Source organism: Mytilus trossulus, chromosome 13, assembly GCF_036588685.1.
Source record: "Mytilus trossulus isolate FHL-02 chromosome 13, PNRI_Mtr1.1.1.hap1, whole genome shotgun sequence".
NCBI lineage: Eukaryota > Metazoa > Mollusca > Bivalvia > Mytilida > Mytilidae > Mytilus > Mytilus trossulus.
In genome coordinates, this window is record NC_086385.1 from 57,725,640 (window position 1) to 57,869,818 (window position 144,179).

The window sequence follows — 144,179 nt, forward strand, 5'->3', positions numbered from 1 at the left end:
GTTAGGACAAGCACCAACCCTATCTATCGCCGTTATTTCCCGTAGAGCAACTTTTCATGATGTGGTTTTTCACAAGAACTTTTCGACCGTATCGACTCTATTACATCATTTACTTTTTTAGCGTTCCTATCGTAGGTATACCAAGGACAGCGTTTCGGACGGAAGGAATTTATAGTTGGTTGTTTTCTTTTTTTTTTACTGCAAATCTGCATCATTATTTTAACAACTGCAGAAGGAATGAAAAATAAGCCAAACTCGTAATTTTTTAATTTTTCACCAAAGAAAACTTCAGAAAATAATATCTGTATTCTGTTGAATAATTTCTATTTCTAAATATTCATAATTTGACTCCTCTTCTCTTGAAGACTAATTTCTCTCTGTATGTGAGTCTAGTATTCTATGATATTCAAATGAATATACAGAAATCTTGGATAAACTTTGATGATAAAAACTGAAAGCTTTATGTTCATAATTACAAACATAAGATGCATTTTGACTTTTTAAATTGTTCAGCTACTCTGTCTCACTGGCGTTCAACCTATATATCGTTTTTTTCACATGAAATATTTGCCACTGGACGTTACGCAACCGACAATCAATCAATCATCCTGATATTCATATTTATTACGGCAAATCTTATCGTCTACCCAGTTCTTTTAGATGTTCATTTTGCCAAGGGATTTTGTCTAAGAAGTATGGTCTACCCATATTTTCAAATCTCCAGTTTGCCAAGTATTTTTTTTATTATGAAAAGCAAATGGTGCATCCTATCAAAAACAATATAAAATATAGCTACTTTGAACAATAAAATAAATTTGGCGCCATTCCCAAATTATAAATCTTTATGGTATTTATCTTACTCATATCGAAAATTAGATAAACGTCAAAACTGAATTATGTAATGCGATAGCCTTCAACAAGGCGTATCTCCAGCAACCTGCATTTGTATAGAGGGTCTCGAACGTAGTCTATGATTCTGAGTCTACGGAAATATCTTTTTCAGTGTCGTAAAATTTTGATTAAATGAAAGAAATAATAAGATGTTGTATGGTTACCAATGAGACAAAACGTCACAAGGGCGCAACTCACACATAAATCAACAACTATAGGTCACTGCACGACATTCAGTAATTAGCAAACGTAAAACTATCAAGCACAGTCTGCTGAAAAAGACGCAAAAATTACAAATTTATGTAATCAATTCAGTCGAGAAAACTATAATGGCCAGAAAGTATAAACTTAGTATCAATGATTGGTTGTCGTTGGCTGTTTAATGTCATGTGGCAAATATGGTATGCATATTCAAGACGATCAATCATAAGTGTCATATGAATTATCGTTTAATTGGAAGTTAGTTTAAAAAAAACTTTTGGTAAAGAAATTCGAAATTAAAGATATAACTAAACCATATTTGATTAAAGGTTGCAAAATTATTTGTTTAAGTATATGAAATAAAAAACGTTGTGAGTACGAGTTGTCTAGCTTTTGTTCCATGCTAGTGTACATGTTCCTTGCTGTCTGAAGATTTGTTATCTTCCAAGGTATACATGTATATGATTTGTAATCTTAGCTAATAATAAAAATTACAGACACTTGAATCTTTCCCACCAGAGACTCAATATGTAATGTCTAATTATAATATGATTACAGAAATCATTTTTAATAAATTGCTTGTTCTTTTTGCATGCAAGTAAACCTGTTTTATATAATTTTGGCAACAAGACGCACTGCCCTTTACATAGGTATCTTTGATTGTCTATAAACCTCAGTTTACGTATTGAAGAAAAAGCTACTCGATCAAATAACTTATTAACAGACGTGTACATGTGAAACTTAAGCCTGCATTGCTAAGTATTTATTCATTGTATGGACCTGTGGTTAGTATAATATGATTTACTTTTATTAGTCACAAGGATTATGCTTGCTACTAATTAATACAAAGAACATATAACTCTTCGGTTTCTTAAAGATTATTTCTATGAATATTATCTGTAAGTTAAGGATGCATGTATATTGTAATGAAGTGAAACTGTATGAAGCTGATATAATTTTTATTTAATATATATTTCTTTTTTTTCTTTTTTTTCTTTATTTTTGTCATTTCTTTATTTCTTTATTTTTTCTTTTTTTTCTTTATTTCTTTTTTTTGTTTGTTTGTTTGTTTCTTTATTTGTTTCTTTTTTTTTATTTGTTTCTTATTTATTTGTTTCTTTTTGGATTCATTAATTTATTGATTGATTGATTGAATGAATTTATTTATTTTTATTTACCTATTTAGTTACCAATTAATTCACTCCTAGATAACAACCTGCAAGTTTATTTCATATCTAACAGCTTTCAAAATTTAATATTAGAATGAAAGAAAAATATACATGCATTATATGAGTTCGCAAATAATATCAAAAACACATAATGCAGGTAAAATATTAATTGAATTATATCTTTAAGACGGAAAATTGAAAAAATAAATCTTTTATATAGTAATTGATGCTTGTATTCACAGATGGCGTTTACTATACGACGACACGTGCTGAGGATTACAACTTCGTCTGACTTTAAAAGTGTGTAAAGGATGTATAAAGTGTGTACACAGAATCTAACTTAGAATGTGATTAAAATAAGGAATAATTTCATGAAGGGTGTGGAACGGATTAGAGAACTGGGTAAGTCTATCTTTTTGACAATTTCTCGCTCAAATCGATATACATCAGGCCAAATCATGTTGGATTAAGCATTTAAAGAATGAGAGCTGCCCCCATAGACTTAATGTAAACACAAAATGAAAATTAAATAAAGTCCGTCCTTCCTACCTATCCAAACCTTTTTTTAGATGTAACTGGAACAAAGCATACTATTTTAGTTTGCTCTGCAAACATATCAACTTCCATCTCCAATTCCTAACTATAATATGACTTTGATATCTTGCTGAATCCTGTATTGCTGAATTTGCCGACTAGATATTGACAAGTACCTTTAATTGACTAGTTTTTAGAAGCATAAACAAAAATATTAAATGTTGAAAAAGAACTTATTTTTTTTCTATTGATAGAAATAAGAATTACAATTTACATATTTATTTCAATTGAGTCAATTTAAAAGAAATGTTTGCAAATGTTTACTGTTCTCACAACAATCGTTTTTTTGTGTATTTTTGATTAAAGGCATTGATCGTTCATCTTATTTTGGAGGATGTAGGGGCATTACATCTTTTTTTATTCTTTGGTTTAGTTCAGATTTTTCTTAGAAGATGTATAGTTTGTTCCAAACGGAAATGACAAAAGAAATGTTGTTTCCCTTAAAAATAAGGAGAGAGAAAAATGCAACATCGATCTTGTTTTAATGAAAATTCTGTTGTATATTATATGTTATTCAAAATAATAAATTATTTTTGAATAAAGTCGAGAAAAAGAAAATGTGTCCCATGAAAAAAAAACCCATGCTCACAAATACAAGAGACAATCGGTCGATGCCTTAGCCTGCACAACATGCAGGACACCTTCAGCTGTTGCAGGGTAATATTTACATAGACATTGAAGCGTAAGGCGAGACGTGTGGTTAAAGTAAATCTTAACACTTTTTATGTGCGACATATTGAGAATGACGCTGTGTTGTTTTTTATACCTTCCTTTAACACGGGACCGATTTATTGTTTATATCACGTCCATATAACGTTGGCAGTTTTTAAGTGAGGATAAATCAATGGTTTTAGTGATTTTTTAAGTGGGAAAAAGATTATCTTACTTAGGGTTGAGGACAAAATAAGAGTACATTAAAAACTGACAAAGTCTGGAAATTCAGTCGCATGCAAGCACATTTAAAAGTGAAGTGTTTAAGCCAACAGTCGACTTTTAATCGGAACAGAAATGTAAAGTAAAATGCCAAGTTTCCGACTTCAAATAGGGATCAATTTGGAAATATGAGGAATGATAAAAAAAATTATATAAAACTTACACAAATACTTGACAAGCGATGTTGGCAATTCATGTCAGTAAAACAGTTTTGTGTATATTTATGTACAATGTTCTAACAAATTGCACAATACTAGGCATGCTCTCAATGCGCTTGTTGTTTGTATAGTCGTGCTCGTGCATATGCATTTGATAAATATGCGGCGATAAATTAAACAACAAAAAGATTCTGTATACCTTGAATCTACTGTTTGTCGTTAGATTATAAATTTTACAAAACAAACTTCATTAATCGTATATGAAAGTTGCTGTTAAAATTAATATGTATGCATCAATATAATTTATGCACCGATTTAATAAAAACAACATCTTATACTAAATTTTGTCTGTTTATAAACTATCATTTTGAAAAAAAACTTTATCAATCGTTCGCTGTCAAAATTATTATGTTGAAATACATTGATATAACAATCAACATTCAACTAATTTGATACGACTGCCATACAAGTGAGAGATTTAGCGCTATAAAACCAGGTCTAATCTACAGTTTTCTACATTTGAAAATGTCTATACCAAGTCAGGAATATGACAGTTGTTGTCTATTCGTTTAATGTGTTTTATCATTTGATTTTGCCATTTAAAAAGGGACTTTCCTTTTTACATTTTCTTCGGAGTTCAGTATTTTTGTGATTTTCTTTTTTGCAAGTTTATACAACGGTTGGTGAATTCTAATTCTGTATAATTATGTTTAATCTATTGTTTGTCTTTTTTAATCGACTACCATTTATACAAGACAAACTTTATCAATCGTTCAAGATGTTCACTGTTAAAAATAGTATGTATTAAAATACATCAATATATATAACATGCAAGTACTTTGCAAGTATATGACAACATCTTGTGCATATGTACTTAATTGCGAAACATCTAGTTTTAAATATGTTCCCTATGGTCATGTTATCACAGGAGACCTCAACATAGTCGATGACCGTGAAGTCATAACTTTTCTAAAGAAAGGACCGAAATACCGTCCTCCATCTACAATAGATTGGAAACAGTGTCGTCAGGTCATTAAAGACGCTCTGTCTGCCTATTGTAAAAATTGGTGCAAACGTGAAAAATCTGATAAAAAATCTTTAGACAGTTATTTGAATAAAATTATGAATACTGTTGATATTCGAATATCTCATTTAGAAAACAATTCTGAAATTAATAATAGGAACCATGATATACCCATTTCTAGAATAAAAAACAAACTCAAGGTACTCGCAGAGCGGTTTGTGTTCGTACCGGCAGACAAGGCAGCAAATAATGTAGTGGTGGTGTGACGCATATACTACACGAAAGTTCTTCAAAACGAAATAATAAATTCCTCTACATTCAGGTCAGTGCGCCCCACAGAGAGTCAAATCGTTAACAAGCATACCACTGCCACTGCCCAGCTTAAAGCATCTTCCGAACATTTGAAAGTCCCTACCATGTACTGGTTACCGAAATTACACAAAAAACCATTTAAATTCCGTTTCATCTCCGCTTCGAGTAAGTGTTCTACTACTAATCTATCAGTGCTTCTAACCACCTCCCTTACTACTATCAAAGAACTGGTTATTAACTTTTGTAATAAAGCTTATGAAAATAATGGTATTAATTATTTTTGGAGTGTTAAAAATTCTTTAGAGGTTTTAGATAAAATACATGCTTTCAATGGTCCTTACAATTCTGTTGACAGTTATGATTTTTCTACTCTGTACACTACACTTCCACACAATCTTATAAAGAAAAAGTTTTTGTATTTGATAAAATGGTCTTTCGAAAAATCTCATTGTAATTTTATTTGCTGTAACTCGTTTAAGGCCTTTTTCTGTAACGAAAAAGGAAAGTATGCTAGATACACTTACTGGAAATGTGAGGATATGATTGAAGCTTTAAACTTTCTGCTTGATAACATTTATGTACGTTTCGGCGATAAAGTGTATCGTCAGGTAGTAGGTATTCCTATGGGCACCAACTGTGCCCCTTTAATAGCAGATTTATTTCTATATTGCTATGAATCTCAGTTTATGACCAAACTCAGTAAAGACCCATCATTGTTACATTTGGTTGATACATTCAAAAATACCTACCGTTATCTGGATGATATTTTTTCGTTGAATAATCCAGAGTTCTCTAAATATACTTCAGAAATTTACCCAAACGAACTTACTTTAACTAAATCTAACATAAACAGCAGCAGTTGTCCTTTTCTAGATTTAGACATTTCAATTTCAAACGGGAAACTTCACACTAAAATTTACGACAAAAGAGACGATTTTTCATTTCCTATTGTTAATTTTCCTTTTTTAGACGGCGATGTGCCTCTGGCTCCATCATACGGTGTTTATATATCGCAACTCGTTCGGTTTGCCCGTGTGTGTTCTGATGTCATAGATTTTAACGAACGTAATCAATGCATCACTGGTAAATTGTTGTGTCAGGGATTTCGATACCATAAATTACTTAAAACTTTTACTAAATTCTTTCATAGATACAAAGATTTGATTAGTAAATTTGGCTATACCTGTAGAAAGCTTATTAAAAATGGTATTTCTCATCCTAAATTTTATGGTAATATTGTACTTAAAGCGAGGAAATCACTATGTGATCCTTGTAAACTCATCGAACCTTTAAACAAACTTATAAGTAAGGGTTATCGTACCAATATTGTAATTAGATCTCTGAATATAGTTCACATTGGCACTAATATTGATTTTGTCATTAGCAAATTAAAACATAACTAAATTTCATTATCTTTTGAGGCGAGATGTATAGGGGACACAGCCACGTTAACTTTTATTTCTATAGAAGTCGCTCTTCACTATACTACTACCTGTCGATACATTTATTTTTGGCATTGCACAAGTCATGTCTTCTCTGACTGTTAATGACGTTAAAATACTAAATCCCTGTGATGTGTTTTAGTCGATTTTAGTCTCTGATGCATGATGTTTTACTATTAATTGGTTTTGGCTTTTAACTAGCTGTCAGTAACTGCGAGTACTCTCAAATCGTATTTTCTTGTTAATTCGACCTGTTGATACTGTTTATAATGCTTTTTTGTCATTTTTTATTTATATGGATCTTGGCTGTATACCAGCTTTGATTATTTGTAATATCTTCAATTTTTTACTTATTCTTACAACATTTGTATAAACTTCAAGATTATAAAAAAACGGTTTTTTTCTAAAGTGAACATTGATTGGTTAAATATTTCTCAGTGTGTTTGAATTTGTTTGATAGCCTTTTGGTCATGACTGTTTGTCTCTAATATTTAATTAACTGTGCATTTGTATTCAGATATCGCAGATCAAATTTATTCGTTCTATGTGTAATGATACGTTTTTTGATTGAGTTAAGTCTGCTAATTGATATTTTATCGTATGTTTTTATATGTTGTGATGTTATGCTATTGTTTCAGAAAAAGGGAGAAGGTTTGGGCCCATTAAAACGTTTAATCCCGCTGCAAATGTTTGCACCTGTCCTAAGTCAGGAATCTGATGTACAGTAGTTGTCGTTTGTTTATGTAATATATACGTGTTTCTCGTTTCTCGTTTTGTTTATATAGATTAGACCGTTGGTTTTCCCGTTTGAATGGTTTTACACTAGTAATTTTGGGGCCCTTTATAGCTTGTTGTTCGGTGTGAGCCAAGGCTCCGTGTTGAAGGCCGTACTTTAACCTATAATGGTTTACTTTTTAAATTGTTATTTGGATGGAGAGTTGTCTCATTGGCACTCACACCACATCTTCCTATATCTAATTAATGAATATGCACCGAATTAATTAAACATTATATTTAATTTAATGTTAGTTTTTGTCAATGTACTATCATTTAATACAAGACAAACTTTATCAATTTTATCAATTTTATCATTTGCCTGTGCGACAGATGTTACCTTTTAATAGTGTCGTTCAAAGCGATTAAGAATAAATCCATATGAACGGCTCTTCATAGATTTTTGAACAACAATAATATAATTTATTATGTCTGATTTCCCAATAATAAAGCTTAAGATTTATTAGGAGTTTTGCTACATGTTTTACTTTGTAAATATACCAGCTTCTTAAATCTTAAAGTGTGAGCGTATCCTAGGTTCAAGGAAAAGGGAAGGAGAGTAATTTCCAGTATTGTAAAACTAAATTGACATTATGCTGTATTTAACCATGTATTATTGCGTTTAGTGGGAAATATTTGAGTATAAAAAGTAAAATCACAAAAATACTTAACTTAGAGGAAAATCAATTCGGAAAGTCCACAATCACATGGCAAAATCAAATAGCAAAACGCATCAAAAACGAATGGACAAGAACTGTCATATTCCTGACTTGGTACAGGCATTTTCAAATGTAGAAAATGGTGGATTAAAAATGTGTATACGTGTATATATGATGTCCTCTTGTAAGCCTATGTCTCTGAAGTCTAATAGTAATGTATTGTCTATTGTCTATTGTAAATACAGAGAGAAGCAACTTCAAACAATAATAATGCAGTTTACAGATTAAGGTCAACGCCCTAGTATGAATTCACCATTATATAATGAATAAAAGATTTTTTTTTCAAAAGTTTGTAAGAGCAAATATAGTTTATATGAATCAACATAAAAATAAATATTATTACGAAATATGCATCTACAATGAACTGATGCAATTCAAATGAAATGGTATATCAATATAGCAGCACATTTTATAAATGTTATAGAGTTATCTCTCTTAGTTCAATGAAAAATATGTTACTTACGGATAATTCAAAAAGAGTCAAACTTATGAAGAGAAAAATGGATTTTGTCACTTCCTAAGAAGGAAAAAGTGTTTTCACAGTTAAGATATTATAACTTTTCTATTATGCATATGCAGAAAAAGTAATCTCTCCAGGATTAATTGGTTTCAAATTTTCGTATGCTTGCGAGGAATTTGATAGCTAGTTTAAAATCCTGCTCGTCTCACCCTCCAACATTTGTTGGTGCCAAAATTATGATAATAATAATGTTGAAAATCATTATGCGTTATAAATCAATGTCAAATGATCATACAAAACATTAGCAATGTATCATTCAAATGAGATAGATTTAGAAACATTTATATTTCTCAAAATCTATATTAATAATCAGTTGGTAACAAGCAAAATATATACTCTGACACCAAATCGAGTACTAAAACTCCATATCCAAGACTCAACAATACATCAAATGTACTTATTGAACATTTACAGGATTTAAAATGTAAAACACATTATAAAGTATTATATTTTTGCAACCTTTTTCAACTAATCGTAGCTTAAATACCAAATGAAATGACATTTATCAAAGGAACTAGTTTATGCGTCAGTGCGAAACTTTATTATTGATATATTCAACACTGTTTTATATAAACCTCAAAATCTACTGTTGATACTTGAATTTAAAGGTAGGGTTTGATTTTTCAAATTATCAACATTGTGTACTAGAAATCCGGAGCCCCCTATTTGTAAACCTTTTACGCACTCCGTCGATTTTATTAGGGTTTGGACTTCATATAATTCAGCTTATAGCATTATTGAAGAGACATTATTTCTCGTAATGCGCATCTGGTACAGCACAATTTATACCGGTAATGATATTCTCACTGGACGAGATTCAGATTGTGTAAAAGTCTATCAGAGGAGAAAAGACTTAGATAAAAAGTTAAATCACAAAAATACTGAACTCCGAGGAAAATTCAAAACGGAAAGTCCGTAATCAAATGGCAAAATCAAAATAATGGATAACAACAGTTACATTCCTGACTTGGCTGATTGAAAATTAAAATATTGTTTCACATGTCTTGTCGTCAAATCCAATAATGCTGTAAATAACTACACCCACAAGTAATAATGGACAATCCATCAGCACTATTCTTTCTGCTAGGAAGGCGATTTAAAAATAGGAAACACGTTCAGAACCCCATTTACCGTTACGAACACCTTTGAACACAATACGGTGTAAATATCTTTTAGACAGTTATATTAACATTTACTCGAAGTCCGGTACCCTGATTTGTTAACCTTTTAAGCTCTTCTGCGATTTTTTTAGGTTTTAGACTTTCAAATAAATTGGCCTCTAGCATTATTGTAGACATTTATTGTCTAAATGCGCATCTGGTGCTCTAAAATTTATAGCGGTAATGTTATTGTCAATGGTCAAGATTTGGATTGTTTATACGTCTTATAAGAGGAAAGACTTTAATACATGAAATATTGTTTGATTGGACAAAATGCTGTCATGGTGGGTGATTTTGTTGTGTTTGAAAACACGTCTCTTTAAGAATATCGTGATGAATATCGTGAAAAACTATAAATATTTGAACTAGATCTTTCAAAGACTTATATTTTTATTAAAATAATTGTTTCTCCAATAGCTCTTTGCATCCATGACAGCTGTTTATTCGGGACAATTATATAATTTTTAATGTAAACTTTGTTGTACGAACGTACATTACTGTTAGAACGCACATACGCATGTGAGATTTCCACGGGGTTTTGGTGAATATAAACAGAAAGATACGAGGACCGAGAATACTGAATACAAATAGAGAAAACGTTATTTAAATGGTAAATCGAATTGATAGTTTTAAACATATACTCAAATTTAAATACGTCGGATATCTTTTTTAAAGATAGTTCTTGTTAAAAATTAAGGTTCACAGCTGCGTTATTAGTTTGAGTATCCAACTTTTCAATTGATGAGCACTATTCTTTTCACTTTTGAACACAATAAGGTGTAAAAATCTTAGAGACAGTTATATTACTCGTATCTACGAAAAGGGTAACTGAGTAAAAAAGCAAAATGCTAATTTTGTTATTCATGAAATTAACGAACACAGTTTGAGTTGAATAGAATATCTGTTTAGATTTGATAAAGGCATCGAAATGCTAAAACGAGCAATCAAAACAACTTATAATATATCAATTCTATTAAATCAAATAGCAGATTCATCTCTATGAAAGTAGAAATGCGCCAATTTTCCTGACACGACTGCATGCATATTTAATATTTCAAACAATTTTTTGGATTTAAAAATGTTAGCGTGTAGAAGTAGCTATTACAGTTGCTGGTCAAGATAACATCCCAAAGTTTATATCTAGATTTAAAAATAGTTGAGTTTTAGCCTACAGTATTTAGAAAATTGATTGTAGGATTTATTATTAAACCACAAATTATACGAACTGCGTCGTCTCTTGAATAAAAATCTGACTTCCTATTATCTATAATGCAGAAACTTAACATAAGGACAATACCCTTCCATCTGATGTTACATAACTATACAAAGGACGATGAATTGTTTCCTGAATATAAATAAACCTTTCATTTACAGAATTGCAACATAAACGCAAATTGATTTCAGGGCTAACAAATCTACGTATTGATTAAGTGCCGGCTTCGAATGACAGTAAAACATATTGTTAATCTTATCTGGTAAAAATGTTTCTAGGTCGGTCCCTCGAATGACAGTAAAACATATTGTTAATCTTATCTGGTAAAAATAGGTCCCGGTCATGGTTCTTGAAGTATATTAATATAAAATCATGTTTTTGAAAGCACTATGTTTGTAATGGACAATACTTTTAATTTAGCTTTAAAAAGTAAAATCACAAATATACTGAACTCCGAGAAAAAATTCTTAAAGGAAAGTGCATAATCAAATGACAAAACCAAAAGCTCAAACACATCAAACGAATTGATAACAACTTTCATATTCCTAACTTGGTTCGGGCATTTTTAATGTAGAAAATTGTGAACTAAACTTGGTTGAAGAGCTAACTAAACCTCTCACTTGTATGACAGTCTATACAATGTCATTATATTGACAACATATATGTAAAATAAATTTAAGCTCTAAATAATCTTTTATGCACCATATTTGTACCGAACAAGTCTATTCATATAATTTTAATTTGTCATAATTTCTTACCTCAAGACCAAGAACCTTAGAATCGTGTATGAATTCGTGTCCAAATACAAAATCTATTATTTTATAGATGGTCTGTTGATGTGTTCCCCTCTGTTCTGGTTTATGAAACTGGTTTTGTTTCTGCTTAATCGATTTTTTTAATAAAATTGAGAATGGAAATGGGGAATGTGTCAAAGAGACAACAACCCGACCAAATAAAAAAAAACAGCAGAAGGTCACCAACAGGTCTTCAATGTAGCCTGAAATTCCCGCACCCGGAGTCGTCCTTCAGCGGGCCCCTAAACAAATATATACTAGTTCAGTGATAAATAACTATTATACAGCGGTTTTCTACTGTTGCCTTATTTATACACAAGGTCGGTGAACATATTACTGAACTTGGTATCTTTGATAAAATTACCAAGTGACATAAATGAACATTTCTTTTAATATGTTTGGTAATTTCTATAATAGAATATAGTATTCTATAAAAGAAAGTCATATCCAATCCTCAAATTTATGTAAGTACGGTTGTGTAAAAGAAGATTTAGTGCAAGCTGTATGATGCATTGTTTTCTGGTGCAGAAGGTATCACCAATGCTCATCACTTAATACAATTGTGATCAATTGAATTATTCTCCCATGAATACAATTGAACAAGTTTGTAACGAAGTTGAAAAATAATTTTGAGACAATTTCTATAAATCAAAATACAAATGATACCGTTTAATCGAATTTTCCCTGTTTGATTTCAACAGTGACAATAAATCATTTCAAGAACAATTTTCATTTTTTGAATTATAAAAGGAAAATTCTCTGTATTGAAGATAAATTTGACAAGCATTGCATTGGGAAAAATGCCATGGCAAACGCACAGTTAATAACTATACCATACTGATATACGAACATGAGACATACGAGATATTAACCTTGAAATAGGATATAAATTGTTGTTTTATGCATTTTAATATATGGGGTCTATATAAAGACAACGCTGAAAAGTCAGTAACATGTTGTTCAGTTGTTGTCGTTTGTAGAGGGGTTCGTAAGTATCTCTCGTTTTAAAATAGATTAGGTGTACGATTTCCCGTTAAAATGGTGTACACCAGTCTATTTGAGGGCCTTTTATAGCTTGCTGTTTGTTGAAGACCACACTTTTAATGGTTTACTCCAACAAATTGTGACTGGGACATGTGGGATGGATAGTTATCTCATTGGCGCTCATACCTTATCATTTGATATTCATAAACACACCTGTCTTGAAGTTTATCTTTTATTCTATTAACGCATAGAGTCTTCAACCGATCCTCAATCTGTTCATGTGACAACTTTTTATCTTTTTCCGATTATATGGAGATTTATTTAAATGTCTGGATAGTATGATTGATTGATAACGTTTGATTTTGTCAGTTTTAATGAACCTACTCTTTTTAAATGTGCCTTGGAGTAAAGTATTTTGTTATTCTATATTTTCATGGATTTCATCGATAAAAGTGAATCTGAAATTTTAGAAATTAACAAAGTATGCAATTCCTAATTAAGTTACTACAAGCATATCAAGTTCCAAAACCCACGATATTAAGTTTACCTATGGGATTAATGAAGCTATAGTAAATATTTAACCGATATCAATGTCAACTTTAAACCTCTGATTTTAAAAACAAGGGGTACAATCAAAATCACGTGATGGATATACACACACCGGAAATTACAGTCGAACTCGCCGCTTGAAAGGTTAGTAGTTGCATTTTCTTGTTTATATCAATTAAATTTGGATTAATAAGTTGGCACACCGAATGTCGGATAGTATGTAGTTTTAAAATCCACAATTGTTTTTGCTAGAAAGCGTGCAGTTATTGCAAACACTTCGACACAGTTATCTGGTGAAATTTGGAACTGTGTCGAAGTGTTAGCATTAACTGCACGCTTTCCAGCAAGGATAATTGTGTATTTCAAAACTTGATAGTATCCGACATTCGGTGCACTACCTTATTTATTACATTTTATTGATATAAACAAGTAAATGCGACAACTTACCTTTCAAGCGGTCTGCTCGACTGTTACTTCCGGTGTGTGTATATCCCTCACGTGATTTTGATTGTACCCCTTGTAAATAGTAATGGCTTATCATTTGTTAGGTTACTGTTTTCAGGGTTTCTGAAACGAGGAGACAGATCGAACACCCTCATATATTATACTACATTGTGGTTAATGTAGATACCCCAATATCAATATAATTTTTTTTATGAATGATTTTCACTGGTTGACCGGAAATAAATCGGCATTTATGACGTCATTGAACAATCTTTCCGTACTATTATGTAATAACATATTTATTGCGACTTAGAACTTTACGGGAAACTCGAAACTCGTTTACTAGATTGTATCTTCCTCTCTCTTTATCCGACCTCTAAGCATACTTCATTAAATGAATATCAATTTTTTTCTAGGTTGTTGCTATTGTGTCTTATATTTTTTATATGAATCGTAAGATGGAATAGATCAGAAATCATACACATCATGATAAGGGTCAAGTTTGGCGCTTGTTAAAATGTTTTGCCATCTGCATTTGTATGCACCCACCTGGAGCATGTTTTGTAATGGTCGCTGTTTGTTTTCTTGGTCATTGGTGTTTCTCTTTTTTTCTTTTAAGAAAGATTAAACCGTTGTTTGACCGTTTGAATTGTTTTTACATTAGTCATGTTGGGGCACTTTGGAGCTTGCTGTTTGGTGTAAGCCAAAACTCCGTTATAAAGGCCGCACTTTGACCAATAATTGTCAAATTTATATGCCTGTGTGACTTGAAAGGAGAGTTGTCTCATTGGCTCACATACCGAATTGTCCGACCTATATATGCATATAGACATCTTTATTGTTATGCATATTATAAGTGAGTATTAGGGATAAAGGATTTCATTATGACCCTGACTCAATTTGAGTTGTAAGGTTTTTTAGTTTCACAATATGATTATTTTTCAAATTCACGGTACTTCTTACCTGCGTTTTTGCGAATAGGTGACAACCGACTTTCGTTGTTCAGTATAGTCATCAAAGAGGCAAAATAAAGTAATAAGTAGAAGAGGTTCAAATATGGTATTTTTCCTCTTGGTTTGCATGCTGTTTTATGTTAACCGTGTTGATTTTGGTGTTGTTCTGTTCACACCATGTTGATCGTCATGTTGTTCTCTTTTAAACCATTTTGATTTTGCTTCTATTTTGTTAAAACCCTGTTGGTTTTGATGTTATCCAGATTTAACCCTGTTGGTTTTGATGTTATCTGATTAAACCCGGTTGGGGTTATCCTGTTTAAACCAGGTTGGTTTTGATGCTGTAGTGTATGTAAAGTATTTATTTGTTCTGTTTTGCTTGCTATTGCTCCATATGGAATTTATTGAACTCTTTTATATACCAGTAGGTCACTAGCACACCGTGTAACTAATAATTCGCGTATAAGTATATATACGATAAAAGATTTCTGATAGCAAAAAAAAAATTGTTAGCTGTTCAAAGATTAATGGAAGGAAAAAATATATACCGGGAATGAAAATAAATCCCTTGATGAATAATATAAGTAGACGATGAAAATAGTAAACATTTCAGATAGCATTAAACATGATATTTCTCGTTAGGGTTTTATCAAGTAATCTATCATAATTGACAATCTCAATACGTCTCATATGACAGCGCTATATTGTTTAAATCCCGAGAGTACACGAATAAACAAATTACATCCTCTCCAACAATAACTGCTTTCTAGACTAAACTTGATTCTGATAAAGTTGGCTTGCATTGCTTTTGTCCATCAATGAAAAAGGTTCAATGACATAAAATGCCTATTTTTTATTTATTTCTTTGCAAATAATGTAAAAAAATAGAAAAAAAGTTCAACGACATAAAATTTCTAATTTTTAATTTATTAATTTGTGAATAATAAACTGTTGATACATAAAAGCAGCAATGTTAATCATTGTATTAGGATCAATATTATATTGTATCTCGCAAAGGTATTACTCTAATCATAGTTTAAAACTAATAATTATCATTATTAGAAATATTAGCATGTTTTCTCACAGGACCAATGAATTAATCAATTCTAAGGAAATTGGTTTCTATTGCAGTTTCTGCAGAACGTTTCCTGAACTGATTGTATCGTTAAGTTTTCATTATAAACAAGCTATATTTGGCCAGAAAAAAGAAAAAAATAAATGTTTTGAAGAATACAGCAATATATAGAACGAAAATATCAACAAGACATGCATGAGAAAAAAAATAAAAAAAATTTCATACAGGATTATTTATAAAAAGAAAATAAAAAAATATAACCAAGAATTTTATGAAAGACAGAAAAACAATTTTATATAGCAATATATAAAACGATAATATCAACAAGACATGTATGAGAAAAAAAGAAAAACAAAATTCATACAGGATTATATATAAAAAGAAAATAAAAAAATAAAACCAAGAGATTTATGAAAGACAGAAAAACAATTTTATATAGCAATATATAAAACGATAATATCAACAAGACATGCATGAGAAATAAAGAAAAACAAAATTAATTCAGGATTATATATATAAAAAGAAAATCAGGAAATATAACGAAGAGATGTATGAAAGACAAAAAAACAATTTTATACAGCAATATATAGAATGATAATATAATCAAAAAAAATGCAAAGTTGTCGGTCCTTGAGATAGAGCAAGGACTATTATACTGCAATCAGCTATTTTACTATACAGATAAAGCTATACGTATAAACGTAAGCTGTATACGTCAATGACCCCAACTAATCTATAAACCCCGCCTCCGTATTGTATTTCATCAACAACGTCATGTCACCACCATGACAACGTAAAGTTAAACAATGGTCAACTTTTATGAATTTAAACTTTTATGTCTTTAAATTGGTTATTTATATACCATGGTTATAAAATGTTATCAATTGAGTTCATTTTTCCTTTCTAATTCCTTAATATGTCATTGTTTTACCGCCTGGACTACGCTCTTAGGGCAATACCCCAAAATGGTACCCCAAGAGGGAAATTCCAAACACTGTTTATAGCAACTTTTGTTACATAGTTTTTTTATTTTAAAATATTTTTTTTCGATTTCAGTATAAAAACAATATACGTATAGTGTCTTGAAACATAAAATTTATTTGTATTCGGCACGAAACGGGAAAATGCTAGGTAGGACCTCGCATTTACCCGTTTCTAAGCCTCATACAAATAAATTTCATATTTCAAGACACTATACGTATATTGTCTAAATAACTCTGCATGGGAGAATATTAAGCAGTGGAATTCTGAGAAGAATAGAAGTGACAGAAGGAGTAGTGCACAATTTTAGGTTAAATTTATCACCAGCCCAGTAGTCACACTTCTGTGTTGACTTGAGTTATCATTGGTATGTTTATAATTATGAATTGACTGTTAACAAAACTTTAAAACTCTGAAATACTTAGGCTTTTCTACCTTAGGAGTAGATTACCTAAGCTGTATTTGGCAAAACTTTTGGAGATTTGTGGTCCTCAATGCTTTTCAACTTCGTAATTTATTTGGCCTTTTAAATTTTTTTTAAGTCGAGCGTCACTGAAAAGTCTTTTTTAGACGAAACGCGCGTCTGGCGTAAGTGTACAATTTTAGTCCTGTAATCTACGATGAGTTTATTTATATACAGTTTGGGTATCCTTGGTAAAGATTACCCTAGCCGTATTTTGCACAGCGTTTTAGGAGTTTAGTCCTCAATGCTCTTCAACTTTTTATTTGTTGTGGCTTTCTAACTATTTAGATCTGAGCGTCCCTGGTGAGTTCTACATGTATGTAGACGAAACGCGCGTCTTATTTATCAAATTGTAAGCCTGTACCTTTGATGACTATTTTAGCCATAAAGAGAGAACATATGGGAAATTTCATTATCTATATTTTACAAATATGCAACATGGGAAGAAGATATAACAAAGACATGTTTTTAAGGAAAAAGCACAAAATGTTGTTTTTACTCAAGCTTGTATTATATTTAAGCTATTCATGAGAAGAAAACTGTGTTACCGTGAAACATAAGGGATAAACATGTTGCTTTTACGCTTACATAATAAACAAGAAATGTATAGAATTAAAAGTATAATCAAATAAACAGAGATTTCATTATGAACCATCGATATGGCGAAAGAAAAAAAAACCAATCAAACTGATTAGGGGTTTAGCCTAATGCAAACAATATAACGAAACAAGTCGTGGTGAGAAAAAAAATGATGAAAGCTTCCCCTTGTATTGCATTTATGTCACGTGATATAGCGTGAACAGTACGGCATTATAACTAAAGATCTTTTATATATGATGCTCTTGTTAATTGTCGGAACGTTCATTCAGTCAAAAAGGAGCATGATATATGTATATGTATTTATAGTATATCCGTGTCCAAAGCATGTAAACTAGTTTTAAAACATTAACGGGAATATTGAAATGAAAATCAACGAGGTAAAAATGCAGCGATATTGGCTGTTTTGACAGGGTAAGTTTTGTATGCTTAAATTGCACATATCAACAAGCAAATTGGTCGCGGAAACAAATTAGTCGTGATATAGAATAGACAAAACCCCATTGGTAGGTTTCTAAGATGTTCTAAACATTGACAAATACGTCATTCTGCACGAACGATTGGACAACCATCTCATTAACTTAAAACAAAACTTAACTTCAGGCGTTTGAAAGACCCTAAGTAGAGCTATACCGCAAGGTGTAGAGCATTCATAATGATTGTTTTATAAAGGGGATAAATGATTCTTATGGACTTTTCAGTTATTGTGTTCACAATACACAAAATACACTATTTGTCAGAATATAGACAACAAAATATCAATATGCATGTATATAATGTTTTGGATCAGAATATATATATATATTCAGTGTTGTAAACTTATAGAGAATAAAGAATGTATTAATGACATGTAATATATAAACTAACAAAATTATAAATGTTCTACCTGAAGATATCCTGGTCTTAAGGTACTAACAAAAAGGGATCTTTACTGAAATAGCTGTACCAATGAAGAAATCTGTTAATAGCATGTGATATATTGTTTTTGAAAAAAAAAAACCAAAGGCGGTCAATTTTTCCATTACACTAATAAAAACTAAATCATGTTGTTTGTCAATGACACTAGCATATAATTCGATAACTTCTTATCTGATTAAAATTAGTTCTCCAAACAAGTTCCTTAATTTCGACGGTTGTTTATATGTCCCACGCGCGGCATATAAACAACCGAACAAAAATGAAAACTAATTTTAATCAGATTGGTTTACTTTTATTAAAGTTTCTTAGCTTTTTGTACGATGTGACAACTTCCAGTTAACTTTACTTGATCAATATCCGCCTTAGCTTGAAAAGTTACACATATATTCAAATCAATTCATGGTACGATGCGAGGATTCACAAACCCAGTTTTCAGCACTTCTGTGTTGACATGAATAATCATTGATATGGTCATAATTATAAATTAACTCCATTGACTTTGAAATCTACCTCAGGAATATATTACTTACGCTGCATAAAGCAAAACATTTGGGAATTTTTTGTTCTCAAAGATTTTCAACGTCGTACTTTTTTTTTGCCTTTTTAACGTATTTTTATTCTAGCGCCAGTGATGAGTCTTTTGTGGACAAAACACACGTCTGGCGTAAATACCAAATTTCAATCCTGTTATATAGGATGATTTTATTTGTACCTCTTCATTGTCTTGTGACCTATTTTGTGGACATGTATGACTTTACGTTGTGTTTCGTGGTTGTTTTTTATTGGCACTGTTTTTTTTAGTTTTTAATGTCCCTTTGGTCAATTCCAACTCTCTTATTTTCTCTCTTAAAAAGTCCTCTACCAAGTCAGAAAAATGGCCATTGTTATATGATAGTTCGTTTCTGTGTGTGTTACATTTTAATGTTGTGTTTCTTTTGTGTCGTAGTTATAGTCTTTTATTTAATGCGTTTCCCTCAGTTTCAGTTTGTAACACAGATTTGTTTTTCTCTCAATCGATTTATGAATTTCGAATTTCGGTATACTACTGATGCCTTTGTTTATGGTGAAAGTATGCGTTGTCGTGAAATTTCAAACGGAAAAGTTCTAATCAAAAGACAAAATCAAATGTTCGTAAGAAAGGAAAACAACTGTCATATATCTGTATGTGTGTTACAAAATTGTCTCGCATATTAAAACATATTTCTATGACAGATTATACAACTGATTAAAACAAGTAAAAAGTGAATTTATGAGAACGGATTATGGTCAATGATGCTAGGAATAGAAATTTGTGATGAAAATAATTTATGGAAATGATAAATAATTCGTAGACAATGTCCTCTATACTTTAAATGAGATCTTCCATAAAAATATTAATAAGACTGCAACTACTTTTACTGCAGATATTAATATGATTATAATTGTGCACGCTAACAACATCCTCATAAATAATTATTTTACAAACTTATCGAACATTATGTAATAGCATTTTATTTGACAGAGATATATGTTAGATTAAGAATTACCTTTAGCAAAATTGAAGCTAGAATATAAAAAAGCAAACAGCAATATGGAGGCGAAAAACTCAACAAAAACTTTTCAGATTTCTTTTAATTGAACTGAGCTGAAAAGTAAAGTGTATAGAGTGAAAAAAAAAATTGTTCTGTGACTGGAAATGTTCACAAACAAATGTTTCATATGTAATTCCCTTAAAACTGATATTCCGAATAGCTGTTCAATTCATCATTTTCTACATTTGACAATCCCAGTAACAAATCAGGAATATGACAGTTGTTGTCCATTCGTTTTTGAAGTGTTTTGCCATGTGGTTAGAGACTTTCCGATTGATTTTTTCTCGGAGTTCAGTATTTTTGTGATTTTACCTTTTCCTCATATATTCTGAGGTAATAAACTCCATGATTAATAACCTAACACTCTCCATATGACATATTTAAAGGGTAAATAGTTACAATGTACCAGGCTAATAATTTGATACATCAGTTGCTCGTTTCGTCTACATAAGACTCATTAGTGACAATTATATCAAAATAGTTAGAAAGCAATCGATTGAGAGCACATAAATCCGGGTTACAAACTAAAACCGAGGGAAACAAATCAACTATAAGAGGAAAACTACGGAAAAACAGGAACACTGAAGTGCAACAAAAACAAAGGTCAATAAACATAGAAACAAACTATTTGATAACAACTGTCATGTTCCTGACTTGATACAGGACGGTTTAAGAAAAACATGGTAGGTTGAACTTGGTTTATATATAAAAAAAAAAAAAAAAAAAAAAAAAAAAAAAGATGGTATGATTGCCAATGAGACAACTATCCACAAGAGACCAAAATGGCACAGAAATTTACATTTTAACAACTATAGGTCACCGTACCAGTGCATTTACTTTTAAAAAAGAGTTTACTTTATCTGGGATTACGAATTAGCTACGATTGATGGCTCTAAAAGTACACAGACGTTAATTATGGTTGCCGACAGACTATCTTATGTTTTACAGTGAGTAATTATACCGTCACTCAATGGTTTGACATCTATATAATAGGATTCTGTTTTCGTGTTTTTTTATAATTCAATTTAATTACAATTGAAACATAAAACAAGATTCTATTATCGTCATATAATACAAATTTGTAATGATCTAAGTGGCTTTTTTTATACCTGCATAAATGTTTCACAATGCCTCGTACCATTGACAAGATCTCATTTATATATACGTTCTCTAGCTACAAAGTAGTTTACATATCTATTGGAAACGTTAGGATTTATTCATAAACTGGGAATTTGGATTTTTAGATTTTTGACGAAAATCGATTTTATTTTTATATTGAGATGCTGTATGTCAATTCAATTACATGTTCGCTTAAACATTTGTGGGAATGCATTTCGATGCTCGTCACATAATAGCCAAAATAATTTCTGTGTACTTTTCGGAATATAACTTTTCTGTTGGCCATTTTGGGCAACGTATTTTTAGGGGAATTATTGAAAACACCTCTATATAGTGTTTCTAGTATCGACAATGGTTTATATTGTTTTCTGTGTGCATTGCTGCATATTATTTTTCTATGAATACAAGTTGTCAGAACCGCATACTTAACCATAAATTGAACACATAAGGAAGTATTATTTAATGGTATATACTTTACTGAGTTTTGTTTTATTTTCCTTATATCATTTATATAGATACATATATAAGAGATGTGGTATGATTGCAAATGAGACAACTCCATGCTTTTTCCTAGATAATATAACCCTGGAAATATTTAGTATCATCTGAAAAAAACATATATTAGAAATTGTATTAGATTTTGCTGGTGTGTTAGTTTTATTTACAATTCACCAATTCCAACTAAAATATCCACAGACTATATCAACATCACACAACAATACATTAAACTCTCGTTTTGAATTTAAAATATCAGTTTACCAACCTAACAAATACCATGATTGTAATAGGTTGTTGCCATCTCTATTGTTTGACTTTGCTGTACCAACTTTGTACAAAATTACATAAGAAATATAAAATCATTGTCTGTTACGATACACTGACTTTGTATTGACATCTTGGCAGTTAGGGTCGTCTTTGGAAATTATATGATAAATACATATATATCTGTTACACTCAACCGCATCATTGGTTGTCCTAATTTTCTAAGTCTAAAATCGTTTGTCCTGTTTTAGGTATTTGTATAAATGAAACGATTACTTTCGTTAGTTTTGAGTTTGATTGATTGTTTGTTTGGTTGATATATCTATTTATTTCAGGCATGACTGTAATATTTGTTCTGTCTATATAGAAATAACATAAAAAATGTGGTGCACAATGAATAACGCGCGTAGCGGGTCGTTTTAAAGTGTGCAACACATTTTTTATGTTATTTCAAATAGACAGAAAGAATATTACAGTTATTTCTTATAATTTAGTTCTAAGTTCCATTGTAAACTGGAATAAAACATGAAAAAAACGTTTGATGATGATCACATGACTAAATGATGTCTATGGGCTGATAAACAAAACGACATCAGTTAATCAGAAGACGCGTTACATTCAAAATTAAATTATGAAGTATTATCATTATTTTAAGGTCTAAAATAAAACAATTGTGTTCCAAACTCATATCAAGGTATAAATTTACACACATTTATTCAGGGGTTACAATGTATCTTAAAGTTAGCGCAAAAAACTGACTCGTACGTAATGACGTCACTAATTTTAAATTTATGGCTTTTATTCGCAATCTCTACAAAAACCAATGGCTGTTACTTTCCGACCGGAAATGTTCTGTTGTTTCCTCAAAGACCTTGTTGGAATTCAAGATATTTCCCCTGAAAGACTAATTCCTGGAATTGCTAAAATATAGAACAAATTCATACGGATTGTATTTTCTTACTTGTCCTAATGTCTGATCACACGATATTGTCATATTAAGAGCTATTTAGGAAATTAAACAAACAACCTGTTATAGGAACTTAATAGACCTATTTGGTTTCATCGATTTGAAATTTTTACTAGAATCTGTAGCTCACTGAAGGATTTGTTTGAATAATTAATGGGTAATTTTAGAACAAACATACAGTACTCATTTATATAACACTTAACATTGATTGAATGATTGCAAAACTATTCTTTTTTTATGTAACGAGATCATGAGTTTTCCTTATGAATAAAACGAGATTTACGATTTACGTGAATGAAATTGCAGACATTAAAAATTACATATAGAGCACGTTGCTACTTTAACATGTAATATGTTAAGAAATGAATGCAGAATACACGACCTATACGGCTGTAGTCCAGATAATGTGTAACTAGGGTTTCATATCCTCTTAATGGACTATTCCTTTATAAAACCCTGAATCAGCATTATTGGTATTCTTGATATGAACACAACCAACGTGTTACAGACGTACATATTACTCAATTTATTTCACTTGACTGGGCGGAGTTTAACTAGTTCGCTCACAATAAACCAGTCCATCTATAGATATGTGTATTAGGATAAACTCATCAATGAAGTGTACAGTAATTCTTTTGTAAATTCTTTTCGTGACACTGATAGGTAATTAGAAATCAGTAATAATTATAACGGCAATCATCCTTATCACACACATCTTCAAATAGACTGTCCTTATGCAAATTAAAACCTAGCTCCGCCCGATCAGTTGAAATAACATTGGTAATATGCATGTTGAAGCCCGTATACGCTGTCTTATAAATATTTCCTTTTTACACATTGTGACTTAGATTGAGTGTTGTATCATTGGTACTCATAACACATCTTCTTATGTTCCTATGTTTCAGCGAGCATTTTGCAACTATGAAATAAGCATCTTTTACAACGGGTGCCGCATGTGGAGCAGAATCTGCTTACCCTTCCGGGACCCCTAGTTTTTGGTGGAGTTCGTGTTGTTTATTCTTTAGTTTTCTATGTTGTGTCATGTGTACTATCATTTTTCTGTTTGTCTTTTTCATTTGTAGCCATGACTTTGTCAGTTTGTTTTAGATTTATGAGTTTGACTGTCCCTTTGGTATCTTTCGTCCCTCTTTTACAAAATCAGCCAAATCATTTTTGAAGGTGTAGTATTTGGACGATATTTTTAGACTTGTTGTATCATTGCTAATTTAGTTTCTTCGACTGGAACTATACCCCGCATGGAAGCATTCAATTATAAATTGATTGACGCCTTTATAAATTGCATAACAACAGAAAAAGAAAATAATATTTCCGATAAATGTATGAAAATTGATTAATTGTCATAAGACATATTAATTGTACCGTCAGATTTTTCTTTAAACATTCCGTGACCGACCATATTTACACATTCAATAAAACACGCTAGAATCAATCGTTTAGATTTAAGAAACAAATCAAGACATTAGCTCGGAATTCATGTTTAACATTTTATTTGTATTTTTAAAGAAAGAAAATACAGTGGAAGCCAATAACTAAGGACCGAAAACAATAAAGTTGTAAGCGTACTTAATATCATATGATACGCCCTGTATAAACGCACTGTGTCCCATACAATACAACCTATACATGAAATACCATTGATATGTAATACACTCCGTAAAACGAATTTTGTCTCGTATGATACACACCTGTAAAATGCATGTTGCCCCATACAATGCAACCTCTACAAACACCATTGATATCTATATAATACACCCTGTATAGATGTACTTAAAATCGTATGATACAACCTGTATAAAACCAGTTAAAACTCGTCTATATAATACACCCTATAAAACAAAATTTAGTCTCGTATAACATGCTCTGTATAAATGCAGTTGACATCGTAAAATTCACCCAGCTGCATTTAACCCAATATGCTACACTATGAAAGTACCGGTTATGAAAGTACATGTATAAACGCACTTACTCCAATACTATGCATACATGCCCCCAGTGCATCCCCGTAAAAACGGCCCCTATAAAAAAAACTAAGTCCATATAATACGCATTGGATACACGCAATTTGAACTATTAAAAATAAGTATTTTTTGCTTCCTCTTAACTTTGTTTTGTTTGTTTTGTTTTGGTTCAGTTTCAGTTTTTCCTTTTTTCTTTTGGTTTTTCTTGCAGAAGCAAATGATTTGACTATCTAGATTTTGTGAATCAATACAGAGTTTTAAATTCACATGGTCTTATTCAGTTTAAAACGGTTTAGTGGAGCAACACAAATACATAACATTTCTCAAGACATCAAATTAAACTTAAAATATAAAACAACAAATATTTTCGGTTTCTTACTCTAGCTCTCAGACTGTGTAAATAAAATTCCTGCATTTTCCGACATTTTGACTCGTTAAAGCGTCCTGTTAACTCGTTAAAGCGTCCTGTTGACTCACAACAGTTAAAGCGTCCTGTTGACTCACATCAGTTAAAGCGTCCTGTTGACTCACAACAGTTAAAGCGTCCTGTTGACTCACATCAGTTAAAGCGTCCTGTTGACTCACAACAGTTAAAGCGTCCTGTTGACTCACATCAGTTAAAGCGTCCTGTTGACTAACAGCAGTTCTCACTTTTATGTTTTGTAGAATCGTAAAATAAGATAAGCTTGTTGTAATAATGTGTCTTTGAAATCACTCCTCGTCGTAATCCTCAAATATTTGATGTCATAACAATTTTACTGGCGCAAAGAACATATTGCCCTTCAATCTGGTAAAATCGTTAAACGTTAATTTTTTATTGACAAAAAATGCATGATTTCGACATTATCAGCAACACTTCAATCCATAACTTCTGCTAAAACAGATTAAGAAACTTGCATTTTTTTCAATATATCACGTATCTATGATACCTTAGTAAAATAATAGTGCCGATAGAACTGATGTTTGATTGTTTTATCTCTTCTGTCTTATATTGGCTTTAGTACGTAGAGTTTGGAATTATCTGTTTATTTATAATTCACACAAATGATTCTATTTCTGATTTTAAAGCAAATCGCTGCTTTACAAAGAAAGTTAAGTTGTAAAAACGTTGCTAATTAGTGTTTGGATGCATTTCAAGGAATAACGATTGTTTTAGAAGATTGCACTGCAATCTAGATCTCAGAAAGTTCTTTAAGGAAATGGGCTAATTAATCAAGGTGAAGAGAGGCCTTTTTCCGTATGTTTTAATCATATTTTTCTTAAATAATATTCTTAGTGATGTGTACAAGGTGTTTTGTATTTCTCAACAGAATTTCAGGTGTGTTAGTCATTATAATACAAGTGTGCATTGTTTATTCTAGTTTAATTTAAACTAACTTGGTGCTGAAACTCGTTACAACAAATGTTCATGCCGATACAGGCACTGCATGAAGCATTTGTTCTTTTTCATTGCTTTCTTCAATGCGGATTTTATTTATGATATTATTAATGTATACAAAGTTGGAATTTATAATTATACTTTGTTGTTGACGTGAGGCCTTTCAAATGTTCATAGAAAAAATCAAAAGTGAAAGAAAAAATTAAAAGTGAAAGAAAAAATTAGGAGTGAAGGAGAAAGTATTGAACGTTTTTTCAGTTTACAAAAGGATATAATTCTTGAACTTTTTGTTGATATTGAAATCATAATGAACACATGCTGCTGTTGTTAGAAATCAAACACACGCCTGCAAGAGGACGGAAATATATTTCCCGCCATATTATATGAAATGAATTTTGAACGATCATGACGTCAATGGTACGATTTTTCGGTGACATCACGGCATCAACTGGCGGTCAAGGAAATCGTAGAAAGAGTTTGAGAAGGGGTTCTGAAATCGGTGAAAGGCTTGAACATACAATCCATTTAACATCAAATTCGTCTGCTGCATCAGCTTTTGACGCGGGAGTTGCTGAGGCAACCGGGGCACATTTGTAAGTATTTTCAAGGTTAAATATAGACATGAGCGTTCTAAGGGTTTCTGTGACACGAGATGATGCAATATTTGACCTTTTGACGTCACGTATTCAACCATTCCTTTGTATCAGCAGATAGTTTCTGCTGTGTTCAACATTTAAATGAAGTTTTGTTACAGCCAGTTAAATGACCCTCAAATGGCGCTAATTTGTAATTGAAAAAGAACTCCTTTTATTGGAAGACTTCCGATAGAATTATATTTATTGGGCTTAACTTGTGCATGTACCTGGTTCAATTAGCTTGAAGAATCAATTATTTACAAAAGAACACAAGAGATAGAAAAAGTTAACATGTTAAAATGGTAAAATAGCGATAATTTAAGAGTTACAATGGGTGGTGCTAATCGATACAAAGGGGGAAATTGAAAACCATGAATTAATTGAAGAAAGTCCTTTACTGAAGCAGACTTATTTAGGAAATTATTTTTAAAACTGGCAAAAGTGTATATACAACTGTAAAGTAAATAAAATTATCTTCATCATTATAACTGTTCATCTTAACCTATAGAAGACAATATATCTGTTAAGGTTATTTATTGATACATTCGGAATACTATACAATTACTGCAAAGTGCGTTGTGGCAGGGTAATTTCCGAAAGGTTTCAATTACATGGTCTTTTGTACTCTTGTTGGTTAGGATTTCTATAGCACTTTATACATGTACCTTATCTGATATTGATTCGTTGGTTATTTTGACAGATTACTTTTTGTTTGTGTCTGGGTTAAGTCACTGTCTAAATCATTGGTAGGCTAACGGGAGTGAGAGAGAAATAAACCAAGGTCAAACTTCAGGGAGTCGTCAAAAGAAAATTTACATTTACATTCGAACGAAAACTTTTTTAATATTTAAATTCAGTATCACTTGTTAGTTTACAATTTACATATTCAATCAACTGCTAGGGTGAAACCTCCTGAAGTATGGTGAGAACTATTTGATTCTGTTTTCCAAATTATTAATCATCTTGCATTTACTTGGTAATGCTAAATAAGTTGTCGTCCTCTGAAACTTTTATGAGGTATCTGATATGAAATTCAAAGGATAACAAAAGGGGCTACTTGAAAACTGGTTTAAACGTTTAAACCCGCTGCATCTGTATGCACCTGTCCTAAGTCAGTTGTTAAGTAGTTGTCGTTTGAGATTGTTGATAATTAAGGTTCTCGTTTCTCGTTTTTAATATAGATAAGACTATTGGTTTTCCTTTTTGAATTGTTTTACACTATACTTATTGTTGGGTCCTTAATAGCTTGCTGCTCGGTGTAAGCCAATGCTTCTTGTGGAAGACCTTACGTTTGACCTATATTTGTGAATTTTTTACACATTGTGACTTCGATGGAGAATAGTCTCATTTGCATGCATACCACATCTTCTCATTCACCTTACCAAATATTGTATTGTGTTGCTGCTTTGCTTTCATTTAAACTTCTTTTTGTCGGCGAAGTTTGAGACAAATGAAGTAATTATGTAAACTGAATTTGTGGACAGATTGGTATCGCATCTGTATTTAAGCAAGATATATATTTTGTCAATGTACCGATATAAGTGTATTGTATTAGCAGTTGTAGACGATATAAATGCTTTTTTACCATATTAGAGGATTTTGTTACCTATATCTGCTGTATCTATAGGTGCATTCAATTTATTTTTACACGTTATAACTGAACTTTTACCATCATAGCTATCTGCAATAAAGCTTTATTGAATCTTTAAATATAAGTGTATAAAATCTTTCGATATACGTGTATAAAAATAACCGTTTTACATGTTATAACTGAACTTTTACCATTATAACTATCTGCAGAAACGGTTTAGATAAAGAAGTCATCACTCACCCTGTTTTTATCTATAATGGTTTGTTGGGATAAGTTATACGCTAGAGATTGGATGGTTGATTGATTAATAGTATTAATGCTATACTAGATAGTGAGAGAATTGTTTTCATCTTGTTTACTGTACGTCATCAGTGTTCCGTTCAGGACGTTGAAAGATGGATACACCACAAATGACGGCCACGTGTACTTATATATGCAGCTTAATAGTACAGAGTTTCTAGATCGTCCATTTTAAAAGATATGGTCATTTGAATAGAAAACAATTTGAGAATGTTTCACTGTTTAAATTTACTGAGAGACCAATTACTGTTATAAAATGATTCAGTCAGTATATATACATGTACAAACAAGGGGTCGACATGGTAGTCATCTACATCGTCTTTAACTGATGTTGTGGATTCGAACGTCGGCGAAATGTGTTGCAGCAAGTTCCAGGGGTCCAAATTTTAGTGGCATGTTTCCAAAATACCATATTTTCCAGTGGTAGTATAACTTGTCTACCCTTTATCCCGGCGAAATACCACGCGCAAATTCTATCGATACATCTTGTGGACGTTAGGTCGAAGAGGTGTATGTAGCTTATTGGCAATTCAGAATGATAGTTTTCGATAATTTAGGTGGAATGGAGGTGGTCTTTCAGCGATTTGGACATATTTTATTGCTGACATCAGGCAATATGTGTAAATGTTTAAATTAAATCTTTTCTATAATGAGCATGAAATAATTTCCGTTTGACTTGAGGCAAGTAACAATCAATCATAAACGTATTATATTTAACCCCACTTACACAGTTCTGAGGCTGATAAAATAACCATTAACCCCTCTATCATCGCCTATTATAAACGGTTTCATGCATTTAATACTTAATAGCCCGTCAATCGTGCGCACGTGCCGGTAATAGCTGCCGTAGTGTTCGCACGTGCAAGGTAATGACTGCTGTAGTGTTTGCACGTGGATGCCTCATTAATCATCTGTGTATTTGGAAATGGATATATCTTTTCCTGTTTAGTTAATCTCATTTAGGAACATGGCTATACATTTGACTTTGAAACTAAATCTTGTTTCTGCAATTTCACGGCAATATAATAATACATATTTTTTAAACACATTTAAAACCCAGAACGTCTCAAATGAGCCCACTCAGTTAATTGCTTACAACCTAGTAAGTATGTCTAGTTTCTTCAATTGTTGTCAATTTGATCCGATGAAAGTTCATCCTTAATTAACACGTGTCGTTTTTTTTAAGTTTGGTTTGTTTATATCTGTTTTTTGTTAATAAATGTACATGTATATGATTCCGTGTTTATCATGTTTTGCTGTTGTTGTTTCGATGTCAATCGATCAACGAATCGTCACACAGATGCACAAAAGCTTAAGACTAGACTTCCAATGGAAAACAGCAACATACTTATTCTCCTCAACATAATATCATAAATTAAGTATCACTCTCTGATTCATTCGATTCTGATCGGATTGACATAAACCTACAAAGTACATTGAGTAATATATTCCAAGCAAGGATGTTGCACTTCCATTTATCAAAAAAACAAGCTGTAATTGACAGGTTTATGACATACAGCTTGTTAGTGTAGACTTGTGCAATTATTTGATAAAGGCGAAATAAAGATCAATTTGTTTCTTAGTTTGTTTAAATCAGATGTTCGAATGAGATTTCAAATAACTCTTACGGTCTGTTCTTGAACTTCTTCTTTCGACATTGGTTGTAATATGATTCATTGAAAAAAGGCAAACAGATGATTATTAAGATAAAGTAAATCCTCATTGAGCGATCAATCACGAGACCTTATATGAATTTGCAGATCCAAAATGTTAAAATCCTACCTGCGACCTTGGGGGTTCCGCTGTCGTCCCTGCGACCTGACGTCCCATTTAAAATAAAATGTGACCTACATGTACGACCCTATACAATTGTTTAAATCTTGATTTCAAGTGACCTTGTGATCTAAAATAATTTTTCAACGTGAAATTGTGTCCTATGCATGGAGGTTACTCTATAGGAGCCTCATTTATGTCATTCGTCTCAACTCCAGCGGATTCTACCGAGTATTCCCGAATGCATTTATGTATAATGAATAAAATACGCTCTAGGGTTTATACATGTAGGTCAATACAGAAGCTACAAATGTACCAGACAATACAAAAATGAAACTGAGCAGGTCAATGAAATCGGCTAAGTGGTGGATGGATGGATTAGTGATCAACATCCAGTGACAAATATTTCATGGTATATATTAGGACATCTTGATGATACAGGAATATGATCCATTTTTTTTACCAACACGGTAAGCCAGAATTTTAAAAAGTTCTAGTTCATGCATAACAGTCCACAGAAAGACATACATGTATACATGTAGGACGCCTACTGGGAATTCCCCATTGCATTAAAGACCTGATGATGACCTTTTGCTGTTGTCTGTTCTATGGTCGGGTTGTTGTCTCTTTGACACATTCCCCATTTCCAATGTCAATTGTATGTCTCTCTACCAGGCCACATTATTCTTATTCCGAGTGGAATACCGGTAGTCGATTAACTATTCACTACTATATATCATTTACATGCCGTATTTGTTCTATCCATACGTTATGTAACTATTGTAGAAGAAAGTGTGTTGTCTGTCAAGGTGTTTAATGGCTGCGCTGCTTTCTCTTATATATTATTTGGAAAATCAGAGTATAATAATTTTATTTGCAAAAATACACCCATATGGGTCAAGCAAACACAAATACAACATTTAATACAGACAGTGAAGAATTACAAATATAAACATAAAAAAAAACCATAGTTATAAATGGTAATTAATGTAGCCTTTGATGGACATGGACCTCATTTTCGCAATTCTAATGATTGCTTTATAAAGTCACCAATTTCTGTCAAAAGCTCAGATTTAGGAATTTTGTTATCCGAATGATTAAAAGATACTATAAGTATACTAGTATATAGTTTTATGTTACAAATAATGAGGTATTGCTTTATGTGTACACTTCATGCTGCACATCAAATGCTCTTGGAATTGGAAAAATAAATATTCCTGTTCTTATAGTGTATTTACTGTTTCCTGTTTTATATCTTACACTTTTTAGATGTGTTTTTTATTACTCAACATTTCCTCTGATTTATACATTTATATAAAGAAATATTTAAACATCCCTTTGATTATTTTATGAATCCGAGTTTTCTAACGTATGGATAACCAGCATTATAAATGATCTATAGGATTCCTCAGTTAATCTTTGACTAGAAAACAATCTGCGACAATCTATCAAAATGTCAGTACGGATCCGAGAAAGACAGGAAAATGCCAACATTATGGTCTATAAAAATGATTTTTGTTATCTTAAATGGCATTTTATATTTGTCGATCAATTATTATAAGTTTTACTAATGTCTCTTAAACAAAAAGGTCAAAATTTAGATATTTCATTTCATACCGATGAATATTTTTATTACAGTTCTGGCAGACGACTTTTAAGATAAGGCGCAACATCAATTAATCCCGCCAATCAAATATTGAACGATTGTAAAAGAAAAAAAACTTTTGAATTATCGGTAAATGTATAAACGCTGAATATATATATAGATATAGTGCGTCTTTCTATGTTGTGATGTTACACTACTATTTTAAGTTAGGGTGAAGGTTGGTGCCTGTTAAAATGTTTAAACCCGCCGCTGCATTTGTTTGAAGCTAGGAACCGGGTATTGAGAGGTTATCGTTTGTTGATGTAGTTTATACGTGTTTCTCGTTTGTCGTTTTATATATATGTATTAAACCGTTGGATTTCCTGATTGAAATTTTCACACTAGTCATTGTGAGGTCCTTTTTAGCTTGGTGTTCGGTACGACTAAATGTCTTACGTTGACCTATAATAGTTTACTTTTACACATTGGGCCTTGGATGGATAGTTGTCACTTTGGCACTCATACAACATATTCTTATTTCTAATTATTAATATTTTAAATCTGAAAATAAAAACTCGCGGACACACACAACTTCGTCGGCAGATATTATGTAGTGATTTAAAGGCAGTATAATCCCACGAGTAATGAAGTGTACGTCATACAAGTGAATTAAGATGATTTTAAAGTAGATAGTTCATAAAATATTTATTACATTTCAACAATTATATTATATATATAATAGTATACTTCATCATTTTATTGTTGATTATTTATTCTAATACTATCAACAACGTTATCAATTTCAAATTAGAAATGTTTCAAACCATCAAACGTTTATCGCAATTTCATGAAAATATTTTACATTCTATATGTGCATAGCCGAAGATAAATGTGTCTTTTCTTATGTTGCTTTAATATACATTGGAAACATATTACAAAATCCGGTAATCGAACTTGCAGCCAATAAGAAAATATAATCTGTATACATCGCCATCGGTAGCGGGAGTTTCTCGCTGCATTGCAGACCCATTGGTGGCCTTCGACTGTTTTCTGCTCTATGGTCGGGTTGTTGTCTCTTAGACACATTCCCTATTTCCATTCTCAATTTTTTTAAACACTCACCGTAAATTCTGAAGTAAACATTAGACAGTACTGAACATGGAACAAATAAAAAATAAACGAATATTAAATGGAACAGACGGACAGACAGTACCTCCTTCGGATAAAGGAGTAAAAGTTCGTTCGTTCGATGAATGATGTAAGAGTTATATTATTTGCACAGTTCGGATAAGAAACATTAATGTTGTAAACAAAAAACATTGCGAGGAGAACCTAAAACAAGTCAATTACTTGGATAGCATGCAGACAGGCTATGAAGAGAAGTAATAGGCAATGGTAATTAAAATGTCTATGCCATAATACGACAGATTTTAATTAAAAATAACCATAATGTGTAACGCTTGTATTTCTTTTTAACAATCTAAATGTTCGTCTGGTACATCTCCCTTCAATTGATTGATTGTTGGTTGATTAACGTCCAGTGGCAAATAGTGGCTAATGCATGTTCCAGACGGTCCTTCAAATAGATGTCTGGATTTGTGTTTAAATGTTGTTGATGAAACACGTTGTTTTTTTGTGTGTGTGCAAGTCTTATTAGTTATTAGTCAGCCGAAGCACTGATGTATATCATTAAAAAAAACCAAGATATTTTTCAACTTATACTAGTTCAAATACCGATTTTATTCAATTGTACGTAAATATAAAGAGAAATAGAGAAAAAAGGAGAAAGATATGGTGAGCATTGACTCAATTAACTCTACATTTTGAGCTTCATACCGAGCTTCATGCATGTCTTCGTGTAAGTTTCTGTTGAAGTCAGGATGGTCTTGTGATTCAAAATGAAGATGTTTCCGGTTACTTGTAAATAATACACTGTGTCTACCGTGAATGACGAACATGCTTTCTTTTATCCGAATTGTAAGCGAGGTTTTTGAATCATGTTGTTTAGTCATATCTTATGTCAAACAGATTGAACGCGTCTAACACTCGGCAATCTTCGGTAGAATCCGTTACTCTTCTTGAGGGCACGGAATCGGCCGAGTTGAGACGAATGCGCATCTACATTGTAAGTGCATGAAACTTGAGGCATACACCATTTGATTACATCCAATAGTATATATCTGCTCTTTGAAAATAACAATTCATTGAATCAGAGTTATTTAAACTCAATAGTTGATGTTTATACAGTCTTTACTGAATCAGATTACTCAATTTTCATTCAGGTGAAATATTTTAAGAAAGGGAAAAGAAAAAGGAAATAAGTATGAACAGAAAATTAAATCACTGATTATAAAAACTAATCTTCATGTTGTTTCTTTTTTTAACATAAACGAACTGCTGTTGAAAGCTTTATTAAGCGGAATAGCAACATACTCGTTCTATATAAAATCAATATTGTGGGTTTGATTATGAGGAAACCGTATTTTTGAAAACACAATTTTATCTAACTTGGGGGTCTTTCTCAATTAGTAGTCTGTTGTGACGTCACTATGTTAGTTAACTATATTGGAAACGTTGTTCTGATTAATTCTTCTCATGGAAGAATGTTTGTGCTTCTGCTTCCGGGTCGTCTAAGGATTAGAAAAATATCCAAGTCATTAAAGAGAAGATGTTGCACAATTCTGAAACACATTCGTAACTTTTCTTTATATTCTATATAAGAAATGCAAAAATAGAAAAACAATGCTGACATCATGACATCTCAGTTTGTTTCGGTTGAAGAATGTTTTAATTAGTTTGGGATTTTGATAGACTTACACGATTGACCATTGTATATGATGCCTACTGTAATTAATCTTTTAAGACGTCTTTGGTTCAGCTCAGATAAAATCCAGTACATTTCCATTAGTCAAATTCAAAATTGAAAACATGTTATCTCACAAGAGCAAACTTTTTAATTACAATTTTGTGTTTTTCAGTGCTGTAGTATGCAAGTATGAAACTAGCAACCAACATCTAAAATAATAAATTAATGTCCTCTTCTGTTACAAAAATTATCACATCTGGGTTATTTAAAAAAAACAAATCTGCAAAACAAAACAGGATGAATTTACCATGCACCCACAATCATTATACATCGAGAAAAAAATAGTAAATAAACTTGGTTTGAAAATTGTTTATTTGCAAATTCTGGAGATAAAAAAAGAATCAATGTATAGATCGTGCATATTAGCCCTTAGCATGATGCTATATTTGGCAAAATCAAACAATTCTATTCAAGTCTAATCTAAATAATTCTTGGTAATATTTTCAAACGTGAACACCAAGACGTTATGGTTGGTTAAGAACATCATTAACTACAGACATTTCAACAAATCACTTGAATTTATTTATATGTTGGCCATAGAAGTTTGGATTTTGAAACTTTCAACTGTCACAACAGCTTGTATATTTTTTTTACTTTGTGTTCGAAAGATCACAAATTTTACTTTTCATTTTTTTGTTTGTTTGGCGTAAAGGAAAATGTTCATGGCTTTTACGGAGTTTAAACTCTAATTTCAATGAAATCTGTCAAAGAAGTTGTGCACATTTATGACTGGAAGTAGGCAGAAAACAAAACTAACTGTTTTGGAGTTTAATATGATGTCCATTTTTACTGAACTAGTACACATGTTTGTTTAGAGAGCAGCTGATGCATGCCTGTTGGTGCGGTATTTTCTAGCTACGCTGACGTCACATTGATGGCCTTCGGTTTTTTTTTTTTGTTTTTTTTTGCTCGGGTTGTTGCCTCTGTGACACATTCCACGTTTCCATTCTCATGTTAAATAACTTGTTGCCTTTTATATCAACTTAACATGAAATATTGAATTTTCTGTTCTAAAATAAAAAGTAATATTTCATATAACTGCAGTTTCCTTACAATAAATCCCTTCAAGTGCAGATGTCAGGTTTTAACACTGCAATGAAATGTTTCTCATCATTTTATCAGGTTTAGATTGTAATTGAATAACACAAAAACGTCTTTTGTCTGTCAGGCTGTGAGTAATAGAATAAGACGATTACTAAACAGCAAATACAGAGCTTATTTCACATTTTTATCACGATGTAATGTTTGAAGAAACGAACAAATAACAGAATTGAGACATTCTTTATGCATCAGCGCTAATAAAGACCTCAGTATAGACTAGGACATTTTAGAATAGAGAGATTATAAATGCATGCATGAGACAAGATAAGATATAGAAATACAACGAATTACAATATATCATTGAATTTACTTCGACAAAAATAAACTGATCAAAGATGGCAGGCATATAATACTGTATGCAAGACACGCGTTTTGTCTACATGTACAAACAACTCATCAGTGACGCTTGAATCAAACCAAGTGTAAAGGCCAAATAAAGGACAAAATTGAGGATCCTAAACTCCGAAAGAAATTAACCAATAACATCATAGGTGTATGTATTGCTTAGGTCGTAGTGGGATCTTCATGGTCTTGGTCTAGTTTGATGGGGCTTGTACGAATTTTCAGTACATTTACATCTGATACCGTGATATCTTAGCAGAAGTACTGATCATGGTTGTCAATAAAATCATTGTTAATATATCTATTGATATACTGATTAGGCTCAATATGTCAAATTTGGAACTGTACTGTAACTGGTGTACATGTACGTGTTGAACTACTCGGGCATATGGTCTCGTAGTATATTCTATACATAATACAATAATCTCGCGCATTATCTGTTTACTCGATCATTGAAAAGGAAAGCTCTTGTGTTTGATGTAAATTACCATGTGTAGAAAACCAGATATTTGAATAACTTTATATACGAAAACCAGATATTTAAATAACTTTATATACGAAAACCAGATATTTGAATTATTTTGTATACGAAATTTGTTTTTAACGATAGTTGTTCTTTCCATCCTCTGATTGAATGCCAATGAAATAAAAGATCAATTAGATAAAGCTTTTATGGTATAATAAATGAATGTATATATATATACAGTGAAATCGACTTGTGAGGAATGAGCAGTGATTTATACATATATCATATGGTTAGTGTAACAAAAGAGGCTGTTGAAATAGACAAGATTCTGGAAAAATATAAAAACCAATAATGGTGTTCTGTTAACTGTATTTCTAAAATCAATTTACTGTTGAGATATTATTGTATTTCTGTAGAGGAATGCATGTGGAATTTACGAGAAAAACTTGAAATTGGCAAGTACGTTTACGCAAGCGCAATTAAAAAAAAAACAGTGCTCCGACGGTGTGTATGGAGGAAATAAAATACTTTCTGGATGAAATTTGATATTTCTAGATACTGTTGGAATCGTGATAACTTTATTCATTCTGCATGGTCACTTGGATTATTGAAAAATTACAGGAATTAGCTAAGATAATTGGTCGTGTATTGATGTACGAATAGTGTTAAATGCAGCATTGCACTGTATTCAATATTCTTTATTCCATTTGGGAAATCATTTGGCAATTGCTACATAGTTTTTCGACATAATGCAATAATTTAAACGGCATATCTATTAAAAACTGTTTGAAATAAGCCAAACATAGACTTAATTGAAAGAAATAACGACAAATACCGCTTTCTTGTGTTTGATTTTGTTCTTTTTCGTCAACGCAGTATGCTAATTTGATTGGCAGTCAATTGACATTTGATGGTACTTTCAAACAGACGAATGCTAATTGGAAAGCTTTCAAGAACGATAACTCAATATTTCCCCCCGTATTGAAAATAATTATGGAATTGTAATACGAGTAAAAGGACGGAAACAGTGGTTGTATTACAATAACTTATATTTCATCTCCAGGGTGATAGATTTAATAAAATGACAGTGCGTGAGAACGTTTTTAATATTTACAATTAGTGTGAGAATTTACATACTGGCTTGGAACATACTCTTGTTCATTAAAAAAGCTCATATTGATTTTAGCTACAGCTTGAAAAAAAATAATAACAGGTGACAGCAGATGGTGGCATACTTATCGAAAAAAAAACATGACTTCGGGAAAAATTCGAAAAAAAGCTAATAGAATCCTAAACACTAATGGTACCTGATTAATAGAAGACATTTTAAATTGGAAATTTCCTTGATTAATACTGGCTGTTGTATGACAAAAAAAAGACATCGACAAAGTGAAACCGGCTTCAAATGGCGGAAGGATAATAACTGAATGCGCATTTTGTTACCTTTATGAAAAAGAACGATCATGATACAATGATTTAAACATATTTTAAATTGGAAATTTCCTTGATTAATCCTGGCTGTTGTATGACAAAAAAAAGACATCGTCAAAGTGAAATCAGCTTCAAATGGCGGAAGGATAGTAACTGAATGCACAATTGTTACCTCTACAAAAAAGAGCGATCATGATGAGGTTAATTTGAGAAATCACTGTTATTGACGTTTAAACACGAGAGCTGATGATATTTTGATCTGTATGGTTTATCTCATGTGTTATGCCAGTTCAAACCTCTGATTCTATTATTATATATGTAATAATTATCGATAGAACAGGTGCGCGTGAGGTCGATGTAAATATGCTACTACACAGTCATTTTTGGTAAGTAGTTTTTATAATATAAGAAATCTTAGTTTCGAACAAGTTGTGTATCAATACATTTAAGTTCACACAAGTTAAGTACGATGTAAATATGCTACTAATCAGTCATTTTTGGTAAGTAGTTTTTAAAATATAAGTAATATAAGTTTCGAACAAAAGTTGTGTATCAATACATTTAAGTTCACACAAGTTAAGTAAGATGTAAATATGCTGCTAATCAGTCATTTTTGGTAAGTAGATTTTAAAATATAAGTAATCTAAGTTTCGAACAAAAGTTGTGTATCAATACATTGAATTAAGTTTATGCGCGTTTAATTATAAGTTTAGAGAATGTTAACTTGTAGGTTTATTTTTGGAATAAGATGTTACCCTTCTGTTTTTCATAAATTGTTTCTGTTTTTTTTTCTCAATATATATAATTGTTACGTCACGACGATAAATCTTGAAAACGATGCATGTGTTTCAAACTAAACATTATAACAAACGACAAGATAATAAACCTCCTTTGCGCGGTTATTATGGACTCTCTAAATTGATATGTATTTAACATTTTGTTTTGAGATTTAATAAGTGCATGGAGATTGATAAAAATTGCGAAAGTTATACACTCATTTTTGTTTATTTACATCCATACACTATTTTCATCAGCTTTCTTCTTTTTGCAGAGGTTAAAGGGTCATGGATTTTGTTTTTGTTTTCGATTTTTGTTTGAAAAGGTACTAATTCCTAGGGCTTGATGTAAAACGACTTATTAAACGACAATCAAACGTTTGCTTTTACTTTACGTATGCTTATAAAATTGTTACGAAAATGAATTTTCTCCTTTGCAAACTTTAAAACAAAACATTTACTCAACAGTGTGGATTTCAGAAATTTTGATTTGAACAAAAGGAGGGATGTAAAAGTATAACAGATTCGAATTTTAAGCAATCATAGCTCTATCTGAAAGGATTAGAATTTCTGTGTCATTTGTTCTCTTGTGAAGAGTTGTCTCATTGGCAATCATACCACATCTTCTTTTTCATATATACTAACTTCATCCCTCCTCCAAATATTTATGTAATCACTCAAAACCTTCTTATTTTCCTCGATTGATAACTGGATCTTTAAGAGAACAGTATTACATTGGAAACGAAAATCAAATCTGTGTCACCATTTAATTGCAAAAATTCCAGAAATAAAATAGTTGACATCATTGTATTTAATAGATGTGTTATATATAGAAATTAACTATGTCATATTATTCTCATGGGTCTTCTCTATATTCGTAAAAAGATGGTTTGTATGCTAATTTATGTTTTATCTGTTGAAAATCATATTAAGGAATGTTTGCTACAGATTCTTTTTAAACTTAAGGTTTTGTTTTGAAACACAATTAAAATTATAAAAGATAGAACTTTTATTTTCAAATGAACAAAATTGCTGTTTTGTTTCGTTATTTATCATTGTATATGAAAAGGGGAGACGACTGGGATACCTGTCATTCAGACAGCAACCAAGCGATGCAAACTATAAATAAACATCTGGAGGTCAACATTATACTTTTGATAGAAAACAGATTCCTGTATATAGAAATTCGCGGCAACTATCTCAAATAAAAATTATCATCATAATGTGTATCTCAATTACATGTTTATTTGCTATTTTCATTTTGTAAATGATTGGTTGATTTTATTAACTCAACCCTTACATTACTTCTAAAATTTGATTACTGTAAAAACAGTAGCATTTTTTATTTTTGTAATGCATTTACAATTTTATAGACTAGGGGCGAATGACAACTACATGTATAGTCGTATCAATGTACATGTATTAAGGCTTTGGTGCTGAACATATTATAGTTGAACCATTTGCATGTTGGTTAAAGGGTAATTCTGGAAGTCATTTGGTTGGGTTTGCACGATCCTAAAACATCTAGTTATTTTCTTGATCTTGTGTTCTTCCTTTCTCTATTATGTCTACATGGAAAGTGTTTCGAAAAAAGACATGAACATAATAGAATCACTAGGAATAAGCCTTTACTATAATTAGAAGTTACGAAAAGGCAAACACAGAGCTTCTATTGTACCATTTACAAAACACGATTATTTAAATGTTATAATCTCGTTTTGATCGATGTTATTAAAATAATTGAACAATTATTCTATCGGACATAAATCAAGAACATCATCCGCATCACATCTGTTCTATTTACCATGTTTACGTTTGATAAATTAAGGAATCTCGAGAAGTTCTATGGAATACATGCCGCTTCAGAATCTATTGCATTCTGGGTAATATTTTCAAAAGCTTACACCAAAACATTGTAATTGGTTTTAAACGTTTTAAACAATGGAAGTTAAACCAATGACGTAACGTTATTATTATTTTTGTGAACGAACAATGAGATTACCCATAGTCCTTTAAATACAGAACTCTGAATTCTCGGTCAAAATAAATAACAAAGTGAAAATATTCTTCTTTAAAAATACATGTACCAATGACCTTTGCTCATCACTGCAGTATCTGTATTGGTACGTACTTGGTATCTTTGAGATGGATGGTATGACCTTTGCTCATTAGTGCAGTACTTTATTGATACTTGCATGGTATCTTTGAGGTTGTATTGGCGGTTAATCACTCTAAAGATCTCCGCCTTAAAGAATTTAACACATGACCTCACATGCCTTTGATCTTTATTCTGCACGATATATATTGGTAATTCATTATAACAATATCAAAATAGTTCGATTAAGTGTGGCTAATTTCACTGTTGATATGAATTTACAAATCCATGTTTTTTCTCTCTAATTAGAGAAACAGGTTATAATGAATCAGATTTGTCTTAACAACTCCAATACATTGGATCATTAAAATACAAATAATATAGATTAAAAAATCACTTGTCTTCTTGAACTTGAAGAACGCTCCCTTCTCTCTCATATTATTCATAAAATCCCTTCTTTCTCTCTGTTTCGTTTTGTTTGATGTTCTCTTTTTCTAGTTCTATATAGTTAATGGTCATTCGGTGCATAGAAACTCTTTCGTTCTATCAGAAAAGTGATCTCTCTCATAATCTTTCTTTCTCTTGTTTTTTTTCTCTTGCAGTCTCTTTCTCTCTATTTCTATAATATGTATGGTCATTAAGTGCATAAAGATGTATATAGCTCTATAGATTATATTTAAAGAGCTGGATTCTTTTGAAATCTTGAACAATATTCGATGTCTAAACATTATTTGAGTTAAATTTACTGGCTTATTGGTATTAAATCTGTCTATTTGATACGTGAAGTTAATACTTTATAACGACGGATTCTAAGAAACAAGTGTTTATTTTTAGTATACTCTAACATAGATATGCCATCTAATGTAAACATTATATAAGGTTGCAGATGTTCTAACTGTGTAATGGATTCTAATCGGCTTTTATTTGCAAGTCCAAAGATGTAAGTGACATGTCATATTATTATGAGGGTCTAGCAATCGATGTAAAAATGGGCATGAACATATAAAATTAGAAAGATAAAAATGAGCGAGAGAAACTAGAGGTGCTAAAATATACAGTAACCTTTGTAAAAGTCGTACTTAGAAATTAAACACTTGTATAACATGTTAACATCTAAACGTTATAAAAAGTAAAATCACAAAAATACTGAAATCAAATCGAAAATTCCCTAATACATGTAACATGGCAAAATCAAATCACAAAACACATCAAAAACGAATGGACAACAACTGCCATATTCCTGACTTGGTACAGGCATTTTCAAATGTAGAAAATTGTGGATTCAACCTGGTTGTATAGCGCTAAACCTCTCACTTTGTACGACAGTCTCATCAAATTCCGTTATATTCACAATGACGCGAGAAATAAACAGACATAACAAATAAAATAGTCAAAATATGGATACAGAAGTCATGTTAAGGATTGTGTTTGCTTCGAAAAACATTTGTAAGTAAGCACGTACTATCTGAATATGACTTAAAAACAAAAGTGTAAAGAAATAAAACACTTATTTCTAAACTAAACACGATTCTAAATACAATTCCAAAATTGTTTTACTGAGACACGTTTACTAGACCAAAACATATGAAAAAAAGAGCACCAAAGATGTGCTAAGAAATGTGTTTATGATTTGAACACCATTTCACAGTGTAAAGAATAACCTACAGATAATTATAAAGAATACAGAAAATGACAAAAAAAAAGAAATAAAATATGCGACTGTCATACAAGTGAGAGGTTTAGCTAGCTATAAAACCATGTTCAATCCATCATTTTCTACATAAGATAATGCATGTACCAAGTCAGGAATATGAGATTTGTTATCCATTCGTTTGATGTGTTTGAATTTCTGATTTTGCCATTTGATTGGGAACTTTCCTTTTTGAATTTTCCTCGGAATTCAGTATTTTTGTGATTTTACTTTATACATAAATCTAAGCGCTGCCATCCAGAGCCTCATAATATTGCATCCGATTGACTTAAGATCCAATAGATGCCATGTTTGTTGCTTATAGACATTTTATTTTCCTTTAATGCACATATTTATGTAGAAAATGATTAAGTATACTTTAACATGCAATCTTCTACAGAGATTTAAAGTGTAATAAGGATGAATAGATTAGTTTTTTAACGTCCAGTGGCAATTATTAGAACAAGAACATGTTTAAGTGATACAAACATGAACCGTAGTTTGTACTCTACAAAAATGCTGAGTCAGATTTTTAACGTGCTCTATGAATTCACCTGGTTACAGACAGAACATCGTACCCTTCTTGACACATACATTTAATTCAGAGTCACCTTGTTTTTACTGTTATAAGTCGCATGCTTAGCAGAGGGAATAAGATAGTAATGTTGATAATATATATCTTTGGTTTGACCTAACCGGTAATTAAGACGTCGACCCTCTGCACGCACTCGAGGTGCAATAAACACGCTTTCATGTGATATGGTGTGATCACAGAGACAGGTTCAAAAAGTGTATAACGCAATGATTTTAAATAAATTACTAGTACTTATGAACAGTAACATTCATAAAATACATTTTGTATTGTTCTACTTGTTCATTTTAACGAATAGTTTTATTCAAAAGATAATTTTTATGACATTTTCTTCGAGTTGTCTGATTAATCTCTCAGGGGCGGATCCAGCCATTTTTTAAAGGACCCCCTCCCCTAAAGCCCCTTGGATCGGACACTGACTCTCTCATTAAGGTAAACTGAACAGCTCCTTTTCAGTGTTTTCAGTGGCGAATATAGAACTTTTATTAGGGGAGGAGGCGCTGACTGCCATAAGGGGCCCGCTATAGTAATGCTTCAGTGATTCCCCATTTAATCAACCAAATTTTTCCCACAAAAGGGGGCACATACCACACCAGCCCCTTTCTGCATCCGCCAAGGCTTTTATTCCCATAAACATACTGAGATGTTATTTATAAATGTCAGAAAGTTTGGCGTTACAGGTTTAATATGCCCCGCCACATTATTTTTATGTATGTGCCTGTCCCAAGTCAGGAGCCTGTAATTCAGTGGTTGTCGTTTGTTTATGTGTTACATATTTGTTTTTCGTTCATTTTTTTACATACATAAGGCCGTTAGTTTTCTCGTTTGAATTGTTTTACATTGTCTTATCGGGGCCTTTTATAGCTGACTATATGCGGTATGGGCTTTGCTCATTGTTTAAGGCCGTACGGTGACCTATAACTGTTAATGTTTGTGTCATTTTGGTCTTTTGTGGATAGTTGTCTCATTGGAAATCACATCTTCTTTTTTATATGATCATTTAAAGGAAATCAGCATGACATATATAAGACAAACTATAGGTTACAATACACCATTAGATTTTATGGGCGCAGCCATTTTATGAGCATAACATGGTATTCAGAATTAAGAGTATGGCGAATCCTGATTGGTCGATATGTGCTCCCGTTATTTTTTTATTTTTAGAGACTTCGTGCACTCTGCTTTATACAAAAGGCAAAATAAAAATTATTCCGTAGCCCTAAAGGCACCGAGATGACTTTTCAACGCTAAGACAAGACCCGTATTTTTAAGGGCAAAATTGATAGGCATGGGAGATAAGTACAAAATACGCTAAGAAAAGCAACGCGACCCTATATTTTTTAGACCAAAAAATACTGTCCTAATAACTTTTCTTTGATTCTAGCAAGGTTTCGTTAAGAAAATCAACTTTCTAAAGTCTGTATCTCGAAAAAGGCTACCATTGTCGCCTATGGGGAAATTAATTGTTTATTTCAATCTATACAGCATCGACATTTCTTTATAATAGTGCTCAAAAAGTGTCAAAAACAGTAATTTTACTTGACATTTGATGTGAAACGGTATTTTTTGGGGACAAATGAAATATTGATTATCTAGTTTTTAAGCTATAGTCTGTTTCATATTGGTATTGCATTTTACCTTAGAAACAAGGGTGGGCTCGACTTTTGACTTACTGTGAAACGAATATGTCATTTTCTGAAGTTCTGCTGATTTGTTTGAATAGAGCAAGTACACGTCTAGAGTTTGTGAATATAAATCGATTTTTAAACATAACAATCTCGACCCAAGTCCTCTTATCGAAATTACCAAATTCAGCGAAAATGCACGGAAATGATCTCCTTCGAACATTGAAATGTTCACACGAATATCAAACTAAAAGAATAAAATAAGCATGCCATTTTGTAGTTAACAAACAGTTATCGATGTCAAAACACAAATATTAACACATATTCCATATTTTGAAATGCTATAGTCTGTTTCAAAAATGTACTGTTTTACGAAAACGGTTTCATTTAAAACTGTTGTTCAAAATTCACCGTAGTAGTTATATATTGGATTGGTTTTGTTATCAATATAATCAGTACTTGATGATATATAAAGAATCATTGGAGAAAGTGGGCATTATCTTCAGTCCCTTTTTAACAGAACCGCATTTACTCAAAAAAACTGATTTTTTTTCTTCACATTTTTCGACTGGGGTCACCTCCGATAAAAAATTCTGAAAATTCAGAGAGTAAAGCCAGAACGGTTTGAAGATGATTTATTTGTGGCATATATATTTGTGCATCTAACGCACTATGAATTGCACGATACAAGAAAGTATTAAATACCGTATAGGTTACAATACACCATTAGATTTTATGGGCGCAGCCATTTTATGAGCATAACATGGTATTCAGAATTAAGAGTATGGCGAATCCTGATTGGTCGATATGTGCTCCCGTTATTTTTTTATTTTTAGAGACTTCGTGCACTCTGCTTTATACAAAAGGCAAAATAAAAATTATTCCGTAGCCCTAAAGGCACCGAGATGACTTTTCAACGCTAAGACAAGACCCGTATTTTTAAGGGCAAAATTGATAGGCATGGGAGATAAGTACAAAATACGCTAAGAAAAGCAACGCGACCCTATATTTTTTAGACCAAAAAATACTGTCCTAATAACTTTTCTTTGATTCTAGCAAGGTTTCGTTAAGAAAATCAACTTTCTAAAGTCTGTATCTCGAAAAAGGCTACCATTGTCGCCTATGGGGAAATTAATTGTTTATTTCAATCTATACAGCATCGACATTTCTTTATAATAGTGCTCAAAAAGTGTCAAAAACAGTAATTTTACTTGACATTTGATGTGAAACGGTATTTTTTGGGGACAAATGAAATATTGATTATCTAGTTTTTAAGCTATAGTCTGTTTCATATTGGTATTGCATTTTACCTTAGAAACAAGGGTGGGCTCGACTTTTGACTTACTGTGAAACGAATATGTCATTTTCTGAAGTTCTGCTGATTTGTTTGAATAGAGCAAGTACACGTCTAGAGTTTGTGAATATAAATCGATTTTTAAACATAACAATCTCGACCCAAGTCCTCTTATCGAAATTACCAAATTCAGCGAAAATGCACGGAAATGATCTCCTTCGAACATTGAAATGTTCACACGAATATCAAACTAAAAGAATAAAATAAGCATGCCATTTTGTAGTTAACAAACAGTTATCGATGTCAAAACACAAATATTAACACATATTCCATATTTTGAAATGCTATAGTCTGTTTCAAAAATGTACTGTTTTACGAAAACGGTTTCATTTAAAACTGTTGTTCAAAATTCACCGTAGTAGTTATATATTGGATTGGTTTTGTTATCAATATAATCAGTACTTGATGATATATAAAGAATCATTGGAGAAAGTGGGCATTATCTTCAGTCCCTTTTTAACAGAACCGCATTTACTCAAAAAAACTGATTTTTTTTCTTCACATTTTTCGACTGGGGTCACCTCCGATAAAAAATTCTGAAAATTCAGAGAGTAAAGCCAGAACGGTTTGAAGATGATTTATTTGTGGCATATATATTTGTGCATCTAACGCACTATGAATTGCACGATACAAGAAAGTATTAAATACCGTATAGGTTACAATACACCATTAGATTTTATGGGCGCAGCCATTTTATGAGCATAACATGGTATTCAGAATTAAGAGTATGGCGAATCCTGATTGGTCGATATGTGCTCCCGTTATTTTTTTATTTTTAGAGACTTCGTGCACTCTGCTTTATACAAAAGGCAAAATAAAAATTATTCCGTAGCCCTAAAGGCACCGAGATGACTTTTCAACGCTAAGACAAGACCCGTATTTTTAAGGGCAAAATTGATAGGCATGGGAGATAAGTACAAAATACGCTAAGAAAAGCAACGCGACCCTATATTTTTTAGACCAAAAAATACTGTCCTAATAACTTTTCTTTGATTCTAGCAAGGTTTCGTTAAGAAAATCAACTTTCTAAAGTCTGTATCTCGAAAAAGGCTACCATTGTCGCCTATGGGGAAATTAATTGTTTATTTCAATCTATACAGCATCGACATTTCTTTATAATAGTGCTCAAAAAGTGTCAAAAACAGTAATTTTACTTGACATTTGATGTGAAACGGTATTTTTTGGGGACAAATGAAATATTGATTATCTAGTTTTTAAGCTATAGTCTGTTTCATATTGGTATTGCATTTTACCTTAGAAACAAGGGTGGGCTCGACTTTTGACTTACTGTGAAACGAATATGTCATTTTCTGAAGTTCTGCTGATTTGTTTGAATAGAGCAAGTACACGTCTAGAGTTTGTGAATATAAATCGATTTTTAAACATAACAATCTCGACCCAAGTCCTCTTATCGAAATTACCAAATTCAGCGAAAATGCACGGAAATGATCTCCTTCGAACATTGAAATGTTCACACGAATATCAAACTAAAAGAATAAAATAAGCATGCCATTTTGTAGTTAACAAACAGTTATCGATGTCAAAACACAAATATTAACACATATTCCATATTTTGAAATGCTATAGTCTGTTTCAAAAATGTACTGTTTTACGAAAACGGTTTCATTTAAAACTGTTGTTCAAAATTCACCGTAGTAGTTATATATTGGATTGGTTTTGTTATCAATATAATCAGTACTTGATGATATATAAAGAATCATTGGAGAAAGTGGGCATTATCTTCAGTCCCTTTTTAACAGAACCGCATTTACTCAAAAAAACTGATTTTTTTTCTTCACATTTTTCGACTGGGGTCACCTCCGATAAAAAATTCTGAAAATTCAGAGAGTAAAGCCAGAACGGTTTGAAGATGATTTATTTGTGGCATATATATTTGTGCATCTAACGCACTATGAATTGCACGATACAAGAAAGTATTAAATACCGTATAGGTTACAATACACCATTAGATTTTATGGGCGCAGCCATTTTATGAGCATAACATGGTATTCAGAATTAAGAGTATGGCGAATCCTGATTGGTCGATATGTGCTCCCGTTATTTTTTTATTTTTAGAGACTTCGTGCACTCTGCTTTATACAAAAGGCAAAATAAAAATTATTCCGTAGCCCTAAAGGCACCGAGATGACTTTTCAACGCTAAGACAAGACCCGTATTTTTAAGGGCAAAATTGATAGGCATGGGAGATAAGTACAAAATACGCTAAGAAAAGCAACGCGACCCTATATTTTTTAGACCAAAAAATACTGTCCTAATAACTTTTCTTTGATTCTAGCAAGGTTTCGTTAAGAAAATCAACTTTCTAAAGTCTGTATCTCGAAAAAGGCTACCATTGTCGCCTATGGGGAAATTAATTGTTTATTTCAATCTATACAGCATCGACATTTCTTTATAATAGTGCTCAAAAAGTGTCAAAAACAGTAATTTTACTTGACATTTGATGTGAAACGGTATTTTTTGGGGACAAATGAAATATTGATTATCTAGTTTTTAAGCTATAGTCTGTTTCATATTGGTATTGCATTTTACCTTAGAAACAAGGGTGGGCTCGACTTTTGACTTACTGTGAAACGAATATGTCATTTTCTGAAGTTCTGCTGATTTGTTTGAATAGAGCAAGTACACGTCTAGAGTTTGTGAATATAAATCGATTTTTAAACATAACAATCTCGACCCAAGTCCTCTTATCGAAATTACCAAATTCAGCGAAAATGCACGGAAATGATCTCCTTCGAACATTGAAATGTTCACACGAATATCAAACTAAAAGAATAAAATAAGCATGCCATTTTGTAGTTAACAAACAGTTATCGATGTCAAAACACAAATATTAACACATATTCCATATTTTGAAATGCTATAGTCTGTTTCAAAAATGTACTGTTTTACGAAAACGGTTTCATTTAAAACTGTTGTTCAAAATTCACCGTAGTAGTTATATATTGGATTGGTTTTGTTATCAATATAATCAGTACTTGATGATATATAAAGAATCATTGGAGAAAGTGGGCATTATCTTCAGTCCCTTTTTAACAGAACCGCATTTACTCAAAAAAACTGATTTTTTTTCTTCACATTTTTCGACTGGGGTCACCTCCGATAAAAAATTCTGAAAATTCAGAGAGTAAAGCCAGAACGGTTTGAAGATGATTTATTTGTGGCATATATATTTGTGCATCTAACGCACTATGAATTGCACGATACAAGAAAGTATTAAATACCGTATAGGTTACAATACACCATTAGATTTTATGGGCGCAGCCATTTTATGAGCATAACATGGTATTCAGAATTAAGAGTATGGCGAATCCTGATTGGTCGATATGTGCTCCCGTTATTTTTTTATTTTTAGAGACTTCGTGCACTCTGCTTTATACAAAAGGCAAAATAAAAATTATTCCGTAGCCCTAAAGGCACCGAGATGACTTTTCAACGCTAAGACAAGACCCGTATTTTTAAGGGCAAAATTGATAGGCATGGGAGATAAGTACAAAATACGCTAAGAAAAGCAACGCGACCCTATATTTTTTAGACCAAAAAATACTGTCCTAATAACTTTTCTTTGATTCTAGCAAGGTTTCGTTAAGAAAATCAACTTTCTAAAGTCTGTATCTCGAAAAAGGCTACCATTGTCGCCTATGGGGAAATTAATTGTTTATTTCAATCTATACAGCATCGACATTTCTTTATAATAGTGCTCAAAAAGTGTCAAAAACAGTAATTTTACTTGACATTTGATGTGAAACGGTATTTTTTGGGGACAAATGAAATATTGATTATCTAGTTTTTAAGCTATAGTCTGTTTCATATTGGTATTGCATTTTACCTTAGAAACAAGGGTGGGCTCGACTTTTGACTTACTGTGAAACGAATATGTCATTTTCTGAAGTTCTGCTGATTTGTTTGAATAGAGCAAGTACACGTCTAGAGTTTGTGAATATAAATCGATTTTTAAACATAACAATCTCGACCCAAGTCCTCTTATCGAAATTACCAAATTCAGCGAAAATGCACGGAAATGATCTCCTTCGAACATTGAAATGTTCACACGAATATCAAACTAAAAGAATAAAATAAGCATGCCATTTTGTAGTTAACAAACAGTTATCGATGTCAAAACACAAATATTAACACATATTCCATATTTTGAAATGCTATAGTCTGTTTCAAAAATGTACTGTTTTACGAAAACGGTTTCATTTAAAACTGTTGTTCAAAATTCACCGTAGTAGTTATATATTGGATTGGTTTTGTTATCAATATAATCAGTACTTGATGATATATAAAGAATCATTGGAGAAAGTGGGCATTATCTTCAGTCCCTTTTTAACAGAACCGCATTTACTCAAAAAAACTGATTTTTTTTCTTCACATTTTTCGACTGGGGTCACCTCCGATAAAAAATTCTGAAAATTCAGAGAGTAAAGCCAGAACGGTTTGAAGATGATTTATTTGTGGCATATATATTTGTGCATCTAACGCACTATGAATTGCACGATACAAGAAAGTATTAAATACCGTATAGGTTACAATACACCATTAGATTTTATGGGCGCAGCCATTTTATGAGCATAACATGGTATTCAGAATTAAGAGTATGGCGAATCCTGATTGGTCGATATGTGCTCCCGTTATTTTTTTATTTTTAGAGACTTCGTGCACTCTGCTTTATACAAAAGGCAAAATAAAAATTATTCCGTAGCCCTAAAGGCACCGAGATGACTTTTCAACGCTAAGACAAGACCCGTATTTTTAAGGGCAAAATTGATAGGCATGGGAGATAAGTACAAAATACGCTAAGAAAAGCAACGCGACCCTATATTTTTTAGACCAAAAAATACTGTCCTAATAACTTTTCTTTGATTCTAGCAAGGTTTCGTTAAGAAAATCAACTTTCTAAAGTCTGTATCTCGAAAAAGGCTACCATTGTCGCCTATGGGGAAATTAATTGTTTATTTCAATCTATACAGCATCGACATTTCTTTATAATAGTGCTCAAAAAGTGTCAAAAACAGTAATTTTACTTGACATTTGATGTGAAACGGTATTTTTTGGGGACAAATGAAATATTGATTATCTAGTTTTTAAGCTATAGTCTGTTTCATATTGGTATTGCATTTTACCTTAGAAACAAGGGTGGGCTCGACTTTTGACTTACTGTGAAACGAATATGTCATTTTCTGAAGTTCTGCTGATTTGTTTGAATAGAGCAAGTACACGTCTAGAGTTTGTGAATATAAATCGATTTTTAAACATAACAATCTCGACCCAAGTCCTCTTATCGAAATTACCAAATTCAGCGAAAATGCACGGAAATGATCTCCTTCGAACATTGAAATGTTCACACGAATATCAAACTAAAAGAATAAAATAAGCATGCCATTTTGTAGTTAACAAACAGTTATCGATGTCAAAACACAAATATTAACACATATTCCATATTTTGAAATGCTATAGTCTGTTTCAAAAATGTACTGTTTTACGAAAACGGTTTCATTTAAAACTGTTGTTCAAAATTCACCGTAGTAGTTATATATTGGATTGGTTTTGTTATCAATATAATCAGTACTTGATGATATATAAAGAATCATTGGAGAAAGTGGGCATTATCTTCAGTCCCTTTTTAACAGAACCGCATTTACTCAAAAAAACTGATTTTTTTTCTTCACATTTTTCGACTGGGGTCACCTCCGATAAAAAATTCTGAAAATTCAGAGAGTAAAGCCAGAACGGTTTGAAGATGATTTATTTGTGGCATATATATTTGTGCATCTAACGCACTATGAATTGCACGATACAAGAAAGTATTAAATACCGTATAGGTTACAATACACCATTAGATTTTATGGGCGCAGCCATTTTATGAGCATAACATGGTATTCAGAATTAAGAGTATGGCGAATCCTGATTGGTCGATATGTGCTCCCGTTATTTTTTTATTTTTAGAGACTTCGTGCACTCTGCTTTATACAAAAGGCAAAATAAAAATTATTCCGTAGCCCTAAAGGCACCGAGATGACTTTTCAACGCTAAGACAAGACCCGTATTTTTAAGGGCAAAATTGATAGGCATGGGAGATAAGTACAAAATACGCTAAGAAAAGCAACGCGACCCTATATTTTTTAGACCAAAAAATACTGTCCTAATAACTTTTCTTTGATTCTAGCAAGGTTTCGTTAAGAAAATCAACTTTCTAAAGTCTGTATCTCGAAAAAGGCTACCATTGTCGCCTATGGGGAAATTAATTGTTTATTTCAATCTATACAGCATCGACATTTCTTTATAATAGTGCTCAAAAAGTGTCAAAAACAGTAATTTTACTTGACATTTGATGTGAAACGGTATTTTTTGGGGACAAATGAAATATTGATTATCTAGTTTTTAAGCTATAGTCTGTTTCATATTGGTATTGCATTTTACCTTAGAAACAAGGGTGGGCTCGACTTTTGACTTACTGTGAAACGAATATGTCATTTTCTGAAGTTCTGCTGATTTGTTTGAATAGAGCAAGTACACGTCTAGAGTTTGTGAATATAAATCGATTTTTAAACATAACAATCTCGACCCAAGTCCTCTTATCGAAATTACCAAATTCAGCGAAAATGCACGGAAATGATCTCCTTCGAACATTGAAATGTTCACACGAATATCAAACTAAAAGAATAAAATAAGCATGCCATTTTGTAGTTAACAAACAGTTATCGATGTCAAAACACAAATATTAACACATATTCCATATTTTGAAATGCTATAGTCTGTTTCAAAAATGTACTGTTTTACGAAAACGGTTTCATTTAAAACTGTTGTTCAAAATTCACCGTAGTAGTTATATATTGGATTGGTTTTGTTATCAATATAATCAGTACTTGATGATATATAAAGAATCATTGGAGAAAGTGGGCATTATCTTCAGTCCCTTTTTAACAGAACCGCATTTACTCAAAAAAACTGATTTTTTTTCTTCACATTTTTCGACTGGGGTCACCTCCGATAAAAAATTCTGAAAATTCAGAGAGTAAAGCCAGAACGGTTTGAAGATGATTTATTTGTGGCATATATATTTGTGCATCTAACGCACTATGAATTGCACGATACAAGAAAGTATTAAATACCGTATAGGTTACAATACACCATTAGATTTTATGGGCGCAGCCATTTTATGAGCATAACATGGTATTCAGAATTAAGAGTATGGCGAATCCTGATTGGTCGATATGTGCTCCCGTTATTTTTTTATTTTTAGAGACTTCGTGCACTCTGCTTTATACAAAAGGCAAAATAAAAATTATTCCGTAGCCCTAAAGGCACCGAGATGACTTTTCAACGCTAAGACAAGACCCGTATTTTTAAGGGCAAAATTGATAGGCATGGGAGATAAGTACAAAATACGCTAAGAAAAGCAACGCGACCCTATATTTTTTAGACCAAAAAATACTGTCCTAATAACTTTTCTTTGATTCTAGCAAGGTTTCGTTAAGAAAATCAACTTTCTAAAGTCTGTATCTCGAAAAAGGCTACCATTGTCGCCTATGGGGAAATTAATTGTTTATTTCAATCTATACAGCATCGACATTTCTTTATAATAGTGCTCAAAAAGTGTCAAAAACAGTAATTTTACTTGACATTTGATGTGAAACGGTATTTTTTGGGGACAAATGAAATATTGATTATCTAGTTTTTAAGCTATAGTCTGTTTCATATTGGTATTGCATTTTACCTTAGAAACAAGGGTGGGCTCGACTTTTGACTTACTGTGAAACGAATATGTCATTTTCTGAAGTTCTGCTGATTTGTTTGAATAGAGCAAGTACACGTCTAGAGTTTGTGAATATAAATCGATTTTTAAACATAACAATCTCGACCCAAGTCCTCTTATCGAAATTACCAAATTCAGCGAAAATGCACGGAAATGATCTCCTTCGAACATTGAAATGTTCACACGAATATCAAACTAAAAGAATAAAATAAGCATGCCATTTTGTAGTTAACAAACAGTTATCGATGTCAAAACACAAATATTAACACATATTCCATATTTTGAAATGCTATAGTCTGTTTCAAAAATGTACTGTTTTACGAAAACGGTTTCATTTAAAACTGTTGTTCAAAATTCACCGTAGTAGTTATATATTGGATTGGTTTTGTTATCAATATAATCAGTACTTGATGATATATAAAGAATCATTGGAGAAAGTGGGCATTATCTTCAGTCCCTTTTTAACAGAACCGCATTTACTCAAAAAAACTGATTTTTTTTCTTCACATTTTTCGACTGGGGTCACCTCCGATAAAAAATTCTGAAAATTCAGAGAGTAAAGCCAGAACGGTTTGAAGATGATTTATTTGTGGCATATATATTTGTGCATCTAACGCACTATGAATTGCACGATACAAGAAAGTATTAAATACCGTATAGGTTACAATACACCATTAGATTTTATGGGCGCAGCCATTTTATGAGCATAACATGGTATTCAGAATTAAGAGTATGGCGAATCCTGATTGGTCGATATGTGCTCCCGTTATTTTTTTATTTTTAGAGACTTCGTGCACTCTGCTTTATACAAAAGGCAAAATAAAAATTATTCCGTAGCCCTAAAGGCACCGAGATGACTTTTCAACGCTAAGACAAGACCCGTATTTTTAAGGGCAAAATTGATAGGCATGGGAGATAAGTACAAAATACGCTAAGAAAAGCAACGCGACCCTATATTTTTTAGACCAAAAAATACTGTCCTAATAACTTTTCTTTGATTCTAGCAAGGTTTCGTTAAGAAAATCAACTTTCTAAAGTCTGTATCTCGAAAAAGGCTACCATTGTCGCCTATGGGGAAATTAATTGTTTATTTCAATCTATAAGGAGATTATATATTATTAACTGCGATACTTACATTACATATCACGTGACTATTCTTTCGGTATCATTCTATTTGTGTACACAAACCTCTTTTCATTGGTTGTCGTATATCGTATAAAACAAATAAAAAATCTCCAATTTCAGAGAGCAATTACAATTTTTTTTTATCTGTGTTCAATGTAAATTTGTTTCCATATCCATGGTAACATTTAATAAGAGGATTATGTAGATAAGGTTTAACGCTGATGAGCAGAAACTAAGATTTCACTAATTCACATGCAGACAACTATCAAACGTATCATTTACAGCTAAAATATAAGGCAAATGTTGCATATATCCTTCTAATCATTAAACTTAAAAGACATATGGTGACCATTCATTGCGTTGCACTAAAATGTTCAAAATTCCGAAAAGTGATGAAACATGACGGCCTAACAGCCTGAATATGATACTTGAAAAAAGTTGTTTTAAGCAATTACTAAAATGCCCGTCAAGTTCTAATTAATGCAATTTGGTGAGTCACATTGTTAATGAAGATAATTTTGCCGTTTCTGAATCTTATTCATTCTGGGTTATATTTTTAAAAGCGTACATTTGGTTAAAAACGTCATAGACATTAGAAATTCAACAAATCAAGTAACGTTTTTATTCATTTTGGTGTACGAACAATGAAATTACTCATTCATGTAGTCGTCTTCCATAGTTAGGTTCTGCAACTGCGAACCAAAAGTACATTTTTTTTCTTAAATGGACGCCCATCATCAACATTAATTGGTGTATACATGCATATTTGAATAACCTTTATACATAATTTTGGTTTTTGGTGATATCTTAGGATAAGAATGTCCTTATCATTTGTATTAATTTGACTATTTCTACATTAGAAAATGCCTGTACCAAGTCAGGAATATGTTAGTTGTTATCCATTCGTTTGATCTGTTTAGACTTTTGATTTTGGACTTTCCTTGTTGAATTTTCCTCGGAGTTCAGTATTTTTGTGTTTTTACTTTTTTTTTTATCATTATATACATGATAATCTTACTGCATGAAATAAGCAAGGAAAAGCTATATGCTACATCAATAAGAAAGCATAACTTTGCTCATTAATGAAGGTGACCTATAGTTGTTAATTTCTGTGTCAATTTTGGTCTCTTATGGAGAGTTGTCTCATTGGCAATCATACCACATCTTCTTTTGTATATCACTATGTAGCTTTTAAAACAATACTACAATATTTTTGAGGCAAAAACATCTATATTCCTTTACCATACACTAACAAAACAAGATGAAATGTTATAAACATATGAATTTAAAAATAGAACAGCTTTAAAAGTTATTGCCATAGAAACATGGTTTTAAATTTTATATTTTTGTAATGAAAAAGACAGCAAATTAGATAAGATCGATTTCATGAGATATTCTGCCACAATGTATGTGTATGTCGTAAGATATTATAGTAAATAAAATTACTTTTTGCTGTATATTAAAGAAAGTAGCACATTCAGTACATTCGAGTGAGTTTTGTTTATAATATATAAACATGTACAGTACTTATAAAACCAAACAAGAAAAACGTACGGAAGCGTATTAGCGCCACACATTTTTTTTTTTTATTTTTCTTCCTATGTTTGCGTTGTAACGCAAACCTTTGCGTTGTAACGCAAACCTTTGCGTTATAACGCAAACCTTTTGCGTTATAACGCAAACCTTTGCGATATAACGCAAACCTTTGCGTTATAACGCAAACCTTTGCGATATAACGCAAACCTTTGCGTTATAACGCAAACCTTTGCGTTATAACGCAAACATTTGCGATATAACGCAAACCTTTGCGATATAACGCAAACCTTTGCAATATAACGCAAGCCTTTGCGATATAACGCAAACCTTTGCGTTAAAACGCAAACATCTTTATTTCAATTATTCATTAAGTTTTGTATATATGTCCGTCTGTCATTCATTTCGGATGTGATTTACTAGTAGATAAAAAAAGAAACATACATACAAGGCCAAATCATTATAATAAATATGCATAGGAATAATGGAATAATTGAAGTTCAATTATACATAAATTAAGACTGATTTGTGCATCAGAAAAGTATATAATTTAACAAGAAAATAGATATAGTATATAGTCATATTAAAATTGAAAGATCAAAAATAATGTCATACAATTGTGAAACCTCCAAGTCAAATAGACAAAATGATCTTTCTGCTTTAAAATGAATTATTAATAAGGAAACATTTTTTATAAATCTCAGAATATGATCAAGATTCTTTGATAGAAAGTCATTGAATTTTCATTTCAATATAATGAAGTATTTTTAAGATGCTTGGGTAGCAATTTGAATAGAGAGAACATAATTTTATTAATGAAACATCTTCATTCTATACATTTATTGCCAAAGAGTAGCTTGTTTGAATGTAACCTACTTTACACAGTTCTCAAACGAGAGCTTACTTTGGAAGTATATTTATATTCGGTAATAGCTATATTAGCAGGGTTGATTTTTTTCTTAGGTATAACCTCAATTTACTCAATTTTCTTTGTAATATATATACTAGTAGTAACTTGGATATCGTTTTTGGGGACCTTATAGTTTGTTGTTTAGTGTGAGCCAATGATCCGTGTTGAAGACCGTAATTCGGCCTATGATGGTTTACTTTTACGAATAGTGACTTAGATGGAGAGTTTTCTTATTGGCACTCATACCACATCTTCTTATATTATTATGCTCATTATTAGTCATTGATATGATCTAATTATTCAAGTAGTTTACTTTGCAATTACTACAAAGGTGATAAATTTTATTATATCCAGCCTCCTCTATTAATAACTACTGTTTCCTTTGAATCTTAAATAAGAAATAAGATAAAACAAATGTTTGCGTTATATCGCAAAGGTTTGCGTTTAACGCAAAGGTTTGCGTTATAACGCAAAGGTTTGCGTTATATCGCAAAGGTTTGCGTTATAACGCAAAAGGTTTGCGTTATAACGCAAAGGTTTGCGTTATAACGCAAAGGTTTGCGTTATATCGCAAAGGTTTGCGTTATAACGCAAATGTTTGCGTTATAACGCAAAGGTTTGCGTTAAACGCAAACATAGGAAGAAAAATAAAAAAAAAAAATGTGTGGCGCTAATACGCTTCCGTAAAAACGAATGCTTAAGGTGCATTATTTAAAAAACAAAAACTAAGGTTATTGTACTATAGTGTTTGTTCTAACATGAACAACACGACAGATGCCACATGTGGAGCAATATCTGCTTACTCTTCCTGAGCACCTGAAATGACCCCACGTTTTTTGTGGTGTTTTTTTTGTGGTATTTCTGTTGATCAGTTTTTTAGTTTTCTTTTTTTGTGTTTTGTGTACTTTTGTTTTTCTGTTTGTCCTTTTCTTTTTTAGCTATGGCTTGCCAGTTTATTTTGCATTGTGAGCTTGAATGTCCCCTTGGGTATCTTTCGCAACTCATTTTCTGAATCATTCGACATTCACGTCATCTTGGAACTATCACTGAACTGTTATCGATCTTATTAGTTGCCGTATGATGTGGTTTAAATTCGATTGGCTAGAATATCAGGAAAAAATGTAAAATGTTCAGTATGGGTATTCAAGAACCGAATAAAAATTATGATGACGTAGTTTATGACACCGCCCTCTGCACCATTTTAGAAAGGTAAACCTTGACAATTGTTGGCATTATGGGTAATATTAATAACAGTACCCGGATGTCTCGATAGTGAGATAAAATCATAAGCCACACTTGTATACAAAGAGTATGTACCATACTAACATTCGAGTCAATAAAGCTTTAATATTTTACAAATTCAGTCTTGCTACTTGACACCAAAGCCTTTAATATCCATGCTTCGTTGTTCTATACATGGAATGCTTCCTGAATAAGTTTCACGTCGATCAGCTCTAAGTTCAGTTTGGTTGTCAGATTCTGTAAATATACAAGACAAGGGAACAAAGAATCAATGATGTATGTGTCTAGTTCGGATGTCCCATATTTTATATGTACAAGACAAAATACAAGCAACCAATGATTTATTGGTCTAGATCGGAAGTTAAACATCAGTTACAATGTATTTGCTTTGCTACAATGAATAAAACGGTCGTATACAATTGTTTAGTTGTATTAATTTTGACAGAGTTTGCCGACAAGGAACTAGGTTCTTCTGTTGTGTGGATAAATTCGATGACTATTGTATAGGAACGGTGTTTGAAAACCACTGCAAATGAAATATCCAAAATAACAGAAAAAACTCGCACAAACACACAAGGAACAAATCCTCTATAAAATACAGAAAAAACAAAGGAAATGAGTGCAGTATTATCCAATATGTGCATAGTTGTATTTACATGTACATAAAATGAATTAAAGTGAACTGATGTGGTATGGTTGACAATGAGAAAACTCTCCATTTGAGACTAAATGACATACAGAAGTTAACTTGCTTTAAAGGCATATCATGTACATACAAGTTTGAGCTCCTAAAGAGTTGTGGACGGCTTTCACTGTACCATAATTTAAAAATGTTGTTCACATGTATAATTGTGGAAAATAAAACGTTTACAAGCAGACACGACTATGGAGGTGTGCCTTGCATTTTTGTAAAGAAATTATTTTAAGATGGCGTGTATATCGACTGTTACTTATATATCCGCACCGTGATGCGACGCAAAATTATGTTTTTAAATGGTTCAAAAATAAATGTACTTGTCACCTCGCGCTTTTTTGGTCCTGTTTAGTTGGTTTATATACAGTAGTAAATATTACACCAATAAATAATGAGACAAATATAAACCGTGGAGACATATTGTAAAAACAAAAACCTGCGTTTTACAGATTCAACCTGGATTAATCAGATTCAGTCAGGATTGAATGTTAATGTTATGTGACTATTTATTCACTTAAAGTGTGATTTAATCATATACAAAAAAAAAGAAGAAAAACTGTAATTTCCGATATAACAACTAATGGAAAAATATCAAGACCTAAAATTTCTATATATATTGCTGTGTGGTTTCTTTTTTAAAGATCGATCACCTGAATACATGCACTAATAGCAATATCTTTAAAATTAACAAACAGCAAGGTATCTCTTTTATTATACCAGACTTCTATATAAAGATATATTGGTTAGTAACAGTAACTGAGGATTAACTGGTTTTTAATGCAATCAACTTCTAAATTCTAAACATGCAGTATTTTGATTTGAAGAAGATCTGCTTCAAAATTAGTTTGAAATTTCTTTCGCAACAAAATCCAATACGTTGAGTTATATATGCTTACCAGTATATGCGAGTCTAAATTGAAAACTACGTTCAAACCTATGATTGCGTTGGATAAAAACCGCAATTTTTATACGTGTGCATGTAAAACAAATTTCGTTGTAGAAGGGTATAAAAACAGCACAAACAACATTTTCCAAAAGACCAAAAGAGTGAAAAAGTATATTTAAACAAAACACTTTTGACTAACAGGTCAATATATATATATAACATGTATCTTTACATGTTTCAATTTACTCTGAAATGAATGAGACAGAAGATATAACACAAGAAGACAGGTTTTTATTGGCACATTTACACTGCCGCATAATTGCGCCTGTCCCAAGTCAGGAGACTCTGGCCTTAGTTTGATAGTCTTGTATTATTTTAATTTTAGTTTCTTGTGTATAATTCGGAGGTTAGTATGACGTCCATTATCATTGTACTAGTAACGTTATACATAATTTTAGGGGTCAGCTGAAGGACACCTACGGGTGCGGGAATTCTACATTGAAGACCCATTGGTGGCCTTCGGCTGTTGTCTGCTCTTTGGTCGGGTTGTTGTCGCTTTGACACATTACCCATTTCCTTTCTCAATTTTATAGATTAGATCGCTATAGATAACCTTATCTGTATTGGACAGAACCAATCAGACTTTTCTGTCCTGAATGCTAACTTATTTTTTTCTTAATTTGGCCTTTTCACTTTTTCATTTGAGTGTCACTGATGAGTCTTATTGTAGACAAAACGAGCGTCATGTGTACAGTAGAATACGTCTTATATCGTTGGTGTTCTTTTTTTTTAATACCAAACTAATTTTTAAAAAGACTTTTGAATATCAAAAGTCTGTCTATATTTGTACACTGAGACATATCAAATATGTTGTAACGAAAACATACATGTAATTGAAAGATGGAAATCCTTTAATGATTAAAGGTCACACGTTATTGTTGCCTTGAATGTTCATTGTGTTTTGAGGCAGTAGTTTTCTCGTTTGAATTGTTTAACATTGTCTTATCGGGGCCTTTCATAGCTGACTATGCGGTATGGATTTTGCTCATTGTTGAAGGCCGTACGGTGAGCTCTAGTTGTTAATGTCTGTGTCATTTTGGTCTCTTGCGGACAGTTGTTTCATTTGCAATCATACCACATCTTCTTTTTTTATATTTAAACTAAAAGACGTAATATGTTATATAATTTTAACAAATATAGATCGATGCTCAGAACAACAATACTTCTGCTTCTTACAAATGTACATGTATATCAATCGAATATTTTAGTCACAAAATTCAGGTTTAATAGTATACACGTACCATGGATTCTTTTTTCAAATTACAGTGAATCATATACTAAGAATAAATGTTATATGCATTTTAACATTGATATATCTGTTTTTATATTTTTTCTCCTTAAAATAGTTTTCTTTCGTGGATAGTTGTCTCATTGGCAATCATACCACATCTTCCTTTCCTTATATTCTTTCATATTTTTTTTCTATTTCCGTGGTTTTAAATGCAATAATGTATAAACATGTATATATATATAGTCTCTTAAAAATTTGAATGTATTTTTCGTCAGTCTCGCCAAATATTTAAAGACTTATATTGTTTTAAATAACACAGACTGACACAGTTCTGGCTCAAGTTAATAATTGGGTATAAGTGGTTGTACTGTTTAGTATATCATATGATGTATAACCTGCTTTTCAGGTGGATAAGGATGTTTTGTTAAAAAAAAAAAATACATTTCTACAATATTTATCATTTTGTAAGATTAGGGTGTTCTCAGCAAAAAATGAAAGTATTATGACAACTGTCTTGGTAAATAAGGGAGATAACCAACCATGAGTTACCTCCCCCCCCAAATGATGATTTCCTCCATTTTCCAATAAAACACTAATTTCATGGTATATTTTTTAAATTTTTTTACAGAAAAAAAACATGTTTTTCTACATAATTATAAAAAATACAAAGATCTCACAAGACAAGGGTTTAATCGATATGAAATGCACTACAGAGGGACCTAAAATTAAGATATCATAGATTTTTTCTCAGAGTATGTGGTCCGAGTCCTAACCAGATTTGGCTATAAATTCAAAATCTCATGATTTGAAATCCGAAGGCTTTTTCTTGATTATTTGAACAAATACAGAATACCATCAGTATAAAAATGTATTTAAGGATCCACATCTTTTTTTTGGAGGGGAGATATACCTTTAAGTTGTCTTCCCCAATAAATGTAAACCTGCTTTAGTTATTAAGTTTTCAAGTAAAGTCTTTGTGAAAACGAAGCCTGTTCCTTTTTTGTTGCTATTATATTTCTTCATAGTTATATCAGGGCCATATTTTAAAATTTGTCCGTGGTCCGAAATCATTTAATTACTTTATGACTATATGTCTATACTCTGACGTCATAGTGTGCATGATTTGATAATAAAAGGAGTCTTTAATGGACACCAATGAAGGTGAACATTATGTCGTCAGCTAATTTAATAATATATGGAGAGTGTTTCCTATGAGACCGATAACGTCTCGCTGTTCCATTATATATTTAATCATGAATGCTATAATTGACGCTGTCTTTATCCGGTCAATATATTGGAAATAAGGTTAACATTATTTACTTATTTTTATATTGCAGTAAATTTTGCTGTTCATTCAATTTCTGGTCGTTTGCGTTTTCTTATTTTGGGCCAAAAATATACAATGTTGATACCTTATATATAGTATAGTATATAATTAATACCAGTTTAACATCCGTCATAATTCTGGAATAATTGAAATTGCAACAGAACAGATATTGACAGAACAAATTGTTTTACATTGTCATTTTTGGGCCTTTTACAGCTGACTATACGGTATGAGCTTTGCTCATTGTTAAAGGCCGTACTACGATGACCTATATCTGTGTCATGTTGGTGTTGAAAGTTGTTTCATTGGCAATCATACCACATCTTTTATTTTATTTTATATTAGATACAAATAAAAACCATTAATTTGTCGCCATGTTCAAGTTAACGAAAGAAAAAGCCTATACTATACAATGTTTACACTGAACCAAAATGTTAATGTAACACTTCTACCACTGGATCGTTACATTTACTGGTGCACTGCTAGTCCTCGGGTTTTCACTATAGCTCAGTAGGCTAGCAGGTATTTTGGTACCAGCATGAAAATACAGCTATTTTGTCACTTTTATGTGCTGTTACACAATTTTGGGAATTATTTGCACCGTTAATGTCGTTACTTAAACACATGTCCTTTCATGGACAGATAATATATTTATAGTCTTAGGGTTATCAGTCTTTCGTTCCTTGCAATCTTCTCGCACAAGGATATGGGATATAGTCAAGTTAAAACATTCCGCGATTCACTTTTTCCATTAAGATAAAGTCCCTTGTGATTTTAAAACTACTATAGGAATGAACTTCAAGGAATGTTTCAGAATTGTAGATAAGAGCTTTTCATTTAGATAAAACATTTATTTATGATACATTTGCTTGTGCGATGTTAGTCCCAGGATGTATCAGTATCACTAGCTCAGTAGCGGGTACTTCGGTACCGGCATAACTAAATAAACCTATTGTGTCATCTTAATTCGATGTTTCAAAATTTTGGTAGATATTTCGAATTCAAAAATGTGTTTCCCGCATGCAAAGCTTTGATGCATTGCCCAACTTTGAGTATTCGGGTTTTTAAAAAAAATCTTTTTAAGTAAGTGTTTGATTCCAAATAGTTTGCGTCCAGCGTCACTGGAGGGACGTTTATTGTACAAATACGCATCTACTTAAGTTACATTGGTACCGTTAATGTTGTTACTTCAATATGGGCCCTTTCGTCAACAGAGAATAGGCATGCATAAGTATGGTTATCAGCATTTCATTTCTTACAATCTTCTCGCACAAGGATATGGGATATAGTTAAGTTAAAACATTCCGCGATTCACTTTTTCCATTAAGATAAAGTCCCTTGTGATTAGGAATGAACTTCAAGGAATGTTTCAGAATTGTAGATTAGAGTTTGTCATTTAGATAAAGCATTTAGTAAATTGCCCTTTGTGTTTTCAGAGTTAATTTCTTACTCATCAAAGATAAAATGGTAATCAAGAACTATTTCTGATGGCTTTCCCATGTTGGTTTGAAATAGGAGGTCCCGAAGGGCGTGCACAAAAATGGCTGTTATTTAAATTTGAATAACGAGGTACTTATCTATGATCATACGAAAAGAGGGTCAAATGGAGTTTTATTTTTCACAACCAACGTCAGTTCCGGATTTTTATGGCTCCGATTTATGTTTTTTTTTCTTTTTTACTTCTCTCATATACCTGCCTTAAACTAGATTTGATGACGACAAAATATAGATATTGTTAGATTAGTATAGTGACCCTGTCAAGTATAGTGATCCTCACAAGCACCTGTCAATTGATATGAATTTATGTCGATATCACAGCAGCCCTAATTTACATTTCTAGAATGGGTCTAATTAGATAATGATTTTTTAAAGTGCTGATGTTCTGAACATGGAAGAAATGTCGCTATACTAAATATAAAGTATACATCAGTGCATGCCAAAACATTGAACTCTATATAATTCTGTAAACAAACCTCTATTACATATTTTAAATATTGCAGAGAGAATCTTTTCTTCATGCATATATTTCTGTTTGACACATGTGGTCACCAAATGAGGACTATCATGCTTTTGGACCATTCGGTTCTGAGCTTTAGGAGGAAGGTCAATTCAAAAAAGTAATTTGACGTATTGAAATTATAAAGTGCTATTTTCTTTTTATTGCAGAACATGATAAACTTAATAATTTTATTTTTATTCAGTGTTGGAAGTCATAAATAAAGATTTCTCACTGTACAAATGATGAATATTGCATTGTACCACGAATATATAGCTCATACAAAGCTTTAGTTTTTCAGGGTTGATAAAATATTTGCTATACTCTGAACTGTACATATCTAAAGGGTCTAGTTTTAATGCTAGTCGACACAGAGGTGTCTGAAGTCATACACTTGATCGCATGGAAACAATTCCAAGAAGTATATAAAAAAGAAGATGTGGTATGATTGCCAATGAGACAACTATCCACAAAAGACCAAAATGACACAATTATAGGTCACCGTACGGCCTTTAACAACGAGCAAAGCCCATACCGCATATAGTCAGCTATAAAAGGCCCCGACATAAGACAATGTAAAACAATTCAAACGAGAAAACTAACGGCCTTATTTGTGTAAAAAAATGAACGAAAAACAAATATGTAACACATAAACAAATGCATTTTTATACAGGTGCATGCATGCAGGTGTCACTACTGCAAATACTAACGGAAGTTTGTGTTATAGGTGACTGTCATGGGATTTTGCAGTGAAAATGCAATAGCTATATGTAGTATAAGTCAGAGTCCGATGGATGAATACATGCATTATAAATAACATATTATAACGGATAAGTTTAGTCTTCTATTTTAATGTTGGCTGAAATTAATATTCCTCCTTAATGTGGACAGGAATAAAATTTATACAAATCATAAAATACCTTAATAATACAGTATGCTCGTATTAATGTGAACAGGAATAGAAATATATTGCAAGTCATAAAATACCTCAATAATGTATGCTCGAATTAAATTCTAAATTTACTGCATATATACAGCGCGTGTACGCCATAGTCCCGTTTTTATATGGGGAAAACGACAAGTCATCTCCAGATTATTCATAAAAGCAAATCAACAAAAGGTTACAAAGTTTGAATAAAGTTGTTTATATTTTACGACAACATGCATATTCCTAGATGTTACTGATGGTCTGGATGGGTTTATAGAATAGAGAATGTTGAGCGAAATAAGTTATTATTATAGAATATGACGAAAACAGAAACATAAGCAAAAAAATAAAGAATAGAGAATAATGGGTAAAATAGATAAAAAATAGATTTTAAAAGTATAAAACCCGCCGCATTTTTACACTTGTCCCAAGTCAGGAGAATCTGGCCTTTGTTAGTCTTGTATTATTTTAATTTTAGTTTCTGTTATATTTTTGAGTTTAGAAAGGGCGTCCTATGTCTCTGAACTATTATAGTACATATTTTTGTTGAGGGGCCAGTTGAAGAACGCCTGATTTTCTCGCTGTATTGAAGACTCATTCTTAGACTACGGCTGTTTTCTACACTTTGGTCGGTTGCTGTCTCTTTGACACATTTCCAATTTCTATTCTCAATTTCAAAATTAAAAAAATAAAGATTTCAAGGCCTACATCCGGACCCTCATTTCTAGACATATTGATAATCTAACCACGTATCTCTAGATATTTTATTTTACCACATTTTAATATATCCTACACGATTTATATCTATAGATCGATGCGTTATTTATCTTATATTTTATGGATGCTTTTGAATACAAATTTCTATATCAAATTTAATAATAAAGTGTTTCTGAACGAAATGACAGTTTATATCTATCGGGAATATCACGGACACGAGACTGTGTAACTTAATTATAGGATTCTTTTGTCCATCAACAAATTTGATTGTAACTCCATTCTGCAATGTACGGAAATCAGACGTGACTTTTTTTTCTAGATTATCCTGCTGTAGTGGCCCCTCAGATTTGAAGATTAGAACTGTTTTCTGTTTGTTTTTAGTAGATATATATATATATATATATACGAGTCTAAATTGAAAACTACGTTCAAACCTATGACTGCGTTGGATAAAAACCGCAATTTTTATACGTGTGCATGTCAACCAAATTTCGTTGTAGAAGGGTCTAAAAACAGCACAAACAACATTTTCCAAAAGACCAAAAGAGTGAAAAAGTATATTTAAACAAAACGCATTTGACTAACAGGTCGAACAACTGATGTTCTTTAACCCTGCTGACTGCCATTGGCGATTGCCAAATAAAATTGATCACAGGTTGTAACAAAATGGATCTTATTATAAATTTAATACGTCACAGAAAAAAAAAAAAAAAAAAAAAAGAAATTGTTAACTTGTGGACAGGATGTTGTGCCACAAACATTCGGTGTCAATATTTCTTTAGTACACCATATCCGGATTTCGACAATAAATGTCTCTTCAGTGATGTTAGGGATCGAAACGGTATTTGGAAGGCCATATAAAAAGCACCCTCATTTTTAGAGAAAGTACCCTCATTTTTAGATTAACTCTTGAATTTTAAGAGTCAATATATAGGATGAACGGATCATATAAACCGGAGGGAAAATATGATACATGCCCAAACAAAAAATATAAACGAGTCTAAATTGAAAACTACGTTCAAACCTATGACTGCGTTGGATAAAAACCGCAATTTTTATACGTGTGCATGTCAACCAAATTTCGTTGTAGAAGGGTCTAAAAACAGCACAAACAACATTTTCCAAAAGACCAAAAGAGTGAAAAAGTATATTTAAACAAAACGCATTTGACTAACAGGTCGAACAACTGATGTTCTTTAACCCTGCTGACTGCCATTGGCGATTGCCAAATAAAATTGATCACAGGTTGTAACAAAATGGATCTTATTATAAATTTAATACGTCACAGAAAAAAAAAAAAAAAAAAAAAAGAAATTGTTAACTTGTGGACAGGATGTTGTGCCACAAACATTCGGTGTCAATATTTCTTTAGTACACCATATCCGGATTTCGACAATAAATGTCTCTTCAGTGATGTTAGGGATCGAAACGGTATTTGGAAGGCCATATAAAAAGCACCCTCATTTTTAGAGAAAGTACCCTCATTTTTAGATTAACTCTTGAATTTTAAGAGTCAATATATAGGATGAACGGATCATATAAACCGGAGGGAAAATATGATACATGCCCAAACAAAAAATATAAACGAGTCTAAATTGAAAACTACGTTCAAACCTATGACTGCGTTGGATAAAAACCGCAATTTTTATACGTGTGCATGTCAACCAAATTTCGTTGTAGAAGGGTCTAAAAACAGCACAAACAACATTTTCCAAAAGACCAAAAGAGTGAAAAAGTATATTTAAACAAAACGCATTTGACTAACAGGTCGAACAACTGATGTTCTTTAACCCTGCTGACTGCCATTGGCGATTGCCAAATAAAATTGATCACAGGTTGTAACAAAATGGATCTTATTATAAATTTAATACGTCACAGAAAAAAAAAAAAAAAAAAAAAAGAAATTGTTAACTTGTGGACAGGATGTTGTGCCACAAACATTCGGTGTCAATATTTCTTTAGTACACCATATCCGGATTTCGACAATAAATGTCTCTTCAGTGATGTTAGGGATCGAAACGGTATTTGGAAGGCCATATAAAAAGCACCCTCATTTTTAGAGAAAGTACCCTCATTTTTAGATTAACTCTTGAATTTTAAGAGTCAATATATAGGATGAACGGATCATATAAACCGGAGGGAAAATATGATACATGCCCAAACAAAAAATATAAACGAGTCTAAATTGAAAACTACGTTCAAACCTATGACTGCGTTGGATAAAAACCGCAATTTTTATACGTGTGCATGTCAACCAAATTTCGTTGTAGAAGGGTCTAAAAACAGCACAAACAACATTTTCCAAAAGACCAAAAGAGTGAAAAAGTATATTTAAACAAAACGCATTTGACTAACAGGTCGAACAACTGATGTTCTTTAACCCTGCTGACTGCCATTGGCGATTGCCAAATAAAATTGATCACAGGTTGTAACAAAATGGATCTTATTATAAATTTAATACGTCACAGAAAAAAAAAAAAAAAAAAAAAAGAAATTGTTAACTTGTGGACAGGATGTTGTGCCACAAACATTCGGTGTCAATATTTCTTTAGTACACCATATCCGGATTTCGACAATAAATGTCTCTTCAGTGATGTTAGGGATCGAAACGGTATTTGGAAGGCCATATAAAAAGCACCCTCATTTTTAGAGAAAGTACCCTCATTTTTAGATTAACTCTTGAATTTTAAGAGTCAATATATAGGATGAACGGATCATATAAACCGGAGGGAAAATATGATACATGCCCAAACAAAAAATATAAACGAGTCTAAATTGAAAACTACGTTCAAACCTATGACTGCGTTGGATAAAAACCGCAATTTTTATACGTGTGCATGTCAACCAAATTTCGTTGTAGAAGGGTCTAAAAACAGCACAAACAACATTTTCCAAAAGACCAAAAGAGTGAAAAAGTATATTTAAACAAAACGCATTTGACTAACAGGTCGAACAACTGATGTTCTTTAACCCTGCTGACTGCCATTGGCGATTGCCAAATAAAATTGATCACAGGTTGTAACAAAATGGATCTTATTATAAATTTAATACGTCACAGAAAAAAAAAATTGTTAACTTGTGATTATTCATAAAAGCAAATCAACAAATTTAAAGGTTACAAAGTTTGAATAAAGTTGTTTATATTTTACGACATATTCCCAGATATAACTGATGGTCTGGATGGGTTTATAGAATAGAGAATGTTGAGCGAAATAAGTTATAGAATATGACGAAAACAGAAACATAAGCAAAAAAATAAAGAATAGAGAATAATGGGTAAAATAGATAAAAAATATATTTAAAAAGTATAAAACCCGCCGCATTTTTGCGCCTGTCCCAAGTCAGGAGAATCTGGACTTTGTTAGTCTTGTATTATTTTAATTTTAGTTCCTGTTATATATTTTTGAGTTTAATACGGGCGTCCTATGTCTCTGAACTATAGTACATATTTTTGTTAAAGGCCAGTTGAAGAACGCCTGTAGGTGCCTGATTTTCTCGCTATATTGAAGACTCATTCTTAGACTACGGCTGTTTTCTACACTTTGGTCGGTTGCTGTCTCTTTGACACATTTCCAATTTCTATTCTCAATTTTAGCATTAAAAAATAAAGATTTCAAGGCCTACATCCGGACCCTCATTACTAGACATATTGATAATCTAACCACGTATCTCTGCATTTTATTTTACCACATTTTAATATATCCTACACGATTTATATCTATAGATCGATGCGTTATTTATTTTATATTTCATGGATGTTTTTGAATACAAATTTCTATATCAAATTTAATAATAAAGTGTTTCTGAACGAAATGACAGTTTATATCTATCGGGAATATCACGGACATGAGACTGTGTAACTTAATTATAGGATTCTTTTGTCCATCAACAAATTTGATTGTAACTCCATTCTGCAATGAACAGAAATCAGACGTGACTTTTTTTTCTAGATTATCCTGCTGTAGTGGCCCCTCAGATTTGAAGATTAGAACTTTCAAGTTCTGTTTGTTTTTAGTAGATATATATATATATGTATCGTTTTTTTGCAATGAACAGAAATCAGACGTGATAAAAATATTCTGATTACCCTGCTGTTATGGCCCCTCAGATTTGAAGATTATATTGTTTTGCTGTTTGTTTTTAGTAGATATTCATCGCTTTTTTGTAATAAACAGAAATCACATACGAAATAAAATAAATCGACCCTGTCGTGGTGGCCCATCAGATTAGTGAACGTTGAATTCCTTGTGTTGTTGGTCTTTGGGACACGTAGATGTTTGTGTAATTTTTCACTTTTCGGCGTTGCAAATACTTATAGGAGATAGATTTGAAAAAAAACAATTAAAAATTTACAACCCTGTCGTGGTGGCCCATCGGATTAGTGAAAGATTCAATTCCTTGTTTTATTGGTCTTCGGTGGATGTATAGTTGTATAGGAGTTAGATATGATTTTTTTTATTGACAACCCTGCTGTGGTACTAAAATAGTCCTTCAGATTTGAAATCGTCCAATTCCTTATTAAGTTGGTCTTTGGTTTATTTGTGTCATTATGTTTCTGCAATATACATGATTCAGATAAATTGAATATTCACAACCATGCGGTGACTTTCACCATACATCTTTATTCATATAACTTATAAGACAACAAACAGTACTTTCAAAGTATATTGCAGTATGGGCTTTGTTCATTGTTGAATGTTCTACGGTGACCTATAGTTGTTAATTGCTGTATCATTTGGTCTCTTGTAAAGAGTTATCTCATTGACAATCGAATCATATTTTCATTTTTATTGTTAAGTAATCTAAAAACTATTAGATTTTATATGGAACTTCCACATACTACAGAGTACCGGAAGAGTTGCGTGACAAAAAATCATTGTTAAACCCAATACGGCCATTTTGATACATTTTGTTACATAACAACTTACATAATTGCAGTAAATATCAATTATTCATAGAGCTGTATTGCTAAAATTAAATTTCCAGGGAAATTGAAAGATCTTGTATGGCTTATAAACAATGTTCTGTTATAGTGATATTATCTGTATTGTTAAAAAGAGCACTGATTTATAATTATAAGATTTAAACATAACAAATACATGTATTACATTTGGTGCTCCGAAAACCAATCGAAAATAACTACACGGTAAAACGTTATATTATATATACGCTTTTATGTAAAACTAAATTGGTGGCTTTTTATGATTTCATAACTTTGAAATATATAGGGCCACGGTCTTGATGGCTGCATGGTCATAAAAGTTCTCTATGTCTCTATGATGTTGAGATCGTTGATAGCCTCTATGTTAAAATTCTGCACAACGTAAGTAAACTCTGGTCTGTTTGAATCTTGACATTTTATACAGACACTTGTCCAATAAAATGCATGTATATAAAGACATGTAAACACCTGTCCAAAGGTCAAGACTCTGCATGTGGATGTCTTTTGTTGCTACATGTTTGTTGGTTGCTCTGGGGTTAATGAGTATTTCACATACACTGTACTTGTACCATGAGCTGTATTTGACAAAACCTTTCGGTAAAGTGAATACTTTATTGTCTTCAACTGCATTCTGTCTTTGACCTTTGAATATAATTTTCATTCGAGAGTCACTGACGAGTCTGCATGGTACGAAATGCGGGTCAGACGTACACAATTATAAGCCTACTATATTTGATGAGTTACTTTATTCATATATAATCCTTAGTTGATTTATCTGTTTTGTACGTTCCGTTTCAGTTGAGATTACACGACATTTTTGCTCTCTAGCATTTGCGCTAATGAAAAAGAATACCTAATTAATCAATGCAAAAAACAACATCGGATTTAATCTGGGTAATTCATAAGAAATTCTATCTTAATGAAATATTTTTCACCAGAACATCATTAATTTCCTTTTGAAATGAAACAAAATGTATTTCCAGATTATAACCTAATTCAATGTTACGCAGTATTAGCTTTATTGAAAACAACTAAATAATCCGCGTATCTGTGCGTGGCAGAATCGGAGAAAAAGAACATTGTATTTCAGAATTCCTTTATGTTTTTAGAATATGTAATTGTTTTCTTGAGGGAAAATATTGTGTGACAGATTTAGGTTATATCTTTTTAAATGTTGTAACTTAAATTTGATACATAATTCTCTATAGAAATATAGTGAAACAATAAAAACAACATGACACGTTATTAATGGCATGCGTCCGAAGCGCTTTCTTCATTTACCTTCATCAAGAACGCGCAAAGTCGAATATTTGAATGCCGAGGAGGCATGAGGACCGAAATAGTTGAAGAGCTATATTCACCAAGAAGTACCTAAATATTAAAAGTTATAGTAACGAGAGTAATGATGTCGGAATTTAGCCTTTTTTGGTCAGATCTTTAATCTAACGAGGGAAATTCTACTCTTTTTGTTACATCAATATACATAAAAAAGAGAGTATAACATCATAAGCATGCATTGTAAAGCTAGAGTTTAAGGAAAGGAGTCCAAAGTTTGGAGTATACGCCTCGGTTCTACGCGAATTCCGCTACTGATATACCTGTTTGAGATTTCCTTTTATCTGGTAATTTATAGCAAAGATACAGAGACAGTATTTTTAGAACAAGCTAATTTGGTCATGTTATTTGGTATAATCAATTCAATTTAAGAGCACTCTGGTATTTAGAAAAACATCAGCTTTAGTCTATAATTTCTAGTGCAGTTAGAAGGATTTTTATTCTCCAAGGACGAGATGCTACTTTAAGCTACTTTAAAAGCATTATAAAAACAATGATGATCTTTCAAATTGTAATACGGACTATAAGTACAAAGTTGATAGTTGGAATTTTTAAATTGTCGTGAAATTCATATTGATGTTACTAAAGATATTTAAATTGTTGAGCAGATTGTGTCTACCTTTAGTGTTGAGCGATGACTACATTATGCAATCGTACTTTTTTTAAATGAGGCTGCACATGTAAATCATACATTGGTGGTAAAACAAATCATATATGAAAAGCGCAATCTCTTCAAAGAGCAATCCATTGCATATATATATTAACTCGCTTCTATAATGATCCTTTTGATTGACTTATTATTGAAAGTCATGTTGCATAACGGAAAAGACTGACTTAATCACAAAAAAAAAGAGCGTCAATTAACAAATATCGGAAGACTCCGCATCACAAAACCTTATAATTTTAGGGATTGTTGAGTTGAAATATTATTCTATTCTTTATATTCTTTTATTAAAATATATTAATTTTGGAGTCCTTTCTTTGCAATTAGCCGTTACAAACTCTAGCGCATTAAGGGTAATGTTTGCAAAAAACGTACACCCAAAATGTTCTGATTGGTGTAAAACGTTCTAATCAATAGGTTTTCAACCAATGACATAATGACCTTTCATGTTGGTGTACGAAGAATGCAAATGAGATTACCCAGAGTTTTTTTTTAATTCTGAAAAAGCCTATTATAAGGTGTTATAGTAAGTAAGTGTTTTATACTCTGGAGAACAGTATGTGAATATAAATACCGTCTAGGGTGATCATTGTATAGTTAACGGTGATAACGGCTATAATTACCAATATAATAACGAACAAAATATACATTTATATTTACGAAAGAAGATCTATTATCTGTAATTGTATATAATCAAAGCGTCATAATACGCTCTGATTTATAGGTATATTTACCTTACAGAGGAACTGGCTACAACTGTAAAACAAAATGGTATAGATGTTTATAAGTTATAATAAAAAAAATATCGTTTTTTCAAGCATTCTTATTCTAACAAGTAGAACATACCATTTCAGATACGTCAAATGCAAGTAATTTAAAAACCAAAATCTAGAAAATTATAAACGAGAGACAAAAATGTGTAAGCACGAGACAGTTCTATGGAAAAAAGTGAAATAAAAGTGAACACTGCAATCTTAAAGGTTAAACAACACGAGTCCTTGCGAAATCGGAAGTGTTAGGTATTTTTGAGTTTTATGTTTGAACATACTTGGAAGTACAACGTACGTTGTGATATACAATGATGGTATGTGTAGTCAATAACATACATTTCTTATACAAATTATAAACCCATTTACTTCAGGGTAACGTTGATGTGCAACTAATAACGTCTACCGAAGTTTGAAAGACGGTGACATGATCTTTTTAGTCTGTTGTGTTCACCTGACGCAAATATCGGTAGTTTGTTCCGACCTAATCTCGCGTGATCACAGTCTATCTCATCATATTAAATATAACTGGTAACCTTTGCAACATAGATGATAGTTTATTAAAATATGATTAATTATATCTGACATGATGAGCATATCCCTTGACAGTATAAATTGGCACATCGTTACTGAATATACCACGTGTTTATCCAAAACTTGCTGCCATATTGGATTTTTGGCGGGAATTCAATTATAGGTCTAGATGTTGACATTCCATGATATAATTCGATTATACGTCATGATAGTGACATGTTAGGGCTCTTCGATGGTTATAAATGATATTTATTGCATTAACGGGACTGTTTAATCATCCACTGAGATTACTAAGTGGTCAAGGGGGTATTTTAAGGGTAGTCACTATATAATGTTAATGCATCTATTTCTCATCTTTCTTTCAAGCTTAAAATGATACATGCTAACATTAAAATAAGTAGCATATTTGAATGTTTGTAAATATATCAATGTTTAATTGTGAAGCTTCTTTTCCATGCTTTCATATGTTTATATGAAGCCATTTGTACATACTATCATGTGTGATTCATTTCAAAATGTTTGATTGAAAATAACACTTTTTATATATCATCATTTTTTTCTTAAGTCTTCGTTATGGTATTTATAATAACAAATTGCAAATCTACATGCATCAGATTAAGCCTTAAACAGAACGTCAAATACGGACTTTTCAGACAAGGAAAGTTTTGATGAAAAATTTAGTTGACTTTAATCTAAATCATATATTTGAGTATACGATGTAAGGACTTCATGTCGCCATTTTCTCAGGAGACTGACTTTTGTACGATAAAATACTTAATGTCGCTGTTGAAATATTTCTTTTTTATATATCTTTTATGTTTGAATTGTAGTTTAATCTTACAGATTTTTTTGCATTTTTCAGGTTTATTTTTAGATTGTATATTCTGAATCATCTTAATTTTAAAGTCAATCGTTAGTAATGAATATCTTTAGCTTGACAAAAATAACGTTGATGAAATTATTACAGTGTATTTAGAAGCATATAATAATAAAGATTCATATCCAAGACTGATTAAATACGAGATCATAAATATCTTCTTGATCTTTGATAGAAAGTTACCTTGTTCAATTTCATCATGTCACAAGAGTTAGCTAATAATAAAACAAAAAAAGTGATAAAAATATTTCCATGGAAACACATGCTATTATTTTGCAAATTGTCAGAAAAATAATGTAATTAGAGCTACATACGCATGTAGAGTATATATTTGCATTTTAAGGCCAAATGACAATTATATTCAGTATCAATTACATTGATATTGGTCAATGCTAACTGAGTAGGAAGCACACGTTATGTTTATAAACCGATGTCATTATACTCAACAACTAAAGTGCAGCATATCTGTTTTGAACGTAGAAAACTCTATATCAAGAAAAATATAATAACATTTAGTATGAACATGGATATAAAATTGAAAATGGAAATGGGGAATGTGTCAAAGAGACAACAACCCGAACATTGAACAAACAACAAAAGAAGGCCATCAATGGGTCTTCTATGCAGCGAGAAATTCCCGCACCCAGCTGGCCCCTAAACAAATATATACATGTATACTAGTTCAATGACAATGAACGCCATACTAAACTCCAAATTATACACAAGAAACTAAAATGAAAAAATAATACAAAACTAATAAAGACCAAATGCTCCTGACTTTGTTTTTAACGGAAAATAGAAAGAAATAAAATAAAAACATCTTACATTGTTTCGTATGAACATGGACATTTAAGTATTCGTGCATTATTCTAAATGTTCTCTTAAATAAAAAGAATGTGTGAAAAACGATGAATTGAAGAGAATAAACAAATAATAAGAAAATATAAGTCCCTTGCAGGCAGAATTAGTCTACACAACAGAAATGAACAATTCAAATTGCTTAAACTTTTGACCGAATATAAACTGTTTAATACAGTTGAATGGCGACATGCAATAGGCAAATTACTTAGAACAATTTGTCTGTCTTTATTAACAACTGCATGATCCCGAGGAGTCGGGAGTAGTCATCCCTGTTAGACTAGACCACTTTTCCCCTATAGACCCAATGTTAAAGCCGCCATTTTGTTTGGAGGAGGGAATTTTTGACAAGGGTCAAGTGGTCATTTATTTTTTAAATAAGTAATATAATTAACGAAATGTTGTGGTTTCTTAATTAATAATTAATTGTGACAATTAATAATATAATTAAGTATTTTGATTAAATTTTAATCAATATTTAGCGATAACAATGGTTCAAATCTAATTAATATTATTGATTTATATCTACTCTTGTAGCGCGGGTGATAGGGTTTGATCAAATCAATTAATCAAGACAAAACCTTTTTTTGTTGATGACCAGTGAAAGAATAAATAGTATGTCATCCTTTGTGTTAAAACAATACGTATACCATTGTAAACAGCGGACGTATTCCAAAATATTGTCTTCAACTTTGTCAAATTTTAAATGACCTACTAAATGAACCTTACATTCAATGTTTACATGTTTATAAATAGATGTTTGTGTTCATATGTTATTTTTTCATAGAGTGAACGTTAAATTCTGTTTTTGTTTGTGAAAGTCGGGTGATATCTATTATGTAAATTAAAGACATTTGTTTCAAATAAATATAATTAAATAGTGATAACTTGGGTCATGTTTATATTTTGACCATGTTAAAATCTGACGCTATCTATTATAACTGGATTATACCGGTTTATACCTATTCATGAATAAACATAGTATGTCGGGTCAATGAAATATTAATTTCAATCCGATTTTTCTTTTTTTTTATTAAGACTAAATAAAACAAAGAAAATACACGCATGTATGTGAATGAGGCTCTAGTTGAGGTCATTTAGCCAATAGCGGATGTTTGGTGCTTGACATGACCTGTCCACTGTTATGAGTCTGACTATTTATCAGATCCTACACATACATGAATGGTCTCGTTAATCCCTTTCAGGAGTCAGCGTGAAATTTTCCGAACGTTTCTCGTAAAGGGCATCAGAAATGTTTAGATTTTCATGTATATTTATCTTCTTTTTTTATGATTATTAGTTGTTCTATACGAGAAATTACTGTGATATGCAGTAAGATGAAAAAAGGTTTGGTATAAAAATAATATACACTGTCAATTTAATATTTTTTATTTGTAATACAATTATAAAAGAAATCAATGAGATTAAAAGTCTTTAACATCACTGGCTTTCACCCATGAATTAAACTTGGTTGGCCAATTTAACCATTTGATATAATATTGTTTATAGGGTCCTCTTCCTTTTGTTTTTATAACTTTCTCAATTTTCCACAAGGAATTGTCTTTGACGTTTATTCGTTGAAGTTCAGATTGGTAGTAGGATCCAGAAATTTCTTCTCCATGGTAATCTTTAATGCGATATAACGGTCTCATGCTTCTCCAGAATCGTCCGGATATCGTGAAAACTTCACCCGTCCATTTTTCGTCATATTCCCGAGAAAAAATATTTCTCAAATATGTAACTCTTACTCGATCTCCAAGTTTAAACCTGAAGTGGAACTGTTTCTTTAACTTTCCAGAATGCGGTCTTGAAAAATATGTCGATAAGCGAATAGCTTCTTCATTTTCCTTTTTCACTTCTACAGGTGCCATGTCGATAGTGCTATGAATAGTACGGTTGTATCCATTTACAAAGCTTTGAAGCTTGTCTATGTATCGGTAAGACTGATTGTACGAAAAGTAGCGATATATTTTCGTTTTTATTGTTTTTATAACACGCTCGGACACTGATGCTTTGACCTCATTTAACGCATAAAAATGATTAATCTCTTCCTTTTTAAAAACTGTCTGAACTCTCTTTGCCTTGAACTCCTGTCCCATATCCGTTCTTATTCTATTTGGAAATCTTCCTGTTTTAAATATGTCTTGAAATGCAGCTGCCACGGACTCTCCTTTTTTGTCTTTTAGTTTACGTAGCCATAAATACTTTGAAAACACATCAATGACCACCAATACGTATTTATATTCTTCATTGTATTTTGAAAACTTCACCATATCCATAAGGTCAGCAGACCATTGGTCATCTATCCCGGCAACAACGATTTCCGTTCTATTCTGTGGTCTCGTTAATGGTCGTTGTAAACTGTATGGTTCCTGGCTTTGTAACCATTTTCGTATCTTATATTTACTAATTTTGAATTTCCCATCTTTTTGTATATAATTATAAAGTTTGTCTGGTCCAGAAAAACTAGAAGGATTTGATGGAATGTAGTAGATTTCCTTTAGATATTTCTCCAATGCAGACATGTTGTCAATGCAAATATTAAAATGGCTATAATGAAATCCGTGCAATACAGTATGTTATAAAGGACTAGTCTTTCTCCTGTACATCTTCGTCAGTGTCCTCTTCATCGTCCTCATCGTCCTTATCCTCAGTGTCACTATCTGTTTCAAAGTAATCCTCATCAAATAATTCATTAAATAGATGTCGATTTTTCATGAGAATACGCCGAATTTGAGTTTCGTTATCTGTATTGTATTCAACAACATCCTGAATTTGTCGTAAAATGTCAGAGTGCACATTGCTTTTATCTAGGGGAACAATCAGTTTCAACAACTCAGTATAGCGTTTAAAAAACTGACGTTGAACAATAGGGCTTATTTTTTGATTGCTTTGTTGAATTGCGTCTTCATCATTCATACCCTCTTTCACGTACTTGTCGTATTTTTTATCCCAAGTATCTTTCGCTGTATCAATGGCTGCATGTAATATGGTTTTGTATCCTTCATTGTCGTCTATATTAACATCTTCACTACTATCGTCTGAACCACTATCATATTCAATCCATTCTGAGGCTGACTTTTTTGAAGGATTTTCGTTATCTATGTCTTCGTTGTCTCTTTTTCTTTTGAAAGATTCGTTTTCTGGACACCAATGTTTGATATGTCTTTGTAAATCATGCATGCTGTCAAGCACTACTCCACAATCGTCACAAGAGGGCATATTTTCATACGTCTGTTTACTAGGATTGTCTTCGTAAGAATAAGGAGCGGCTGAATGTTGCTCTGTATTTATATCATTTGAAGTAGGAATTACTTCATTGGTCTTTGCTTATTGTTGCTGTAAAACGTTTCCAAGCAATCGGTTCGATTCTGATGTCGTTGGTTTTAAATCCACAAGAAGATTTCCAAATGGTTTACAAGTTGATTCTTCAAATTTTTCTAAAAAGTATAGTACTTTCCCCGGATACATTTGTCTGCCTAGAGTCATTATTTGTTGTTTATCGACAGGGTTGTTAAATAATACCAAGTAGTGACAATTTCTTCTTTGTGTAGGAGTAAAGATTCTGATTTAATACTACAACTGATAGATTCCTATGATGGCTATCTTCCGTAAACAAGTCAGTGATTCTAGGATCTTTTGTTGATGTTGACATTAAATCGTCCAAAACTATCATATTTCTTACACTTGGATCAATGAAGCTATCCTTCTCTAAATCAACTGGTATCCCTTGTATAAATTCGACATACGGTCTAACCGTCTTTTGAATTTCGTGGTAGAGTGGTTGCCAACGTCTGTAAAGCCATATTATTCTCTGAATAGTAGGCTGAATAAATCTTGAATTTTGGAGAAGTTGTTTCACAAAAAAAGTTTTGCCACATGATGTTGGTCCGCTTACTGTCATCGTGAATGGATGTTTAAAAACCAAGTGTTCTGTTGCCTCCTTCTGGGGCGGCGGCGTATCCTCATCATGCGGCGGCGGCGGCGGAGGTGCTGTTCCTTCCCTCTGCGGCGGCGGCGGCGGCGGAGGTGATGTTCCTTCTCTCTGCGGCGGCGGCGGGTCCGTATGACTGGTCAGCGGATATGGTTCAGTGATTCCATGTTTGTTTCTATGATGTCGCATCATAACGCCTTTTCTTGAAAATTGAAGTTTACATACGGGACACGTTTTATCGTCCATCTGTTCTCGTAAGAAGGCAGCTGTTAACTGATATATCTTTACAGTGTTTCAATTTATATAGACAATAACTGGTTAGTGTCTTTAAATATCAGCTGTATTTGTACGAGGCTAAGAAACAGGTGGAATGCGAGCTGTAGCGAGCCATTTCTGGTTCGGGCTCGCTATAGCTCGCATTACACCTGTTTCTTAGCCTCGTACAAATACAGCTGATATTTAAAGACACTAACCAGTTATTGTCTATATAAATTGAAACACTGTAAAGATATATCAGTTAACAGCTGCCTTCTTACGAGAACAGATGGACGATAAAACGTGTCCCGTATGTAAACTTCAATTTTCAAGAAAAGGCGTTATGATGCGACATCATAGAAACAATAAAATTGAGAATGGAAATGGGGAATGTGTCAAAGAGACAACAACCCGACCAAAATAAAAAACACAACAGCAGAAGGTCACCAACAGGTCTTCAATGTAGCGAGAAATTCCCGCACCCGGAGGCGTCCTTCAGCTGGCCCCTAAACAAATATATACTAGTTCAGTGATAATGAACGCCATACTAATTTCCAAATTGTACACAAGAAACTAAAATTTAAATAATACAAGACTAACAAAGGCCAGAGGCTCCTGACTTGGGACAGGCGCAAAAATGCGGCGGGGTTAAACATGTTTGTGAGATCTCAACCCTCCCCCTATACCTCTAACCAGTGTAGAAAAGTAAAAGCATAACAATACGCACATTAAAATTCAGTTCAAGAGAAGTCCGAGTCTGATGTCAGAAGATGTAACCAAAGAAAATAAACAAAATGACAATAATACATAAATAACAACAGACTACTAGCAGTTAACTGACATGCCAGCTCCAGACTTCAATTAAACTGACTGAAAGATTATGATTTCATCATATGAAACATGGAATCACTGAACCATATCCGCTGACCAGTCATACGGACCCGCCGCCGCCGCAGAGAGAAGGAACATCACCTCCGCCGCCGCCGCCGCCGCAGAGAGAAGGAACATCACCTCCGCCGCCGCCGCAGAGGGAAGGAACAGCACCTCCGCCGCCGCCGCCGCATGATGAGGATACGCCGCCGCCCCAGAAGGAGGCAACAGAACACTTGGTTTTTAAACATCCATTCACGATGACAGTAAGCGGACCAACATCATGTGGCAAAACTTTTTTTGTGAAACAACTTCTCCAAAATTCAAGATTTATTCAGCCTACTATTCAGAGAATAATATGGCTTTACAGACGTTGGCAACCACTCTACCACGAAATTCAAAAGACGGTTAGACCGTATGTCGAATTTATACAAGGGATACCAGTTGATTTAGAGAAGGATAGCTTCATTGATCCAAGTGTAAGAAATATGATAGTTTTGGACGATTTAATGTCAACATCAGCAAAAGATCCTAGAATCACTGACTTGTTTACGGAAGGTAGCCATCATAGGAATCTATCAGTTGTAGTATTAAATCAGAATCTTTACTTCAGTAAAGATCCTACACAAAGAAGAAATTGTCACTACTTGGTATTATTTAACAACCCTGTCGATAAACAACAAATAATGACTCTAGGCAGACAAATGTATCCGGGGAAAGTACTATACTTTTTAGAAAAAATTGAAGAATCAACTTGTAAACCATTTGGAAATCTTCTTGTGGATTTAAAACCAACGACATCAGAATCGAACCGATTGCTTGGAAACGTTTTACAGCAACAATTAGCAAAGACCAATGAAGTAATTCCTACTTCAAATGATATAAATACAGAGCAACATTCAGCCGCTCCTTATTCTTACGAAGACAATCCTAGTAAACAGACGTATGAAAATATGCCCTCTTGTGACGATTGTGGAGTAGTGCTTGACAGCATGCATGATTTACAAAGACATATCAAACATTGGTGTCCAGAAAACGAATCTTTCAAAAGAAAAAGAGACAACGAAGACCTAGATAACGAAAATCCTTCAAAAAAGTCAGCCTCAGAATGGATTGAATATGATAGTGGTTCAGACGATAGTAGTGAAGATGTTAATAAAGACGACAATGAAGGATACAAAACCATATTACATGCAGCCATTGATACAGCGAAAGATACTTGGGATAAAAAATACGACAAGTACGTGAAAGAGGGTATGAATGATGAAGACGCAATTCAACAAAGCAATCAAAAAATAAGCCCTATTGTTCAACGTCAGTTTTTTAAACGCTATACTGAGTTGTTGAAACTGATTGTTCCCCTAGATAAAAGCAATGTGCACTCTGACATTTTACGACAAATTCAGGATGTTGTTGAATACAATACAGATAACGAAACTCAAATTCGGCGTATTCTCATGAAAAATCGACATCTATTTAATGAATTATTTGATGAGGATTACTTTGAAACAGATAGTGACACTGAGGATAAGGACGATGAGGACGATGAAGAGGACACTGACGAAGATGTACAGGAGAAAGACTAGTCCTTTATAACATACTGTATTGCACGGATTTCATTATAGCCATTTTAATATTTGCATTGACAACATGTCTGCATTGGAGAAATATCTAAAGGAAATCTACTACATTCCATCAAATCCTTCTAGTTTTTCTGGACCAGACAAACTTTATAATTATATACAAAAAGATGGGAAATTCAAAATTAGTAAATATAAGATACGAAAATGGTTACAAAGCCAGGAACCATACAGTTTACAACGACCATTAACGAGACCACAGAATAGAACGGAAATCGTTGTTGCCGGGATAGATGACCAATGGTCTGCTGACCTTATGGATATGGTGAAGTTTTCAAAATACAATAAAGAATATAAATACGTATTGGTGGTCATTGATGTGTTTTCAAAGTATTTATGGCTACGTAAACTAAAAGACAAAAAAGGAGAGTCCGTGGAAGCTGCATTTCAAGACATATTTAAAACAGGAAGATTTCCAAATAGAATAAGAACGGATATGGGACAGGAGTTCAAGGCAAAGAGAGTTCAGACAGTTTTTAAAAAGGAAGAGATTAATCATTTTTATGCGTTAAATGAGGTCAAAGCATCAGTGTCCGAGCGTGTTATAAAAACAATAAAAACGAAAATATATCGCTACTTTTCGTACAATCAGTCTTACCGATACATAGACAAGCTTCAAAGCTTTGTAAATGGATACAACCGTACTATTCATAGCACTATCGACATGGCACCTGTAGAAGTGAAAAAGGAAAATGAAGAAGCTATTCGCTTATCGACATATTTTTCAAGACCGCATTCTGGAAAGTTAAAGAAACAGTTCCACTTCAGGTTTAAACTTGGAGATCGAGTAAGAGTTACATATTTGAGAAATATTTTTTCTCGGGAATATGACGAAAAATGGACGGGTGAAGTTTTCACGATATCCGGACGATTCTGGAGAAGCATGAGACCGTTATATCGCATTAAAGATTACCATGGAGAAGAAATTTCTGGATCCTACTACCAATCTGAACTTCAACGAATAAACGTCAAAGACAATTCCTTGTGGAAAATTGAGAAAGTTATAAAAACAAAAGGAAGAGGACCCTATAAACAATATTATATCAAATGGTTAAATTGGCCAACCAAGTTTAATTCATGGGTGAAAGCCAGTGATGTTAAAGACTTTTAATCTCATTGATTTCTTTTATAATTGTATTACAAATAAAAAATATTAAATTGACAGTGTATATTATTTTTATACCAAACCTTTTTTCATCTTACTGCATATCACAGTAATTTCTCGTATAGAACAACTAATAATCATAAAAAAAGAAGATAAATATACATGAAAATCTAAACATTTCTGATGCCCTTTACGAGAAACGTTCGGAAAATTTCACGCTGACTCCTGAAAGGGATTAACGAGACCATTCATGTATGTGTAGGATCTGATAAATAGTCAGACTCATAACAGTGGACAGGTCATGTCAAGCACCAAACATCCGCTATTGGCTAAATGACCTCAACTAGAGCCTCATTCACATACATGCGTGTATTTTCTTTGTTTTATTTAGTCTTAATAAAAAAAAGAAAAATCGGATTGAAATTAATATTTCATTGACCCGACATACTATGTTTATTCATGAATAGGTATAAACCGGTATAATCCAGTTATAATAGATAGCGTCAGATTTTAACATGGTCAAAATATAAACATGACCCAAGTTATCACTATTTAATTATATTTATTTGAAACAAATGTCTTTAATTTACATAATAGATATCACCCGACTTTCACAAACAAAAACAGAATTTAACGTTCACTCTATGAAAAAATAACATATGAACACAAACATCTATTTATAAACATGTAAACATTGAATGTAAGGTTCATTTAGTAGGTCATTTAAAATTTGACAAAGTTGAAGACAATATTTTGGAATACGTCCGCTGTTTACAATGGTATACGTATTGTTTTAACACAAAGGATGACATACTATTTATTCTTTCACTGGTCATCAACAAAAAAAGGTTTTGTCTTGATTAATTGATTTGGTCAAACCCTATCACCCGCGCTACAAGAGTAGATATAAATCAATAATATTAATTAGATTTGAACCATTGTTATCGCTAAATATTGATTAAAATTTAATAAAAATACTTAATTATATTATTAATTGTCACAATTAATTATTAATTAAGAAACCACAACATTTCGTTAATTATATTACTAATTTAAAAAATAAATGACCACTTGACCCTTGTCAAAAATTCCCTCCTCCAAACAAAATGGCGGCTTTAACATTGGGTCTACGGGGAAAAAGTGGTCTAGTCTAACAGGGATGACTACTGTCGGGTTTAGTTAATATTTACTGTTGTGAAGGAGCGCAATCATAAGATCTACGTGAAACCATGCAGTGCATCTCGTAATTTTCTTGTGGGAATTTAAGGGGGAAAAGGGGGGGGGGTATTTCAAATTACAAAATGACCATTTCAGAATCCAAAGGACTGTTAATTTTGATAGGTCGAACTGGTTACTGAAAATAACGTCAACAATATTTATTGTCAATGTTAAGAACGTTGTTAGCCAGTCACAAACATTAAGTGTTTGTCTTTTTAAAATTTTAACAAAAATGCAATACATTCTGAAAGGGCATTTTTTTTCCACCTGATATAAGTTGCGTATTATTTACGTTGCTGAGTATACATTAAAGTATATGAAGTGATGTGTATTGGTTAAACCACCTGGCGTTTTTATAAAAGGATGGATAGAAAGGCAATATGATATTTTGTCAATATTTATAATAGAAATATCCGGCTTAAGATAAAAATCAGAAATGCTAGTTAGAGATTAGAAAGAAATCAATTAATTAAGAATTGGAACTGTAATCTACTTTGGATTAGGATGTCTTCATGAAAAAGAGAATAGTGATTTTATTTTTATTTCTGATGTATCTCTTGTCTTGCAACGTTTTGAGATATTGATACGAGAGTTCTTGCTGTGCTGTGACATTTTAACAAGGAAAAGTTAAACTATTTACTTTATGATTATATCGTTTTCATGGTTGTACTAAATTTATTAGAAACATCAAACGAATTAACAAATTCCATGACTTAAAAATTGGATCTTTCAGTACATTTGGTGTTTGAAGCTATACATTGTGATTAGAAACTAAATTGACTTGATATAAAAATCTTGTCTCAGATTCCGTACTTATTTCAGGAGCTTCAATTTTGAACGATTTTGAAAGAAATATGATATTATTTATAACATGGAATAATTTAATTGATTTGGAAAGTACCGTTTTTAATATTCGATTACGTTTTGAGCTGTTTTGAAAAAAATACAATTGTGGTGAGTTGAAGACATGCATTTAAAAAGAGAATTTTATTTGAAAATATGCATGCGAATGAATTTTAACACGATGACCAGTTGAAATCATGGACGTTTAAAGATGCCTCCGTTGTAAAATTGTAAAAACATATTCTTATGTACACGTTATTGTTGTGGAAACAAATACTTTGAATTAGTTTTATAATGCAACAATAAATTGGAATGAGAAAAAAATCAGCTGCATGCAAACAGTTAAATTAAAAAAAATAAAACATAATGCGTCTTAAAATATTCAGCCATGTTTAATACCGTTAACCTTTACATGGAAGATGAATCCATACAAAGTAACATATGTTACAAAAAACTGTGGAAAATGAAATAAAATCCATAGTATTGTTTAGTATTCTTTAAATGGAGATATATTAGCTTGGTGTTTTGAAACATTATTGTGCATCCATCTGCATAATCCATGATATATATATATATGTGTGATAGGCTTTGACAACTTTGTTCGGGAAAGATGTCCAGTTGAGTGACAAAATGCGTGTACTGAGATAACGTTTGAAGTAGATTTGTTTAAAAGAGGTAAAGGGTTTCAAATTGAAAGATGTTTTACATAAGGATTTAATACAAACCAAAATAAGAACAGGAGTGAGCGTGACCTACAAAGCGCCCTCTGTTGGAGACGATGACAGGAGGGCACTATCATCATCATCATGGATCTGGTGTAATAGGAAAATACTCTGTGTAAGTATAAATGATGCAAAATTAGAACTTACCAAGGTCAAACGCTAAAGCAAGGCAAATAGATCGTATCATTATTCATTTTTTATTTAAAATAATGTGATGATAGATCTTTGTTTGAAAGTAACTTTCAAAAGATGAAGGTCACAATTATCAAAAAGGTGAAGGTCATAAACAGTTCACGAAAGGGGAAAGTTCTGAGGTCACAACATGCTTGGTGATAAGTCTGGACTAGGGGTTATGGCTGTGTGGAATGAAAGAAAGGGGAAGCTATGAAATCTGTTACAATTAAAATGTTTCTAATTATCTTCGAAGCACACTTCTCTGAAGCTTATATGTTCTTGAAGCATGAAACTACTTCTCTTCTCTACAAAATTTTGAATGAATATAGTATACTTTTTTGTGTTTATCTGCTTCTATAAAAAAAAATAATGAATTTTTCAATGTACCGTTTATTCTTTAACTTTCGCTTACTGGATTTTACTTATTAAAAATAATTTGTACTTTTACAACTTATATTGAAACGTGATAAAAAGTTTGTCCGAAGTAAAATCAAATAAACAGCTGATCTTAGCTTGTCACTGTTGGTCTGTCTACAGCTTGAGACTGTGACATGCTGAGATTATATAACCTTCACACCTGCTTCTCTACTCTTACCGAGTTCATAGCGTGTTTACGCCGTCATTGTCTCTGAAACTTCCATAGTCACTTCCGTAGTTTTATTGAATTTCATGCGTCAATATCAGTCATAATTTAATCAGCTTCGTTTAGACCAGCGGTTAATTAATTTGTGCGGAAATTGTGTCAGTGTTTTAGTTCTATTTCAGATACTTAAGTTTTGAAACAGTCTAGGGAATTTTATCGATATAGTTGAACCGTTCAATGTTTTAACCATGTCTATTTGAAATTGTCGAGTGATACAAGAACTTTGGTTTGTTTCTTGAGTTAGTTTGTATTAAGGAATAATGTCAGCCAAGTTTACTTAAGCATTAATTATTATATTGTATTTATTGTTCAACTACTGACTCAATCTAAATACTAATGACTCAGTAACTTCAATTGACTATGTCTCTGATTCAAAGCAAATATAACATATGAAAAGTCACGAATCCTATCGATGGCTTAAAGTTCTGTTTGTATACTCTTATGACAGATAGGCGAAAGATACATGTACCAAAGGGACATTCAAACGAATATTACATACATGAAGCTCTATAGCCTCTCTTTGAGTCCATGGCGAATTTGTTATTCATTTTCCTTGCATTCATTTCCTTTACATAACGATGTGCTCTGTATGGCCTTTTGAATTGAAATAAGATTAGCAAATCAAATTGGTCTTTATTATTATACGAAAGTGGACATAAGCGGGTGCATTTTGTCGTCTGAAAGTAACTTTATATTAGAACTGAAAATTGATTAACCTTTCTGTATGAAAGGTCTTTCTGCAAGCCATGCAGCTTAACATCCGGCGAAGTATCCAAATACATTTGCAATTCTAAATCACGTGACCTCTAACAAAGTTTCACCAGATCTCTAGAACGCACTCTAATAATTTACAAAACCAATTTTAAATTATAATTTGAACGAAAAGTTAATTTGATTTATTTATTAAGTTGTTACTATATTTGCAAATATCTATTTATTTATAACACAGAATTTTAATATATCAAGTTAATAACAAATTAATATCGCTTACACAATTTTGTAACAGCATGTAGCAGTTGATTTAGAAGCAGCACTGGTTGGGTTTTTAAGTAAAGTTTAAATAAGAAAATTAAATCGATCGTAATTTTGGTTTTCATATGAATAGTATCGGGGGCTCCAGCTGAATTATATGGATACTTTTTGTTCAGAAACCGTGAAATGGCTGTGTTCTGCCAGTGTCTGTTTGTCTGTTACTATAATAGTCTGTTAAAATTTGACTTGTGTGCATTGCATTCATGTTAATCGTATCAGATTTATATAGGAATGATTTGGATATGGTTATGATATCATTTCTCCCGTCGTAAAATATTATAGTATCTTTTTTGTCAAACATTTCATTATTGCGATTGTTCAATACCTTTTCTACGTGTTTTTTTGAAATATTTAGATTTTTATTAAAAAAAATAATCATAAATATAGTTGATTTAAGAAAACTGAGCCACAAGCAACATTGATATAAACGTTATATTTAGCTGTAGTTATAAAAAGAGGAGATAACAAAACTCATTTAACAATGTTAAAGATACTACGTTTATAAATTGCTAGACGTGCGATTCGTCTACACTTCATGACTTAGACGCACCATGTAGTGCATGGAACTTGCAAAAAGGCAGTTTGGTATTTAAAACAAAATGCAAATTCTCTAAAAGTTGTACCAAAATTGGATAGAGACATACAGCAAATATGCATAGTAAACCCTTAACATATCAAATGGTTTTAAAGAGATATATAAGCATCAAGTCCTCGAAATTAAAAGGTTGCTAAATGTATAGAACTGGGGCATGCTGGCGAATAATAAACGAAAAGCTGATGTTCCATGGCATCCAGTCAAAATCCAAAACAACAAATACCCAAAATATTTGTTTACAATTTATTTTCTTAACAAAAAACCTATCTATCTACAAGTAAACATTTTAACATACATTTAGATCGTTAATGCGAGGAGCATATGGATGTAGAAGGTAGAAAACATGTAACTTTACATCAGCTGTTTATTACTGTTCAAAACATAAATGTTTTAGTAAATTTATGGGAAGTTAATTATAAAATCAATATTTCTTTATGAATCAGACAGAAAAAATATAAGTTTAGACATAATAATGGTTTATGTGAAATAATAAAGAAATCTGTGTGTAATTACAAAACAACAAATACACACAAATATATTGAAAATCTTAACAAAAGGGGGAATGTGCTCCATGCAGATATTTGAAATTTGAGTTTTATGATTTGCCGATTCAAACCTCGCAAATATTTTTTTAAAAAGCATATTTGAAATTCGAAGTATATATTTATATATATTATGGTTTGCTGATCCAAACCTTGCAAATATATTTTTAATGCATATTTGAAATTCGAAGTTTTATGGTTTGCTGATTCAAACCTTGCACAGTATGTCAATGTATCTACTGTGAATACCTATAATAAGTAAGTCATTGAGTAAATAAGTACAGCCTTAGCCTGTATCACTTATGATTCGATGAAAGCCGTTTTACAATATTCCACGATAAAACTAACACAAACAATTTTATTCCAAGCCCGATGTATATCAAAGTAAATAAAACAAATCAGAGGTCTGATAAAATGCACGAACATTTATACTTAGAATAGATTATAAATGCGAAAAAACATCAATGCAGTGCAATTTTAAAACAAAATACAGTAGTACTGTCTGCTAGAGAAACAGCTATCACGAAATATCCAAGAGGAATTTTAATAATTTGACTGCAATAAATCAATTGATTAAGACAAAGAACCATCACTCCACATTAAATTACTTGATTATCTAAGTGCAAATATATTAGTTGATAAATACCCATTATAGTGCTTGACTTTGTTAAATACATTGGATTTTCATTTGAAGCTTATTTACGAGAAATGTTTGCACTTGGTTTACATACAATTTAACTATCTACTTAAGATTCTTTAAGCTTGTTTCGCTGTTAACTAGATCTTCCCAACAAATGTCTCGAAAGTTGTTACTCCTTTCGGTGTTGTTTGTCGTTGTCTTTTCTTTCCCGCCGTTTTTTTTAAGATTTCAATTTCACCGTCATACCTTGGTTCAAGGGGTATGGGGAGGGTTGATTGAATTTCAGTACATATACATGTATTATGCAGAGATTTTTTACAAAATCCCACTCATGAAGCGTCTGCTCTTGCCTTGTTAGTTATATATTTCTTTTTTTCTTTTTCCAAATTTGTGGATCTGCATCTGTGTTTTGAGTTCTTTCAAACAAAAAGCAAAAAGCAAAATTAATATTGATTGTATTACAAGCTTTGTTTGTACATTTTCATCTTTGATAACTCTATGATGACCGAACCCCTTCAAATCCCTCCCGCCTCATGACCTTACAGATCCTCTGTTTGTTGAATTCTAGTTTTTTGATTTATTAAAAGGCGGGTTTTCATTCCTCATCTCTGTTTTCATTTATACAGAATATATAATGTTTCATCTTTCATGAACTTGCAATTATCAGATAATTTTCTCCTTAAAAAAACGAATCTCTGTTGCATCATAGATCTCTTATCAGGAAGGTGAGAAAGGTATTCGAACACCCACTGGCAGCCATGATGCAATCAGAGGATTACATGCAAGAAGCTCTAATCAAATACCGAAAAGCAGATAAATACGAATAAATATAACGTACATAGTATGATCTAATTATTGTACGGCCAGCTGTTGTAACGTTGAATCAACATGAATATTATGGGATGGTTTATTCTAAGTTAATGTTTAGTCTGATCTGAGTATGAATAACTTTTGTTTAGCACTTGTTCTGAGAAAGCTGGACAATTCTTCGTTATTTAATTGTGGTGAGTGGACATATTGCTTGGATAATGTTTATACTGTATGAGTTTGTTTTATTTTAGTGTAAATTTAAAGAGAAGTTCTGCATTAAAAGTATTTTGTACACTTTATATATATCTCTTAACAATATAATTTGTAAACATGATTGTCTTATGATCAATGTTGGATAATCGAACGTACCATCAACGGCTTGGATTTACATATGAATCTTACCTCGAATTTGTTTCTTGATTTTATTAACTTTACTTTTTTTTTTACATTGACCACAAACTCAAATAACTTTATTAATTTTATGTGGTTGTTTTGTTTTGGGTATCATACATTTATGTTTTATAGAACATATCTTTCAAAACCCTGTCTTATAATGTTTCTATAAAGAACCAATAGATTAAGTTCTTCTTTTGTATACAGAAAAATGGTCTTCTCTTTATACAGCAAAATGAATAACCAAGGCTCCGTGTTGAAGGCCGTACCTTGACCTACAATGGTTTACTTTTATAAATTATTATTTGGATGGAGAGTTGTCTCATTGGCACTCATACCACATCTTCCTATATGTATTTGACAAAGTCAATGAGACTACAACCCAACGATTTGACTCATTAAATCAAGACGTCTCGAGGTCAATATCTGGTATCATACAACCAAGTCCTTAAAAGTTCCAAAAAAATTGTATTACCAAAAACTGAAAAAAAACAAAAAACTTTCTAGTCCCAAATAATAGTGACGAAACAACACATGTATAAGCAGAATATATTATACAACATGATACCATAATATTGTTTTCTCGATTATATGACATGATATGATTATACATTTGCAACACATGTTTTTATATTTAATTAAAGGGGAAATCATTGTATTATAGATGTAAAATGGGATACATCTGATCACCTCTGTTGTTGAATTATAACTTTTTCCTCATTAGAATTTTCTACTGTTTTATTTAGAACAAAAGTTTTACATGTATAAATTTTCATCTTTTAAATATTTATCATACACTTTCCATACATGTATATGCAACAACAAAAAACAACGTTGTAGAACGTTCCAAATTCTCGGCATTTCTAAAACACAGTGGTTGAGTCATCTTGGCAGTATACTATGTGTAGAATTAGATATAATTAACCTAATGTTACGAGGGAAAGTACTTTGAAGTTGTTTACCCTCAGAATGACTTGTTTTGTATTTAATGTCTACTAAATGACATACTTCTGACATGCATGTGCATTCTCATTGATAGTAAGTGAACACAGCGATGGCGTTATAACCTTTACGTTCGTATAGTAACTGCACATTTCACGGTAAAGAAAAGTATAAGAAACAAAGTTGACATTATTGATCTTTTAGAGTTTATTTGGTGCTGATGACGTGCTCAATTAACTAACTTTTTTTTTAGAATTGATCTTAAGTTTTGAGATCGTCTGTATGTGTGATCCAGTTTTCTGAACTAGTATACATCATTATTAAGGGGCCAACTGAAGTCCGCGTCTGAGTATGTGTATTACTGCTGTGTTTTAGTAAATTTAAGAATTGAAAGACTCACTGGGCTGTGTTCTGTTCTTTGCTCTGATTGATGTCTCTTGGAATCATTCTCTATTTAAATAATTCATTAAGGAAAACTGGACTCTGAATGAATGGTCCTTATAGATCATTGTTTATCAATGACTGAAAACAAATAAGCTCGAGGCTCTGAAGGCAACCACAAAATATCGTTCGCCGAACGCGGCGAGTCAATCAAAGTATGACAATATTTTGATAAAGGTGCGTCTATGTCTTTAAATAATTATCTACTGAATACCTGAACGAAGTGATGCATTATAAAAAGTGTTTCTGGTCAGTTGATTACCATGCTTAAATAATTATCCCATTAATAAGAAATATACGGTACCACATGCGAGTTGTTGACATAATCTTATGGTTTGTTTATGTCTTAGATGTACCGACACAATCGGACAGGTCTTATTACACGTACTTATGTGTTATACATGTATTGTCTCTGACAGAAGCTTGGATGGAGGCATGGAATATTGAATAGTTTATGTACAAATGTAGTGTCAAAATTCTGAACAACATGTAAGCTTTGTTATAATTTATTTTGGATATTTTGAAAAGGTACTTAAACACTTAAGTTTTAGAAAGGTAAAAGATGTTTAAATTAGTTAAGCAGTTAAACCTCTTCCCCTCTTTTGTCTTTGAAATGTCTCCTGTTTTAATATGGTAAATTTCCCTATCAATAAAACCGTGTTGTATTATCTGGATATTGTTAATGTACTATTGATGACTGATGTACCCATATTTTGACTATTTTATTAATTGTGACTGTTTATTTAACGCATCATGTAAATATAACGGAATTTGATGTGACTGTTATTAAAGTGAGAGGGTTAGCGCTATAGAACCAGGTTTAATCCACCATTTTCTACATTTGAAAATGCCTGTACCAAGTCAGGAATATGACAGTTCTTGTCCATTCGTTTTTGATGCGTTTTGTTATTTGATTTTGCCATGTATTATGGACTTTCCTAATTGATTTTCCTCTGAGTTCAGTATTTTTGTGATTTTACTTTTTTTTTGCACATTCGGACAGGTCTTGCTACATGTACTTATGTTTTATACATGTATTCACTTTGACAAAAGTTTGGGTGAAGGCATGGAATATTGAATAGCTCATATACAAATGTAGTGTCAAATTTTTCAATAACATGTAAGCTTTGATATAATTAATTTTGGATATTTTGAAAAAGGTACTTTAACACAGAAAGGTAAAATCTTAGAACCTGCTTAATGAATAAAGCAGTTAACCCCTCCTTTTATTCCAGAAATGCCTGCTGTTTTTTTGTGGTAATTTTCCCTATCAATGAAACCGTTTTGTATTATCCTGTATACTTTTAATCACTTATTGCACAATCAGGAATGTTACTAAGCTCAACGATTATGCAAAAATTATGACTCAGAAAAACTGAGATTACAATTATTGAATAGTAAATCTGGAAAAAGATACACCCATAAATTGTACATATATATCCATATAGAAAAAAAAAGAACAATGAAAATGCGCTGTAAGTGTTATAGAACTTGAACTAAATCCATTTTTAATACATATATAGTTTGATGCGAAAAAAAATATTGTCTGACTCAATACAAGACCTGTGTTTGATACTTATTGAGAATATTTCGTCATCATATTTATTAAATGTTTTATTTTATTTTTAGGATGGACAATATTATTGGGTCGGGTTGGAGATTCCTTAGATTGTCATATTTATCAAATGCGGATGGACAGTATTATTGGGTCGGTTGGGAGAGTTGTAACATTATCATATATTTATCAAATATTCTTTATTTTTCAGGATGGACAGTATTATTGGGTCGGTTGGGAGAGTTGCCAACGTTAAAGTCCGTAACGATGATGACATTGTTGATAGACTAAATCATTTCTATACCACTGGAATATTGATTATATTTACTGTAGTTGTTTCCGCTCGGCAATATGTCGGCGATCCCATTAGGTGCTGGTGCCCTGCAGAATTTCCTGGTACCCATGTCGATTATACAAACAATTTATGTTGGATAAAAGACACTTATTATATTCCAATGGAATCTCAAGTTCCATCACTGGAGCATATGCATCTCCGAAAAGAAAAGGAAATTAACTATTACCAATGGGTACCAGTTATGCTCCTCATTCAAGCCTTATTATTTTATTTACCTTGTATAATCTGGCGGATTTTGAATGGACATTCTGGTATAAATGTGGATCGAATAGTAAGCTTGGCAAGCGATGCAATGATGGAAAGCCCGGAAAACAGAGCCAGGAGTCTCAAATATCTGGTCAGACATTTGGACCGTTGCCTTGACAATCAACGAGAAACGAGACATGCGTGTTGTGTTAAATTAAGGCACATCCTGTCTGCAAATTTAAATTTGCTGTGTGGAAGAAAATATGGAAATTTTCTAGTAGCTGTGTACTTTCTGATGAAAATTCTGTATATCATGAATGCAATTGGACAACTTTTTCTATTAAATGAATTTTTAGGATCTAATTACAAGGTTTATGGATTTGAAGTGCTGCAAGAACTAACGGAGGGAAAGGAATGGTCAGGTTCACATAGGTTTCCCAAAGTAACAATGTGTGATTTCCGGATCCGGCAAATTACAAATCTTCAGCACTACAGCGTTCAATGTGTTCTTCCGATCAATATTTTCAATGAGAAGATTTATATATTTATGTGGTTTTGGTTAGTGTTTGTATCTATATGCACGTGTGTAAATTTTGTAATGTGGTTCTGGTACATGCTTTTTCCATCGACAAGAATTCATTTTGTTAAAAAGTTTCTAAAACTTATGGAACGGATCACTACTGGTCCTGAAAGGAAACTTGTAGGTAGATTTGTGTTAGATTATTTACGACATGACGGTGTATTTACATTGCGACTCATTGGAAAAAATTCTAGTGAGATAGTTGTAGCCGAAATAGTAGCCGGCTTATGGGATATTTATCGCAGCAAAAAATCAATACAGATCCGAACTAACATAACTGGACATGATCTAAATGTTATAGAAGGGGAAGATGTGTGACTAGGCCGAAATGGCACCGGAACCGGAAGTATGCGCAAGGATATTATTGACACAGAGATAGCAGAGGAAGTATGTGCATCAACGGTATAAATTCGAATTTGGAAATATAGTTCCAAATTTTGATAGCACAAATTCGGTGTCATCGATGGCCAAGTCGTGTGGGGTTGTGGGAAAGAAGAAAAAACTAAGAATCATTCCAGTTAACAGAATGTTGATGAATTTCCGAAAATCAAAAACACAAAAATCGTTTCATGAGTACTAAAGAGTACATAATGCATAATAATTACTATTCAAAACAGATAGTTTTCATGGTATATGGGATGATATATTTTTAACATGTTATAAAGCCATTGCAGGTCAAGAAAACTAGAATGAGTTTAGATAATAAATTGAAAGGTATATGAACAAGGAACAGTCAGTTTGTTGTAATAGTTGAAACACTGGGTTTTCTATGAGGATTTCAAGTTCGACATGATTTGAATTGATTTGCAATTGTTATTTCTTTAAACAGTAATTATGAATTTAATCTTAGTTTTTTTCAAATATTATATGTGTTAAGGAAATGCAAAATTTAAGAACAAGAAATATAATATAGAAAAAATAGGAGATGAGATAGTCTGCAATCTATTGTAATTTCATGAAGGGTAGCATACAATTAAGGAGCAATCATTTAATCTCTAACGGGGGAGGAGAATGTAATGGATATGTTGTGAGTTTTCAACGCTATCAATCAAATTATTTGTTCAAAATTTAACAAAGGAAAATCTGGATTCAGAATATATTTTGTTTTCTGATTGGACAGGATATTTTTTTCATCAATTTGGGAATCAAAATGGTTGTTAGGAAAAAATACGTGCATTTTCAGCTATATATACCAGTGATTATGAGAGATATGATAAGAATGCCAAAAGCAAATGTCAAATTTTATAGCCTTATTTTGAAGATATGCAATTATAGAATCATGAATTAAGACTGCACTTGTGTACATAAACCATGCAATTATAAATCATGTTTTTCACGACACGTGCATGCATATACCATGTAGTTAGAATCATGTTTTTTCACGACACTTGTGTACATGTACTGTACCATGTTATTATACAATTGCATCTTTTCACGTCACTTGTGTACCATAAGTACGTTTGTGTGGAACAACTCTTGATGTTCTTTTTAAGACGGCTTAATTGCTATGCGTTCTTTCCAAATTTCTGTTAGTCTTTATATTGGTAGATAATATTGTAAGGAGGGTTTATTATAACGATTATTTATATTATGGGTTGAAAGATGTTCGCTAGATTTGTTTTCGGCATTTTTGTCAGTCATTCGGAATCCTCTGGTTTCATATATTCGGTATAATTAAAAATATGCCCGCTAACCCCTACTTTTCTTTTCATAATTTTCGTTTATGCAGTTTTAAATTTTTTTAATTTGAAATCCTAAAAACTCCTTGTGATTTCCTTAAAGACTTTAAAAAAACGTACAATATCTAATTTATGAAAAGTCTAGAGAGATTTTTCCCTGTAATTTTTCAATGGATTATATCACAAAAATAAGGGCACACACTTTTTATATTTTATGCTTTTTAAGTTTTGTTATGTCATAGATGTATTACATCTAGAGAGATTTTTCCCTGTAATTTTTCAATGGATTATATCACAAAAATAAGGGCACGCACTTTTTATATTTTCTGCTTTAAGTTTTGTTATGTCATAGATGTAATACATCTATGGCTATGTGTAGTATATCCTCTTAATTTATAACAGCTTTCTAAAAAGCTTGTTATTATGAAATAAAGTAGCGAACATCCTTAGACGGTTGCAGTTTGCAACAACTTTAAAATGTAATAATGTTGGTACACAAGTGTTTATGCATATAACTTTTTTTTAACATTTTTTTAAAGTTGTTTATATTTCATACAAGAAATCTTAATGAAAAACAGACTTGGATGGAGAGTTGTCTCATTGGCACTCATACCAGATCTTCCTACTTCTATGTATAATGATTGTGAAATTAGAAAAAAAGGCATTATAAATTATATGTATTGTTTACTTCTGGTCAGAAGATATGGTAATGTTATATATGTTTCCTCTTCAATATTGTTATAATTTGTTGGTAAGGGAGTTAAAATCTTATAACAATTTAATGATTTAATCTCTAAATGTGTGATAACAATTTAATGATTTAATCTCTAAATGTGTGATAAGAATTTAATGATTTAATCTCTAAATGTGTGATTAAATTCAATGCTGGTGTCTACGCAATTTAATGATTTAATCTCTAAATGTGTGATTAAATTCAATGCTAGTGTCTACGGTAAATTGCTACATTATCTATGATAAAAAGATGTATCCTGCCAACATCCGATGTACGGGAAAGAGTGACAGATCCAGAAATTATCATAAAGGGGCGGGGCATATTGACTGCCAAAGAAGGTGCCCGCTCCAGTCAAACAATAGAAACCGGCTGCCATGATATAGTCATGATCCCCGAAGGTTAAACACAAACCTTGTACAACAACAATGTTTGCAGTTGTATGTTATACGCATTGTAAAAGGACATGTATATTTAAAATCAACTGCACATAAACCGTGCGCATGTGTGAATCCTGCTATTTTCTACATGATCTCCGAATGATTCATATCAAAACAAATATATTTAGATACATCAAGCATTTATACAGAACAAAGGCTTGTTTTATAACAACGCCATTCATAGACATACTTTATATTCAATTTCTGTCCATGTTATTATCTATTCTTTTTAAGCATACATCGTTTTGTAAATAAATCATTTAGTAAAGTGGATATAAAGGGCGGATGCATCCGAAAAGTTATAAAATTTTAAAATCTGACTTGCAGCCCGCTAACACGATCTTCTATCGTAAAGGGAGATAATTTGTATCTATTTTTCTGCTGTTTCTAGTGCTTGAGAAGAGGTGTTGAACAAAAGGCTGTCAGATATTTTGCTTTAAATTTTATGTTCAATTAATTATAGCACTCGTTATGCGACAATACATCTTTTATTGTTCAATGTCTGTCGAGGCTGCTAAGCTTTGCGGGTTCCTGGCAAAATCTTCTCTTCTGATGTTGATCTCACGCTATTGGCACTTGGTAGAATTAAGCACAGCTTTGAAATATGTAGGAGTAAAAATCAGCCCTTGTAACGTATTAGTTTTGGATTGGAACTTTGAAAAAGTCTTCTAATCAATATGAAACTAACGTCCATCAACACATGTTTTACTTGATAGAAAAAGTTTTCAATTTACATGTATTTATTTCATCCTATCAATTGGTTTCACGGGGGGGGGGGACTTCAAGTAACGTTTTGTCTTGAAAGAAAAGCCTTTTTCTTGATTACTTTCAAATACAGGGTTTCAATAGAAATGTCACTTTGTATTTGATATAAGGATTTGTTTTAATTAAACTTTTTATTTCCAATTAAATCATCGGGTCCGTTAAAGCATGTAGGTTAAACTAAATCACATCATATAGGCGGAGGAGTGGATCAGTACAAAGAAGGATAACTCTAATTTGTAATTTTTTTTTCTTTCTCTCCTTAGCCATGTTAGTTGCAGATTAAAAAATGAAATTAAATCTAAATTTGCATTTGTCATTGTAATTAAAAATACGTTTACAGTTACTCTGTTTTTTCTTTAGGTTTGGAATTTTTTATTAGATTTTCTACGTTTTCGATTATAGATAGGACATCCAGGAACAAAATGCAGTTTATTTAAGATCGAATAATGAACGCAGTTTGACAGAGCCTTTTACATCTGGACAGAAGCTCTGCATTTTTGGTCCAACAAAGATGAGATGGATAAGGATTAGCATTTACTAGTTACAATACTACATGTTACCGTTCATATTTATTTGATTAATTTTTATTACCAGAGGTACATATATTTCAATGTATTTATTATTGTTTGTTTAAGTTTATGTTTACTTATTTAGCTGGTTGTGTTTATTGTTTAAATATAGATTTATGTTTATGTTGTTTAGATGAAATTTTGTTATGAAAATACGAGGGTCTGGATGGTGTTAATAGAATAAATAATAATAGACAAATAATTCAGAATGAAATACATTTTTTTTTTAAATAGACAAACAGTTATGGACGAAAATATAAAGAAGAATGGCTGCTTTAAAATGAATAGGTAACAACAAACTACTTTTTGATTAAAAATACGGTAAAATGGACTAAAAATTGAACGTATTTAGAAAAAGGACACAAATTTGAAGAAAACAGTAAGGGAAAAAAACTCTTTCCAAACCCTCATATACTGAATGTGATAAAATGTCATTTATAGTATGGAGTTGTGATCAGCTTGTTTGTGATAGACGTTATTACTAGTTGTAGTATTGAGTTAATAGAATGTTATTAATTTTTAGCTGTTCAAACTTTTTTTAAGTTAAGAATTTATTGTTCGAAACTTCGCTTTGAATGAAGAGTTGGATGCCATAAAGTGTATGAAGAAAGATAACTCTGTTTAAATTATACGTGGTTTGATTAAGACCAACCCAACTTCATATTATTGAGAAAAAAAACAAATAAATGTTACAAATCAAAATAAGTTTTGAAAGGACATATGATACTTCATTTGCACGCAAGTAACAATGTTTATGTTTTAAACATCACCCTTTTTTATATGTTGACCAACTGCCGGTTTTGTTTATATAATTGGAAAAAAATAATATTCTCTAAATTTTGTGGGTGCTTTTTATTAAGTCATAACTTGCTTGAAATATTTTAGGAACATCATTCGTCATCTAGTATGCATCAAAGTATGAGCATTTCATTATTTTTGTTTTAATATTACAAGACTGAAAGTCGATTTTTCATTGGTTAAGCAGATGCGTTCTAGTTCATCCTATACTATCTGGTAGTTTTGGAGGTATATAATTATGTGTGTCGTAGTAACGGGTATAAAATACCCAAGAGATAAATTTTTTATTACATTGATTGTTATTAAAATATTCATAATATTTGTAATTTATTCACATTTCTGTTATACAGTCACGTATTCCTATTTCATGTTTTGTAAATATATATATATATAAAATGTCCTACTTGTTGCCAGATGACTATTTGAATACAATATTTATTTAAAATCTTCTGGTTTTCTTTTAATTTCCATAAAAGAGAGACGAAATATACCAAAGCGATATTCAAATTCGTGAGTCGAAAACACACTGACATGTTAGCCCCACCTCACTCTGTATACAATTGAGAATGGAAATGGGTAATGTGTCAAAGCGACAACATCCTGACCATAGAGCAGACATTAGTCGAAGGCCACCAATGGGTCTTCAATGTAGCGAGAATTCCTGCACCCGTAGTTGCCCTTCAGCTGGCCCCTAAAAAATATGTATACTAGTACAGTGATAATGAACGTCATACTTAACTCCGAATTATACACAAGAAACTAAAATTAAAAATCATACAAGACTAACAAAGGCCAGAGACTCCTGACTTTGGACAGTCGCAAAATTGCGGCGGGGTTAAACATGTTTATGAGATCTCAACCCTCCCCTATATCTCTAACCAATGTAGAAAAGTAAACGCATAACAATACGCTACAATATGTATGTACCTGTCACAAGTCAAGAGCCTGTAATTCTAAGGTTGTCGTTATGTTATGTTATATATTTAAAATTGAGAATGGAAATGGGGAATGTGTCAAAGAGACAACAACCCGACCAAATAAAAAACAACAGCAGAAGGTCACCAACAAGTCTTCAATGTAGCGAGAAATTCCCACACCCGGAGGCGTCCTTCAGCTGGCCCCTAAACAAATATATACTAGTCCAGTGATAATGAACGCCATACTAATTTCCAAATTGTACACAAGAAACAAAAATTAGAATAATACAAGACTAACAAAGGCAAGAGGCTCCTAACTTGGGACAGGCGCAAAATTGCGGCGGGGTTAAACATGTTTATGAGATCTCAACCCTCCCCTATATCTCTAACCAATGTAGAAAGGTAAACGCATAACAATACGCTACAATATGTATGTACCTGTCACAAGTCAAGAGCATGTAATTCTAAGGTTGTCGTTATGTTATGTTATATATTTAAAATTGAGAATGGATATGGGGAATGTGTCAAAGAGACAACAACCCGACCAAATAAAAAACAACAGCAGAAGGTCACCAACAAGTCATCAATGTAGCGAGAAATTCCCACACCCGGAGGCGTCCTTCAGCTGGCCCCTAAACAAATATATACTAGTCCAGTGATAATGAACGCCATACTAATTTCCAAATTGTACACAAGAAACAAAAATTAGAATAATACAAGACTAACAAAGGCAAGAGGCTCCTAACTTGGGACAGGCGCAAAAATGTGGCGGGGTTAAACATGTTTGTGAGATCTCAACCATCCCCCTATACCTATAACCAATGTAGAAAAGTAAACGCATAACAATACGCACATTAAAATTCAGTTCAAGAGAAGTCCGAGTCTGATGTCAGAAGATGTAACCAAAGAAAATAAACAAAATGACAATAATACATAAATAACAACAGACTACTAGCAGTTAACTGACATGCCAGCCCCAGACTTCAATGATTATGATTTCATCATATGAACATCAGGTACAATCCTTCCCGTTAGGTTTGCATTTCGTTAATTTTTTGTACATAACTAAGGCCGTTAGTTTTCGCTTTTAATTTTTTTATATTTGTCGTTTTGGGGTGTTTTATGGCTGACTATGCGGTATTGTCTTTGCTCCATATTGAATGACTAAGGTGACCCATTATGACAGATGCTATTTTTTTGTGTTATTTGGTCTCTAGTGAAGAGTTGTCTCAATGGCAAAAAACGACAAACGACGAACAGACAAACAACAGTACACAAAACTCACATAGAAAACATAAGATTAAGCAACACAACCTGGGAGTGTTTTCATGAACTCTTGAACGACACGCACATCATGCCCTATATGTAACTCCCATCGTGTAAAATCAAGTGAAAAAAAACAGGGTGTTGGCTCGGGAGGTCACATTTAAAATTTAGAAAATGTCTTCAAGCAAACGAACACATGTATTGACATCATTAAAGTAAGAATTGATGACATCACGTGGACGAGAAAGACAAGCATAGTGTCAGCTCTATTCAAAATATTTTTTTTATATAAATGTGGGTGGACTGCCAATGAGACAACATTGAAATAGAAGTTTCAATTGGAAAAAATATTCTGAAATATTGTTTATATTATTTTATTTTGAGGTACAATTCCAAGGAACTTCCGTATCCATCATAGTAATATGAGTCCTAGGAGTATACAATAAAAACATCATTTTATATATCAAAACTATATAAACTACCCGACTATGCACGCACGAAGCTTCGTGTACTTTCAAAAACTTAACCCCCTAATAGGCCAGTCGTTATATTCATCATACTTCTATTCAAGAACCTTTTGAAGTTGTGCAGAAGCTCTAGCTGGTGTTTTTCTTTTGGTAATACCCGTGAAATAAAAGTATCTTAAAATTTACATAAACGTGTAAGTCAGCCTCTGGATCTCCATTAACAAAGAAATTCAAATGATATAAGAGAAGCAAAATATGTCAAAGAGATAATTATATAAATAACATATAGCTGAGAGGGCTGATAGAGCAGGTTGTTACCCCGAGAAAACATTGTTAACCGTGGCGAAGCCAAGCTGGGGTAACAATCTGCGCTACCACACTTTCAGCTACAATGTATGTGTCATTTACTTTTTTATACCGGGGCCGTCTTCACGAAGCTATCATAAGACATGTGATAAGATATGTCTAAGGATGATCTGAGCAAAGATATTCTAAACCTGTCGCAAGTTTTTTTAAATTTTAAAATATAAACATTGATTTACGGAAAAAAAATCAAGAAAAAGAAGAATATCTTTACAATAAATGACTGTATTTACAGTTAACGTATTAATCAATATAATTAGATAATTTGCATAAATGTTATAAAAAATAATTAGTGTTGTTTATATAAATATATCCTAAGACCATCGTAAGACACTTCTCGTGTAGTCCCAACTTTATGATCAACTTTCAGAGATGTCCTAATTTAGGACCACATTGTGAAACCCACTTTAGGACTAAGATATGTCATAAGACTATACTAAGACATGGCTTAGTCCTAAGACAGCTTCGTGAAACTGGGCCCTGAATGCTATGACAGTTGCAAATGAAAAGTTATAGACTATGACGTCATTTACAAAACAATCGTCTTTATTTAGTATAGCGCACAAACGATTAAGCGTCTCCATGAAGGAAATCAAGAAGGGTATAAAAACAGTATTTGCCATGTGATAGAGTAAAAAAAAACCGACCGTGAAAGGCTGTATAGCCATTCAAGGTCGTTAAAAACTTCTATTACTAAAGGTTCAGTACCATTAAAACGTTTAATCCCGCTACACAAATGTTTGCACCTGTCCTATAAGTCAGGAAACTGATGTACAGATGGGTGCGGTCCTAACCTTGACAAAAGTTAACTTAGAGTTAACTTGTTGACTGCTTTCTAAGTTAACTTGAGAATTTTTAAGCAGTCAAGCAAGTTAACTTCGTCGTTGGTGGACCAGACCTACGGTCTGCTATTTTATGACTGCTGCAGACCTATCAACAAGTCTGCTCCAGACCAGACCTGTGGACAAGTCTGCTTTTGACCAGTCCTGAGGACAGGTCTGCCCCAGACCAGACCTGTGGACAGGTCTGCTTTTGACCAGTCCTGAGGACAGGTCTGCCTCAGACCAGACCTGTGGACAGGTCTGCTCCTGACCAGACATGAGGACAGGTCTGCTTTTGACCAGACCTGTTGACAAGTCTGCTATTGACCAGACCTGAGGACAGGTCTGCTTATGACAGATTATCGTTTTAAGAGTTTTCATATCAGACTTCAGCTTCCATTAAAATATGTAAACAACATTCGCATTGTTTTTCCACAGATATCATTTATTATTTACTCGCTAGACTCTACTAGATATTATACAAATGCTCTCTTTTATTTGATATACATGTATTCTTATATAAATAAAAAAATGGCTATACGATCACACAGAGTTTTTTTTATTAGAAGGCGGATAGAAAGGTTATCCAACGCATCGGAACAATATTCTTATATCACGGGATATCGGCAACATTGTCTACGTTACTTCGTTCCCCGTTGTTTACCTGTCCCTTCCTAAATTTTACTTTATGCATAAATTTATACTTGCATGGATATTTCATTGATATTCATCTTGTTTGCATTGGATTTACTATTCTATTTCCCGCATAATATTCTAACAGAAATTGTACAGTGTCCGTAAGCATACGGTGTGGTAAAACTATCAACGCTCGTCAAATTCGTCAGATTTATCGAGAGATTTGTCATTGCCGATATTTATATGGGACGTCCTAAAGGATTATACTCAATGCGCACTTCAATGAAATAGTTGCACCTTGACGTTTAACTATAAACAAAATCAATCAACCGACATAATAGATTCCAAGAAGAGAACCTCGTATACTTTTTTTTATTAAATCATGGCAAATAGTACAAATGAATTCAGACATGTCAGTGTTGGTACTTTGATGATGTGGCATAATAGTTTTGTTTTACACATACACCATCATGAACTCCTATATATGATGTGACTGTTATTATGAATAAAGAGATGGAATTCTGACATTCTCAATTTATTCAGAATATTTTTTGCATTAATCATGTTAATAGTTTTCCAATATTATTGATTACGTGTACATTTACGGTTCTTCTAAAATGTGAACAGGAGCGCCAGGAGAAGACATTAAGGCGCTCGGTACAATTTGCAAATAAAAGTGCACATATGATCAGTTTTGGTCAAATAGTTTTGTTTTCCAAGTCACCATGAGGTATTAAAACTACTGAAATTTTGTTACGTATCAATATTTTGAATAAAAGGAGGACACGCTGGTATCCTAAATTTATGCGAACAAAAATTTGTTGTTATTAAATTGCAATATTGCTGTCCATTGTCATGATTATATTATAAATTGATTCCTGACATAAAAAATAAGGCTGATTTACTATGCGGGTATATAGATTTACAATTAAAGTGCACTTATGGTCAGTTTTGGTAATGCGGTCAAATAATTTTGTTGTACAAATCAGCTGGTGGTATCAAAACTACTGAAATTTTGTTACTTATCAATATTTTGAATAAAATGAGGACATGCTGGTATCCTAAATTTATGCGAACCAAAATTTGTAGTTATTATATTGCAATATTGCTGTCCATTGTCATGATTGTATTATACATTAAATCCTGACATAAAAAAATGACTGATTTACTGTCCGGGTATATAGATTTTCAAATTAAAGTGCACATATGGTCAGTTTTGGTGGATGCGGTCAAATAATTTTGTTGTACAAGTCAGCTGGAGGTATCAAAACTACTGAAATTTTGTTACGGATCAATATTTTGAATAAAAAGAGGACATGCTGGCACCCTTTATTTAGGCGAACAAAAATTTGTTGTTATTATATTGCAATATTGCTGTCCATTGTCATGACTGTATTATACATTGAATCCTGACATTTAAAAATAAGGCTGATTTACTATGCTGGTATATAGAATTAGATTTACAATTTAAATAGATATAGGAAGATGTGGTGTGAGTGCCAATGAGACAACTCTCCATCCAAAAAACAATCACATATGGTCAGTTTTGGTAATGCGGTCAAATAATTTTGTTGTACAGGTCAGCTGGAGGTATCAAAACTACTGAAATTTTGTTACGTATCAATATTTGGAATAAAATGAGGACATGCTGGTATTCTAAATTTATGCGAAACAAAAATTTGTTGTTATTATATTGCAATATTGCTGTCCATTGTCATGATTGTATTATACATTGAATCCTGACATAAAAAATATGGCTGATTTACTATGCGGGTATTTAGATTTACAAATTAAAGTGTATATATTGTCAGTTTTGGTGGATGCTGTCTAATAATTTTGTTGTACAAGTCAACTGGAGGCATCAAAACTACTGAAATTTTGTTACGTATCAGTATTTTAAGTAAAAAGAGGACATGCTGGCACCCTTAATTTAGGCGAACAAAAATTTGTTGTTATTATATTGCAATATTGCTGTCCATTGTCAGATTGTATTATACATTGAATCCTGACATAAAAAATATGGCCGATTAATACTATGCGGGTACATCATGGTGTATATAGATTTACAAATTAAAGTGCACATATGGTCAGTTTTGGTAATGCAGTCACATAATTTTGTTGTACAAGTCAGCTGGAGGTATCAAAACTACTGAAATTTTGTTACGTCATGTACGTATCAATATTTTGAATAAAATGAAGACATGTTGGTATCCTAAATTTATGCGAACCAAAATTTTTTGTTATTATATTGCAATTTTGCTGTCCATTGTCATGATTGTATTATACATTGATTCCTGACATAAAAAATATGGCCGATTAATACTATGCGGGTACATCATAGTGTATATAGATTTACAAATTAAAGTGCACATATGGTCAGTTTTGGTAATGCGGTCAAATAATTTTGTTGTACAAATCAGCTGGAGGTTTCAAAACTACTGAAATTTTGTTACGTATAAATATTTTGAATAAAATGAGGACATGCTGGTATCCTAAATTTATGCGAACAAAAATTTGTTGTTATTATATTGCAATATTGCTCTCCATTGTCATGATTGTATTATACATTGAATCCTGACATAAAAAATAAGGCTGATTTACTATGCGGGTATATAGATTTACAATTTAAAGTTCACATATGGTCAGTTTTGGTAATGCGGTCAAATAATTTTGTTGTACAAGTCAGCTGGAGGTATCAAAACTACTGAAATTTTGTTACGTATCAATATTTTGAATAAAATGAGGACATGCTGGTATCCTAAATTTATGCGAACCAAAATTTTTTGTTATTATATTGCAATTTTGCTGTCCATTGTCATGATTGTATTTTACATTGAATCCTGACATAAAAAATATGGCTGATTTACTATGCGGGTATATATAGATTTACAATTTAAAGTTCACATAAGGTCAGTTTTGGTAATGCGGTCAAATAATTTTGTTGTACAAATCAGCTGGAGGTATCAAAACTACTGAAATTTTGTTACGTATCAATATTTTGAATAAAATGAGGACATGCTGGTATCCTTAATTTATGCGAACCAAAATTTGTTGTTATTTTATTGCAATATTGCTGTCCATTGTCATAATTGTATTATACATTAAATCCTGACATAAAAAAAATGACTGATTTACTGTCCGGGTATATAGATTTTCAAATTAAAGTGCACATATGGTCAGTTTTGGTGGATGCGGTCAAATAATTTTATTGTACAAATCAGCTGGAGGTATCAAAACTACATAAATTTTGTTACGGATCAATATTTTGAATAAAAAGAGGACATGCTGGCACCCTTAATTTTGGCGAACAAAAATTTGTTGTTATTATATTGCAATATTGCTGTCCATTGTCATGATTGTATTATACATTGAATCCTGACATTTAAAAATAAGGCTGATTTACTATGCTGGTATATAGAATTAGATTTACAATTTGAAGTTCACATATGGTCAGTTTTGGTAATGCGGTCAAATAATTTTGTTGTACAAGTCAGCTGGAGGTATCAAAACTACTGAAATTTTGTTACGTATCAATATTTTGAATAAAATGAGGACATGCTGGTATCCTAAATTTATGCGAACCAAAATTTTTTGTTATTATATTGCAATTTTGCTGTCCATTGTCATGATTGTATTATACATTGAATCCTGACATAAAAAATATGGCTGATTTACTATGCGGGTATATAGATTTACAAATTAAAGTGCATATAAGGTCAGTTTTGGTGGATGCGGTCAAATAATTTTGTTGTACAAGTCAACTGGAGGCATCAAAACTACTGAAATTTTGTTACGTATCAGTATTTTGAGTAAAAAGAGGACATGCTGGCACCCTTAATTTAGGCGAACAAAAATTTGTAGTCATTATTTAAATGAATAAAATTATTGCTGATTGTGGCTGCATAGTTCAAGGATGTATAACTAACAAAGACGTATACACCTAAAATCAAATATACTTATTTTTAAAAATATACATAATATGATTGAATTTGATCTCGGAATATATATATATATATATTCAGTGCCTGTTATCATTGTAACCGAGATCGTTTTTATAATAGATAGATTGTCAGATCACAGATAAATTTTTGTTACGTTCTGCGCGTACTTATTTTCAAATATTTGTATTTAATCCTGTTCATAAAACGGAGTATTAATTTTCAAATTACTTTATTTTCTATGTTTATACTACGAAACAAAGATATTATTTTTTTTTAAATCAACGAAGAGCGGTCCTGGTTACAAGTTAACTTAGTGTTGAGCAGACCAGTCAAAAGTTAACTTGGGAACAGGTCTGGTTTTGATCGGATTTGTCCAAGCAGAAGTTAACTTTGTGGCAGGACCGGTTTCCAAGTTAACTTATGTTAACTTTATGACAGGACTGGTTCCGAAGTTAACTTATGTTAACTTATGACAGGACTGGTTCGAAGTTAACTTATATCAATAGCGGACCTGTTTCCAAGTTAACTTTTTGGCAGACATAAAAACAGTCCTAGGACCAAGTCCGCTTTTCAAGTTAACTAGATTTTGGTCCTAGGACTGGTCAGAGCAGTCCTATATTCGGTCACAGGTTAACTTTGACCAGTCCAAATGACTGGTTATCAAGTTAACTTGCTGTACAGGTTAGGAGTGCATCCATCTGTACTATAGTTTTTATTATGTAATTTATACGTGTTTCTCGTTTCTCGTTTTTTTTATATAGAGTAGACCGTCGGGTTTCCCGTTTGAATGGTTTTACACTAGTAATTTTGGGGCCCTTTATAGCTTGTTGTTCGGGGTTAGCAAATGCTTTACTTTTTTAAATTGTTATTTGGATGGAGAGTTGTCTCGTTGGCACTCACACCACATCTTCCTGTATCTATGAAATAAGCAAACAACAGTATACGAAACACAAAATAAAAAGTTGGAACATCACGACCCAACCAAAATTCAGATCTACATGTACTCGAACGGGATCATCTATGAAGGCTCATCAGTACAAATATAAGATATATATGCAAATACAATATATCATAAATAAATACATACATACATGTACATACATAACTGATAAATGAATACATTCATACATGTACATACATAAAACATACATAACTGATAAATTAATACATTCGAGAAGAATAATGATCTATATTAAGTATTGGTAACTTATAACATGAAAAAATTTTTACAAAGGTAAAAATATTAAAATTTTTTAATAAGACAACTATACTGACTATGGCCTGATTCGGGACAGGAATACGAACTTGCGGCGGGGTTAAACTAGCTTTTGTGGATCCCAAACCCACCCTATATTGTTTAATCTCGATCAGTAGATTAATCAACAAATAACACACACAAATAAACAGTACAGAAAAACACACAACTTTTGATTAACGCCAAAAATCACACGCACTTGTCTCTTAAAAAATACCTCTATACAACCAGGTTCTTCTGGTCGTATATTAGAATTAACACGTCAGGATCAATGGGTTGTAATTATAGTTACCCTGCAATACGAATACAAATAATTAGTACAAAGAAAGATAACTCTATTCATTCTAGGTGACAAAGCCTAGAATACAATACTCAAATATTTCCTACTGGACAACTATGGTTTTCGATGTTTTTGACTTACAAATCTATTTACAGAGAATGTGAACTATGAGAAATATTCTTCTCATCTTCAATTACACATCTTAACTTTGAACATATTGTATTCCACCAAACATAGAATAAAAATGGCCAACACCATGACCTTGTCATCAGTTATATGTGAGATAATTCATATGAAGTAGGATAAACACAGGTGCTACAGAATGGTAAGAAATTCCAGTGAATCAGGGGGATGTACACATGTACTCTGGAATGATACGTTACTCCGTCAAAGTTCGGGTGTGAACACAGGTTCCCTGGAATGGTGAGTAATTCTGTCGAAGCTTGGGTGTCGGTAAATACAGGTTCCCTTAAATGGTTTTTAATTTCAGTGACGCCGGAGTCGAACACATGTTCTCTTGAATGGTAAGTACTCCCTGTGAAGCCGGGAATTAACAGAGGTTCTTTGGAATGGTTAGCTATTCCAATGAGGCCGGGAATGAACAGAGGTTCTCTGGAATGGTAAGTTATTCCAGTGAAGACGGAAAAAAGGGGGGAACACAGGTGATTTGAAATGGTTAGTAATTCCTGTGAAGCCGGGAATGAACAGAGGTTCTTTGAAATGGTTAGTTATTCCAATGAAGCCGGGTATGAACAGATGTTCTCTGGAATGGTAAGTTATTCCAGTAAAGACGGAATGGGAGAGGGGGTTAAACACGGGTGCTTTGAAATGGTTAGTAATTCCTGTGAAGCCGGGAATGAACAGAGGTTCTTTGAAATGGTTAGTTATTCCAATGAAGCCGGTGATGAACAGATGTTTTCTGGAATGGTAAGTTATTCCAGTGGAGACGGAAGGGGGGAGGGGGTTAAACACGGGTGCTTTGAAATGGTTAATAATTCCTGTGAAGCCGGGAATGAACAGAGGTTCTTTGAAACAGTTAGTTATTCCAATGAAGCCGGGGATGAACACATGTTCTCTGGAATGGTAAGGTATTCCAGTGAAGACAGAAAGGGACTGAACACGAGTGCTCTGGAGTGATAATTAATTCAAATGCAATGCTCTGGAATTATGATCATTCCAAGTGCAGCCGAGGAACAGAGATGGTAATTCCGATGAAGCCGGTGTCTGAATTTAGGGGCTATGTAATGGTTATTAATTCCGGGGAAGCTGGGGGGATCATAGATACTAAATAGGTAAGTTTAAATTGGTAAGTTATTGAACACGCACAGCTAGTGCTCTAAGATGGTAATACAAATCATATAGTTGCTGCCTAAGTTTTCCATCCAGTCAATGCAATTTTTAGGACAATGAACAGAATTTATACAAATACAAAAGAATAATGTCTAGTGAAAGAATTAATTTTGAGAGTATATTTTTTAATGTATTGCCATTGATGTAATCTAAATCATAAAAATATGCTAAGTTTTAAAATTATGTAATATATTATAATAGTCTCTCATAATTCTTTACGAATTGGAACTTGTACAAGTTTTTGTATTTTTAAAGGTAAATGATCTGTGACTCAGTGTATATAAAGTGCGAATCCAGCTACTTCATTTTTACTGTTATATGCGGGTATGTCTATTGTAGAATAAAGGATCATGAGAAAACTGTATTTGTTTACGTTTTGAAAATATCAAGTTAAAGGATTTTAAGTTAAGTTTTAACATATTTTCATTGTGATATGTCTTTATAATATACAAACATAGCATTAAAGTTCAAATAAGTGTTATAAAAGCATCATAATATAGCATATCGATTATTGACAGCGATCCATTTTAACTATAGATGCGATGAATTATCACTGTTAGTGCAGTCATTATTAATGTAGAATTTTCAAAGATGCGAGGAATTTTTATTGTAGAATTATGTGATAAATGCACTTACAACAAATGAAAAAAAACTTAGTTGATGACTTTAGGATTTATGATACATGTATTTACAAATTGAAATACAAACTCCTCATTCATTCCTCATCAAATATATACCTTTTCAAACTTGTAACAAAAGCGATTCTCAAAATGTCATATTGTATTCTTCAGATTACGTTTCTCCTTGATTTTAACTTATATAGGGAATCACTGGAGCGTGACAGCAGCGGGCCCTTTTAGGCAGTCAGTGGGCCCCTACTTATGAAAAATTCTAGATCCGCGAATGGATACTACCGCAGAGGTAAAACCATGCACATTTGGGTTATTGTACACGAAATGCATGCTTCAATTCATGTTTGTTGATTTTAGACCCTTTGGAACTCTATGTGGGCTATTTAAGCAACTAGGCAAAAAATCCCCGAATTAGATACACGGTTAGATTCAGCATGTCAACGAATTCCAAATATCTATATTAAAGGACTTTTGTCTATAAATTTGGACCCCACAAAATTGAAAAAGGGACCAAAAATATAAAAAAAAAAATGCATGCATTGAAGGCATGACTGTAACAATAGGATGAATATACAAAAATGTCTTATTCTGGGGTCTCATGGGGGTGGGGGTGGGGGGTTCTGATCCCGGATCCCGCTTACTGTTTTGGCAGATTCCCGTATTCCGCTTATTGTTTTGTCAGATACCCGTATCCCGCTTATACTATGCAGTTCTAATTTTTTGTTATTATCCGTGTCCCGCTAGACTTCATTTCCCGTTTTTCACTACACAATCATTTGACTATCACCTGTCACGATTGCAAAAAATCGGCAACCCGGCGTGACGCTTATACCCAAATGTGACCCACTATTTTACTCTATTTTGACTCATATTAAGCAAATTATAAATATATTAAAAAAGTAGCGTAGATTTTTTTATCCCGTCTCGTTTCGTTTTTGAGCCATCTATAGATGTCTTATGTGACAATATGACAACTCTCCATCAGAGTCACAATTTATAAAAGTAGACCATTATAATACGTCAAAATACGGTCTTCAACATGGAGTCTTGGCTCACACAGACAGCAAGTTATAAAGGGTTCCAGTGTAAAACCTTTTAAACGGGAAAACAAAGGTGCAATCTATATCAAGATGTACGAAATAAGTGGTGAAGTGTCATGGAAATGGATAAAAAAAATAAGGATAAAGATCCCTATACGCTTTATAAGAAACTAAATGGAATACATTTGAGTGTTTTAAAACCAGACTTTCCTCCGTAAGTTAAATTTTATCAAATCTTTCTCTTACTTTATCTATTGTTTGAGCAAGTCGGCTAAATTAAGGCTTTACAGCTAATTTCCTAATGCATGTAAAGCAAAACTGTGGATGGCTTGCTTGCTTTGTTTGTATAATTGTTTATACAAACTTTGTAAATAAGATTGACATTTTTAAACAATATGAATAGGCATAGTTTAACCTATATTTTTAATATTTGAATTAAATTGGGTGTTATCATAATGATTATCCAATAAAAAAAAGCAAGCAAATCAAGTAAAGTCTTGCTCCACATGCTTAAAGAAATGAGCAGTAATAGATAAAAAAAAAATTATACAGTTAAAATGCACCGCATATACAATACTAATGATTCGCTCCACAGTGAAAATGAAAGAATAATATCATTATTCGACAGTAAACATGACTAGCATTACGAAATCATCATAGTGGAATTTAGTTAAATATGAAGAAACTGAATGACAAAACATATTCTACGTTTATATACAACTTTAATAATTGTATTAAAATGAATATTTTTTACTGCAACAACATCTCACCTGTTAGTTATAAAGCACCTGCACGATCTGTTCGTGAAATGTCCTAAATATTCACATATTTTGGTATATATTTCACAGCTGGATGGCTTTAGGCGCGATAAAACCCCGCTCGCATCTCTAACTTTGTTTTTATTAGTATTATGTATTTCTGAACATATACATTTTTTCTAATTTTTTTCATTTTCTTCAAAAATTAAAAAAAGTTCGTCTGTTTATTTATCATTCTACATTAGACATTTATGGCATATAAAGTAAAAATGATAGTTTAGGATCCGCACTTTACATACACTGTGACTGATAGTTTTATAGACACTATGTTTAATATATGTATTCGAATGCTTTATATTATACAAGTGTTTGGACTTCCATAAGATATTAAATATTGAAACCCGAATCTTTATAAAATACAATTGTGACAATAAAAAGCAAAAACATTCATTTATTATTATATCATTATATCATTTATCCATAATAACAAGGTAAAATCTATAGACTAAGCATATTTAAAGGAATTAATACATAATACATGTATATCTCAGAAAATGTCTATACAATAAACCGCGTGTACAGAATTCACACACTTCGTATTGGATTGTTCAGTGGAGGAGGTACATGAGGTAAGAAATATGTTATACAAATGTCCCAGGTTAGGTGGAGGGTTGGTATCCCGCTAAGATGTTTGATCCCGCTAACATGTTTAACCTCGCCACATTATGTATGTATGTGCCTGTCCCAAGCCAGGAGCCTGTAATTCAGTGGTTGTCGTTTGTCTTCGTATTAAAGATTTGTTTTTCGTTCATTTCTTATATAAATAAGGCCGTTATTTTTTTCGTTTGAATTGTTTTATATTGTCTTTTCGGGGCCTTGCATAGTTGACTATGCGATATAGGATTTGCTCATTGTTGAAAACCGTATGGTGACCTATAGTTGTTAATTTCTGTGTCTTTTTTGACTCATTGGCAATCATACCACATCTTTTATAAATATATATACTAATGTGTACAGGGGCGGATCCAGGATTTTGGAAAGGGGGGGCGAAGATTTTAAATGGAATACTGCTTTAAACTGCATTTTCCATATCTGTTAGATACTTATTCATGTAAAAATGCCAATTTCTGAAAATCGATGCCAAAAATGACTCTATCATGACATATATAAGCTAGCGTAATATGGCACCTATGTGTTATAGAAAGCTGACTGTTTTATTTAAAAGGTAATTAAAGCTTTTTGAAACTGAGTACGGACTATAAAGTGGCACCTTGCTAAATTTCTTCAGTAGGAAATGAACTCGAGAATATATCATACAAATTTTCCTTCGATATTTCATTAAATAAACTTTTTATTATTTAACTTACATTTTGCCATTCGTATTTCTTACGACGAACAGAACTACTTCAATCATTCACCTCTCAGTTTCATCTTTTCCTTACTTATATTTCAATCAGTTTTAAATATTGTATGCTACCTTATGATAACATGATTTTAATAACTTTTTAAATTTGTTTTCTGGGCATTACCGTTATTTACCAATTATGGATTCGGTAATCTCCGCTAAAAAACGAAGTTTACCGAATGATCTCATCATTCATAAATCTCATCATACATCAATCTCATCATACAACAACAAACGTATAATATTGTAAACACTTAATATAATGTTGTGAGCACTTAATATAATGTTGTGAGCACTTCATATAATGTTGTGAACACTGCATATAATGCTGTGAGCACTGCATATAATGTTGTGAGCACTACATATAATGCTGTCAGGGCCGTAACTGACTATGAGGCAGGGGAGGAAGTTGCCTCCCCTGAATTTTCTACACCAATTTTTTTTTTTGAAGTAATAAAATAAAATATTGACAATATGTACACGAATAAGTTGAATATATATTATAAACAACACAAGTAAGTTTACAGTATTAACACTGTTATCTTGGTACGTGATATGTCTGTCATTTTTCGGATTTTTGATCGAAAGTAAACCGTTTCAGTACTTGTTTTTTTTTCGTGTGGCCGTCCGTCTGTTATTCAGTATTGAGGCCCTCAGGGGTCAGTATTCGTATCAGAACACATATGAAACTTTGCTTTCGATAATTTTGAATAAAAACTTAACTATTCACATTTATGCTGGGGCTCATATATTTAAGCAGAGGAAGTTCCTTTTGTATTGTTTATCTTTTAAGATATCGGAAATTCGTTACCGGCTGAATCAGCTGTTGGATCGTTTTTTAAGTCTCCCAATCGTACGAGAACAATATGGTCAATGCCTTAGTAGTTAAACACTCCCATTCGTTGTAGCAGGGGGTTTCTATACTAAGTTTATACTAGAGTAGTATATAAATGTCTAAGAATATAACTTAAACACGCTAATTAATATGATTACAAGTTCTATTAGATTTTAAATAGAAATACGCAATATTTCGCTCAACAAATTAGCTTCATCAGGCATGTGGATCGGATGCATGACAATTTCAAAAAAATATTTTTGTAGCTTAATCAATACAAGAGTTGAGGAAAAGTGTATATATAGGACCTGTTAGTCAAATGCGTTTTGTTTAAATATACTTTTTCACTTTTTTGGTCTTTTGGAAAATGTTGTTTGTGCTGTTTTTAGACCCTTCTACAACGAAATTTGTTTGACATGCACACGTATAAAAATTGCGGTTTTTATCCAACGAAAACATAGGTTTGAACGTAGTTTTCAATTTAGACTCGTATATATATATATATATATAAACGAGTCTAAATTGAAAACTACGTTCAAACCTATGACTGCGTTGGATAAAAACCGCAATTTTTATACGTGTGCATGTCAAACAAATTTCGTTGTAGAAGGGTCTAAAAACAGCACAAACAACATTTTCCAAAAGACCAAAAGAGTGAAAAAGTATATTTAAACAAAACGCATTTGACTAACAGGTCGAACAACTGATGTTCTTTAACCCTGCTGACTGCCATTGGCGATTGACAAATAAAATTGATCACAGGTTGTAACAAAATGGATCTTATTATAAATTTAATACGTCACAGAAAAAAAAAATTGTTAACTTGTGGACAGGATGTTGTGCCACAAACATTCGGTGTCAATATTTCTTTAGTACACCATATCCGGATTTCGACAATAAATGTCTCTTCAGTGATGTTAGGGATCGAAACGGTATTTGGAAGGCCATATAAAAAGCACCCTCATTTTTAGAGAAAGTACCCTCATTTTTAGATTAACTCTTGAATTTTAAGAGTCAATATATAGGATGAACGGATCATATAAACCGGAGGGAAAATATGATACATGCCCAAACAAAAAATATAAACGAGTCTAAATTGAAAACTACGTTCAAACCTATGACTGCGTTGGATAAAAACCGCAATTTTTATACGTGTGCATGTCAAACAAATTTCGTTGTAGAAGGGTCTAAAAACAGCACAAACAACATTTTCCAAAAGACCAAAAGAGTGAAAAAGTATATTTAAACAAAACGCATTTGACTAACAGGTCGAACAACTGATGTTCTTTAACCCTGCTGACTGCCATTGGCGATTGACAAATAAAATTGATCACAGGTTGTAACAAAATGGATCTTATTATAAATTTAATACGTCACAGAAAAAAAAAATTGTTAACTTGTGGACAGGATGTTGTGCCACAAACATTCGGTGTCAATATTTCTTTAGTACACCATATCCGGATTTCGACAATAAATGTCTCTTCAGTGATGTTAGGGATCGAAACGGTATTTGGAAGGCCATATAAAAAGCACCCTCATTTTTAGAGAAAGTACCCTCATTTTTAGATTAACTCTTGAATTTTAAGAGTCAATATATAGGATGAACGGATCATATAAACCGGAGGGAAAATATGATACATGCCCAAACAAAAAATATAAACGAGTCTAAATTGAAAACTACGTTCAAACCTATGACTGCGTTGGATAAAAACCGCAATTTTTATACGTGTGCATGTCAAACAAATTTCGTTGTAGAAGGGTCTAAAAACAGCACAAACAACATTTTCCAAAAGACCAAAAGAGTGAAAAAGTATATTTAAACAAAACGCATTTGACTAACAGGTCGAACAACTGATGTTCTTTAACCCTGCTGACTGCCATTGGCGATTGACAAATAAAATTGATCACAGGTTGTAACAAAATGGATCTTATTATAAATTTAATACGTCACAGAAAAAAAAAATTGTTAACTTGTGGACAGGATGTTGTGCCACAAACATTCGGTGTCAATATTTCTTTAGTACACCATATCCGGATTTCGACAATAAATGTCTCTTCAGTGATGTTAGGGATCGAAACGGTATTTGGAAGGCCATATAAAAAGCACCCTCATTTTTAGAGAAAGTACCCTCATTTTTAGATTAACTCTTGAATTTTAAGAGTCAATATATAGGATGAACGGATCATATAAACCGGAGGGAAAATATGATACATACCCAAACAAAAAATATAAACGAGTCTAAATTGAAAACTACGTTCAAACCTATGACTGCGTTGGATAAAAACCGCAATTTTTATACGTGTGCATGTCAAACAAATTTCGTTGTAGAAGGGTCTAAAAACAGCACAAACAACATTTTCCAAAAGACCAAAAGAGTGAAAAAGTATATTTAAACAAAACGCATTTGACTAACAGGTCGAACAACTGATGTTCTTTAACCCTGCTGACTGCCATTGGCGATTGACAAATAAAATTGATCACAGGTTGTAACAAAATGGATCTTATTATAAATTTAATACGTCACAGAAAAAAAAAATTGTTAACTTGTGGACAGGATGTTGTGCCACAAACATTCGGTGTCAATATTTCTTTAGTACACCATATCCGGATTTCGACAATAAATGTCTCTTCAGTGATGTTAGGGATCGAAACGGTATTTGGAAGGCCATATAAAAAGCACCCTCATTTTTAGAGAAAGTACCCTCATTTTTAGATTAACTCTTGAATTTTAAGAGTCAATATATAGGATGAACGGATCATATAAACCGGAGGGAAAATATGATACATGCCCATATATATATATATATATATATATATATTATATATAGAAAGTCCCTGGTTGTAGTCACATGATTATATACATGTCTGTTCAGCTTTCAACAATATTGAAAGATCCTCGATAAAAAAAATATCTTGCGTTCTATAATCTGCTCTATCCATATTATATGTCTTTTGAACTTACCAGTTTCTAAAAAAAGATATCTTTGAATACTGAGAATACAGATAATAATTGTTTGCATAAAAATTGCTCCAAGGATCCAGCAAATCTGACCTTTCTTAAAGTAAGGAAATCGAAAAAAAACGGGTAGTTTCAGCAATATCTTTTGAGAAAAAAATCCGCGATCAAAATGTATTTAATGATAAGAATTATAGGTCAAAGTACAGCATTCAAGACGGAGCCTTGGCTCACCCAGAACAGCAATCTCAGCTTGTTTTTGCATAAAAGTTGCGGCCAGGTTCAAGCAATACTGATGTTTCTCAAAGTGATGAAATCGAAGGGAAACGGGTAATTTTTAGCCAATGACTAAGAGAAAAAAAATCGGCAGGGGGCTGCGCCCCCCAACCCCCCTATCTTGGGGGCCTCATACGGCGGCCCCCAAACCCCGGCCTCCCCTGAATTCGAACCCTAGTTACGGCCCTGGCTGTGATCACTTCATATAATGCTGGGAACACTGCGTATAATGCTGATTATTAACATAAGGCAGTCGTGCGCGTTCCATAACAAACTATATATTGATTGGTTAAATATTTCTCAGTGTGTTTGAATTTGTTTGATAGCCTTTTGGTCATGACTGTTTGTCTCTAATATTTAATTAACTGTGCATTTGTATTCAGATATCGCAGATCAAATTTATTCGTTCTTTGTGTAATCATACGTTTTTTGATTGAGTTAAGTCTGCTAATTGATATTTTATCGTATGTTTTTATATGTTGTGATGTTATGCTATTGTTTTAGAAAAAGGGAGAAGGTTTGGGCCCATTAAAACGTTTAATCCCGCTGCAAATGTTTGCACCTGTCCTAAGTCAGGAATCTGATGTACAGTAGTTGTCGTTTGTTTATGTAATATATACGTGTTTCTCGTTTCTCGTTTTGTTTATATAGATTAGACCGTTGGTTTTCCCGTTTGAATGGTTTTACACTAGTAATTTTGGGGCCCTTTATAGCTTGTTGTTCGGTGTGAGCCAAGGCTCCGTGTTGAAGGCCGTACTTTAACCTATAATGGTTTAATTTTTAAATTGTTATTTGGATGGAGAGTTGTCTCATTGGCACTCACACCACATCTTCCTATATCTATATATTGTATGCTCTCATATTGTCCAAAATTGGATTTATGGGAAGATCGGAGTTAATTTCATAATATAACCAATGATAATACCATGACTTTGATAGGTATATACATGTACTGGGCATACATTACTTGGGAGATTATCATTTTTGTGGGCTACATCCTTTTAAACATTCAAGCTGTAACAGTCACCTGTATATTTTATGCATCAGTTTAAACCTGATCAAAAAACATTTTCACTCTACCAAGTACTTTATCACTATATCACTATCAGGTTCACTTTTGAACCTATTTAGCAATACACACTTATGGTTAAATAACATTACAGTACCAAAACTGTTACTCTGTCGCAGTAACTAAAATTGCACCTATTCAACAAAAAAACCTGGAAATCTTACAAGTTTTCTTTCACCATGTGAAGTTATCTAATTATCATCTTTTTAAAATGAGTAAATTAAATTTGTTACCAGCATCATTTTCTTCAAAACATAAAGTTTAAGCATGGTATAATGCCAAATTTATTGAAATATTTGAAGAAATAAAACAAAACATTTGTTTAATTCCAGTTTTAAGGATTTGAAATAAAATGTAATGATGTATGAATTTGGGTACTGACGGTACTAACCTCATTACAGAATCATGGATTGTTTGGAGGTCAGTTGAAACCCATTTTTCTATGACTCTGGATGAACTCAAAATTAAATTGGTGACCGTGTAACTATATTGTAAACAAGGATAGTCTAAAAAAATAAGCACAGAATAAACTTTTGTCTGGTTCATAGAAAAAGATGATGAAAAAAACTCACAATATAGGTTCAATTTGTGCACTCTCATGTTAGCAACTTCACAACAGAACTACAAATTTATTTTCATGACCAAAACAAACAAAAAAGTACAAACCTAAAGGCAATAAAATGCTTTGCCATGCACAGCCTGATACGACCGCAGATGTATATTGAGCATATAAATAACACAATTTTTTTTGTCATTTGAAATCAAACATATTTTAATTTTGGATCCTTTAAACTTCAATATGGACTAATTTGAAAACAGGTAGCAGGTAGACCCACATATTCTATTCAGCAGAAGTCTCTAACTACATATCTCCTTAATTTCATATGATATTAAGTCCTACAAAAATATTGAAAATGTGTACATTTAATTTTTTTCTAGCTTCTCTCATGTGAAAGCAGTACCTTTTTGGTCACTATTAATGTGTTGCGTCTAAATAAGAATTTTAACACTTTATAGTGACTGAACAGGTTAAACAAATACTTCTCAAGAAATCAAAAAAAGAAGACAACTTGAAACAGCACAATATGTTAGTTTTATGTCCTTGTGAATTTATTGTGAGGAAAAATATCAATAATTCTGCAGATAATGCAATTTATTCAAGTGTTTTGTACATTGCTGTTAACATTTTCACACAATCAGTGAAACATTCAAACAAGCTAAACTGAATTTTTATTACTGAAAGTTTCAAACATTGACAAATGTTTTATTTACTAAATAATTCATGTGTTTCTGTGACAGTGAGAGAAAAAAAATCATGTGCAATTTTTGGAATTAAAGGGAAAGAAGATCCTTTTCTCGCTCTGGTGCATGTCAATTGTGAATATATACTTACGGTTACCAAATATATTTTCTTTATCATGATACTCACATCAACATTATCAAGAAGTACATGTACATCATAGGAAAAATGCACAGACTACAGATAAAATGTTTAAAACACCCTATTTTGAGTGCATCTCCTGCCAAATCTGTACTAGATGAGTATAATTGATGTAAATAAGGTAATTTTTGGAAGAAAAACCCAAAATAAAAAAATAAAAATACCCCCAATAATGTACTATAACCCCAAAATCAATTCTTATCTTCCTTTTCAGTTTTGTGTATGAACCTCCTGGTAAAATTTCATGGAAATCCATTTACTTAACTCAAGTTATTGTCTGAAACCAAATGTGTTTTTTTTTAACATGCTTGTATTTCCCATTTCCATTCTCATTTTTTTTTGCTGTCATATAAGAACTTGAAAAGTAAGCTACATTATGTACATGTAACACAAAAATATATTCAAGAAATGACATAAAACCGACTCTGAATTTAATAGTACATGATATTGATGTAGAACTCACAAACTGAAGATGATCAGAAATACAAATGTTTTTTTTTATTCCAGTCAGATTTTTTTTTACCGAAGCCCTTCAGCACTATCATTTAAAATTATTTAGTCAAAATTTAACACTAGTATTAAGGTTTATCATAACAAATTGGCAAATACAGTCTTATTATCACCTAAAAAATACTGTGTACAGACTGACATGTGCGGTTTGGGAAGTTTTTATGTTTTTAGATATATAAAAGTTAAATTTATTTAGCATATATCTGAAAGATAAAATCATTTTTGGCAAAGATCTGGATTCAAAATATTTTTTTGTCCTATGCTTTTTTATTCATCAATTTGGGAATCAGAATATTTTTTCAAGAAAAAGTGTATTTTCCATCTGAACTTATAATTTTATTTTAGACATAAACAAAATGTTATTTGTTATAAGTGCCTTGGACATTCATTCTGAACATGCATGAAATATTTGCCACTGAACGTTAAACAACCAACAACCAATCAATATCTTGGACATTATAAAGCTGGCATTTAAGGTAGCGCCTTCCTCATATTATATATAGACGGACGTCTTTGTCGGTTATATAGTTCTGTAGACGTCGTCTTTGGTTATATGTATAGACGGACGTCTTTGTCGGTTATAGACTTCTGTAGACGTCGTCATCAGTTATATAAATAGACGGACGTCTTCGTCGGTTATAGAGTTCTGTAGACGTCGTCTTTGGTTATATTTATAGACGGACGTCTTTGTCGATTAAAGAGTTCTGTTGACGTCGTCTTTGGTTATATTTATAGACGGACGTCTTTGTCGGTTATAGAGTTCTGTAGACGTTGTCATCAGTTATATATATATAGACGGACGTCTTTGTCGGTTAAAGAGTTCTGTTGACGTCGTCTTTGGTTATATTTATAGACGGACGTCTTTGTCGGTTATAGAGTTCTGTAGACGTCATCTTTGGTTATATATATAGACGGACGTCTTTGTCGGTTATAGAGTTCTGTAGACGTCATCTTTGATTATATATATAGACGGACGTCTTTGTCGGTTATAGAGTTCTGTAGACGTCGTCTTTTGTTATATATATAGACGGACGCCTTTGTCGGTTTTAAGGTTCTGTAGACGTCGTCATCAGTTATATATATATAGACGGACGCCTTTGTCGGTTTTAAGGTTCTGTAGACGTCGTCTTTGGTTATATATATAGACGGACGTCTTTGTCGGTTTTAGAGTTCTGTAGACGTCGTCTTTGATTATATATATAGACGGACGTCTTTGTCGGTTATAGAGTTCTGTAGACGTCGTCTTTTGTTATATATATAGACGGACGCCTTTGTCGGTTTTAAGGTTCTGTAGACGTCGTCTTTGGTTATATATATAGACGGACGTCTTTGTCGGTTTTAGAGTTCTGTAGACGTCGTCTTTGATTATATATATAGACGGACGTCTTTGTCGGTTATAGAGTTCTGTAGACGTCGTCTTTTGTTATATATATAGACGGACGTCTTTGTCGGTTATAGACTTCTGTAGACGTCGTCATCAGTTATATATATATAGACGGACGTTTTTGTCGGTTATAGAGTTCTGTAGACGTCGTCATCAGTTATATATATAGACGGACGTCTTTGTCGGTTAAAGAGTTCTGTAGACGTCGTCATCAGTTATATATATATACGGACGTCTTTGTCGGTTATAGAGTTCTGTAGACGTTGTCATCAGTTATATATATATAGACGGACGCCTTTGTCGGTTTTAAGGTTCTGTAGACGTCGTCTTTGGTTATATATATAGACGGACGTCTTTGTCGGTTTTAGAGTTCTGTAGACGTCGTCTTTGATTATATATATAGACGGACGTCTTTGTCGGTTATAGAGTTCTGTAGACGTCGTCTTTTGTTATATATATAGACGGACGCCTTTGTCGGTTTTAAGGTTCTGTAGACGTCGTCTTTGGTTATATATATAGACGGACGTCTTTGTCGGTTTTAGAGTTCTGTAGACGTCGTCTTTGATTATATATATAGACGGACGTCTTTGTCGGTTATAGAGTTCTGTAGACGTCGTCTTTTGTTATATATATAGACGGACGTCTTTGTCGGTTATAGACTTCTGTAGACGTCGTCATCAGTTATATATATATAGACGGACGTTTTTGTCGGTTATAGAGTTCTGTAGACGTCGTCATCAGTTATATATATATACGGACGTCTTTGTCGGTTAAAGAGTTCTGTAGACGTCGTCATCAGTTATATATATATACGGACGTCTTTGTCGGTTATAGAGTTCTGTAGATGTCGTCATCAGTTATATATATATAGACGGACGTCTTTGTCGGTTATAGAGTTCTGTAGACGTCGTCTTTGGTTATATATATAGACGGACGTCTTTGTCGGTTATAGAGTTCTGTAGACGTCGTCTTTGGTTATATATATAGACGGACGTCTTTGTCGGTTATAGAGTTCTGTAGACGTCGTCATCAGTTATATATATATACGGACGTCTTTGTCGGTTAAAGAGTTCTGTAGACGTCGTCATCAGTTATATATATATACGGACGTCTTTGTCGGTTATAGAGTTCTGTAGACGTCGTCATCAGTTATATATATATAGACGGACGTCTTTGTCGGTTATAGAGTTCTGTAGACGTCGTCTTTGGTTATATATATAGACGGACGTCTTTGTCGGTTATAGAGTTCTGTAGACGTCGTCTTTGGTTATATATATAGACGGACGTCTTTGTCGGTTATAGAGTTCTGTAGACGTCTTCTTTGGTTATATATATAGACGGACGTCTTTGTCGGTTTTAGAGTTCTGTAGACGTCGTCTTTGGTTATATATATAGACGGACGTCTTTGTCGGTTATAGAGTTCTGTAGACGTCTTCTTTGGTTATATATATAGACGGACTCCTTTGTCGGTTTTAGAGTTCTGTAGACGTCGTCTTTGATTATATATATAGACGGACGTCTTTGTCGGTTATAGAGTTCTGTAGACGTCGTCTTTTGTTATATATATAGACGGACGTCTTTGTCGGTTATAGACTTCTGTAGACGTCGTCATCAGGTATATATATATAGACGGACGTTTTTGTCGGTTATAGAGTTCTGTAGACGTCGTCATCAGTTATATATATATACGGACGTCTTTGTCGGTTAAAGAGTTCTGTAGACGTCGTCATCAGTTATATATATAGACGGACGTCTTTGTCGGTTATAGAGTTCTGTAGACGTCGTCATCAGTTATATATATATACGGACGTCTTTGTCGGTTATAGAGTTCTGTAGACGTCGTCATCAGTTATATATATAGACGGACGTCTTTGTCGGTTATAGAGTTCTGTAGACGTTGTCATCAGTTATATATATATAGACGGACGTCTTTGTCGGTTATAGAGTTCTGTAGACGTCATCTTTGGTTATATGTATAGACGGACGTCTTTGTCGGTTATAGAGTTCTGTAGACGTCATCTTTGGTTATATGTATAGATGGACGTCTTTGTCGGTTATAGAGTTCTGTAGACGTCGTCATCAGTTATATATATAGACGGACGTCTTTGTCGGTTATAGAGTTCTGTAGACGTTGTCATCAGTTATATATATATAGACGGACGTCTTTGTCGGTTATAGAGTTCTGTAGACGTCATCTTTGGTTATATGTATAGACGGACGTCTTTGTCGGTTATAGAGTTCTGTAGACGTCATCTTTGGTTATATGTATAGATGGACGTCTTTGTCGGTTATAGAGTTCTGTAGACGTCGTCATCAGTTATATAAATAGACGGACGTCTTCGTCGGTTATAGAGTTCTGTAGACGTCGTCATCAGTTATATATATAGACGGACGTCTTTGTCGGTTATAGAGTTCTGTAGACGTTGTCATCAGTTATATATATATAGACGGACGTCTTTGTCGGTTATAGAGTTCTGTAGACGTCGTCTTTGGTTATATATATAGACGGACGTCTTTGTCGGTTATAGAGTTCTGTAGACGTTGTCATCAGTTATATATATATAGACGGACGTCTTTGTCGGTTATAGAGTTCTGTAGACGTCGTCTTTGGTTATATATATATACGGACGTCTTTGTCGGTTAAAGAGTTCTGTAGACGTCGTCATCAGTTATATATATAGACGGACGTCTTTGTCGGTTATAGAGTTCTGTAGACGTTGTCATCAGTTATATATATATAGACGGACGTCTTTGTCGGTTATAGAGTTCTGTAGACGTCGTCTTTGGTTATATATATAGACGGACGTCTTTGTCGGTTATAGAGTTCTGTAGACGTCGTCTTTGATTATATATATAGACGGACGTCTTTGTCGGTTATAGAGTTCTGTAGACGTCGTCTTCAGTTATAGTATTGGGCGGACTTCGCCATCGGTGATATAAAAGGCGGACGTCGTCTTTGGTTATACAAAGAGGCAGACGTTTTCGTCTGTTATAGAGTTCTGTTGACGTCGTCTTTGGTTATATATATAGACGGACGTCTTTGTCGGTTACAGAGTTCTGTAGACGTCGCCTTTGGTTATATAAATAGACGGACGTCTTCATCGGTTATAGAGTTCTGTAGACTTCATCTTTGGTTATAGAATTAGACAGACGTCGTAATCGGTTATAGAATAAGGCGGACGTCGTCATTAGTTATTGAATTAGGCGGTCGTCGTCATTCGTTAAATAATACGGTGGACGTCTTTCCTCTGCACATGCCAATTGCGCCTTTTTATGTCCTTTTTACATGTCAGTACATTTAGCAGGTTTATTTATATATATATTTAGAAGTTAAAAGCACTTTAGTTTATCAAACTTTGTAGGATTATGATTGAAAACATGTTTGTTTATCATTTTTTTCAAATTATATGGACTTTTAGGATATATTTAGACATTGAGGATAATGAGTGTGTTGATATTTTGTGATGATACAAAAATTATTCTTCCAAGCAAGATGTTTTTAATAACGAAATTAAACAAAATTAACATCACAAAAATACTACCTACTGACTCAAATCTATTTAAAACATCCATTGCATTTAAAAGAAACATATTTTCGAATTAATTGATTTTTTGAAGCTTCAAATTCATATTTTTTTATTAAGTTTTTAAACAACTCTTGCATTTATGTAATTGATATGTTTTCGTTACCATTTAGATACAAACAGTTTATTTAAAGGTGGCACGGTAGTATTTGCTTTCCAGAATTTAGGTTGCTCTTTTGTGTACCCTACTTAGGTATATGTATCTAAACAGTGTGATTGGACAAAAAATACAGTATCAACTGAACATACTTTCCCAAACTGAGTGATGAATCAGGTGTAGAAAAATATGAATTAATTTTATATACAGATGAAAATGAATTTTTGAGAATTTTTTTAAATTTTGCATTCACTGCACCATAAAAGACCTAAAAGTACTAGTGGCCTTAGGATTTTAAAAATAGCAAAAAAAGTAAACGGTCATGGTACATATCCAAATTCATTTCTGAATGGTAAAATGAAAGTACTTCAGTTAACTGTGAATGTAGATTTTTTTGCAGTGTTATAAAGTGGTGAAAATTCTAAAAAGGCTATCATTATCCCTTATGGCCAGGAAATACTACCGTGCCACCTAAAGAGTCTTCATATTAGTAAAAAAAAATGCAGTACATTTATATTTCCGGACAAAAACTACAGTATTTAAATATCTATAGCATACTTTGACTATAATTCTAGTATATGCTTTATTTACTAAAAAAATAATATTATGGAGCATATATGGTTTAACTTATAAAAAAAAATACAGGATCACAAGACTTTTTCTCTCTTTTTGAAATAAAATCAATTAGATAAAAATTTCTCCTCACTTCACTTTTAACGCAATTTTAAAATAATTTTATAATACAGCCGATTACATTGAGTGTTTAGTCAAAGGTTATATCTTTGGTTAGCTTGGTTCCTAGCTGAACCGTGAAGTATTTATTAGGTAAGGTAAAGTATCCTCATTAAAGAGTAGACTAGTCCGATAGATAATCATGCAATCTAACGGTATATGTGTAATGCGGGAAAAGGGGGAAGAATCGCTGCACTGTCGGGTTGTCTCCCCTTTTCCTCCAAAACGATTATAACTTAGATGTCGGGGGACTGACATCTTTCACTGGGGACTATTCTCGCTTATATTGTATTCTCGGATAAGGAATCTAAACTAGGCCTCGGACAATATCTTCGCTCTGTAATCTGGGGAATACTAGCTCGCTCATATTCAGGTCTATGTAATACCTTCTGCTGGCGTGTCCCTCATCTCTTATTTCTGTTAATGAAAATCTTTTATAAATTTAAGTTAAGTTTTAAATATCTAAGTTATTAAATCAAAAGATAAATTCTTACTTTAAAATTAATTTGAAAATAGTTTATACTTTAACAATTTACATACCTGGTAAATAAAATACAATGATGTTTCAATTATTTATTCCAAACAGCTATCTACATAAAAGTGTGATATGTGATGTTGGGAGTTTGCGGTGTTCCCTTTTTAACCCCAACATCACGTGCTGATTGGAATTATTTTATTCACCAATGAAATTTAAGCGTCAATTTTGAATATTATGAACTTACTTTTTATTGGTCAACTATTTAGTATATTATATATTATATAGAGGTTAGTATACTTGACCTTATAAAGACTTCACGGTTCAGCTAACAAACAAGCTAACCAAAGATATTACCATTGCGTACACACTCAATGAAATCGGCTGTAAATTATTTCATAACGAAGCTTTAATTTTTAAACTCTGACATGCAAGTACTAGTATACGAAATTTTGTGAAAATAAAGATTAAATTCAGAAACTTTAATATAACAAAAGAATCAGAATATATATAGTTTTTTTTTGTTAATAATAGATAATTGATACGTAGATGCAATCATATGATATACTATTTTAAAAATACTAATCAATTCAGAAAGGTCTTGTCTTAAGTTATCGTCGGTCATTTTTATTTCGGCTTCAAAGATTCGAATCCATGTCACAGATAACGGTGATAAAGGTGGTGACATTTACAGTATAATGAATACACTATAACCAAGTCGTGTTCGGACATTTATGTCATTTAATGAGGACACATTATCCATGTGTAGAATATATTTCATGTAGGACTTTAAATACACGTGGGTATACTTTTGGTATTTCAATTTTAGGATCACAAAAATAGGGGAACACTGACACATTATCCGTGTGCAGGCTATATTTCGTGTATATAGGACTTTAACCACACGTGGTTATATATTTTGTACTACAATTGCAGAATCATTGAAATATGGGAACACGGACACCACGGGTCTCCCCGGACGGTGGTTGGGGCTGGGCAGTGGTGCTGGGTTGTTTTCTGGTACACCTGATTATGGATGGGTTTGTGTATGCGTTCGGAGTGTTTTATATTGAATTCCTGGACTATTTTGGAAGTGACAAGGGGACGACTGCATTGATTGGATCGTTATTGAATGGGATGTATCTATTTGCAGGTATTTATAAATAGATAAATGTACCTGTACTACCCTCCTCCTCCTTCTTTCTAAAATAAAATATGAATAAATAAATACATATATATATAGGTTATTTTAACAACAACACAAAAAACGGATGGACTTAGAACAATATGCTGATTCGAGACAAAACAAATATACTGTAAGTGTATACTTTTGTAATTACACCTTGAATTCAAAAGAATTATATTTGATAACTTGATAAGTTTGTTCAGTCTAAAGACAAACTTGATCTATGTTTTAATATATCATGGTTAATACGTATTTAATTATATTAATTCACAAATATGAATATGCATATACATTGATATAAAATTTAGACATACTGATATACATGTAATATTTGACACTGTACATTAAACGGCAATCCATCAAAATATACGATGGTAAACAATCTGTAAGATATGCTGATTCGAGATCAAACAAATACATACTGTATACTATTGTAATTACACCTTGAAATCAAAAGAAATTAAATTTAGAAGTCACACGAAAATAGACTCAAAACTTAATAACTTTCGTTTGAAAAGTGCATAAAAAAAACTTATCTTTGTTCTATTATATCATTTTTAACTACCTTTTCTTTTTATCTAATCTGTTTTATGTTAATTTATAGGTTATCAAGTGCATATGAACTGTTAAAGTCTTGTATTAGGAAATAAATGCTTAGTTAAAACGTTTAGGGTTGTTTAATTTCTAAACACAATCTTCAGTAGGCACATAAAGTGTAAACATGTCTTGAATTAAACACTTTTAAATGTGTTTTAGCTTAAAAGTGTTTAGGAATGAAAAAAATATTTCTAAGCTAAACACGATTCTTATCATAATCCAAACACATTGAATTGAGACACGTTTGGACCAAAGCATGTAAAAAAATGAGCTGAAAGATGTGCTGAGAATAATTTTTATGATCTTAACACCCTTTTTACAGTGTACACAATTATAGAAATTAGGCATACTGATAAACATCTAATGTGTGTCACTGTACATGTACATTACACGCTGTTCCACTTAAAAATCTTTTAAATTTTATGCTAGATTGCATGTAAATATAAAAAAAGAAGATGTGGTATGATTGCCAATGAGACAACTGTCCACAAGATACCACAATGACACAGAAATTAACAACTAGAGGTCCCCGTACGGCCTTCAACAATGAACAAAGCCCATACCGCATAGTCGGCTATAAAAAGACCCAAAATGACAATGTAAAACAATTCAAACGAGAAAACTAACGGCCTTATTTATTTAAAATATGAACGAAACATAAATATGTTACACAGAACCAAACAACAACCACTGAATTAAAGGCTCCTGACTTGAGACAGGCACATACATAGAGAATGTGGCGGGGTTAAACCCTCGCCCTTACCTGGGACAGTAGTATAAGTGGTGTAAGCATTTTACACATCATTTATATCATTTCAATACAAGATCAATACATCCTGTCATATCGTTTGGGGTTTACATATTACAAAATAATGACCAAAGTGTACAGAATAGAGAAAAATAGGCAAACAAAAAGATTGAGAATAATGGGGTACTGAAATACAATGTATATGAAAAAGGGGATAAATATTAAAATACATAAGTAATAGAGAAATACATGTTTAGATAAATAAAGAATACAGAATTCAAATATATGATCCCCCATTCCAGTTCATCATAAATGGGAAACAAAATCTCTTCACGTAATTGACGAATTTCAAAGCAAAGGAACAACGATTTGGTTGATGAAGTCTAACATGCACTACAAAATCTCACCTCACTGCATATATAATTTGGAAAAACATACTAGTATTTTTTTTTTATATTATTATGCAATTCAATACAAAAGTATGGAGAAGTGGTATGATTGGCAATGATCATATGAAGTGGATGTAAGTTATTTTGCTTGTTGAAGTTTTCGTTTAAATACATTTATGACCTTCAATTAATGTTGAAACTTATCTCTGTTGAATGAAGTCGGTAATTGATTATTTAACTACCGTAAAATTGGTATCTCCGATGTACAATGATACTATTCATGTTGATCAATCATTTTTAAAATCGTCCCTTATTTACTTCAAATATTTTTTTTCTAACGTTAATCGACTACGTTCAAGTTTTTATATCGGAATTGCAAGAAAAATATCAACATTAAAACTTGTTATGCCCTCCTTATGAGCTTATGCTGTTCAATCTTTGCGTCCGTTCTTCGTCCGTCCGTCTGTTCGTCCATTCGTCCGTCTGTCCCGATTCAGATAAAAGGTTTTTGGTCAAAGTAGATTTTGATGATTTAATAATACCGACAGTTTATGTGTGATATCCACAAGTTATTAGACAAGGTTGGTACAACAAAAGAAGAAGAACATCCAGGTCATCAGTTTCTTAAAGTCAAAAGTTACAAGATGTCATTGTGTAACATTATTATTATTGTTTGCTCCATTAACCCGTTAGGTGGAGCATCATTGACTATTTTTAGGTAACAAAAAAAAAAAAGGGGGACGATTTATTAATTGATTGACGTTTAATGTAACTTTCATCCCTTTTGCTCTAATGTGACACCAGTCAAATAGCTTAAATTATTTGTCCAAAATTACTGATTCGATTAAACGTGACGTGCAATATCATATAATGCATAATAGTATCTAACAATTTATTTGTACGATTACAGGTCCGATAGCTAGCGTATTGACCAATCGATTTGGACCTAGAGTTGTCACCGTAGTTGGTGGTATTATTTCATCCGCTGGTTTTGCTGCAAGTGCCTTTGCTCCTAATATATACTGGTTGTGTGTTACATTCGGTGTTATTCCAGGTGAGTTCTTAGGTATATGAATATGTGGTATGAGTGCCTAATGAGACAATTCTCCATCTCAATAAGAATTTATGAAAGTAAACCATAATAGGTCAAGGTACGGCCTTTAACACGGAGCCTTGGATCACACCGAACAGCAAGCTATAAAGGGCCCCACAAATTTCTAGTGTAAAACCATTCAAACGGGAAAACTAAAGGTCTAATCTATATAAAAATGAGAAACGAGAAACACGAATGAACTACATAAACAGACGACAACTACTGTACATCAGATTCCTGATCTAGGACAGGTGCAAACATTTGTAGCGGGATTAAACGTTTTAAAGGTACCAAACCTTCTCCCTTTTCTGAAACAATAGCATAACATCACAATATAGAAAAACACACTGTAAAATATCAATTGGAAGTTTTTTTATTTCAAATTAATTGTGTATAATTTGCCGCTTTATGCTAAACTTTTTTTTCTCTCAATATTTTTAAACGAATACTCTATGCTTTAACCATTTTTGCATGTATAATTCACCATGGAAAACAAACAAAACACAGTGAACAATTAGGAAATAATACTTTACAATTTGTCTCTTTGTATAATGGCAGATATAAATTTGTCTTGTTTTAATTCAAAAGTTAAATCGATGTTCAATGATTTTCTCAATATTTGAAGGAATTGGTGCTGCCTTTATGTACGTCGCAGCAATATCATGTGTTGGACAATACTTTGATAAGAAGAGAGCTTTTGCCATGGGCATCGCTTTGTGCGGAACAGGAATCGGCACCTTCGTTTTGGCGCCATTTACTGAATATTTAATTGAATTATACACGTGGAGAGGAGCAGTTCTAATTGCCGCTGGTATTATGTTAAATTGTGTAGTTGGTGGGTTATTTTTCAGACCTATTAATTTGAAAATGAAACTAGAAGAGACAGAGTTCCTAGACATAAACCAAAAGGAGGTTATACATGCCCAGGATTCCTCTGAAGAAAAATCTTCGTTAATTATTGGTAAAAGTGACAGTTATCTTTACAAGAAAAGTTCAGATTTGTGTGATTCAAACGTAACCAGATCTCAGTCCAATATGTATACACATACACACAAAGACATTGTGCTTAACACAAGTACATCGTCCATTTCGGGTCCAAAAACAATCAAGAGTACAAAAATAAAGCTATGGACAAATATTGATCATTTCCTAAAGAAATTATACACAATATTCGGATGTTCAATGTGTTTAGATATTGTGTATATATTTTTCGTGATAAGTAGTTGCTTCGGATCAGTAGGTTCAGGAATACCTTATATCTATATCCCTGATCGAGCCTACGAAGTGGGAATATCAAAAACAGACGCTTCTTTTCTACTATCAGTAGCTGGCATGGCTAACACTGTGGCACGATTAGTATTTGGGTGGATTGCATCTCGAGAATTTGCAAATCCATCTATAATATATGGAATTAGTATACTACTTTGTGGATTATCAACTTTTGTTTCACCTTTTAATGATAGTCACTCCTTCCTCGTGTGTTATAGTGTTCTATTTGGTGCATCCGCAGGTAGGTTTATTCTTTAAAAGATATTAATCTGTTTTTAACAAAAAACTTTGTACATATACATGTATATATACAGCACTCAATTTTTTTTAGAAACAAGCAATCAAACCACATCCATTTAATGACAATCTGTTCATTTTATTGTCAATATCCATTCCTTTTATTGTCAATATCCATTCCTTTTATTGTCAATATCCATTCCTTTTATTGTCAATATCCATTCCTTTTATTGTCCATATCCATTCCTGTAATTGAAAATATTCGCGTGAAATTGAAAATCCTGAGTTGGTGTTTCCTAAAGATTTGACAAATGCTTTAGACTTATACAGATACGCATACTACTCTTTCAAACATTTTATCGTACCTTCACGCATGCATCTCGCTAGCTGTTCTATGTTTTTTTTTAATGCTATTGTGGATATACGTTTTGTATCACGGCGTTTTGTTGCACTTCAGTGTTCTGTTGTTTTGTTGTTTTCCTCTTATATTTGATGTGGTTCCCCTCTTATATTTGATGTGGTTCCCCTCTTATATTTGATGTGGTTCCCTCGGTTTTAGTTTGTAACACATCGATTTATGACTTATGAACAGTAGTATATACTGCTGTTGACTTTATTTACATACGTGTTATTAATTTGAAATAAATTTCACAAAATTGATCCTTTTCCTAACTCAGATATGTTATCCTGTTTTTTCATCTTCTGGTGTGACTGTATAGTGCACACTCCAAGTAATATGTAGGAAGAGTTCATTTTTCATTCAAATTGACCTTTTCCAACAAAATCACAAACTTGTCTTTGATCTGCTGGTAATTATACTCAAAACGGATTATTGTGGCTAAGCGTGAAATTGTTTATATAAAAAAAGTAAAATCACAAAAATACTGAAATTCGATGAAAATTCAAAACGGAAAGTCCTTAATCAAAATTGCAAAAACATAAAGATAAAACACATCAAATGAATGGACAACATCTGTCATATTTCTGACTTGGTAAATAGTATATAATATCAAAGATATATAATTTAGTACGCAAGACGCGCGTTTCGTCTACAGAAGACTCATCAGTGACATTTTCTTATGTCGAAAATGGTGCATTGAATCAGGTATTATAGCGCTAAACCTCTCCCTTGTATGACAGTCGTATCAAATTCCATGACATTGACAACGATGCATGAACAAAACAGACATACTATGTAAAAGGAGTAGGTCCGGTAAGGACCGATTTCGGCCTCAAATTTCAGGTTCATCTGACGAAAGATTTTGACCACTTTTTAAACACTTAAGTGTCTATTTCATTTGATTCAATTAGTTTATGTGAAATATTTTAACCAATTAGGCATTAAAAACGATCCGATTCAAGTTCAAATATGAAAAATCTACCAAATATGCCGAAAAATGTCACTTTTTGGATGGTTTTTGTAAAAAACGAAATCCTCAACCTTTATATATGTTGTGTATTATCATCAAATACAACTAACATTTCAATATTAAGAATGAACACGAATGCGGTCACTTTCGTTTTACACGGAAACTGTCTAAAATTTAACTACAATGCTAAAATTCTGAGGATTTCATTAATTTTTATTAATTGTGACTGTTTATTTAACGCATCATATAAATATAACGGAATTTGATGAGACTGTTATTAAAGAGAGAGGGTTAGCGCTATAGAACCAGGTTTAATCCACCATTTTCTACATTTGAAAATGCCTGTACCAAGTCAGGAATATGACAGTTCTTGTCTATTCGTTTTTGATGCGTTTTGTTATTTGATTTTGCCATGTGATTATGGACTTTCCGTATTGATTTCCCTCTGAGTTCAGTATTTTTGTGATTATACTTTTTAATGGTGCTAGTACCCGATATGTGTGCATTGTATTGTCGAAAACAGCCCATATTTATGTAGCAGAAACATTCTACTGTCCAATAAATGACTAAAAATTCACATTTTAACAATTTTGTAAAAATGCAATATTTTGGGGCCAAAAAAGGATCTTACTGGACCTACTTCTTTTCAAAATAGGGGTACAACAGTCATAACCGTGTTACAATCTCAATCAGAACAAAAAAACCCAAATATTTAACAAAGAATTAATAATTTTTACACATCAAACTCAATAATATACTTGACTCAATATTTATCAAAATAAATCATGACTATAGTTCCCAAAATGAATAAAATTTAACCTTTATAATTGTAGGTGTATACATATGCTTAAACGCTATTGTTTTAGTTCATTTTGTTGGAATAGATAATTTGACTAGTTCCTTTGGTAACATGTTGCTATTCAAAGGTCTTTTTCTGTTGATTGGAACACCGGCTGCAGGTAAGTGACTGGTTATTATATTACTTGTTATAAAAACAAATCTAATTGAAGAACACATTTTTATAGTACACACTTTTTTATAATGCATGTAATGGTTATAAATATACCATGGGAATTTTTTTTCCATTTATATGAAATACAGCATTATAAAAAGATTTAATAAGTTTTTGGACTAAATAAAATATACTTTTTATCTTGAAAATATTTAGAAACATTTAAATTAGATAAAATTGAGAATGAGAATGGGGATTGTGTCAAAGAGACAACAACCCAACCATAGAGCAGACAACATGTTTCTGTTTAATGTACTTATTACTTACAGCAAGAGTTGTCTGATATATATGGATTTAAAAATAAAATCTTTTTCTCATTTTTTGTACTATAACTTATATAAATACAATCATCGTATATACCAGGATTATAAATTTTGTATCGACGTTAGACGTGCGTTTCGTCAACAAAATACTCATCAGTGACGCTCGATTAAAAAAAAGTAAAAAACATAAAGGTGAATTGTGTGTTGCCATGTACAAATTCGAAATCACTAATAAGTGGCACGAGAACGTATGGACATCCGCTGCCTCGTGCAGAGTAGAATACCGTCCCTTCTGCTGGCTAAAGAAACAACGACAAAAATTCGAGCTTAAAAATAAAAAAAATGTTGATAAATCCGTCTATTGTCAACGACCGTATTCTGTTTTTATTTTGTTAGATCTGCATTGTTAGAGAAATAATTGACATGATAAAAAAATAACAACATACATGTTATGTAGGAAATTATTTTTATTTATAAAATTTATTTATCTTTAGTTTTACGTATTTATGTTAAATTGTGTATGTACCAGGTAGTATTATATATTAAACTCCTGTTTCTTTGGTTATCTTATTTTGTTAAATAAAAAAAAATGATATCCAGTCTTTTCTATGAGTAGAAAGATTGTTAAAATATGTTATGCAAATCGCTTCATGCTTATAGATCTGTTTTTTAAGAAATTAGTTAGAAACAATGACACACAGAATGCATGCAATGCAATGTCGTTTTTTTTACTCTGCTTTTTCAATGCAGAGTCTTTGAAACCTTGAAAGATAATTGACACCCATTTTACATTTGATACGATATTAAAGGAGCTGTATTTCCAAGCACGTGAAATTACATTCTACAAATTTTGACCTTTCTATGCAAATAAAGGTCCAAATGATAGAAAGTTCAAATGAATTTCATCATATTACATAATATACATTACATTTTATTTGTATCCCTTCTATCAATGAATAAGATTTTCTATGACAATTAACAGTATGTGACGATTAATATAAAAATTATAATGTTTATTTTATATATCTTTTCAGGTTGGCTTTTCGATGAAACCGGAAGCTACGCCATTACTTTTTATTCCGATGGAGTCATTCTGTGTCTGTCATCAATATTGTTGTTTATTGGATATGCTCTCCATATAAATAAACAAAAGAAATCAAGAGAAACGTCGAATGTTTTGTACGAATGAAATATTGGAGCTTATAACACAAAACTATTGGAATTCACGGGAGATTGATTTAACGACTAAATGTGATCGATGAAGAGTTTGTATCCGACCTACCGAACAATTCACAAACTGGTTCTTGATTAATAAAGGGACTATGATACACTCGTGCGCCTGGATTGTTTGCTATATTTATCAGTAACCTTGTTCATCCGGTAAAATTGAAACAGAGGAAATTGAATGTGTCCTACCGCATGTGTGCCCTCAAAATCAGATAGTCGTTTTAGAAACACGAACAGGGATTAACAGAACTACGTTAAAAACTTTGCTGTTTGACTTTAAACATTTCGGACAACCATCGGGATACGAGTTGTAACAATGTGAGATCCATCACAAACAAATATAGACCTGCAGATTAAATTCTTTTTGGAACAAAGTGTTTTATAAATGAGCCTATAAGGACATGACGACGAATAGTTGACATTTGTATTGTAAGCTTTTAAAAAACAAATATTTACTTCAGACAATTATTCCATAAAATAAAAATGATAAAAAAACCCAAAAATATGAGGATAACTTCTGGTTGAAATTTATTTTTCATTTCACAACATCATCATTCCTATAAAAAAAAAGAATAACATCTAAAGGTTAAGAGGGTATGAATACCTGCAGGCATACTCATGTCTGTTTACATTAAGGTATGGTTATTAACTGATTCCAGACAGTACTATTGTATATGAGGTAATTATATTATTTCAACCTTAACTGTCTGAACAAATAAACATTTTATGGAAAATAGTTTAGCGCCTTGAATTTTTGTCTAGTATTGAACACTATAAAAAGCAGAAAGTTTGAACTAGCTTATACAAGGAGATCTATTTTGTATAAAAAAAAAAAATTGAACTCGGATCTTTGACATACAAGTACTTGACGATTGCTGCGTTCCCGTTGTAAACTTACATTTCGTAGAACAAACTAGCCTCCCTTCTGCCCCATAAAAGTACTCAAACCTGTTTATGAGGGAGACAACTGCAATTAAATTAACAAAGTCGCAGCACCAATACTTATTGGTTGACCGATATTGGTTTTCTGTTTCTCAACTCACAAAGCCGTCGTGATTGCAGTTTAATTTATAATTGACAGAATATGTAAGCTGAATTTTATAGCTTTTATGTGCTATTCCATTTTTGACATTCAGACTCAGTTTTGAATCTCATTACAGGTAAACATATAAATAACATTCTCTTACTATTATGATTTGACTTAAAATATCACACTTAGCTTACGTCCTATACATTTCTAGGAATATGATTGGTTAAAAGCGACCTCGTGATGACCGTGTATATTCCATATTAGGTTAGTAGGGAGGCGGGGCTTATTTCAAGACACGGTTAGTACTGGATTTTCGACTTAGGTACTGTTTAATTATTTAAAAGTATTGAAAGTTCTGTTGAATGTTGTTATATCAAAGTTGTTGATAACATTTTTATCGTTTACATAAAGTTTTTAGTGCAGACCAATTGAAGAAGGTTCTTAAAATTGAACACTTGAACACTTTAAAACAGAAATAAGAAGATGTGTTATGATAGCAAATAAGACAACTTTAGTCTAAATTCAACAAATAAAGATAGTCGGTAAGATAAATTTGTTGCATAGTGTGATAGTGACCTAATATGATATATACAGGGTAAGTAAATTCCATATGATATTCGAGCTTCGCTATCATCCCATATGGAATTTACTGACCCTGTATATATCATATTAGGTCACTAACACACTATGTAACTAATATTATCTTACCTCCTATAGATTTTTAGGAATATGATTGGTTAAACGCGACCTCGTGGAGACCGTGTATATTCAATATTAGGTTAGTAGGGAGGCGGGGCTTATTTCAATATTAGGTTAGTAGTGAATTTGCGACTTAGGCACTGTTTGATTATTTCAAATTTTGAAAGTTCTTTTTAATATTGTTATATCAAGGTTGTTTGTTATAAATATCTATCGTTTACATTAGTTTTTTTAGTGCATATCAATTGAAGAAGGTTCTTAAAATTGAACACCTGAACACTTTAATACAGAAATAAGGAGATGTGTTATGAAAGCAAATAAGACAACTTTAGTCTAAATTCAACACATAAAGATAGTCGGTAAGATAAATTCGTTACATAGTGTGCTAGTGACCTAATATGATATATACAGGGTAAGTAAATTCCATATGGGGTTCGAGCTTCGCTCTCACCCCATATGGAATTTACTGACCCTGTATATATCATATTAGGTCACTAGCACACTATGTAACTAATAATACATAACTAAATTTTAGTCTTTTTTGCGTATCGAAATGACCTATTTCCCCTCTCTAACAATTGTAATTATATTTAAAATATCACACTGTAATTAAATAAACTTTATTTTTTTTGGCGTATCGAAATGACATATTTCCCTTCTCTAACTTTGTTATTAAATTTAAAATATCACACTGTAAATAAATAAAATTTAATCTTTTTTTGCGTCTCGAAATGACCTATGTCCCTTCACTCGTATATTTTACTTCGTTTTTTATTTGAAAACAAATTGTATGCGGAATTGACATTTGACGTCATAAAAATAATAATAGAACACAAGCCGCAACATAGATAATATATATATAAAGACTATAAAGCACCACGAACCCCAGCAAAAACTTTGGGTGATTCCATGTGCTCCGTAAGGGTTAGCAGATCCTGCTCCGCATGTTGCATCAGTGGTCTTAATACATAGAAAATGAAAGTTCACAATTCGGAAGATATCTCAATTGTTTCCAAAAATTTGGCTATATTACGTCAACGTATTGAAAAGAGTAAGAGTTTTTTCCAGATAGGCCGAACCTAAAACAAAATATCTTGAAATATTTGACAAGAGTTATGGTTGCCTGCGCATATTTATGTAAAAAAAGAAGATGTGGTCTGATTGCCAATGACACAACTCTCCACAAGAGACCAAAATGACACAGACATTATTAAATATAGGTAACCATAAAGCCTTCAACAATAGGGAAAGCCCGTACAGCATAGTCAGAACTTAAAGGCTCCGAAATGACAATGTAAAACTATTTAAACAAGAAAACTAACAGACGAATTTATGCATTACAATGGCGTTATTGATCAATAACTTAATCATAATATACTGTGTTCATCCTGTAATTTTGAGGTTTATGAATACAATTAGTATTATATTGAAAAAAAAGCTGATCAACAAAGGCAAACAATAAATTGTTTGTGTACTCGTCAGACCAAGTTGACAGGATGTATCATTTTGGTAAAAATAAGTATAGCATGCAAAAAAACGGAAGAAATAAAAATATTAAACCTCTAACATAGCCACGAAAAAAGTACTGTTTATATCCGTGATAAAGTCTTATAAAAAAACAAAAAAAAGAAGTTCAATGTGTGTTACACTGTATGTACTTGAAAAGTATTTCTGTAAAACAAGTTTACGTGACATTTCCTTTAAAGGAAATCCATTATATTATCAAGTTCACAATACATGTACTGCTATTGAATACATGTTTCCCGTACCATTTTTTGTCGATATTTTTCCTTATGTGAAAACCTTTAATACGAAGCAGTTTGTTATAATTGCAACTCACTCTACTTGTATTTTTTGTCTATCTGATGAGTTAAGCCTTTTTCTACTGATTTCTTATAGTTCGTTCTTATGTTGTACTGTAATACCACTGTCCCAGGTTAGGGGGAGTGTTGGGATCCCGCTAACATGTTAAACCCGCCACATTATTCATGTATGTGCCTGTCCCAAGTCAGGAGCCTGTAATTCAGTGGTTGTCGTTTGTTTATGTGTTACATATTTGTTTTTCGTTCATTTTTTTTACATAAATAAGGCCGTTAGTTTTCTTGTTTGAATTGGTTTTCATTATCTTAGCGGGACCTTTTATAGCTGACTATGCGGTATGGGCTTTGCTCATTGTTGAAGACCGTACGGTGACCTATAGTTGTTATTGTTTTTGTCATTTTGGTCTTTTGTGGATAGCTGTCTCATTGGCAATCATACCACATCTTCTTTTTTATATTCAATACAGCGTAATTGCCAAGGAAGACCCGCAACGAAATAAGATATTTAAATTTGCAATACAAGTTGAATATAAATAACTGATTCTCAAAGAAAAGGTTTGATGAATCAAATCATTAACAATTCTTAAGAGAAAAATATTTTCAAGAAATGGAACTGCATGGAAAATATATAACAAAGTATGACCAAATCAGTGCAATTAATTTATTTGTCAAGATTATAAACCAATTTCACGAACTTGAAATAATGATAATAAAAACAATCACTTGACAAATATTATAGGTCAATAATACGTTATAGATTCGGAATAGATTTTGAAACACGTTGCATATGACTTAAATAAAGATAATTGGTTTATCAAATTTTATTAATAGAATCTGAACTTATTTTCGAAAATTATCTATAGCGAGATGCCTTAAATACGCTCAATTAGGAATAAAAAATACCAGATCGTTCCAACATCGTGAGCTGTGCAGACTGTATTTAGAGATACAAGGAGACACTTATTTAAGGTACGGTATAGCCTGCTTCGCTTCGTTTAGTTCTATATGATTGTTAGGATAATG

General features: G+C 32.3%; 2 protein-coding genes across 4 annotated transcripts; both read left to right on the top strand.

The window, feature by feature from the left end:
- Window positions 1-2,547: 2,547 nt before the first annotated feature.
- Window positions 2,548-98,515, top strand: LOC134694889 (innexin unc-9-like). 3 transcript variants are annotated; one of them, XM_063555994.1, is made up of 2 exons: window positions 2,548-2,663; window positions 95,835-98,515. In XM_063555994.1, the coding sequence occupies exon 2, from the start codon at window positions 95,836-95,838 to the stop codon at window positions 97,060-97,062; it is 1,227 nt and encodes a 408-aa protein (XP_063412064.1). In that variant the 5' UTR covers window positions 2,548-2,663; window position 95,835; the 3' UTR covers window positions 97,063-98,515. The 3 variants fall into 3 exon arrangements, with proteins under 3 accessions (XP_063412064.1, XP_063412062.1, XP_063412065.1); XM_063555992.1 differs by lacking the exon at window positions 2,548-2,663 and adding an exon at window positions 92,361-92,486; XM_063555995.1 differs by lacking the exon at window positions 2,548-2,663 and adding an exon at window positions 94,491-94,596.
- Window positions 98,516-115,982: 17,467 nt separating this feature from the next.
- LOC134695134 (monocarboxylate transporter 12-B-like) lies at window positions 115,983-140,103 on the top strand. Its single transcript, XM_063556320.1, has 6 exons — window positions 115,983-116,080; window positions 131,153-131,369; window positions 134,047-134,190; window positions 134,855-135,739; window positions 137,939-138,064; window positions 139,415-140,103. The coding sequence occupies exons 2-6, from the start codon at window positions 131,165-131,167 to the stop codon at window positions 139,567-139,569; spliced, it is 1,515 nt and encodes a 504-aa protein (XP_063412390.1). The 5' UTR covers window positions 115,983-116,080; window positions 131,153-131,164; the 3' UTR covers window positions 139,570-140,103.
- The last annotated feature ends 4,076 nt before the right edge of the window (window positions 140,104-144,179 follow it).

Bases quoted from the DNA above. Each gene is read 5' to 3' on its own strand.
- LOC134695134 (XM_063556320.1), top strand. From the start codon at position 131,165: ATGGGAACACGGACACCACGGGTCTCCCCGGACGGTGGTTGGGGCTGG. The intron at 135,740-137,938 runs GTAGGTTTATTC...TTATAATTGTAG, and splicing joins TCTATTTGGTGCATCCGCAG to GTGTATACATATGCTTAAAC. The intron at 138,065-139,414 runs GTAAGTGACTGG...ATATCTTTTCAG, and splicing joins GATTGGAACACCGGCTGCAG to GTTGGCTTTTCGATGAAACC.
- LOC134694889 (XM_063555994.1), top strand. From the start codon at position 95,836: ATGGACAGTATTATTGGGTCGGTTGGGAGAGTTGCCAACGTTAAAGTC.